At 43.5% G+C, this 144,179-nt stretch overlaps 1 protein-coding gene across 1 annotated transcript; it reads left to right on the forward strand.

Moving 5' to 3' along the window:
- Positions 1-36,729: 36,729 nt before the first annotated feature.
- Positions 36,730-120,832, forward strand: LOC310775917 (NLR family CARD domain-containing protein 3-like; the record flags this gene model as incomplete). Its single annotated transcript, XM_083636039.1, has 6 exons — positions 36,730-38,396; positions 38,484-38,657; positions 60,800-60,932; positions 61,843-61,879; positions 119,312-119,809; positions 120,819-120,832. The coding sequence occupies 6 exons, from the start codon at positions 36,730-36,732 to the stop codon at positions 120,830-120,832; spliced, it is 2,523 nt and encodes an 840-aa protein (XP_083492165.1).
- Between the last annotated feature and the right edge of the window lie 23,347 nt (positions 120,833-144,179).

Below are 144,179 nucleotides of genomic sequence, written 5' to 3' on the forward strand. Positions count from 1 at the left end.
GGAGGGTACTATGGTGTTGAATGCTGAGCTGTAGTCCACGACCAGCATTCTTACATAGGTGTCCTTCCCCTCCAGGTGGGACAGGGCGGTGTGGAGCACGTGTGCTACTGCATCCGCTGTGCTCCTGTTGGGGCGGTATGCAAATTGTAGCGGGTCGTGGTCCGGGGGGAGTGTGGGGCGGATCTTTGATATGACCAGCTTCTCAAAGCACTTGCTGGCTATTGGCGTGAGGGCTATTGGGCGCCAGTCATTGAGGCTGGTCACTTTTTGCTGTTTGGGGAAACAGCGCACTTAACACGACGGAGGCTCGGTCCTTCGTGCAGCCGATGCGGGTTCGAATCCGACCCGAGGTCCTTTGCCGCATGTCATACCCTCTCACTCCCCAACTTTGCTCTCTGCCAGAATATGCCCCTGGCTTCGGTGGACCTGATGGAGTGCAGTGCCGAATTTTGTGCAATTCGGCATAGCGGCACCTACCGGCATCACAAAAAGTGGTTTATTTCGAGAACCATTTGTCTGATGGACTTCAAACTGGGGGAGTACGCTGCTGGGAACTGCCCAGAACACAGACCTTACACACACAACATAATACCGGGCCAGAGTCCCAGCAAAATAGCTTTGAATGCTGCACAGTGGCCTGATAATCTAGTGTATTAGAATCCTCAAGAACAAACGGCTGATCTGACGAATGGGACAGTGCAACACTGAAGTTGTCAGTTATGGGTTCAGCAGATACCGTATTATTCAGCCCTGGAACATAAACAAGAATGAAAAACATGAAACTGTCTTCTTCATAAAGACACACATACCTTCAACATCAATGTTCATAATGTTTCTCTCAGGATGCAGCAGGAGAGACCAGACTCCCCTGAGCCCAGCTGTGTGTCCATGAAGAGTGACTGGTCTATGGGTCTACCTATGAGTTTTAAAGATAAACATCCTTCTGAAAATAAGTAATTATTTTCTCTGTATTTTAGGATTAATGAAAACTTGAAATCGCCTTCTTCTTAAAGACACAGATACCTTCACAATGTTCATAATGTTTCTATCAGGATCCAGCAGCAGAGAGCAGACTCCCCTGAGCCCAGCTGTGTGTCCATGAAGAGTGACTGGTCTATGGAGCACCCTTTTAACTTCAAAGATGGACAGCAGTCTACTGATAAAAGGTATTAATTTCAGATGCTGTTGTCAGATTCACATCAAAGGAAAAGTAACGCACAGTCGCACACCAAAGGTTGTTTTAAGGTGCGGACCACTGGGAGCATAGTCGGCCTGGTCATCGGGAGCACCGGGACAAATTCCGGTGGGCCGGTGGGCTGGTGGGCCACTTGACCAGGGAAAAAAAAAATTAGACAGTCAACCGCAGCGGCCCACTATGGGAATGCTTTCTTTTTTTAAATGAGATATTCCTCTAAATCTGGCTTCAAACTACCAACATTTGATAAAAACAGCCAAAATTTCGGCTGCGAGCTTAGGTCACAGTCACATTTTTTGTTGCCCCCTCCCAATTTTGGCTTGCTCTTGTGTTGATGTGCGTTGATGGAGCGGGGGTATCCACGCCGCGGGCTGGTTGAGGTGGGCTGGTCTGGGTAGTCCAGGGCCGTTTTTTAGTCCCAGTCCGACCCAGAGTGGGAGTGAATTTAAGTAGAAAAATGCGTCGCACACTCTGGCTCTCTATGTCCATATGCATCTACAGTATATTTATTGTATACTGTTGTCAGATTCACAGTCATCAGAGATATAGATAGATAGATCAGATATAGAATCGGTCAGAAAAAAATACTCTAAAAATTACTATATTCGATATTGTGAAAAATATTGCGAAATTCGATATTATTGAAAAACGCCTATAGCAGCGTTTCTCAACTGGTGGGTTGCGACCCAAAGGTGTGTCGCGGGGCCGTTTTGATTGGGTCGCGGACATTGGCCAATTTTTTTTTTTTTTTTTTTTTCATATTTCATTTGAGTTAAATTCAGATTATTGAAACTGGATTAGCCTGACCAGTTTTACTTGTTTAACAATCTGAAGCATATGCTCTGCCTGTAATTCAAGAGAAGTCTACCTTTTCATTTCATATTTAATTTTAGTTCAATTCAGATGATTGAAACTGGCCTAATTAGCATGGCCTCATGTTTAATTAAAATTTATGACCAGTTTAACTAAAAAGCATATAGCCTGCCTGTGATTCCTTTTTATTTCATATTAGTTAAATTCAGACTATTGAAACTGGATTAGCATGACCAGGTTAACTTGTTTTATTATTATTATCATTATTATAAACTTGTTTAAAAACATATAGGCATGTAATTCAAGATAAGTCTGCCTTTTATTTCATATTTCATACAGTTCAAATAAGACTTTCTGAGCATGACCAGTTTGACTTGTTTAAATTTAAAAACATATAGGCCTGTAATTCAAGTCTGCCTTATTTCAATTGGTTTTTAGCCCTAGTTGCACTTCTGTTGCACTTTTTTGTTCATTTGAGGTTTATAACAGTGCATGAAGCCATTGTGTATTAAATTAATGCGCTATTTTTTGTGCAATAAATTTGAGTGGTTTAAAAAAAAATCTGAAATTTGGGTCGCGACTTCATGACAAGGAAAATAGTGGGTCCTGAGGCTACACCAGTTGAGAACCACTGGCCTATAGCACACATCATGCCAACAGTCGGCCATCAGCCATGTCTAGGCATCTGTAGCTTTAGTATTTGCAGTGTGTCCCGCACCGTTGGCACTATAAATTATATTATAATATATTATATATATTATAATATTATAATAATATTACACACACAACACAATAGTGGGCCGGAGTCCCAGCAAACTAGATTTGAAGGCTGCGCTGCGGCCTGATAATCTAGTGCATGGTTCCCAAACTTTTCCAACCAAGTACCACTACGTACCAAACCAAATTTCCCAGGGACCACTTCCACTGCATATACCACCCCCCACACATAAAATAACATGAAACTGTCTTCTTCATAAAGACACACATACCTTCAACATCAAGGTTCATAATGTGTTTCTCTCAGGATACAGCAGGAGAGAGCAGACTCCCCTGAGCCCAGCTGTGTGTCCATGAAGAGTGACCGGTCTCTGCCTCAGCCTTTGAACTTCAAAAATGGACAGCAGTGTACTGATCAAAGGTATTTATTTCAGTTGCTGTTGTCAGATTCACATCAAAGGAAAAGTAACGCACAGTCGCACATCAAAGGTTGTGGTAAGGTGCCGACCACTGGAAGTTAACTTAAGTAGAAAAATGTGTCGCACACTCTGGCTCCATATGCATCTATATTTATACTGTTGTCAGATTCACAGTCATCAGAGATAGATAGAGAGATAGATAGTTCGATCAGATATAGATTGGTCCCAAAAAATTACTCTAAAAATTACTATATTTGATATTGTGAAAAATATTGCGAAATACGATATTATTGAAAAACGCCTATAGCACACACCATGCCCACAGTCGGCCGTCAGCCATGTCTAGGCATCTGTAGCTCTAGTATTTACGGTGTGTTTTAAAGTTTTAAAGATAAACATCCTTCTGAAAATAAGTAATTATTTTCTCTGTATTTTAGGATTGATGAAAACATGAAATTGTCTTCTTCATAAAAACACATACCTTCACAAGTTTCATGTTTCTATCAGGATGCAGCAGGAGAGAGCGCATGTACCCGAGGTCCTTTGCCGCATGTCATCCCCTCAAACTCCCCACTTTACCTGTCTGCCTACTGTCCTATCAAATAAAGGCAGAAAACGGCCAGCCCCCCCCCCCCCCTCCTGCTGCTGGGAACCCGACAGGGTGCAGTGCCACATTTCGTGCTATTCGGCATAGCGCCACCTACTGGCAAACACAAAAATCTGTTTATCTCGAGAACCGTTTGTCCGATCGACTTCAAGCTTGGGGAGTGCGCTTAGTGGGACCTAATGGAGTGCAGTGCCGAATTTCGTGCAATTCATCATAGCACCACCTACTGGCAACACAAAAAGTGCTTTATCTTGAAAACCATTCGTCGGAACAACTTCTTAACTTGGGCAGTGTGCTTAAGGGGACCCGTCAGAGTGCAGTGCTGAATTTCATGCAATTCGGCATAATGCCATACTGGCAACACAAAAAGTGCAAGATATTCATCTGATCGACTTCAAACTGGGAGTGTGTGCTGCTGGGAACTCCTCAGAACACCGCCCTTACACAAACAACACAATACTGGGCCGGAGTCCCAGCAAACTAGATTTGAAGGCTGCGCAGCGGCCTGATAATCTAGGGCATGGTTCCCAAACTTTTCCAACCAAGTACCACTACGTACCAAACCAAATTTCCCAGGGACCACTTCCACTGCGTATACCACTCCCCACACATAAAATAAAATGTGCTGATTTAACCATACGATGGCAGCAGAAGGGCTAAATAACAATATAAGGCTACAAGCTTGTTCAAAATGGACACACACGGACACTCACACACACACACACGGACACACACACACACACACACACACACACACACACACACACACACACACACACACACACCCATTCACACACACACACACACACACACACACACACACACACACACACACACACACACACACACACACACACACACACACACACACACACACACAGCTGCCAACATTAGGCTGTGAAAAAGCAACACAGTCTCACAGAAAATTGTATAATACCAACGTTTTGGACCAACGTTGCTATTTTACAATTTCGGCTCGAAAATTGTAAAATAGTAACATTCTGAGATTTTAGGGTTAGGATTAGAGTAGGGGGAGGGGTTAGAAACAGAAAATCTCCGTAAACCACGCCCAAACCACGCCCACCGCAGTAGACACATACGTTACCATTTTACAATTTCTTAGCCGAAATTGTAAAATAGCAACGTTTGTCCACAAACGTTGATATTTTACAATTTTTTTGGAGATCAGGTTGGAAAAAGAGGACCCCTTTGAAAATGTTTTTTCCCTTGGCAAGATTTTGCCTAACTTTGGTATTATTTAGCTACCTTCCTGACAAGCTAGCATGACATGGTTGGTAGAATCGATTTCTTAAGTCTTCTAGTTTCATATGATACCAGAAACTTCACTCTGGCTTTAAAACTGAGCCTGCTGCAGCCTCTGAAAGTAAATGTGTTTCCCAAACATCGCGATATTTCCGAAAATCTGCCCAATCCGGCTACTCCTCAGGGTTGATAGTAATTATAGTCATTATTATTAATAGTAATTAATAATAAGTAATTCTTTTCTCTGTATTTTAGGTTTAAATACAACTTGAAATTGCCTTCTTCTTAAAGACACAGATACCTTCACAATGTTCATAATGTTTCTCTCAGGATGCGGCAGGAGAGAGCAGACTCCCCTGAACCCAGCTGTGTGTCCATGAAGAGTGACCGGTCTCTGCCTCAGCCTTTGAACTTCAAAGATGGACAGCAGTCTACTGATCAAAGGTATTTATTTCAGATGCTGTTGTCAGATTCACATCAAAGGAAAAGTAACACACAGTCGCACATCAAAGGTTGTGTTAAGGTGCCGACCACTGGAAGTTAACTTAAGTAGAAAAATGCGTCGCACACTCTGGCTCCATATGCATAGATAGATAGATAGATAGATAGATCAGATATAGATTGGTCCAAAAAAATTACTCTAAAAATTACTATATTCGATATTGTGGAAAATATTGCGAAATTCGATATTATTGAAAAACGCCTATAGCACACACCATGCCCACAATTTGCCGCAAGTCATCCCCTCAAACTCCCCACTTTTCCTGTCTGCCTGCTGTCCTATCAAATAAAGGCTGAAAATGCCCCCCCCCCTTTCCCAAAAAAAAAAAAAAAAGAAAAATGTGGGCACCCCTGGCAATGGACCTGATGGAGTCCAATCGACTTCAAACTTAGGGAGTGCGCTGCTGGGAACCCGACAGGGTGCAGTGCCAAATTTCGTGCTATTCGTCATAGCACCACCTACTGGCAAACACAAAAATTAGTTTATCTCGATAACCGTTTGTCCGATCGACTTCAAGCTTGGGGAGTGCGCTTAGTGGGACCTAATGGAGTGCAGTGCCGAATTTCGTGCAATTCATCATAGCACCACCTACTGGCAACACAAAAAGTGCTTTATCTTGAAAACCATTCGTCGGAACAATTTCATAACTTGGGCAGTGTGCTTAAGGGGACCCGTCAGAGTGCAGTGCTGAATTTCATGCAATTCGGCATAATGCCACCTACTGGCAACACAAAAAGTGGTTTATCTTGAGGAAACATTCATCTGATCGACTTCAAACTGGGAGTGTATGCTGCTGGGAACTCCCCAGAATACAGACCTTACACACACAACACAATACTGGGCCGGAGTCCCAGCAAACTAGATTTGAAGGCTGCGCAGCGGCCTGATAATCTAGTGCATGGTTCCCAAACTTTTCCAACCAAGTACCCCTACGTACCAAACCAAATTTCCCTGTGACCACTTGCACTGCGTATACCACCCCCCACACATAATGTAAGGAAGCTTATGTGCTTGCCTTGGGTGAACTGTGAAGTGTGCTGGATCTTAGGTAAGGGCTCACGGGCAGTGATCGGTTAGAACCACAGAGATGTCTTTCAAGCGATCTTTATTGAGTATCGGCAGAATCAGTATACATCGTATACAGAAAGGGAAACATAGGACAAAGAATACAACGTCACAGAACACCTTGTTATATATACCCCCCACATTTGGTGTAAGACATCGTTGGTGATGTCACAACGTCCGGGGAGGTATGACATCATCGGTGACCCCATAAAGTCCCGTCTGCCATCACAGTCAGCCTAGAGGGGTGCCCACACTTTTTCAGCTTGGGAGCTACTTTTAAAATGACCAAGTCAAAGTGATCTACCGAACATATTTATTTATATATATATACACTGAGTATACAGTGGAAAACAGTGGAACATAGGGATGGGTATCGTTCAAAATTTTTCGATATCGATACCGTTTCGATACTTTGATTTCGATACCGGTTCCTGAACGATACTTTTTTCGATACCAATTTTTAGAAAAATCAATTTTAACAAAAATAAAACTGCATTACACATTGACAATTATGATACCAATCAAGTTTTACAGCAGAAATAAATAAAACCTACTGTATTTAACATAACTTTAAGTTGTCTAAACTTATTGCTGTCCCTACAAAAAAATATTGGAGTACTACAAAGGAAAGAAATATAAAACAAATAAATCAGTGCAATAGTTTTCAGTGCAAAACGGAGAGTTGCAAATCAGTGTTTAATGCTCACTGATGCAACAGAACGCTATTCTTGTCCAAACTGATGACTGATGAGACAGCTCCACTTCATGCATGGAAGACAATAGTTGAGCATTGACTAGCCTATCAATATAGCCTAATGGCACAAAGTGAATCCCATTTATATTCAACAAACTATCATGACATCAGCGTTTGTTAACGAGTTGCTAAAAATACACAATAGGCGATAACTGCCCGCTTGCATATAACGTTAACGCTAATTAATTGAAGATCTAACGCTAGCGTTGCACATCAGTGGTTAATGCTCACTGCTGCAACAGAACGTCATTCTTGTCAAAACTGACGAGACAGCTTCACTTCATGCATGGAAGACAATAGTTGAGCATTGACTAGCCTATCAATAGCCTATAGCCTTAATGGCACAAAGTGAATCGCATTTACATTCAACAAACTATCATGACATCAGCGTTTGTTAACGAGTTGCTAAAAATACACAATGCCCGCTTGCGCATAACGTTAGGGCGCCAATTAATTACACGATCTAATGCTACAACTCACAGCCAGACTGTCAGACTGAGGGATCTGATAACCGCTAACAACAACAACTTGCGGTAAGCTGACCCACCTCTCGATTATTTCTCTTGTCTGTGGAAACCAGTCCTTGTTGTTTCTGTTTCTTTCCCTGCTTTTCATCATCTTCGCCATATGGTACTCCAGGATAGGACTAGCTTGAGTGGCTAACGCTAGTTCCACTTCTTGTATTCTGTCTCCGCAGCGCACGCTGCCTGCCTCAAAACAAACACACACCGGCTAAAGTGGGCGTAACTTTTCCTGCATGCCTCTACATGACAGCCAATCACCAGCCGTATTAGAGCGTGGTGTGCAAGCATGTCGCATGCTTATAGGCTCAATGACGCTGTTTTGTTTTGGTATCGAAAATTGGTATCGATTGACAAGGGAGGCTTCGATACCCCTTAGTATCGATGTTTTCATTTCGGTGCCAAGTAAGTATCGAAACTCGATACCAACCCCTAGTGGAACACAGTGGAAAAACAGTGGAAACAGTGGAAAAACAGTGGAAAAACAGTGGAAACAGTGGAAAAACAGTGGAAAAACAGTGGAAACAGTGGAAACTGGAAAAACAGTAAAAAAAAAAAAAAAAAAAAAAAAAAATTCTTCCCTCCCCTCAATGCCATGCGATCGACCACACTACCTTCGCGATCGACCGGTCGATCGCGATCGACGTATTGGGCACCCCTGGCCTAGACCATCTGACATCGCTGATGACCTCACACGTGAACTCTGACGTCATCATTGATGATGTCACGGCGGTGTCATCATCATTACGTCGTTGGCGCGTTGGTTCGTGGGCATCAATTGCCCCAAGAACAGGCCTGATGGTGGGCCATTACAGACCGTTTTCTACAGCCGCCCTCAGATTCCTGTGGGGAATCTGTATCCTTCCAGAAATGGCCCTCCAGTCCCACCAGGTGTAGGCAGGGCTCGGTAGATTAGTCTGGCAGTGAGGGAAGCTGAATAAGCTTGGCCACCGGCCGGGTGTAGGTACGGGTCCCCACCTTTACGTCCGCAGACCTCACTTTGTTGTCCAGTCCCGGGGAAAGTTTGGTGACTGTCCCCATCGGCCAAAGTGCGCGCGGGAGCTGGGGGTCTACGATCATCACGACCTGTCCAACAAGCAGGTCTGGCTTCTCAGTGCACCATTTCTGGCGGGCCTGAAGGCCAGGAAGGTAGAACTTAATGAAGTTCCTCCAGAAATGGTCGGCAAGGAGCTGGCTATGGCGCCAGCGTCTTCTGCTCGGAAGTTCCGATTCGGGGTAGACCACCTGCGGGAGAGACGTGTCGGGCCGTCCAATTAGCAATGAGTTAGGGGTGATCGGATCGGCGTCAGCGATGTCCGATGAGGTGTAGCCCAAGGGTTTAGAATTGAGGATCCCTTCCACTTCGATGAGGAGTGTCCTGAGCACCTCCTCCGTAACCGGCTGTGCCCCAAGCGTCACCTGCAAGGCCTGCTTCACCGAGCGAATTTCTCGCTCCCAGCAGCCGCCGAAGTGAGGGGCATTTGGTGGGTTGAATTTCCAGGTGATCTTTTGGGGGGCAAGCTGTGCTTTTAGGTCTGGTTGGAGGGCTGCGAATGCCTCTCGCAGCTCGCGGTCGCTTCCTTTAAAATTGGTCCCCTGGTCAGATAGCAGCTCGGAGGGTTTGCCTCTGCGAGCGGTGAACCGTCTCAAGGCCATGAGACAGGAGTCGGCGTCCAGGCTGGATAGCAGGTCAATATGCACGGCCCGTGTTGTCATGCACTTGAAGAGTATCCCCCATCGTTTCTCGCTCCTTCGTCCTATCTTGATCAGGTAGGGACTGAAACAATCCACTCCTGTGGAGAAGAAGGCGGGTTCATGTAGGCGCAGCCGTGCTGGAGGCAGGTCGGCCATCTTGGGGATGTCGGGCCTGTTGCGCCACCTCTGACATTCAGCGCAGCCCGTCTGGAACCGGCGAACAGCCTCCCTGCCCCGGGGGATCCAGTATCTCCGACGTATCTCAGCAAAGACTTGTTCGGGGCCGGGGTGATGCAGCTCTTCGTTGAATGCCTTTATGATCAGCTGGGTGACTGGGTGCTTAGCATCAAGCACGATTGGATGGACGGGCTCCGGGTCAAGCTGGTTCGCGTGGCGTAGGCGACCTCCCACACGGATGAGCTCAGTCTCCTCGTCGTATTCTGGGGCCAGAGTGAGGAGGCGGCTACCTCAGTACTGGCCTGTTTGATTTCAACTGTGTGAGGTTGGCCGGGAAGCAGTCGTGCTGCACTCGTTGAAGGAGGGAAGTATCGGCCTTCCTATAGTCCTCAGCTGTTAGCGCCTCGCCGGCCGCCCCGTGCAGCGCCTTCGCGGTATCCTCGATGAGGGCACCGAAGGTCGTAAGCTCAGCCGGCATGGGGGGGACCGACATGAGGCCGCAGTAGGTTGGCTTCCTCAACTCCTCGCTATGATCCGAGGTGGTGTGGAGCTGGGGTGGCTCTGGCCAGTGATCTGGGCTGAGACGGAGGAAGGGGGGTCCGCCACCCCAACGGCTACTGGTGGTGAGTGCGGAAAGGGGCTTTCCCCGCGTAATGTCGTCCGCTGGGTTCTGGGCGGTGTCCACGTAGCGCCAGCCGTGAGCTCCTGGATCTCTGTCACTTTAGTGCCTACAAACACTTTGTAGCGGCATGACTCTGACTGCAGCCAGGTGAGGACGGTGGTCGAGTCGGTCCATAGTACAGTCCGCTGGATGGGGATTGTCAACTCCGTCCTGAGTACCTTCGCCACTTGCGCTCCTGTCAAGGCGGCGCACAGCTCTAGACGTGGGATGGACTGTTGTTTCTTTGGAGCCACCCTCGACCGCGCCGTGAGGAAGGCTAACTCCACCTGTCCGCCGGGACCCTCAGTCCTGAGGTACGCCACTGACCCATACGCTTGCTCAGATGCGTCGCAGAACACGTGGACCTCCCGTCTGCCGTCCATGTCAGGGCTAGTGTAGCACGGTAGGGAGATGTTCTGCAGTTGCGGTAGCTCATCCTCCCACTCTTTCCAAGCCTGCAGCAGTGTCTCGGGTAGCACTGGGTCATCCCAGCCCCGTTCCTTGTCCCATAGGTGTTGTATGAGGATTTTGGCTCTTGTGATGTACGGGACCAGGAACCCGAGGGGGTCGTACTGACTTGCGACCACCCTGTAGATAGAGCGCATGGTAATCTGGTCCACCCTAACTGCCCGTGACTTGTAGCAGAGGGTGTCCCGCTGGCAGTGCCACTGGAGACCGAGGGCTGACTCCTGCTGGTCTGGCTGGCCCTGGGAAATCCACTTCTCGGCACTGGTAGACCTGACCTCTGGGGGCAGGTGGCGGATGGTATTGGGGCGGTTCGATGCCCACTGCCGTAGTTCGAAACCGCCATGTGCGAGGGTAGTCCGTAGCTGATCAATGAGGGCTTTCACCTCTTCCTCGGTAACCACGCTTTGTAGACAGTTATCCACGTAGAAGTTTTTGAGGACTGAGTCCCTCGCAACGTCCCCCGGCTGGGTATGGTCCAGGGTGTGTCTCTGGAGGGCGTAGGTGGCACAGCACGGGCTACACGTCGTGCCGAAGGGGAGTACCCTCCACTCGTATACGGTAGGCCTTTCTTCACGCTTGCCGTCCCTCCACAGAAAGCGGAGGAGGGGCCGGTCTTCAGGGAGGAGCCTGACTTGGTGGAACTGCCATTGGAGCACCAGGGGGGCCAGTACGCGGGAGCTCCAGGTTCTTCAGCAATTCGGGGTGATCTGAGCCTATGAGCAGGGCGGGATGGACCCTCTCGAACTGATGGAGGGGCGGAATTTCTGCTGCAGGGTGGTAATGGGGTAAGTTTGCTCGCCCAGACCAAGGTTCGGTTCCGTAAAGGCCCTCTTGATGTGATAGGTCTGCTCTGGAAACCCTGCTGGCGATACAATAAAGGAGACGGCCGCCCCGTGGAGCATCTGGAGCGCCTGCCTCACCGTCCGCAGGGGCATATCCTCGGGCTGGCCTGTGAGGCCCAGCTGCTGTGCCGCTGAGTGCAGGAGCAAGGTCCGCTCTGATCCGTCGTCCAGTATGGCGTATGTGTCCAGCCTCTGGTCCTCATGTTTGATCACCACCTTGCAGACCTTAAGGAGGACACGGCGGTTTTCCCATGGCGGTTTCCCGATGTAGTACACCCTCCCCCCGGTTTCCTCCGGGGGAGCAGGGTGGCTTGATCCGTCTGGGTGGGCGGGGTGGCCCATCCCTTTGGGGGATCGGGCTTGAGGCCCGATCTTGGCTTCCTCCGTTCGGACTTCTTGGCATCCCTTGTGTCCTTGGTTGGGGTGGGCTCCATGAGCTCGTGCAGGGCCAGGAGGTGTCGACCCTTGCAGGTACTACATCGCATTACCAGGTCGCACTCCGGCGCGCAGTGATCCCGTCCGCAGCGCCAACACCTTGCCTTGGCCCGCATCCATGCTCGCTTCTGGTTGACACCGATTGACTTGAAGCGGTCACAGTTATTGAGTGAGTGCTCGCGGTTATCACAGTACGGGCAGTACTTCTTGGCTAGATAGGCAGCCATTTCGCTGGTGGGTTTCCTTACGGCTTTGCGGCGATCACTGTTCATTAGGACCGAAGTATGGAGAGCAGGCCGGGGGTCCCGGTGCGGGTCTCTGCTCTGTTGGGCGCCCTCTCTCCGGGCGGTTAGGTCTCTCTGGGCCCGAACCTCGGCTACCAACCAGTCTCGCAGATCGGGCAGTTTGGGGTTCGGTACGTTGCGCGCGTCAGCAAAGCGGCGAAAGCTGGGGCATAGCTCGGGGGGGAGCTTGTCCGCCAGGCGCTGGACAGTGGATCCGCAGCCTAGCTCTTCATACCCTTCCTCGCCCGCCAGCTCTAGCTGGGTCACCAACGCGCTTATAGTCAGGGAGAAGTTCTTGAGTGCCTCGGGGGCCCTACCATTGATATTGGGCCCCTTCTCGATCTCCGTGAGCCGTCGTACAGCCAGCTGGTACGGCTGCCCGTATTCTTCATTCAGGGCTGCCATGGTGTTGGTAAAGGGCTGGGGGGGTCCGGCGCAGGCCTGCGCCACGAGCAAAGCCTGGTCGAACTTCAGATGCTCCATCAGTATCTGGAATTTATAGCGCTCGGGGGAGTCCCCACCTATGACACTCTCCAGCGCGTACTTCAGGCTCGCAAATTGCTGCGGGTCAGGGCGGCTGAAGTCGGGGATTGAGGGAATAGGCAGTCGGGAGGATTGGTCCCTCCCTCTGGGGGGGTCCCAGCGCTCGGCTCCGGCTATCCTGAGGGGATTGAGGCCGGCCGGCTGGCCGTGCCCCAGGCTGTTGGTCTCAGCCTTCGCCGTACCCACCTGGCGGTAGGGCATCCCGGTGGCGGGCTCGGCGGAGCCATGCCAGGTGCACTCCACTGCGTGCTCCGGGTCGGCGACCTCTGTCGCCGGACGTGTCCTGGGTGGGAGTGTTGGTGGCATTGGCACTGTAACAGTGGGTTCCATAATTTGGGCTGTACGTTCTGGAGCTTCCGTGCTGACCGGGCCCTGCTCTTGGGGGGTGCGGGGCACGGATGAGACAGTGTGTTGGGGTGCGGGCACGGGCCCAGTGGGTAGCGCCATCCGGGTTGCTAACCCTGGAGCCGGTACGCATGCCTGACCCTGATCTTGGCGGGCAAGAGGCACAGGTGGAACTGCCGGGTCCCCGGCGAGCTGTTGGGCCCGAAACCTGGCGGCTTTGTGCGCCAGCTCAGCTTGCCGCAGGCATTGGCATCATTGATGATGTCACGGCGGTGTCATCATCATTACGTCGTTGGCGCGTTGGTTCATGTGCATCAATTGCCCCAAGAACAGGCCTGATGGTGGGCCATTACAGACCGTTTTCTACACATAAAATAAAATGTGCTGATTTAACCATGCGATAGCAGCAGAAGGGCTAAATAACAATATAAGGCTACAACCTTTTTCAAAATGTACACACGGACACACACACACACACACGCACGCACGCACGCACGCACACGCACACACACACACACACACACACACACACACACACACACCCACACACACACACCTGCCAACATTAGGCTGTGAAAAAGAGGACCCCTTTGAAAATGTTTTTTTTCCCTCACCAAAATTTTGCCTAACTTTGATGTTATTTAGTTACCTTCCTGACAAGCTAGCATGACATGGTCAGTAGAATTGATTCCTTAAGTCTTCTAGTTTCATATGATACCAGAAACTTCACACTGGCTTTAAAACTGAGCCTGCTGCAGCCTCTGAAAGTAAATGTTCAAAATTGTGATATTTCCCAAATATCACGATATTTCCGAAAATCGGCCCAATCCGGCTACTCCTTAATAGTAATTATAGTAATTATTATTAATGGTAATTAATAATAAGTAATTATTTTCTCTGTATTTTAGGTTTTAAATAAAACTTGAAATTGCCTTCTCCTTAAAGACACAGATACCTTCACAATGTTCATAAATGTTCCCCTCAGGATCCAGCAGGAGAGAGCAGACCCCCCTGAGCCCAGCTGTGTGTCCATGAAGAGTGACCGGTCTCTGCCTCAGCCTTTGAACTTCAAAGATGGACAGCAGTCTACTGATCAAAGGTATTTATTTCAGATGCATGTTGTCAGATTCACATCAAAGGAAAAGTAACACACAATCGCACATCAAAGGTTGTGGTAAGGTGCCGACCACTGGAAGTTAACTTAAGTAGAAAAATGTGTCGCACACTCTGGCTCCATATGCATCTATATTTATACTGTTGTCAGATTCACAGTCATCAGATATAGATAGATAGATATAGATAGAAAGATCGATCGATCAGATATAGATTGGTCCGAAAAAATTACTCTAAAAATTACTATAGTTCGATATTGTGAAAAATATTGCGAAATTCGATATTATTGAAAAACGCCTATAGCACACACCATGCCCACAGTCGGCCGTCAGCCATGTCTAGGCATCTGTAGCTCTAGTATTTGCGGTGTGTTTTAACGTTTTAAAGATAAACATCCTTCTGAAAATAAGTAATTATTTTCTCTGTATTTTTTTAGATTAATGAAAACATGAAATTGTCTTCTTCATAAAAACACATACCTTCACAATGTTCATAATGTTTCTATCAGGATGCAGCAGGAGAGAGCGCGTGTGCGCGCCCTGTATGACCTAATACACCTTGTCTTCTCAACAGAGTCGACCAGGAGAGCTCAGAGGTTTCCAGTGGTCCGACTGCCGAGGAGCATCAAACAGACCTGGACACCATATTTATGGTGTGTAAAGGATTAACACCACCTTTGACTTCAGCTACATCCAAACACACCTTGTTCTTCACCATCAACTGAAATCAACCTGTTACAAAAAGGACAAAGGCTACGGTGTCACAACTAGTTGTTACGATTAGGAGTTACTAAGTTATGCCTAACCTAATCATCACTAAGGCTTAACCAACAATGTCCTCCCTCACTATTAGCCTTTAGCCCCAATGTAAGTTGAAATCTCTATCCCTAGTGTATTGACGTGAGAGTGAAACTTATACTTATGTCTTTGCAAGTCAAGTTTCAAGATTTGTATTGTCACTCTGTTGTAGAAGTAGACACGTTTGAAATTCTTATGCTGTGGGCTCCGTTACATAAGCTTGGTATGTACAAAATCACAGCAAACAACAAATAAGGCAATAAGGCAACAGTTAACTAGGGCAAACAGTGTAAACAGTGTAGCCTATGTAAAGGGCAATTAAGGCAAACGGTAAAATAAGAAAGCTAATTAAGTAGAAGTAATAAAGTATTAAAATAGAGTAGGATAGAATAAATATTAAAAAGTGTTCAGTGTTCGGGAAATGATATATAGCGGATTGTAGGTTTTTGGGGTGTCAGCCGGAGTTTAGTCTGACAATGTTGTGCACACCGGATAGTTAGTTAGGTTAAGTTAGTTATGTTAAGTACATAGCTACATAAGTGCCTGGGTAGCAAGCAGACGGCGGTATTTGACAATTTAGCAGCTAAATCATAGATTATTGAAATATATTCCATATTCCAGACTGAAATGCCATAACAGAAGTGGAGTATTGGCCAGAATGACATGAACATTTGGACACTTATTCAGCGAGTATCTTGCATGTTGCCTTCAGGTGCACTGTAAACAATTTTTTTTTTTTTTTGCAATTCCATCGCGGGCCACACAGGGGGCGCCCGCAGGCCAGTTGAGTATCAATGCTGTAATTAGACATTTCACTCATATAGGCTACATACAGTATACACATGTAAGAATATTCATTTAGGGTAGGAATTTAATTCTAGCCTATATCAGAATTGTCACTAGGGTTAAGCTATTGACTGCGGTCACGCCATCCGCGCTGTGGAGAAGCTCGTCTTGCATGCGTGCAATTGCAGGGAAAGAGGTTACTGTATACTGGCCGGCACAACTTTCTCAAAAGCAGTGGGGAACCGTGCCTATCAGAACCGGGCCTTCTATAACGTTCCACAGCCAGCTTAGGTCGCTGTATCGTTACAAACAATAATTACTCCACTACTCCTCCTCAGCTATGAAAATTACATTAGGCTACATAAACAAATGGCTGTCACTGTCAATAACACAACCACAGTTTTAACAATTAGCTCAATACACATATTTGGTTTGAACAGGCATCTTGAAAACTCCGCCACACTTCCTACTTCTCCGAAATCTCCGAATCATCAATAACTCCTCCCTACTTGTCGTTCGCCTAGTCTCCTGGTTGGCTTGGATTCGCGAATCCCTGGAAATATTCCACCCGCAACTCAACTAATTGTGATTGGCAAACCCCACAACTCATTGAAATTCTGATTGGTTAAGACACCTGTCATCAAAATTGTCGGTAACGCTTTAGAATACAGCCCGCAAATAAGCATGTAGTTATAGTATAACAACGGGGTACCAGGAGTGTAGTTATAGTATAACATCCGCAAAATCCGTCCCTTTCTCACAAGATAAGCGACTCAACTCCTGGTCCAGTCTCTTGTCATCTCCCGCCTGGACTACTGCAACGTGCTCCTGGCCGGCCTACCTGCCACCGACATCCGATCGCTTCAGCTCATTCAGAACGCTGCAGTAGGGTGGGCCATACTCTGCATTTTTTGTAAATCAATGGAGAGGGGTGTTCAAATGATGTATTTTGGTGTGTAGAACACAAATCTGAATATATTTTCTTAATCTGAAAAGCCTAACCTACATCAATTTGCAATTTATTATTTATTAAGCCGAGACATGCGAGGTGAATAGGGTAAGATTTTTAACTAATAGATATCACCATGAAACTTCCTCAGTTACTTACTTACAGTAAGACAGATATTTTTTGTATTACAAGTTTTCGGAAATTGTATGTTTGAATATGCAAATGAGGCATTATCTACTTAACTCATTGAGTGCCAGCCACTTTTGGAAAACGGATGCTCCCAGTGCCAGAGTTTCAGAGCGTTTTCAGTGATTTCTCGAGGCCCACAGAATATTGTGTGATATTACTATGTAAACACCGAACACGCCCAAAGAACGTTGAGACTCTCTTCTATCATCAGCAAAAAAAAGTTTATTGATATCATTTTCCGTTCTTTAGTTATGAGCCGGAGAAGATAGGTTGATTTCAGCAAAAACAGACGTTTCAAATTAGAAGCTGAGATAATTAGCCTTTTGTGAAATGAAGCATTTCAAGCACATGACTGACTCTGAAGCTAATATTTTCTGATGTAGTCACACCTCAAAAATAATTTCCTTCAATAAAACAGTGAAAACAAAGGAATTTTGTTTCGCAAAATAATATTTTTTAGCTGCAACCAGCAGCGCTGACCCCTGCGTGCGCTGCTGGTTGCAACTTCTTGCTCGTCTTGATTTGCTGCTGGTGGGCATCAGATATTCTAGCTTGCGTTTGCCAATCCTGTCCTGCTGTCTGGGTCTGTCTGGGTCAGTGTTGTATGCTGCCCTGTGTGCCCCACCCCGCTCAACTGCAAACCCCACCTCCGTGGGAGTGTCTCTGGTGGCTCTCTGCTGCGTTTGCTCTCTACCAGGGGCGGTTTTAGCATCAGAGCTTTGGGTGGGCTCAGCCCACCCAAAGGTCATGGACCACTGAACCCCTAGGGGGGTCCGGGGGCATGCCCCCCCCCGAAGAAAATTTTGTACAGTTTCAAGTAAAAATGGATCAAACTGGCGCACTTTGAGATCAAAATGAAGAGACTAGATCTATGAAGAACTACACACATCAATATCTTCTTTACCGTTCTGTGGTTTTACAGCGATGAAAAAATAATTGTTTCCCTATATATACTACCGGTATATATATTCTGCATACAGGTTACTATATGGTAGAATTATGCTTGCATAAATAATACCAAAATCCCTTCAGGGGAGTTTCAAGTAAAGTAACATTTTGCTTTGTAGGCAAAACAAAAGTAAAATTAAATCAAAAGGGAACTTCCTAACTTATTGGCTGGAATAATATTCCGACAAGATAATAATATACTGTAAGCACTAAAGCAGGAGTTTGCAGTCAACTATAGTTGAAATTAAAATGTGGCAGTATTTGTGGGGGTCAAAATCTATGTAGGGTGTACCACCACAAATATATCAGTGTATGGGAAACACTGACTATTAAATTGTGTGACTAGAAAGACACCAATAAATCTGAGAAAATGTACTTTAATTTTGAACAACAGCACTACAAAGGTGGCATTACAAATGGTATTATGAAATTATTGTGGGAAAAAACAAGAATGCCACTTTTTTTCATGACTTTAAGCAGAAAATAAAAAAAATAGTTTTAAAGCAAAAATAAATAATAAATAAAGATCATTTTAACAGAAACTGCTACTAATGACCACCATGGATTTGGAGAGAAGAAGAAAAAAAATATTTTTTTTCTTCTTCCGCCCCTGCTCTCTACCGCCCCTGCTCTCTACTGAAAAGTGCGCTACATCCGGCTTTTTTACAGCGTTCCGCGTGTATTTGTCACCGGCTCCCATGCTTCCAGTTGAGAATAATAACAACTCCACCACTAATCATGCGGATGGGCTATCGCAGCGGACACGGAGGGGCTCAATTGTGGAAGCAGATTGGCTGCTGCAGGCACAGCTAACGTTATGCTTCATGCATATCGATGCATACGGATGCGATTTCCGTTTCCCTATGACTTCTTCTGTTTTTTCCTCGCCTTTCTGTAATCTGGAGAGCACTGTCGCCACCTAATGGGTCTGTAAAATAGCTTTTACACATTCAACATCCACCATACTTTCACAGGAGATGGATCAGGCTTTAATCCACGTCCCACCGTCAAAAAACGCAATTGACGACTTTAGTCGTCATTGGCACTGAACGTTACTATTTGAATTGACGACTATAGTCGTCATTGGCACTCAATGAGTTAATATTTGCATACATTTCCAGAACAGAAATCTGAAAACAGTAAAGCCAATTTCAACATTCTTGTTTCATTTTGTTGACATATTAGAGCCAAAGGTTATACAGAGAGAATCTATTTTTCTGTTTATCACTCCAAGAATCAGAAAAGACAATCCTAACCTACATCTTGTTGGCACTGGGCGGGGGCTTGCTGTCTGAACTGACAACTGTGAGGGATATCCTGAGCTATGGCATCTACCTAAGGGAGCAAAGTGAAGATGAGGTATCCTCATCTCTCCCAAATTGACCTACACTGTCACCTCTCTCTCTCATCTGTCTATCTCATCTTTTGAGTCCCATGCAGTTGCCGTATCCCTACCCATCAAGCTCAACATTGTGGTAATCTACCGCCCGCCTTGTCTGCTTGGTGACTTTCTGGACGAGCTGGACACCCTCCTCTCCGTCTTTCCATGAGGATGGTACTCCACTCATCCTTCAGTAACCCTCATCCAGCCAGTAACCTTACAATCTCTGCCTTTCCTTAACTTCTTCTCATCCTTTGACCTTTACCTCTCTCAATCTCCTCCTACTCACAAAGCAGGGAATGTGCTTGACCTGGTCTTCACCAGATCCTGCTCCACCTCTAATCTCACTGTGACTCCTCTTCCTGTATCCGACCACCACTTTATCACCTTTTCCCTTCCCATCCCCCTCCCCTCCTCCCACCCATCTCGCCCTCACTCTACCACCACCCGACGCAACCTAAAAACTCTCTCACCCGACTCCCTCTCTTCTACCGTCCTCTCCCTGCTTTCCCCTGCCGAGCAATTTGCTCTCCTGTCCACTGACGAGGCTTCCACCACTCTTCTCTCCTCTCTCTCCTCCGCTCTTGATTCTCTTTGCCCACTCACCACTAAGCCTGCCCGATCTTCTCCCCCTTCTCCTTGGCTGACTGAATCTCTGCAAACTTATCGAACTGAGCTTCGGGCAGCTGAGAGAAAATGGAGAAAATCACATCTCCCTGAAGATCTCTCTTCCTACCACCTTATCCACTCCAACTTCACCTCTGCTGTCTCCAAAGCAAAAACCTCCTTCTTCATCTCTGAAATCCAGTCCTCTGCATCCAACGCCAGTAAACTGTTCTCCACCTTCTCCACGCTCCTCAACCCTCCTTCCCCTCCCCCTCCCTCCTCCCTCTCTGCTGATGATTTTGTAACCTTCTTTACTAAAAAGGTGGATGACATCAGCTCCTCCTTCCATCCTCCAGGCACCCTCACTAACACTCCCGACTCCAATCCTGCTTCCCAGCCCCCTGTCCCTGGATTTCCTTCCTTCTCTCCCCTCTCTCCCGTTGAAGTGCTTAAACTCATCAGCTCGAACCGAGCCACTTACTGCCCCCTCGATCCTATCCCTTCCTCTCTCCTCCAAACCATCTCACCTGACATATCTCCCTTCCTCACTACCTTCATTAACTCCTCTCTGTCCTCTGGTCTTGTTCCGCCTGCTCTAAAGACTGCAAGAGTCAAGCCTCTGCTTAAGAAACCCTCCCTTGACCCTACTGCTATTCAGAACTACAGACCGGTCTCTCTTCTCTCATTCCTTTCCAAAACCCTCGAACGAGCAGCGTCCGAACAACTTTCTCTCTATCTCTCCCAAAATGACCTCGTGGACCCTCTGCAGTCCGGTTTCAAGGCTTCTCACTCCACTGAGACAGCTCTTCTTGCTGTCACAGAGGCACTTCACACTGCTAAGGCCTCATCCCTCTCCTCTGTTCTTGTCCTCCTTGACCTGTCTGCTTCCTTCGATACAGTCAACCACCAAATCCTTCTTTCCACTCTGTCTGACCTCGGCATTTCAGGTTCTGCACTCTCCTGGTTTGCTTCCTACCTCTCGAACCGCTCATACCAGGTCTCCTGGAGAGGATCCCTCTCCAGATCCTGTCCTCACCACCGGTGTCCCCCAGGGCTCAGTCCTGGGCCCCTTACTTTTCCTTCTCTCTTGCCCAGATCTCTTGCCTATGTGATCTCTTCTCATGGCTTTTCTTATCACTGCTATGCTGTCCCAGCTTTTCCTTTCCTTCCCCCCCTCTGACACTCAAATCGAGGCTCGCATCTCTGCATGCCTCAAAGACATTGGCGACTGGATGTCTGCCCACCACCTCAAGCTCAACCTTGGTAAGACAGAGCTACTCTTCCTCCCAGGGAAAGACTGCCCTCTCGCAGATCTCTCCATCTCCATTGACAACACCACTGTACTTCCCTCCCAAACAGCTAAGAACCTTGGGGTGATCCTTGACAACCAGCTGTCCTGCTCAGCCAACATAGCTGCTACAGCACGCTCCTGTAGGTTCGCTCTCTACAACATCCGCAAAATCCATCCCTTTCTCACAAGAGAAGCGACTCAACTCCTGGTCCAGTCTCTTGTCATCTCCCGCCTGGACTACTGCAACGTGCTCCTGGCCGGCCTACCTGCCACCGACATCCGACCGCTTCAGCTCATTCAGAACGCTGCAGCCCGTCTGGTATTCAACCAACCCAAATTCTCTCACGTCACTCCCCTCTTCCAGGAGCTCCACTGGCTTCCCATCTCGGCCCGCATCAAATTCAAGTCACTGGTACTGGCCTACAGGGCTGCACACCAGTCAGCTCCCCTGTACCTGCAATCTATGGTCAGGTTCCAAACCTCTCAGCGCTCCCTTCACTCCTCCACCAGTGCAGGTCGCCTCGCCCCTCCTTCGCTACGGGGGCTCAAAAGTCGCTCATCCCGATCTCGACTCTTCTCGTCCCTGGCACCTCAATGGTGGAACGAGCTTCCACCTTCGGTCAGGACGGCTGAATCACTGCCGATCTTTCGGAAAAGACTAAAGACTCACCTTTTCAGGCTCCATCTGGGCCCTTCTTGATCTAACTTCGTTCTCTCTCTCTCTTTCTTAAATTTTTTTTTTTTTTTTTTTTTTTTACTAACCTTAACTTGTACCACTAACCTAAACTTGTACCACTGTTCCTTCAGAAGTTGTAGTTGTCATAGACTGTACTCCATAGTTGATTGCTCTATTGCTGACAAAAATGTGTTATTGTAAGTCGCTTTGGATAAAAGCGTCTGCCAAATGACGTAATGTAATGTAATGTAATGAGGAGGAGGAACTACCCAGTGGACCAGCTGGTGGGTGACATCTACACTGGTCTGATTTGTCAAGTGGAGCAAAACTAATGCTCTTTTCAAACCACCTGTTATCATGTCCAAGCTCAAGGAGGTCTGGAATCAGGCAGTGAAGGGCAAACGTGATGCCATCTTGATGTTCATCTTCAAGTTAGAAAAGTTATTTCACATTTTGACTTGCAAGTGTTAGATTTCCAGTTGTGAGGCAGGAGGCTGTGAGGGCTGTGTGATCCAAGCCCATATTAACTGTTACTGCAGCAGAGAGAAAAGATCTTGCCTACATGAAGGGACAGGAAGAGAAGGTTGGAAGTAAAGGACTCCACCAAATGGTGGGCCCTGATCTGCCAGAGCACAAGAGACAGGTGAGGTCAATGGAAAGGCAGGGGAAGGAAAAGAAGGCAGGAAAAAGGAGAAGGAGCAAGGAGGAAAATGCTGCAGCAGCAGAGATGACAGTCATGTTGAGAGATTTTTGGCAGATGATGATGCGGATTTGGAATTGGAGAGAAGTGGGGCTGAAGTTGAGCTTTTCCCTGGAACTGACCATGAGCCGGCAGCTTCGGCACTGATCAAGCTGCCTGACAATGTTATTCAAGACTTAAGGGACAGAACCTGAAGAATCTGCAATTCATTGTGGAATTCATCGTTGGAGTGCACTATCCATGTTGGTTCAATGTGAAGGTCAAGCAGCTCCTGGGTCCTCCTGCTGGAATGCCCCAAGTCCCAGAAGAAGGAGGTGTTGGACCTTGTGATGCAGACTATGAGAAGATCTGCTTGGTATGTCCACAGTGAATCCATCCTCCAAACACTGCTGTGGTCTGAGGATCAGAAAGAGAGGGGGTGGAGAGAATCCTGAGCATCAGGGGAGAGGGTGACCCAGACACTCAGCTGGGGGACTCCTCTGTCAGGACCAGAAGGACAGCTGAGATCAATTCTGATGCTTCTAGCATTGGTTACTTGATTAGCTGGTCAGAAGGTGTGTCAGAGCCACCACAACTTGCTTCCTAAGCACCTCGGAGCTGAAGAACTTCATCAACAGCACCATGGAGGTGCTCAACTGGCCTTGCCACACACAAAGCATTGAGAGGGTTCTTAAAATGGTAACTGAGGCTTCTGCTAAGTACTTCTCACAGGAAAAGAAGGATGGAAGGATCAGGGTTCAGGAGACCAGCAGGAGGCTGATGTCCAAGAATGAGTCGAAACAGGAGTTGTGCAACCTGGCAAAGTTCAAGAAGTCAGGAGATTGATCATTGTAATTTTATCCAGTGATATACATGCAGTTCACCTGCTAATAAAAATGTAAATTTGAGTTGGCTTTGTCAATATAAATGATTTCCCTTATATATTTTAATATCTTAAAATGGGGTTCGAATGGGTAAAATTGGCAATTTAGAAATGCAAAATGATGTAGGTTAGAGTTATCCTATCTAAAAACTAAGCTCATATTTGAATGCTCCATAGAAAAATACATAATTTAGACACCCCTCATGTCAGGATTTCCTTCAGATTCATGTTGGCACCTGAGGATGACCCACCCTAACGCTGCAGCCCCTCTGGTATTCAACCAACCCAAATTCTCTCACGTCACTCCCCTCTTCCACTGGCTTCCCATCTCGGCTCGCATCAAATTCAAGTCACTGGTACTGGCCTACAGGGCTGCACACCAGTCAGCTCCCCTGTACCTGCAATCTATGGTCAGGTTCCAAACCTCTCAGCGCTCCCTTCGCTCCTCCACCAGTGCAGGTCGCCTGGCCCCTCCTTCGCTACGGGGGCTCAAAAGTCACTCATCCCGATCTCGACTCTTCTCGTCCCTGGCACCTCAATGGTGGAACGAGCTTCCACCTTCGGTCCGGACGGCTGAATCACTGCCGATCTTTCGGAAAAGACTAAAGACTCACCTTTTCAGGCTCCATCTGGGCCCTTCTTGATCTAACTTCGTTCTCTCTCTCTCTTTCTTAAAAAAAAAATAATATATATATATATATATATATATATATATATATACATATATATATATATATACTAACCTAAACTTGTACCAGTGTTCCTTCAGAAGTTGTAGTTGTCATAGACTGTACTCCATAGTTGATTGCTCTATTGCTGACAAAAATGTGTTATTGTAAGTCGCTTTGGATAAAAGCGTCTGCCAAATGACGTAATGTAATGTAATGTAATAACTACGGGGTATAAAGAGTGAATTAATACTTTAACTAGAGGGTAACAAGATCTGTACTTATAGTATAACTACGTAGCCAGGAGTGTAGTTATAGTATAACTACGGGGTATAAGGAGTGTAGTTATAGTATAACTACGGGTTTAAGGAGTGTAGTTATAGTATAACTACGGGGTACAAGGACTGTAGTTATAGTATAACTACGGGGTTTAAGGAGTGTAGTTATAGTATAACTATGGGGTTTAAGGAGTGTAGTTATAGTATAACTACGGGGTACAAGGAGTGTAGTTATAGTATAACTACGGGGTACAAGGAGTGTAGTTATAGTATAACTACGGGGTACAAGGAGTGTAGTTATAGTATAACTACGGGGTTTAAGGAGTGTAGTTATAGTATAACTACGGGGTTTAAGGAGTGTAGTTATAGTATAACTACGGGGTACAAGGACTGTAGTTATAGTATAAATACGGGGTTTAAGGAGTGTAGTTATAGTATAACTATGGGGTTTAAGGAGTGTAGTTATAGTATAACTACGGGGTACAAGGAGTGTAGTTATAGTATAACTACGGGGTACAAGGAGTGTAGTTATAGTATAACTACAGGGTTTAAGGAGTGTAGTTATAGTATAACTACGGGGTACAAGGACTGTAGTTATATTATAACTACAGGGTTTAAGGAGTGTAGTTATAGTATAACTACAGGGTTTAAGGACTGTAGTTATAGTATAACTACAGGGTTTAAGGAGTGTAGTTATAGTATAACCACGGGGTTAAAGGAGTGTAGTATAACTACGGGGTTTAAGGAGTGTAGTTATTGTATAACTACAGGGTTTAAGGAGTGTAGTTATAGTATAACTACGGGGTTTAAGGAGTGTAGTTATAGTATAACTACGGGGTTTAAGGAGTGAAAAAATACTTTAACTAGAGGGTAACAAGATCTGTACTTATAGTCTAACTACGGGGTCGCGGACTGTATTATGAAGCAGGGGACGAATTTTGTACTTATAGGCTAATTACGGGGTACCACACTGTACTTACAGGGTAACTACGGGGTTTAAAGGCCCAATCCGTCAATACTCACTATTACTGACGCCGGTGGCCGTTAGTGTAACTGTAGGCAGCGTGTGAACGAGCTGACGCGCGGGCACCATACTCGCACGCGCACAAGCAGTTGCCTGGCAACAGCAGAGGTGTTGGTTGCTTTGTAACGTTAACTCATAAAAGTCACTTGAGAACGGCAACCTGGACAATTTATCGGTCAGATCAGCCTCGAGATGCCCAGGAAGGATTCTGGATGAATTAGGGGACGTTATTGTGGCATGTTTGGTCGTGTTTTGGCTTGCGTTGGCTGCGGGGAAGTCGATACTCATGTTAGCACAAGCCAGGAAATAGCCTGCTCCCCCTGTATGTACGGTACCGTGTAATGCCTGGAGTTGACCAAACTGAACAATCAAACAATGTTTCATAAGCATAACAGTAACGTTAGGCATATTTAGGACTGTTAAATTCATTATCCACACAAGACGGTAACGTTATTAGTGGGGCTGGTGGTAATTTCTATAAGTGTAAATTAATATTAGTTAGCCGCGATTAGCATCAAGCTAACGTTAACTATGCGCAGTCCCACTGCAGCCAGAGCCTGCTGGTTGCGGGGAAGTGGATACTCATGTTAGCACAAGCCAGGAAATAGCCTGCTCCCCCTGTATGTACGGTACCGTGTAATGCCTGGAGTTGACCAAACTGAACAGTCAAACAATGTACCGTAAGCATAACAGACAGTAGGCTAACGTTAGGCATATTTCCGACTGTTAGATTCATTATCAACACAAGACAGTAACGTTATTAGTGGGGCTGGTGGTAATTTCTATAAATATAGCTAAATCTATTAGTTAGCCGCGTATAGCATCAAACTAACGTTATGGTTCTAATAGGCAGACTCACCACCGCAGCTAAATGCAGTCAAACAATAATGTTCCATGACCATAAGCATAACGGTAGTAACGTTAAGGTTGCATTACTTCACACAAGGGTAATGTTAGCAGAGTTTCTGACCAGGTGGTCAGATATTTGTACTACGGAGTGACAGTAAAAATCTTGAATCTTGAAAATCCATTAGCAAGCAGCTAACGTTATCTGGTCAAAACCACATTACAGTAGCTACAAGCAGCAAGTTTCCTTCATGAACCAAAAACACAGTCCTGACTCTAGTTTCCCCCCGATGTCGGTCACATTGCTGCTGTCTGGCCAGACGGGCTTCATTAGATAAATATTTATTTATTTATTTAGTGTGGACTTTTTCTGGAGTCTGTGTTGTTTCCTTTTGCTAGCAGCTAGCGACGAACGTAACGTTAAAAGCTACTTTAGCCATTTCCTGTTAGCCGGCGTCTAGGACAAGAGGCTCATGAACGCGTGCAGACGTCACATCCTCTAGCTGTGGCGGGAAATGCTATCCCCTTCGAAACTGCGGTTTTTCCATGTATCTTCTGAACGGCTGGTCGGAGAGAAACACCCCTGGTCGCCATTTTTAAGTTACGTCAAGGCGCATTCACTCAGTGCCAATAATAAACACTTTGTGCACATTTATTTCTCGCCAGAACCAACGGAATGGGCCTTTAAGGAGTGTAGTTATAGTATAACTACGGGGTTTAAGGAGTGTAGTTAACTACGGGGTACAAGGAGTGTAGTTATACTATAACTACACTCCTTAAACCCTGTAGTTATACTATAACTACACTCCTTAAACCCCGTAGTTATATATATAAACTTTATTCCAGACTCAGGTCCATATAAAATACGTACAAAAACACAAACAGTACAATAGAGTATAAAATAAAATAAAACCACACAACAAATAGGTTTAAAACACATACAGGCAGCTATTCCAGTGCTTCCAGAAGTGTGACATACATTTTGTGTCACTTTGTGCAGGCACAGCTAGGGCCATAATAACTCCATTCTTAGATTGGCTAAGTCGACGCATAAAACTGTAAATAAACTTTCTCAGAACAGCATGGAAAGTGGGGACATTACTGCTTACAAACATATGGCTAGGACTTGTCCATCTTGGATGCCTGAGTAAAATTGTAAATGCATCATTATATGCCACCTGGAGTTTTTTCATTTTTGCAACACTGTACCCGCACCACAGTTGTGCTGTATACAATGAAGTACAATATGACCTAAACAGAGTAATCTTTTTTTTATTATGATTTATTTATGAGATTTTTCAAGTTTAAACTAACAAAACACGTACATCACAACACAACACACAGCTTCACAGTTACAACAAAACAACAATACAGAGAGAAAAGTAAATAAATAAATATCAAATAAAATAAACAAGGGGGGGAGGGGTACACAAAATTAAGGATAAAAAGAGGTCAGTGGAAGTAGCTTATTCAGAGGTCAGATACTGTAGCTCGGGGTCAAGACAAGATCAAGAGGGACCAGAGGTTCATCAGTCCGGGGCTGGCGGGATAATTTGGATGCCCTTTATATATTCTGAAAAAGGCTGCCAGATTTTATAGTACTTGTGTAGGGGAGCCTCGTAGGGTGTGCTTAATTTTCTCCAACTGCATAAAATGCAGCACGTCCCCGACCCACCGAGAATGAGTGGGAGCGTAGGGACCCTTCCAATTCATTAGAATTGATCGCCTCGCTAGAAGAGTTAGAAAAGCCACAAAGTCTAAGAAGTATTTGGGCAGAGTCCCAGCTGGCAGGACTCCGAACAGTGCAGCAATTGGAGATGGCTCAATGGGCACCGAAGTGACCTTAGACAAAGTATCAAAAACAGCTTCCCAGTAGGAAGAGAGAGAGGGACACAGCCAAAACATATAACAAAGATCTGCAGGAGCTTGCCGACATTTATCACACGTGGGATCAATGTCAGGAAAAATCCTCGCCAGCTTACACTTAGACCAGTGCACCCTATTGACCACCTTACATTGCAACACCCCATGTCTGGCACATAAGGAAGAGTGGTGAACTCTGTAGAGAATCTCATCCCAGGTCTCATTATCTAATTCTTCTCCCAATTCCTGTGACCAGATTGTACATAATGCGAAGGGTTCAGGGGACTGTAGCATGGATATCTCATTATATAAACGTGTAATGACACCTTTTTGAATCGGATCTTGTTGTAAAAGCAAATCAATGGGAGAAATAGAAGGAATGGCAGGAAACCCTGAGAAATGTTTGCGGACAAAATCACGAACTTGCAGGTACCTGAAGAAGTGGGCTTCTGGAAGCTCATATATATTTACCAAATCATTAAATGAAGCAAATATGCCATCGACATATAGGTCACTAATTGTGGAGATTCCCTGACTGTGCCACAAATTGTAGGCCTTGTCCAGTACAGAGGGAGGGAAAAGCGGGTTGGCACGGACAGGGGATGACAGGGGAGGGGAGGTGAGCCCATGATGACGTGCAAATTGGTGCCAGATTTTGACACTGTTCTTCACCATAATATTCTTAATAAATTTGGCTAATGGTGGCAGGGAGGGTGAGCACAAAAGAGCTGACAATGAGGCTGGAGCGCAGGAAGCAGATTCCATACATAGCCACGCAGGAGTGGGATCCATATCATCCATATTCTGCCAATGTAGGATGGAGCGCAAATTGGCTGCCCAAAAGTACTGTTGGGTCCCTGCAGTACTTGTTTTCGAATTCTTGGGTTCCTACCCCCCCAAATAAAATGCAAAATCCTGCCATCCAACTTACGGAAAAAAGACTTTACAATAAAAATGGGAATACATTGAAAAAGGTACAAGAACCTGGGAAGCACATTCATCTTGACACAATTTATCCGCCCAGCCAAAGACAGGGGGAGAAGTGACCATCGTTGGAAGTCTTGAGTGAGACGGGCTAGTAAAGGGGCAAAATTATTTTTAAATAAATCCTTAAAACTATTAGTTACACATATTCCAAGATAGGTGAATTTTTTATGAGAAATTTTAAACGGCAATCTACTGAAATTCAGGGTCCCAGCTGAAAAGTTAACCGGCATGAGTTCGCTTTTGTTTAGATTTAACTTGTACCCAGAGATTTGACCAAAACTTCCAAGGATGGTAAGCACATGAGGGATGGATTTATCAGGGTCGGAGACATACAACAGCAGATCATCAGCATAAAGGGACAACTTTTGCTCCACTCCACCTCTCATGATACCCGCAAACTCACTAGATCTCAGTGCTATAGCTAATACTTCCACCGCTATCGCGAACAATAAAGGAGATAATGGGCATCCCTGTCTTGTGCCCCTACAGAGGGGGAAGTAATCTGAATAGTTGTTATTGGTGCGTACACAAGCTGTTGGTAGGGTGTACAGCAACCTAATCCAAGTTATAAAGTTCTCACCAAACCCAAATCCTCTCAGTGCTTCGAAAAGATAACCCCACTCCACTCTGTCAAACGCTTTTTCCGCGTCCAATGACAAGACCACCTCTGGTGTTTTAGAAGAGGAGGGATTATATAGTACATTAAATAAGCGTCTGATGTTATAATAAGATGATCTGTTCTTAATGAACCCAGTTTGGTCTATGGATACAATTGAGGGGAGTATATGTTCTAATCGCCGAGCCAGCACCTTTGCCAGCAACTTAACATTGCATCCCAGTAAGGAAATGGGACGATAACTGCCACATTGAAGAGGATCCTTGTCCTTTTTAAGTATCAGGGAGATAAAAGCTTGGCGCAATGTGGCAGGCAATAGACCAGATTCAAACGATTCACTATACATGTTGAGCAGGAGTGGGGTTAGCTTCGCGGCGAAGGCCTTATAAAACTCGACCGGAAAGCCATCCGGACCCGGGCACTTTCCGCTCTGCATAGACCTCAGGGCAAGACTAATCTCGTCAACCGTAAAAGGCTGTTCTAAGGCAGACGCCTGCTCAGAGTCAATCGTAGGAATGTTTAGTGGTTGAAAAAATGAACTAAACAGAGTAATCTTGACATCATCAGTACACTTATTAAATTTTCGTGCAAGCATGTTGGCTTGTGCATAGAGTTTGCAGCACTGACGCTGAATGTCATCATCATCACATAAATCATCTCTGATTATGTGACCAAGATATCTGTATTTATACTATAACTACACTCCTTAAACCCCTTAGTTACCCTGTAAGTACAGTGTGGTACCCCATAATTCGCCTATAAGTACAGAATTGGTCCCCTGCTTCATAATACAGCCTGCGACCCCGTAGTTAGACTATAAGTACAGATCTTGTTATCCTCTAGTTAAAGTATTTTTTCACTCCTTGAACCCCATAGTTATAGTATAACTACAGTCCTTGTACCCCGTATATACTATAACTACACTCCTTAAACCCCGTAGTTATACTATAACTACACTCCTTAAACCCCGTAGTTATACTATAACTACACTCCTTAAACCCTGTAGTTATACTATAAATACACTCCTTAAACCCCGTAGTTATACTATAACTACACTCCTTAAACCCCGTAGTTACCCTGTAAGTACAGTGTGGTACCCCGTAATTAGCCTATAAGTACAAAATTGGTCCCCTGCTTCATAATACAGCCCGCGACCCCGTAGTTAGACTATAAGTACAGATCTTGTTACCCTTAAAGTATTTTTTCACTCCTTAAACCCCGTAGTTATACTATAACTACACTCCTTAAACCCCATAGTTATACTATAACTACACTCCTTAAACCCCATAGTTATACTATAACTACAGTCTTTGAACCCCATAGTTATACTATAACTACACTCCTTAAACCCCGTAGTTATACTATAACTACACTCCTTAAACCCCGTAGTTATACTATAACTACACTCCTTAAACCCTGTAGTTATACTATAACTACACTCCTTAAACCCCGTAGTTATACTATAACTACACTCCTTGTACCCCGTAGTTATACTATAACTACACTCCTTAAACCCCGTAGTTATACTATAACTACAGTCCTTGTACCCCGTAGTTATACTATAACTACAGTCCTTGTACCCCGTAGTTATACTATAACTACACTCCTTAAACCCCGTAGTTATACTATAACTACACTCCTTAAACCCCATAGTTATACTATAACTACACTCCTTAAACCCCATAGTTATACTATAACTACACTCCTTAAACCCCGTAGTTATAGCCTACTATAACTACACTCCTTAAACCGCGTAGTTATACTATAACTACACTCCTTAAACCCCGTAGTTATAGCCTACTATAACTACACTCCTTAAACCCCGTAGTTATACTATAACTACACTCCTTAAACCCTGTAGTTACCCTGTAAGTACAGTGTGGTACCCCGTAATTAGCCTATAAGTACAGAATTGGTCCCCTGCTTCATAATACAGCCCGCGACCCCGTAGTTAGACTATAAGTACAGATCTTGTTATCCTCTAGTTAAAGTATTTTTTCACTCCTTAAACCCCATAGTTATAGTATAACTACAGTCCTTGTACCCCGTAGTTATACTATAACTACACTCCTTAAACCCCGTAGTTATACTATAACTACACTCCTTAAACCCCGTAGTTATACTATAACTACACTCCTTAAACCCTGTAGTTATACTATAACTACACTCCTTAAACCCTGTAGTTATACTATAAATACACTCCTTAAACCCCGTAGTTATACTATAACTACACTCCTTAAACCCCGTAGTTACCCTGTAAGTACAGTGTGGTACCCCGTAATTAGCCTATAAGCACAAAATTGGTCCCCTGCTTCATAATACAGCCCGCGACCCCGTAGTTAGACTATAAGTACAGATCTTGTTACCCTCTAGTTAAAGTATTTTTTCACTCCTTAAACCCCGTAGTTATACTATAACTACACTCCTTAAACCCCATAGTTATACTATAACTACACTCCTTAAACCCCGTAGTTATACTATAACTACACTCCTTGTACCCCGTAGTTATACTATAACTACACTCCTTAAACCCCGTAGTTATACTATAACTACAGTCCTTGTACCCCGTAGTTATACTATAACTACACTCCTTAAACCCCGTAGTTATACTATAACTACAGTCCTTGTACCCCATAGTTATACTATAACTACACTCCTTAAACCCCGTAGTTATACTATAACTACACTCCTTAAACCCCGTAGTTATACTATAACTACACTCCTTAAACCCCATAGTTATACTATAACTACACTCCTTAAACCCCGTAGTTATACTATAACTACAGTCTTTGAACCCCGTAGTTATACTATAACTACACTCCTTAACCTCTTGCATGGCACCGTAACGCCGGCGTTACGTTTCTGATTTTTTGCTGTTTATTTGTCATTTATGTGATTAATTAGGTAGTTAATTCTGAACAATGCTGTTCATGCTACATACCAAATTAACCGGCTGAATCTTGCGCATCGAACCATGTCTTCCTTTTTCAGATCAGATCAACACAGCAGAAGTTATAGCTGTCTTTGTACAAAGACAAAGACAACATTTCAGATTATTTGGCTTTTTCAAATGACTTTTTATAATGGCTTTTTGGAAATCCGCCTAGGTATCTCCCTACAAAAACCACTGCCAAATACTCATGTTTTGGTATTTTTTCATCTTCTTTGAGTTGGGATGTGATAAGGCCTGTGGCTATGTCTCCATTGGGTTTCTAGCCATAAATACAACAACCACAGGTAACTGTTTACACTGTAAAAGTGTTTTTTATTTTAGGCGAGAATCAACCACTGTGTTTGAGCTGGTGTTACTCAGGGTGAGTAACACATAGAGTCATTCTGACACTTGGAACAGAAACTTCAAAGTCTTACCTTTCAGAAATGGTCAGGCAGTTGTCTGTAACCCTAGCGGTTCAGCCACAGTAAGCATTTTAGTTTGGGTATGTCGTTTTCACCATTTTCTTCAGAAATAGGCCCCTTTAGAAGGGGTTAAACCCCGTAGTTATACTATAACTACACTCCTTAAACCCTGTAGTTATACTATAAGTATACTCCTTAAACCCCGTAGTTATACTATAACTACACTCCTTGTACCCCGTAGTTATACTATAACTACACTCCTTAAACCCCGTAGTTATACTATAACTACAGTCCTTGTACCCCGTAGTTATACTATAACTACACTCCTTAAACCCCGTAGTTATACTATAACTACAGTCCTTGTACCCCGTAGTTATACTATAACTACACTCCTTAAACCCCGTAGTTATACTATAACTACACTCCTTAAACCCCATAGTTATACTATAACTACACTCCTTAAACCCCATAGTTATACTATAACTACACTCCTTAAACCCGTAGTTATAGCCTACTATAACTACACTCCTTAAACCGCGTAGTTATACTATAACTACACTCCTTAAACCCCGTAGTTATAGCCTACTATAACTACACTCCTTAAACCCCGTAGTTATACTATAACTACAGTCCTTAAACCCCGTAGTTATACTATAACTACACTCCTTAAACCCTGTAGTTATACTATAACTGCACTCCTTATACCCCGTAGTTATACTATAACTACACTCCTGTTACCCGTAGTTATACTATAAGTACTGATCTTGTTACCCTCTAGTTAAAGTATTAATTCACTCCTTATACCCCGTAGTTATACTATAACTACACTCCTGGTATCCCGTTGTTATACTATAACTACATGCTTATTTGTGGGCTGTATTCTAAAGCGTTACCAAATTGTCATCCCCATGTCATGACCAGAGTCGGGTTTTCGCGAAGGGTTGCTGGCTTGCTGTCAATCAAATACCATTTGCCGGTGGAGACTGGTCCAAATAGTTAACCCCATATTTGCTGAAACAAAGTGAATCCAAGATCTGAACAATTTAGGGACATTATTATTGTTATTTCAGTGAATAAAAACTAATAAATAACAAATACAAATAATTTATTAGGGGGGAAATTATTTTCTTTTCTATTTCAATTTCAATACTTGGGCCATCACTGAATACCTAGAAGGCCCAGACGGTCCCCCCCTGCTCAAAAGTAATGTTATACACCTAACACCACAGACCTGTATGGTCGGGAATTATGTAGCATAATAAAACCATGACAAACAAATTCTAATTTTTAAATCAAGGTGTGTGTTTTTTCTGCAATCTAGGCTATAGTTGAAAATCAATGGCATTCTGAAGAGGGTGGAGTGTGCGCGCGTGCAAGGTTTGGAGAGAGAGGGACATCCATGCCGTGCGTAATGTGTCCAAGCCAGGAGTTGCCCTGCACTGTGCTCAGGCCCAGTGGGGTTTATAGCGCTAAGTGTCAGAAGTAGAGGTGTGTGGATCCAAATGCAGATCAAAGAGGCAGCAGGCAAGGTTTTTTAGGAGCAACCAAAAGTCTTTACTGAACTTTAAATACAAAAATAACAAAACCTACTAGCCTTGGGCTAGTAGGTTTTCCTACTAGCCTACTAGCCGCTACTGGGGCGACTCGGTGGCCACGCCCAGCTCGGTAACCAGGAAGTAGCTGTGGATTGAGGCAGAAACTGACGTTCACATTCAACAATTTTAGAACCTTTGTTGTGGAACTAGAATGTTTTGCGCTTTGGGTTAACATTTCTATTTCATAATTATTTGTGATGTTGAATCTCCATGCTGCACTTTTTAGATCAGTGCGGGCTGTCACTCTCTGTAAGATGTATTTGATTTTGTGTTTTGTCTTTGATTTTGTCTGCAGATTTTAGTATGAAGGTTTAATATGTATATTATTCTGTTCCAGCTGCTTGAGGAGAACATTGTCACCTTTGTGAAGATGGAGCTGAGAAGGTTCCAGAGGGTTCTGAGTCCAGATGAGGCAGAATGCTCAGAGAGTCAGAGGGAGGATGAGGAGGAGGTGGACGGTGTGGAGGAAGAGCAGAGGAGGAGCAGCAGAGAGGCTTTTCTAAACATCACACTGCTCTTCCTGAGGAGAATGAAGCAGGAGGAGCTGGCTGAGGAGCTGCAGAGAAGTAAGAAGCTTTCACAGCTTTAATGTCATGTAGAGAGAGCAAAGATGGTGGAGAATGAGTGAATCATGTCTGTTAGAGCCAGTTTTGTTTTTGTTTTCACGACAATGATGTCACCTATAGGTGAAAGATTGGCAAAAGAATATAGGAGCAAATCAGTTGGGGCTCCTCATCTAATTCATTTGAATCAGGTGTGCCAGCCATAGCTGGAAGACGCTGTCGAGCTACAGTTCTCAACCGCAACAAACACAACAAGAAACAAATTATTAGAGAGAAAATTTAGTTTGAGTTTGGCTTATTTTGATCTAATTTTACTTGTAAAGGCCTGTTTTATTTTTCTGAATGCATTTGAGTCATTATTTGTTTGGAATAAACCAAATAATCCATTCCAACAAGAACACAAGATCAACAAACTGAGTAGCCACCTTCATGTTGGAACTTTACGGCATATAGTGGCTATAGTTTTAAATAAATAAAAAGCCCTGACCATGTCCAAACTGCTGAAAACATAAACATTTGCAAACAAGATCTATTCATTACAAGATAGAAAAGTAAATGAGCGAAATCCCTGTGGATAATCTGGTCAAATTATTAATTTGTTAATGTGAGTGTAAAAGTCGCTCATCCCGATCTCGACTCTTCTCGTCCCTGGCACCTCAATGGTGGAACGAGCTTCCACCTTCGGTCAGGACTGCTGAATCACTGCCGATCTTTCGGAAAAGACTAAAGACACACCTTTTCAGGCTCCATCTGGGCCCTTCTTGATCTAACCTCGTCTCTCTCTTTCCTTATATTAAAAAAAAAAAAAAAAAAAAAAAAAAAAAAAAAACCCTAACCAACCTTGTACCACTAACCTAAACTTGTACCACTGTTCCTTCAGAAGCTGTAGTTGTCATAGACTGTGCTCCATAGTTGATTGTTCTATTGCAGACAGAAAAATGTGTTATTGTAAGTCGCTTTGGATAAAAGCGTCTGCCAAATGACGTAATGTAATGTAATGTAATGTAATATGCTGAACACAGTGGTGCATACTGGCAAACAAAACAGCACCACACCAGTTGTCTTTCACACTGAGCTGCACACAGTCAGGACCTGTTTGTTCACTCACCAGTGATGAGCTGAAGAGATGTCATGGAGTGGAGATCCACATTTACCAGGAAATGTTCACATTTCTCATGTTTACTGAAACATCTGCTCATTGTTCATTTGTTCTTTCAGAAACTCAACATCAACATCCACAACAACAACACAAGTCCAGTCTGAAGGAAAGGTTTCAGTGTTTGTTTGAGGGGATTGCTAAAGCAGGAAACCCAACATTTCTGGATCAGATGTACACAGAGCATTACCTCACAGAGGGAGGGAGTGGAGAGGTCAACGATGAACATGAGGTCAGACAGATTGAAGCAGCATCCAGGAAATCGGCCAGACCAGAAACAAAAATCAAATGTGATGACATCTTTAAACCCTTACCTGGAAGAGACAAACCAACCAGAACATTGATGACAAAGGGAGTGGCTGGCATTGGGAAAACAGTCTTAACACAAAAGTTTACTCTGGGCTGGGCTGAAGACAAAGCCAACCAAGATATAGAGTTCATATTTCCATTGACTTTCCGAGAGCTGAATCTGCTGAAAGGGAAAAAGTTCAGCTTGGTGGAACTTCTTCATCACTTTTTTCCTGAGACCAAAGAAGCAGGAATCTGCAGGTTTGACAAGTTCCAGGTTGTGTTAATCTTTGATGGTCTGGATGAGTGTCGACTTCCTCTAGACTTCCAGAACAACGAGATTGTGACTGATGTCACAGAGTCGACTTCAGTGGACGTGTTGCTGACAAACCTCATCAAGGGGAAACTGCTTCCCGCTGCTCGCCTCTGGATGACCACACGGCCTGCAGCAGCCAATCAGATCCCTCCTGACTGTGTTGACGTGGTTACAGAGGTGAGAGGCTTCAATGACCAACAGAAAGAGGAGTACTTCAGGAAGAGATTCAGAGATGAGCAGCAGTCCACGAGAATCATCTCCCACATCAAGGCTTCACGAAGCCTCCTGATAATGTGCCACATCCCACTCTTCTGCTGGATCACTGCTAATGTTATGGACCATGTGTTGAGAACCAGTGAGAGAGAAGACCTGCCCAAGACCCTGACTGAGATGTACATCCACTTTCTGGTGGTTCAGTCCAAACTGAACATCAAGTATCATGAGAGAGCTGAGACAAATCCACACATGATTCTTTCACTGGGAAAACTGGCTTTTGAGCAGCTGGAGAAAGGCAACCTGATCTTCTATGAAGCCGACCTGAAAGAGAGTGGCATTGATATCAGAGCAGCCTCAGTGTACTCAGGAGTGTTCACACAGATCTTTAAAGAGGAGTGTGGGTTGTACCAGGAGAAGCTCTTCTGCTTTGTCCACCTGAGCATTCAGGAGTTTCTGGCTGCTGTTCATGTCATCATCTCATTCATCGTCTCTGGTGTCAATCTGCTGTCAGAAGCACAATCAACCCCCAGATCAGGTAAACGGAGACACAAATCTAAACTAAAACACCTCTACCAGAGTGCTGTGGACAAGGCCTTACAGACCCCAAATGGACAGCTTGACTTGTTCCTCCGCTTCCTCTTGGGTCTTTCACTGGAGACCAATCAGACTCTCCTACGAGGTCTGCTGCCACAGATAGGAAGTAGCTCACAGACCAATCAGGATACAGTCCAGTACATCAAGGAAAAGATCAGGGAGACTCCGTCTTCAGAGAGAATCATCAATCTGTTCCACTGCCTGAATGAGCTGAATGACCGGTCTCTTGTGAAGCAGATCCAAGACCACATGAGTTTTGGAAGTCTCTCCACAGAGAAATTCTCCCTTACCGAGTGGTCGGCTCTGGCCTTCATCTTAGTGTCATCAGAAGAAGACCTGGATGTGTTTGACCTGAAGAAATACTCAGCTTCAGAGGAGGTTCTTCTGAGGCTGCTGCCACTGGTCAAAGCCTCCAATAAAGCTCTGTAAGTGCATACAAACTGGATAGATTCAACATATCTTGTGAGGAGGAAAATAAACATTTTCAATGTTGTTTTTTCATCACACCTCAGGCTGAGTGGCTGTCAGCTGTCAGAGAGAAGCTGTGAAGCTCTGGCCTCAGTTCTCAGCTCCCAGTCCTCTAGTCTGAGAGAGCTGGACCTGCGTGACAATGACCTCCAAGATTCATCAGTGAAGCTGCTCTCTGCTGGACTGCAGAGTCCACAATGTAGACTGGAGACTCTCAGGTCAGGATCACTGTTACTATTCAACAGCCTGTTTAAATTCTGTTTTACATGCACATTAATCTAAGAGAAAATACCTGAACTCTCATTTTCCTGATGTGATGTGAAACCCAACATTCTTCTCTGAGAGAAAATGTCATTATTTTCTCACCTCACTGTCTCTTGTTGAAATAGAAAAGTTCAACTGCAAAAACAAATCTTCATTTGTACTTTTTATCCTTTTTTTTATACACTATAAATATTGTGGGCTTCACGCGTTCCTTTCTAGCTGAACTGGCAGCGTTCATTTCTACTGTGCCTCGCTGGTTCACGTGCTCTCGTATGCAGGTGGGCCGTGTGGCACCCCTCACCTCATTATAGTAATCAGATATTTATGTATTTATATAATTATTTTATTCTTTGTATATTTCTATTATGAATCATAAGGTAATTACAACTATTTCAGTGAATCAGCTTCACATAAATCATCTAAATCATTTTTTTGTGCACTCCACAGGCAGTATCAAACAGGTGTTATTTCATTTTAAGAATGACATTTATCTGTTTTTTACAAATGAACTCTTCTTGAGTCAAGAACTAAAATGAAAAAACGAACCAGATGCTTGGGTCAACTGTTAATATTGGGGACAATAACAGTTTCTGCATTATCATAATTCATTTCTGAGCAGTTTACCAATGAGAAAATCCAACATGTAACAATTTTATACTGAAAGATGGGATCTGTTTCTCAGAAAACCTGGATAAAATCATCAATCATAAACATTCAAACTAATAGTGCTGGGTGATATGGATGAAAATGTTATCACAATACTAATTTCCATTTAGGGTGATAGAGTTTTATCACAATATACTATGCTAGCCTAAAATCAATTTTTTTATTATTATTATTTCAATAATACAAACAATACAATCCACCAACCAAGATACAATAAACACACCGTTGAGCAACAGAGCACAATTAAAACAGGACACCATTAAAAATGACAGGACATACAAAATATATACATATACACATACATATAACAAACATTAAACAAACAAAACAAAAAATAGGGATGATCATTATTATCACACTAAGGTTGGCCTTAATCTGTTCCATTTCTTATCATAATCTTTCATTGTTCCCTGTCTATTTGCAATAATGCCTTCTAACAAAAAGTAATGCTTTAGAAAAGAAAGAAAACAAATCTCTTACCCAATAATATCACAGTTTTGTTTTACATAACAGGACAATTTCTTAATTCACCAAGTATAATTGTTTGAGGGCACATGGTTAGCACAATTGAATTGAAAGCTAGCCATCTCTTAATAGTCAACCAACAAGTCACCACATGAGGGCAGAACCAAAACAAATGCAACATATCTTCAATTTCAGAATTACAAAAGAGACAGTTTTTATCCTTTTCCAAACCCCAAATAAAAAGCATTTTTCTTGTTGGCAGTATTTTCTATAATTCTTTTTTTGAAAGAACTGTGACTTTGTGTCTATAATAGAACTATAGGTTAGAATCTAACCGTTAGATTGTATACCTGTCTCCATGGCAGTGCGTGATATCAAAAATCCCAAAATAGCATTATGTAGCGACCGGAGGAGGCGGTCGCTCTGATTGGTGACAGTTCTGCTCTAAGAAGCGCAAAGGATTATGGGAGTTCATGTTCTTGTGGGAAGCTTATTACTTTTACAGTTGTAAACGTGGTTTAGTGATGTTGTGCTCATCTTTTGATTGCATTATGTGGTAATGGCAATGTTTGTGGGGCCAGGATAATGTTTAGTTTTACTATCAATGTAGCCACCACGACTGAGACTGTTAGTGTGTTTGATCACCTCTGGCCGGAATTTCTGCAAATGGTGAATGATTCCGATGTGGAATAAATAGCACCCCCTGCTGTCATGAGGTGTATGAGGGCAGGAGTGGTTAAAAGTAACATCTCTGTGTCAGTCTGCATTCTTCCACGCAAGCTCGCCACAATATTGTTTGGGGAGGGTCAATCATATTTTTCAAATTGCTTGGGGAGGGTCAAGGAAAAATATATTTTGATCAGGGAAGGGGCACAGCTTTTTATTTCAGAGCACACCAAATCCCTCCAGTGACCCCCCTTCTAAATAACGAACGGCCCCTAATTGTCTAAATGTATCAATGTCCTGTTTCCATGTTATGTCAGAGCTACAACATCATGTACTGAAACTAAATACCACCAACCTGGTTGCGTGGCAATAAAAGTATCTGAATCTGAATCTGAATCTGCAATAAAGTTAGAAGCTTATTTCCATTGCGGTCCTTGAGGTGTCAGTGTGATATATGAACTGGTGAATGAATGTATGCGTGCGTGTGAGAGTGTAAGAATATAAGTGCATGTTTTAAGGTGCACGTGTCAAAGACTATGGGGGATGCGTGAGTGTGTCCACCACGCTGGGGGATGGAGAAAACAACATAATAGATTAAAAACATAATCTATTATTATTAGTGCAGAAAAAAATGTATTCAGAAAGTGCCTTATGCATCGATGAGATATAATAAAATACAACCCAGCATAGTACATAAGCATTGATATGTAGAGTACAAGAATAGAAAAAATAATATAATCATGGACAACCTCCATCCAGAACATCATCACTCCACATGTACAGAACCAGGCAAGAAGACCATCACTTTAGAAGCACAGACGACAGCCTAGAACAACAGACCTGTTGTCTTCAAAGTGACAGCAGGAGAGAGATAAAACAAGGACTGGATTTTGCATGTATAAATTTAAAATAATAAAATAATCAGTCAAGGAAACCGTACTGTTGTCTTCAAAGTGACAGACAGGAAGGAGAAAGCCATGACTGGCACACATGCATAGATTTAAGAGTGAAAATTCAAATAGTGAAAATTCAATTACAAAAAATACAATGTGAGAAATACTTTTAAAGAAAGCAGCCCAACAGTAATTCTTCATTGAGCATTGGGGGGGTTGGGGCAAACATTTATTTTCCCAAATCCGTGGCGGGCCAAAACAAACAGAGCGGGGGTCAGCACTGCTCTATAGTCTGTTGTCCACCAACCAGGAACTGATCTTTAAGAGCTCCTGGCTGAGGGTTCTCTCAACCATTTCCTTGTCTTGATGAGAGACAAGGAGGGCAGCATCGTCAGCAAACAGAAACAAATTACAGTCACAAGCTGACTTCATGTCATTAACATATAATAAAAATAAAAGGGGACCTAAAATGCTCCCTTGAGGGACCCCACATGTTGGCTGTAATGAAGTGGACATAGTGCCATTCACTTCGACCATTTGCTTACGGCCACCCAGATATGACCTTACCCATCTCAGTGTTGTACTGCCAAATCCCATGGCCTTCAATTTAAACAAGAGTATTATGTGGTTCACAGTGTCAAATGCTTTCTGTAAATCTAGTAGGACCATTCCACAATATTTACCATTGTCCACCAGTAGTGATGTAGGGTAGGTCCTCCTGGGAAAAACATAAAAAGCAAAATTTCAGTACTTCCGCAAAAAGGGCACTTCCGCTTTTCGAAAAAGGGGGGCGTGGCTTCCTTTTTGGGTAAAAATCATTTTTTTCATTTGTTCCTCAAAGGGTACTTCTCCATTTTTTGCCTTGTGTTTAAAAAACACTTTTCTTGTGAAAAGTGTTTTTCAGTACTTCCGCAAAAAGGGCACTTCTGTTTTTAAATCACTTTCTTGTGAAAAGTGATTATTTCAAAAGTTCTCCAAAGGCCACTTCCGCATTTTCCCCCCATATCACCAGCTCACGGCAACAGCAGCGTTTTTTTATCTCGGCCAAATACATTTGGCCCATTTGAGCAACTACTAAATTAGCCTAATATTTCTTCACAGCGACGGCGACCATTTTCACTGTCTACAGATTCCTCTCCTTTGCTCACTGGTGTTTCACAATCTCGCCCATAACAACAGCCAATACAATTTTTTGATCTCGGCCAAATACATTTGGCCCATTTTAGGAGTTGAAACTAGTATTTTGTTAACAGCGGCGACCATTTTCACAATCTCAATCAATCTCTATCTCAGGCCCCTCACCAAGACAGATTCCTCTGCTTGTTGATGTTTTCTCTGACTCACCCCTAGAGACCCAGGCTTCCCCTGCCAGCCCATCCCATCCCATCCCCCACGTTTTTTTTGTCTATTACCACGGCCGGTGTTCTGTCGATTTCACAATCACTTCCGTTTTAAATAAACTTGTTTGTTTTTGACCGTCAGGTGGGGCGTTCCCGACAGCACGTAACGCCCCTTGAAAGCTACGAATAGCGGCGAGATCAGGTGGGCGTTCCCGGCAGCACGTAACGCCCCCTTGAAAGCTATGAATAGCTGCTTGCTCACGTATTTCTCTGACTCACCCATAGAGGCCCCACAGGTTCCCCCTGACAGCCATCCCACCCCATCCCCCCTTATATCCTTTGCGTGCCTGTCAAGGCCATCTTATACCAATGTATCCACCATTCAAATATTCCATATTTGCATGTTGTGCATGCAAATATTCCATAAATGCATGCATTGATAAAAGTTAGGCATAGCAATTCTGTCAAATATTCTGTAGATTCCCTACGCGCAACACACACACAACACACACACACACACACACACACACACACACACACACACACACACACACTCACACACACACACACAAATTCACAGGTAAACATTCCAGTCAACTTCATCATTCATGTGTGATATTATGTATTTTCCCATGTTTTTCCCACTCCGGATCCAATTGTGACATCACCATGATGTTTTTGATAGGCTATAAGCCTATTAAGCTTTGAATATGATCAATACAGATTGAGGTGGAGTGAATAGCTACAGACTGTTTTCCAAATGAAAACGATTGAATACAGACTATGGTGTATGACTATGCCGTTTACCCGTCTCTCAACCAGACCAGAGTTACCCAGCATGCACTAGTGTGTTTCAACACTGTGTTTTTGGAGATTACTCATGTGCTACGCGATATTAGTTATCTGCAATGTTATGTGATGACTACTAGAGTTTGTACCCGTGTGAACTACATTGCTTTACGTTGTAAAATGTTATATGGCAGTAAAATGCCACTGAATGACCAAATTGATTTATCTTGATTTTTTATTTAACACCAGCATTAGTTTGTTGTTTATGCGTATGCAATTACGGATGCGTTATTATATTTACTGGAATCCATACATACACACGCCAACCTATGTGTCCTATCAGAGTTTGTTACGTTATTGTACAGCATTTGGATCAAACACAGCTGCATCACTATACGTGTGAGCGTAAGTATTAATGGTTTGCAACTTGTTTGTGTTGTACAGCATTTGGTTCAAACATATGGCGACATTGAATCAGTGTTAGCTTAGCGCTAGCTAGCTAGCATACACTACGATCTATGAATAGAATTGGCCTGGCCTTGGTCGATATGACCAAAAATTGATATAACGTTACAGTAGCATGGACCCCTCTCGTTTTTTATTACAGTTGAAGATTTCACAATCTCAACCACTCTCAATCTTGTTACAACCCAGACCCCGGATATCCGTGACCTACGGGTATTATTTCAAAATATGGAATATGGAACGTGAACAAACATCTTAGTTTTATGTATCTGTATTTTGATATGATTATTTTAATAGTTACTAACTATTAATAGTAACTAACTAGTCCTCCACACAGAATTGGTTAATTTACTGTGAGACTTTATGTTTTGTAGACAAACACCAAGTATATATATATATATATATATATATATATATATATATATATATAATAATAATAATGGTATATAATAATAATAATCTTTGTAATACAATTGCTATAAAATTAAAATGTATATCACACTTACAATATGTTTGTTGTATGTATTACAACTTAATTCAACTTTGTCTCTCCTCTCCTCCCCTCCCATCCCCTCCCCTCTCCTCTCCTCTCCTCTCCTCCCCCCCTCCTCTCCTCTCCTCTTCTCTCCCTCCCATCCCCTCCCCTCTCCTCTCCTCTCCTCTCCCCTCCTCTCCTCTCCTCTTCTCTCCTCTCCTCACCTCTTCTCTCCTCTCATCAACTCACCTCTACTCCTCCACCCTCCCCCCTCTTCTCCTCCCCTCCCCTCTCCTCTCCTCCCCTCACAAGCCTATAGATGAGGGGTTTCAGACAATGTGACTATTGTTACAATATTGTCAACAAAAATGGCACTAGTCTAAATAACATAACTTAATTCAACTTTTCTCACTACACTTTCCAAACATTAACACACATCAAACACAACAACTCTTTCCCACTACACTTTCCAAACATTAACACACATCAAACACAACAACTCTTTCCCACTACACTTTCCAAACATTAACACACATCAAACACAACAACTCTTTCCCACTACACTTTCCAAACATTAACACACATCAAACACAACAACTCTTTCCCACTACACTTTCCAAACATTAACACACATCAAACACAACAACTCTTTCTTACTACACTTTCCAAACATTAACACGCATCAAACACAACAACTCTTTCTTACTACACTTTCCAAACATTAACACACATCAAACACAACAACTCTTTCTTACTACACTTTCCAAACATTAACACACACCAAACACAACAACTCTTTCTCACTACACTTTCCAAACGTTAACACACATCAAACACAACAACTCTTTCCCACTACACTTTCCAAACATTAACACACATCAAACACAACAACTCTTTCCCACTACACTTTCCAAACATTAGGCGTTTCTAAGACGTGGGGTCAATATCAATCTAGAATCTAGATTGATTTGATTCACTAATTTGGCATTCTCTTATGCAAAATATCCAACATCCAATATCCAGAAGTAGTGATTACTACACAGAAGTAACTTTAGTTCCACCATTTGCTATTTGCTTCAAACATAATTTGGATCAGTTGTAACTTTGACCATTTCTAACAATTTCTAGACAGTGAATTTACACAAGCACTTGAGTGAAATTCATAGTACCTATAGGGACTGTGATTGAATGAACGCAGATTGTCAGATTTGTATACCAAACCCTTATCCTGGTGCCTGCAAGGGTCGTCTGTACCACTAATGTCAGCCACTATGTGTTACAATATTGGGCTGGTTTCATAGACCTGGCCCAAAAGTACATGCATCACATATATGTGTGCTGCATATATACATGTTAGTTACACATAATAGTCAAACATGGTTTTTCATGTTCTGATGTGCTGAAATGTTTTACACGTCACGTAAAACAGTTTTTAAAACAGTTAATTAGCCTACACAATGTGTAATTTCAGGTTATTGTAAGTTATTGCATAGTTGCAATCTTTCATACTTGCATACTTACAAGTGGGTTGTTTTTAATGGTATGTGATTTGCGGTTCTAATTACCCAATGTGTAATTTCAGGTGATTGTAAGTGTGTCATACATACCTACAAGCCTTCATATCAGTTGGCTGTGTCAATGATTTTCTGTACCTCGTGGTGCGTCATCATTGTCTTTGTCAGGCTTAGAAGCAATGTTTAAACAGTAAACAGTTTATGACAAGTGGTGGCAGCATGCTATGCTACTACACAAGACGTGTTATGGTACATAAATAATATGTAGCGTGTAATAATCTGTAGAACTCTGTCAGAGTTCTACTCTGTCATTATTTTTACATTTGACTTTGAGAACTATGATGAACTACTGTTAGTCAGTACTCTGTACTGATGTACAAAAGTAACAAGATTGAGGTTGTGAAATCTTCAACCGGAATAAAAAAACTGGATATAATATAACTGAATCAGTTAGGCCAAACTATTATCAGTCAGGTCGGTAATGACCGGGGGAAATTATATGATTATTGTCCATTGTGTGTATGATACAACTTTGTTTATCATTCTGCCCCCTCACACTATACAGTCTGTATTTAACTCAACACACTGTACCTGCCCCTTGACCTCGGAGGGGAAGAAAGGATATTGTCAAGGATAGTGTCATAAGCTGATAGCAAGGTATGGTGATCACAAGCATTGTCCTACATATTGTGACAATGAAATTGGTAAATTGGTTAAGCAAAGCAAGTAATGCTTTTGCAATGAAGTTTGTAAGATGTATTTTACAAGATATTTTCTGAGATTTGGTTATATTAACTTATTATTTATATTATTATTCTATTATTATTATTCTAATTATTATCTACTATTATTCTAATTATTATCTACTATTATTCTAATTATTATATTATTATATTATTATTATTATTAGGGGTTATTATGTATATTAACTATACATATTAAAGTATAGATGATTGTTTTGCCCACCTTATTTGGTTGCCTTATCAAAACAAATGTATAGCATGTTAAAGTTTTAAATAAAGTCAAGTCAAGTCAAATCCAACAGGTCTTAATGTCAATTAATTTAGCTTTAACGTGTTTTGTGAAACACACACACACCCACACATTGACCCCTCTCATATATACGTAACTGCCTATAACTGTACATATATTCCTTTCACACACACTTTTCAAAATAGACACTCTTTCATATTGTGATTCATAGTGATTCTTGTTTGTTTTATGTGATCCCGGTTTTTAAGCAAACCGGATCCAGTTTCCTTGTATGTGTACATCCTGTACAAGGCACATCCTGTACAAGGCACATCCTGTACAAGGTACATACTACATTGGACTCAATGATTCACAGATGTATCAAACAAATGTATGTTTTACTGATACAAATGACCAAATTACCACAAATTCAACATGTAATGCCATTTTCTCAATAATTTTGGTCAAAACATTTGGTGTGACCCAGATCAGTCCTTGTAACGAGGACCTTGTTATCACTGGTGTATAGCCAGACTTGGCACATTGGATGTGCCCAAGATCAGACATTGTAATGAGGACCTTGTTATCACTGGTGTATAGCCAGACTTGACACATTGGATGTGGCCCAAGATCAGTCCTTGTAATGACTTGATCAAAAATATTACAGACAATATATATATATATATATATATATATATAGTAAATATAATTGTATAATATATTCAAAGTATTGTTAATTGTTAATTATTATTATTATTCAAATACTGTAAATACTGTAAATACTGTAAATAAACTAAACTAAAACTAAAACTTGCTAAGTTGTACTGTGTGTTAATTTAATGTGTTTTTTGAAACACACAACCACATATAAAATCTCAAGTGAGATTTTGAGAAAGAAAAAAAGAGAAAGAAAAAAAAGTTTAAAGTATATAAACCCCTCCTAGCTATGTGATTATGTCTGACACCTAGAGGCGAAAAGTGGTACTGAATTGGCTATCCAAATAGCACGTGGTAAACTAAGTACTTATCAAAGTAACTTATCAAACTCTTCATAACACCCTGACCAATGTAATAGTAGTAATACTGACAGGCTACAATTAGTTCAATTAGTTCAATTAGTTTAACTAAAACCAAGAAGAGAGGTCACATAACTTTACATCACATAAATTTCACTGTTTTAATGATTTTCACTGATTTACCTTTGTTTATTCTTCATGTGTAAAGCGCTTTGAGCTGCATTTTATGTATGAAAGGTGCTATACAAATACAAGTTTATTATTATTATAAACAAGCTATTTTGTGCTGGTCTCTATAAAACTTTAACTTTAAAGTACACTATGCTTGGAAAACAACTCTTCTCGAGCAGTTTGTGTAATTGTAATTGCATTTGCCAACACTGTCCCACAATCAAACCTCTGAAAATCCCTGTCTCACCCTAACCCTAAACCCTAAAACCTAAACCCTAAACCCTAACCCCAGCGTGGTGGAGACCATTGACGTATATATTAATGGACCAAAAGGAGCTCATTGACTTTGACACAGCAAAATGAAGCTCACTTCCGGATATTGTTTCATTTCGTTTGATGGGTTGAATGAATTAAATTGAATGAAATGCGGCCCCCAGCGGGTGCCGGGGGAGTTTCCGAATTTGCCCTGTCTCCCTTATCGCCGTAATGCATTATGGGTAGTCAGATACTACCGGTACTTTGCCTAATGTAGCGGCTAACGCTACTTACTTTGCATTACAGCAAAACGACACTGACTGATCAAATTGATTTAACTTGATTTTTGATCTAACCCCAGCGCTGGGTAGTTGTTTATAACGTGACTATATTTATAACGCTATAATGTACTCTGTTTTCTGGGCTGAATCCAATGGTCTGAATACAGAGTTAAATCTGAATACGTTAAATGATCCACCATGTTATGGACGTTAGATGTGTGGTATATATATATAGTGACGTGTGTCTACTAACATAAGATAACATATGATAATTTGCTCGAGTATTACTTGGTACCTGATGCCTTGCGGTGTTCTTATTCTTACTGTTCTTATTATCCGATGTTTATCGTCAATTTTACTCAAAATGGGGAGGGGCCCGTTGACAGAAGAGGCCCTTTGGCTGATGGGGAGGAGTTTGACTGTGAATAAATAGCCATGCCCCTATACGATTTCTGCACGTTACTAAGCATGGCATGCGTGGAAGGACACGGATGTAACTATGAAAAACGACACATGCATAGCTTCTACGTTAGGAAGCAGAATAACGTCAAAACGTGGGGACATTCATGCGGAAAACCCTGTACCATCGAGAAATCGATACAGCAGCTGAGAGTCGGCGCCAATCCCTCTGGGTTGTATCCTCTGATTACCAGAGAGGATGGAAGCATGCTAGCGCCACATGCTCCTTGTGGTGTAGTCAATGTTGACGAAACGCTCACCATCAAGCTGATTAAGTTCACATGACATACCAAAGCATTCTGACAAGCTGCTGTACCCCGACGAGCCGTTGGATAGTTACGTCACATTCTTTGTGAATGTAACGTGGAAAGACAAGGGGCGCCATATGCTAAACAGCAAGGTGCTGAGGAAGATGTCCCAGCGGGAAAAGCTGACTCTGCAAGTGTATGCGCTAAAGGGCGAAAAGCTTCGAGAGGCATTGAATCGGGATGGCCGGTTCACCGACCAGGTGAACCATACCGGGTGTTATCTGAGGGAGGAGCGAGGAGACTGTTCAATATCCCTTTGGGAGTTGGGGTGTTTTGTCGACTTTTCCCAGGACCGGCACTACCAATTCTATTACGAGGGGGAAAATATAAAAATAAAAGAGAAAAAAGCAAAAAAAAAAGAAAGAAAAGAGCTGACGCAGGCTGACGCAGGCTCTGTGGCGACGGCGACCGATGAGCAAGGAGGAGAAGCTCAGCGTAACTGTACGATTATGCCCATGGTGTATTTGGTGACGTAGGTTTGCACCTGTGGTGGTAATATTTTTATATGTAATATGTTTATTGAATACTGCCCCTGTTCAAATAAACAATAAAGATAATAAAAAGAAATAACTCTTTTCTGCGTTGTTTTGCCGTCGATACCCCAAACCTCTGGAAATCCCTGACCCTGATCCTGACTCAAACCCTAACCATACCCAGTGACCAGTTCCCAAGGGTAAATGGAGGCTGTGTATGTACAATGGTGAACAATGAGAGTCTGCAACTTATATATTAGAGGAGCAATATCTAGATATTTAGAGGAATATTTAATTTTAAATTAACATTAGGATTATATTGTGTAATAATGTTATTCATTATTTCATTACAACAGACATTTGTACAATATTATTATTATTATGGAAAGAAAAACCAGATTATGATGAGAATCAATTTTATTTTTATTGGCACATTATACAAGTTACATGTTGAATTTGTATTTATATTTCCCTCAGTTCATGCAGAAAAGCTTCCGAAGCATCCTGCACTCTTGAAGGGGTAGCATGCTGGTGCAGGCTTTTATAATGTTCAGAAAAGTAAAACTGAGCAGTCCATCTGGCTGGTCCAGAGTCAGGGGCGAGTTCGGAGGAGAAGGAAGGTCTTCCGGTGAGTTAGGTGGGGTGGGGAAGAACATTGGTGACGACGACGGGGAACATCCGTACATCAGACGGTTCAACTCTTCAAGGTCTACCTGTGAGGAAGGAGGTGAGGTAGGTGGGGTAATGAAGAACAATGGTGACGATGACGGGGAACATCCATACATCAGACGGTTCAACTCTTCTTCCTCCGATTCAGAGTGGCTGTCAGTTGTAATGACGGGATGGTTTGCCGCAGGGCTCTGCATGATGGTATCTGTCTTTTTTATTGTGTAAAAAATGGTATGAGTCTCTTTTGAAACCGTCCCTTTTATCCTTATGTTGTGATGAGGAGGAGGAGTTAGGTCTAGGGGAGGGCGTGGCGTAGGGATATGGGAGGAGATCATCAAAAATGGCGCTGACCGGAATTTGTTAGAGAACAAATGTGAACAAAAAGTAAAATGGAGGGTGTGGCTTTTTAAAAATTGGGTCCTGTTAAACGTTCGGCTAAATCGCCCCTCCCGATCTTCCGTAAAATGTGTGCGGTTATGTCCATGGTGTATTTCTCGCCGTAGGTTTGTTGTATTTGATCTATTTTGGCCAGGATGGCTGCCTTCTTCAAACATCTTCTAGGGATGGTTTGAATTATGCCGATATCATCAGGTAACGTTGCGATAGCAGCTGCCTCATCACAGTCCTCAGGATTCCTTTCTGTATTGCCATCTACAGCTACAGCTGCAGTAGCAGGGCAAGGAGGCCTACGAAAACACTGAATGAGTGTCGTTTGAGTCGTTTGCTTTCGCTTCATTGTGTACCTATCAAATACGGCATCTCCTCCCCTGAGCAACTGTTTTGGTTAGCAACAAGCAACGGCACAGTTACGTCACGCTCGTCATGTTCGAGTCGGCTCGACGGAAGCCCCTAGGGTCCAAAAGTCCGCGCTTTGCAGCACATAGCACACAGGGTGAATTTTTCTTTTTTCTTTTTTCTTTCTCAAAAAATCTCACTTGAGATTTTATATGTGGTTGTGTGTTTCAAAAACACATTAAATTAACACACAGTACAAGTTCCAAGTTTTAGTTTTAGTTTAGTTTATTTACAGTATTTACAGTATTTTCAGGTTTTGAATAATAATAATTAACAATAAACAATACTTTGAATATATTATACAATTATATTTACTATATATATATATATATATATTGTCTGTAATATTTTTGATCAAGTCATTACAAGGACTGACCTGAGGCACCCCAAATGTGCCAAGTCTGGCTATACGCCAGTGATAACAAGGTCCTCATTACAATGTCTGATCTTGGGACACATCCAATGTGCCAAGTCTGGCTATACGCCAGTGATAACAAGGTCCTCATTACAATGTCTGATCTTGGGCACATCCAATGTGCCAAGTCTGGATATACACCAGTGATAACAAGGTCCTCGTTACAAGGACTGATCTGGGTCACACCAAATGTTTTGACCAAAATGATTGATAAAATGGCATTACATGTTGAATTTGTGGTAATTTGGTCATTTGTATCAGTAAAACATACATTTGTTTGATACATCTGTGGATCATTGAGTCCAATGTAGTATGTACCTTGTACAGGATGTACCTTGTACAGGATGTGCCTTGTACAGGATGTACACATACAAGGAAACTGGATCCGGTTTGCTTAAAAACCGGGATCACATAAAACAAACAAGAATCACTATGAATCACAATATGAAAGAGTGTCTATTTTGAAAAGTGTGTGTGAAAGGAATATATGTACAGTTATAGGCAGTTACGTATATATGAGAGGGGTCAATGTGTGGGTGTGTGTGTGTTTCACAAAACACGTTAAAGCTAAATTAATTGACATTAAGACCTGTTGGATTTGACTTGACTTGACTTTATTTAAAACTTTAACATGCTATACATTTGTTTTGATAAGGCAACCAAATAAGGTGGGCAAAACAATCATCTATACTTTAATATGTATAGTTAATATACATAATAACCCCTAATAATAATAATAATATAATAATTAGAATAATAGTAGATAATAATTAGAATAATAGTAGATAATAATTAGAATAATAATAATAGAATAATAATATAAATAATAAGTTAATATAACCAAATCTCAGAAAATATCTTGTAAAATACATCTTACAAACTTCATTGCAAAAGCATTACTTGCTTTGCTTAACCAATTTACCAATTTCATTTACCACAATATTTATGACATCGCTTGTGATCATCACACCTTGCCTCAGGCCCGTTGACAGAAGAGCCCCTCTGAGGTCAGGGGCAGGTACAGTGTGTTGAGTTAAATACAGACTGTATAGTGTGAGGGGGCAGAATGATAAACAAAGTTGTATCATACACACAATGGACAATAATCATATAATTTCCCCCGGTCATTACCGACCTGACTGATAATAGTTTGGCCTAACTGATTCAGTTATATTATATCCAGTTTTTTATTCCGGTTGAAGATTTCACAACCTCAATCTTGTTACTTTTGTACATCAGTACAGAGTACTGACTAACAGTAGTTCATCATAGTTCTCAAAGTCAAATGTAAAAATAATGACAGAGTAGAACTCTGACAGAGTTCTACAGATTATTACACGCTACATATTATTTATGTAACACGTCTTGTGTAGTAGCATAGCATGCTGCCACCACTTGTCATAAACTGTTTACTGTTTAGACATTGCTTCTAAGCCTGACAAAGACAATGCTGACGCATCAAGAGGTACAGAAAATCATTGACACAGCCAACTGATATGAAGGCTTGTAGGTATGTATGACACACTTACAATCACCTGAAATTACACATTGGGTAATTAGAACCGCAAATCACATACCATTAAAAACAACCCACTTGTAAGTATGCAAGTATGAAAGATTGCAACTATGCAATAACTTACAATAACCTGAAATTACACATTGTGTAGGCTAATTAACTGTTTTAAAAACTGTTTTACGTGACGTGTAAAACATTTCAGCACATCAGAACATGAAAAACCATGTTTGACTATTATGTGTAACTAACATGTATATATGCAACACACATTTCACCAAGTCAGAACATGAAAAACCATGTTTGACTATTATGTGTAACTAACATGTATATATGCAGCACACATTTCAGCAAGTCAGAACATGAAAAACCATGTTTGACTATTATGACTAACCCATACGGTAGAGGCATATATGGATATATGCAGCATACGTGATGTATGTACTTTTGGGCCAGGTCTATGAAACCAGCCCAATATTGTAACACATTTACACATAGTGGCTGACATTAGTGGTACAGACGACCCTTGCAGGCACCAGGATAAGGGTTTGGTATACAAATCTGACAATCTGCGTTCATTCAATCACAGTCCCTATAGGTACTATGAATTTCACTCAAGTGCTTGTGTAAATTCACTGTCTAGAAATTGTTAGAAATGGTCAAAGTTACAACTGATCCAAATTATGTTTGAAGCAAATAGCAAATGGTGGAACTAAAGTTACTTCTGTGTAGTAATCACTACTTCTGGATATTGGATGTTGGATATTTTGCATGAGAGAACGCCAAATTAGTGAATCAAATCAATCTAGATTCTAGATTGATATTGACCCCACTTTCGAGACTGCTTAACGATTAGAGTCTTTATCGATACAACTACTTAGTTTACAACTACTAAGTTTCGTTTAACGGTGGTTGACAACCAAATTAATTGATTTGTAAAACTTTATTAGACAACCAATGTATGTTTGTGCACCGGAGTGATCTGATTTAAAGTAGGCTACATAGCTCTTGTCTTTCGAGACATAACATTATGTATGCAGTTAACATCTGGATCCAAATTTCACCTCAATCACCCTCCTGGAGAGGAGCCAAGGAGAGGTGAGGAGAGGAGAGGAGAGGAGAGGAGAGAGGATGGGGAGAGGGGAGCTGTGGACTCTGTTTACAACATAGTACAAATATAGCAAGGCGTGAGTGCAAAAACAATAAGCAATATGGTAATAAGCACCAATAAGCAACAATATGCAATAAGGCAGTATAGTGATAAGACAAGTCTGAGACAGTGGCATATTCACTGCACATAGGTGCACATGTCATGTGCATACATTAGACGTGTTTAAACATTTTAAATTCAACGTATTTGACATACAGGTGCAAATAGCATGTATCTTATTAGACATACAATTAAACATTAGACATACGTAATGGTAGCAGCTGTAGTGCGGTACGGTACGGCTACTACACTATTTGTGTATGTTAAGCAAGAAGAGAGGAGAGGCAAAGTTGAATTAAGTTATGTTATTTAGAATAGTACTATTATTGTTGACAATATTGTAACAATAGTCACATTGTCTGAAATCCCTCATCTATAGGCTTGTGAGGGGAGGAGAGGAGAGGGGAGGGGAGGAGAAGAGGGGGGAGGGGGGAGGAGTAGAGGTGAGTTGATGAGAGGAGAGAAGAGGTGAGGAGAGGAGAGAAGAGGAGAGGAGAGGAGAGGAGGGGGAGAAGAGGAGAGGAGAGGAGAGGAGAGGAGAGGGGAGGGGAGGGGAGGAGAGGAGAGGAGAGGGGAGGGGAGGGGAGGGTTATTATTATATATATATATATATATATATATATATATATATATATATATATATATATATATATATATATATATATATATATATATATATACTTGGTGCTTGTCTACAAAACATAAAGTCTCACAGTAAATTAACCAATTCTGTGTGGAGGACTAGTTAGTTATATAATAATATAGTTAGTAACTATTAAAATAATCATATAAAATACAGATACATAAAACTAAGATGTTTGTTCACGTTCCATATTCCATATTTTGAAATAATACCCGTAGGTCACGGATATCCGGGGTCTGGGGTGTAACAAGATTGAGAGTGGTTGAGATTGTGAAATCTTCAACTGTAATAAAAAACGAGAGGGGTCCATGCTACTGTAACGTTATATCAATTTTTGGTCATATCGACCAAGGCCAGGCCAATTCTATTCACAGATCGTAGTGTATGCTAGCTAGCTAGCGCTAAGCTAACACTGATTCAATGTCGCCATATGTTTGAACCAAATGCTGTACAACACAAACAAGTTGCAAACCATTAATACACACGTATAGTGATGCAGCTGTGTTTGAACCAAATGCTGTACAATAACGTAACGAACTCTGATAGGGCACATAGGTTGGCGTGTGTATGTATTCCAGTAAATATAATAACGCATCCGTAATTGCATACGCATAAACAGCTAACCAGCGCTGGGGTTAAAAAAAAATCAAGATAAATCAATTTGGTCATTCAGTGGCATTTTACTGCCATATAACATTTTACAACGTAAAGCAATGTAGTTCACACGGGTACAAACTCTAGTAGTCATCACATAACATTGCAGATAACTAATATCGCGTAGCACATAAGTAATCTCCAAAAACACAGTGTTGAAACACACTAGTGCATGCTGGGTAACTCTGGTCTGGTTGAGAGACGGGTAAACGGCATAGTCATACACCATAGTCTGTATTCAATCGTTTTCATTTGGAAAACAGTCTGTAGCTATTCAATCCACCTCAATCTGTATTGATCATATTTAGTTCAAAGCTTAATAGGCTTATAGCCTATCAAAAAAACATCATGGTGATGTCACAATTGGATCCGGAGTGGGAAAAAACATGGGAAAATACATAATATCACACATGAATGATGAAGTTGACTGGAATGTTTACCTGTGAATTTGTGGGTGCGTGTGTTTGTGGGCTGGCTGTGAATATGTCTGTGTGTGTGTGTGAGTGGGTGTGTGTGTGTGTGTGTGTGTGTGTGTGTGTGTGTGTTGTGTGTGTGTTGCGCGTAGGGAATCTACAGAATATTTGACAGAATTGCTATGCCTAACTTTTATCAATGCATGCATTTATGGAATATTTGCATGCACAACATGCAAATATGGAATATTTGAATGGTGGATACATTGGTATAAGATGGCCTTGACAGGCACGCAAAGGATATAAGGGGGGATGGGGTGGGATGGCTGTCAGGGGGAACCTGTGGGGCCTCTATGGGTGAGTCAGAGAAATACGTGAGCAAGCAGCTATTCATAGCTTTCAAGGGGGCGTTACGTGCTGCCGGGAACGCCCACCTGATCTCGCCGCTATTCGTAGCTTTCAAGGGGCGTTACGTGCTGTCGGGAACGCCCCACCTGACGGTCAAAAACAAACAAGTTTATTTAAAACGGAAGTGATTGTGAAATCGACAGAACACCGGCCGTGGTAATAGACAAAAAAAACGTGGGGGATGGGATGGGATGGGCTGGCAGGGGAAGCCTGGGTCTCTAGGGGTCAGATTGTGAAACACCAGTGAGCAAGCAGAGGAATCTGTAGACAGTGAAAATGGTCGCCGCTGTTAACAAAATACTAGTTTCAACTCCTAAAATGGGCCAAATGTATTTGGCCGAGATCAAAAAATTGTATTGGCTGTTGTTATGGGCGAGATTGTGAAACACCAGTGAGCAAAGGAGAGGAATCTGTAGACAGTGAAAATGGTCGCCGCTGTGAAGAAATATTAGGCTAATTTAGTAGTTGCTCAAATGGGCCAAATGTATTTGGCCGAGATAAAAAAAACGCTGCTGTTGCCGTGAGCTGGTGATATGGGGGGAAAATGCGGAAGTGGCCTTTGGAGAACTTTTGAAATAATCACTTTTCACAAGAAAGTGATTTAAAAACAGAAGTGCCCTTTTTGCGGAAGTACTGAAAAACACTTTTCACAAGAAAAGTGTTTTTTAAACACAAGGCAAAAAATGGAGAAGTACCCTTTGAGGAACAAATGAAAAAATTGATTTTTACCCAAAAAAGAAGCCACGCCCCCCTTTTTCGAAAAGCGGAAGTGCCCTTTTTGCGGAAGTACTGAAATTTTGCTTTTTATGTTTTTCCCAGGAGGACCTACCCTACATCACTACTTCCACATCTGTTCTAATTAGATCTGTCAGATAGAGTAGACAGGTGTCTGTGGAGTGAGATGTCCTAAACCCAGACTGAAAATCATACAGGAGGTTGTTATTTTAAATATATTCATTGATTTGTTCGAATAATATCCTTTCCAACACCTTGGACACTGTGCTTAGGATCGAGACAGGACGATAGTTACCCGGGTCCAGTTTATTTCCTTCTTTATAGAGAGGAATAACTCTAGCTACCTTAAGATCATTTGGAAGATGTCCTTGGCTGATGGACATGTTTATTATGAAGGTTAAGCAGGGAGCTAGAGCCTCGGCTGCATCCTGCAGGAATCTGGCGGGGATTTTGTCCTGTCCTGTTGCCTTAGCAGGGTTGAGGGCCTTGAGCTTTTTTTAAACAGTTTCCTCAGACACACTTGAAAACAAAAACGTGTCTGCCTGGACACCTTTTTGTTGATAAAAACTCTCCACATGATTTTCACCATACGCGTCTGTTGGAGTGGGCAGATTATTAACTAGTGTGTTTGCTATACTATTGAAAAACGTATTTAGACTATTTGCTACATTAAAATTACCTGTTACGAGCGTGCCTCCTATGTCTAGACTCATGTTTTTTGCTTTTGTTATAAGCCTGTTTCTATATCCTGTCTGTTTCAGGCACTTCCACAGCTGTTGTGGATTTGACTTATTTTCAGTAATTTTATCATTGAAATACTCAGCCTTGGCTTTCTTTATCAGACTAGTTACCTAATTTCTGAGTATTTTAAACTCATTATAGACTTGCTCATTCCTGTTTCTACTAAAAATGGTGAATGTGTCATTTCTGACCTTGATAGCTTTGAGGATTTCTGAGTTCATCCAAGGCTCCGATCTGACTTTACATCTTATAGTTTTTTTAATAGTTTTTTTGTCCGTTTAGATTCCAGTCACATCACATTGGACCATGTCTGATTCATATCTGATTTATTTCCACATGTGACTGAGGCCTGAATGGGACCTGACAATATCCTGATCCATGTGCTTTTTTTGCTGCTCACACTGTCATGACACATATCAGATATGTGCCACTTGAGAGCAAAACATCTTGAGTCACTTGTACCTGCAGTGTAAATGTTGCCTAATTGTGTTATCTTTGTGTAATGAAGTAATGTTTTGAAGTTTAACACTTGATACATTTTCTGGGGACCCCCTGGTGCAGTCGGTAGCGCTGTCACCTCACAGCTAGAAGGTCCTGAGTTCGATTCTCGCCTGGGACGCTGTGGGCGCTGGGGTTGTGTCCCCCCCCATGTCTTCAGTGCCTACTGCCCAGGTGGCTTATCTCGTCGAAAGGGCCTTTCTGTGTGGAGTTTGCATGTTCTCCCCGTGCTCCCTAGGGGGTTCCTCCGTACATAACCCCCCCACTAAAAAACATGCAGAAGATCGTCATCGTCATCCGACCAGTGACGACAACATCCGAAGTTGGTCCCCGGGCGCTGGAAAGAAAAAGCGACCACTGCTCCTGGCCTGCCCCTCAGAGGAAAGGACAAGCCTGGATGGGTTAAATCCAGAGGACAAATTTCACCAGCCACCGTTAGCATGAGTGTGTGTTCGTGGCCGCATGCATGTGTTGAAGTGTTCGTGTGACAATAAAAGACAGGCTTGTCCGTCTACTAACTGTATGTTTTAACATATATCTCAATGGGCTGACTCACCAAAGGAAGGTGCTGCGGCTCTAACTACAGTTTGGGGGATTCTAGAGCAGAACACAAGACGTCTGTTCAGATGTGCGTCTACTGCGGTGGTCAAATCCCCGATCGTGTCTGCCTGGGCTGGGCTATCAGCTAAATTCTAACTTTGCTGAAAGGATCAAACGGGGGATTTACCCCACCCTGACCATGCCCCCAGCCAGGCTGAGCCAGCTCACCCAGCGTCTATGACGAGACATCGCCTCAACCTATAGAAGGATGGATCAAGAGTTAGGATACATTAGAGAGATTGAAGGGAGAGATGAAGGAGGAGAATTATGAAATGTTCTGGTAACCCTTTATTTTACAGGTACCCTAGTTGCATATGAACGATTTGTAATTACACATGAACACCAAATGTAATTACACAGTAATTACCAATAGTTATAAATTATGTTCATGTAGTTACATTGTAACGGACCTGTAAAATAGAGTGAGTCTGTTCAAGGGCGTCGTTTTGGTCTCAAAGTTGGTAGGGTCGAGGACGGCATGAGGGGAGGCTGTTTTGAGGTTTTTGTTTTACCTTTTTTAGCCATATTTAGAGGAATATCTCATTTTAAATAAAAAATGTTAGTTTTTTTTTACCTTTTTTAGCCATATTTAGACGAATATCTCATTTTAAATCAACATTAGGATTATACTGTTGTGATGTCATTATTCAGTATCTTCTCCTTTTCTCAATAACTTTCATGTCACCACCTGCTCAGCTCTCCTGTCAGCATAATTGTAACTAACAAACACAAACTGTAGGTTTAGCCATCTAATCATGTTCTTTCACAAACAGCCGGTTTGGAAAGAAAAAATTGCCACTGAATCCCACACATCATACATCCTACATTTCTTCCTCCTAAGAGTTGCACGATCTTCAGTCAGATGTCAATCGCCACCATTTGACATTGCCAATACACTGTTGTCATTGCGCAAGCACATGGCTACTTAATATGGACGTTAACATCCATATTATAGCCATGTGCTTCAGCTGCGCGCTGTACTTTGCTAAATTAGCATCGATGCTAGCGGGACTTGCCTGCTTGCTGCTGCTTGCACTGCTGCACTGCTGCGTCACTGCTGCTTGCTGGTAATGTTAATCCCATGTCAGAAAGTCTCCAGATTTGTCGCTAACTTTAGTCTCTTCTGAGAAAGATTGTCTCCAGGAGGGTCTGTCTGCTGCAGGGGAACCGGAAAACTGTGTGTGTGGGTGGGCGTTTGTTTGCTCATCAGCCAAATGAACTAATCAAACGTGAGTTTGGGGGGGGAAAATTGGACTCGCCCATTCAGTTGTGAAAAACAGGGGTAAATGTAACTTTGAACATATATGCAAACTAATTTCACTCAATAATGGTCGGGTCAATTCTATCCTTGCAAAATATGGGAAGACAATCTAAATGACTGTGTGTCTGTGTCTGTGTGTGTGTGTGTGTGTGTGTGTGTGTGTGTGTGTGTGTGTGTGTGTGTGTGTGTGTGTGTGTGTGTGTGTGTGTGTGTGTGTGTGTGTGCGTGTGTGTGTGTGTGTGTCTGTGTCTGTGTCTGTGTCTGTGTCTGTGTCTGTGTGTGTGTGTGTGTGGGGGGGGGTGTGTGTGTGTGCGCGCGCGCATGCGTGCATAGGCTGTCAGGCTGTCTGCTCACAGAGGAAGGCTGTGCTTCCTTGGCCTCAGCTCTGAGCTCCAACCCCTCCCATCTGAGAGAGCTGGACCTGAGCTACAATCATCCAGGAGCCTCAGGAGAGCTGCTCTCTACTGGACTGGAGGATCCACACTGGAGACTGGACTCTCTCAGGTATGGAGAAGTAATGTCTGCTAGAAGGCTGAGAGTCACACTTTCTCTGTCACATTGAGAAGATGAGGAATAATGTTTAATGGATGACATGAGTGGAACTCCTCCATATTGAAGGATATTAAATGTCCATGTTTCCATCATTAAAGGTCCCATTCTGTGCAAAAGCTGTTTTTACTTGTAAATGCATATATACTGCTGTCATCCCTCCCTGTAATGAGTGGTCACACCCTCAGAACTGCCAGAGTTAGATTTGTCCCTATCCAGCTTCCCCCTGCAGTCTCCTTCAAGCCACGCCCCTTACACTCTGTTCCCCCAGACGGGTTAATGTGATGTCACTCGGGTCCTTAAACATACTGCGCGCGGTCTCTCTCACACAAGCTACCTGCACCATTTTATCTATAGCCACAAAATTAACACTTCTAGCTGGAGCGACGCCAACTGTACGTGATCCAGCAACTGCGGAGGTGCATTCGGTAAGTATAGGCATTTTGAGATGTCCTCTTTAGCGTAGCAACCATTAAGTTAGCGATAGCTCGTTGCTAACGTTAGTTGTGGACACAACCTAGCGTGCTGGTCCACGGACGCTAATCTGATTGGCCGCTGGGAGCCTGGGGCGGGCTCTCCCTCAGCGGCCAATGGGAACTGTTAGTTCTGAATATATTATAGAAACAGACCATTCTTGGGAAGCGACGAGATGAGGAAGTGACAACTCCGTCAGAACAAACGGGGTTGCTATATTTTTGACAAATTAATCCAGAATCATGTTTTATGGACCAGAGACACACATTTTTAAGAGGTTACAGCTGCACGAATTTGGACCTTTAAAGATAATCTGCTCATCTGACTTTGTTTATTCCTCCAGGGTGGACCATGGTGGAGAACAGAGGCTGAAACCAGGCCTGAGGAAATGTAAGTGTGTATTTAGTTTGATTCATGAAATCAAAGAAACATATCGTCACTGTCGTTCCAGGACCTCGAATTTCCAAAACAGCAACTTTTCAGGAAGTTAAAAAAACCTGTTTGCTCTTAAAATACTGAACCAAACGTCGTCAAAGTTGGCACATGTCTTAATTATAGTTAGTTTCCCGCTGAATGTGTCATTACTTTATTAATATCTTACCTGGATAAGCTCAAATTATGTTGTTTATATTATCAGTCCGACTTGGAAGCACTTTCTCCCGGCCAGTCAAGCGGGAGAGAGTCGCATGCTCATGCACGAGCCCCAAGCTCCAGGCCGCGGGGGCGCGCACAGGAGCAACAGCATTGCCCCTCGCCTCTCATGTCCGAGGCGGGGGCTTTCGCATGGGGTGAGAAATAGTCTGACATAACGTAGCGTTAACATTACTTTATTCTCGTCAGAAAACACTCCGATTTGCATGTTAAAACAAGTTTGCAGCCTAGGAATAACTGGAAAACATTTGATTGATATGTTAACGTCAGAGGAAGCCAGGATTAGTCAAAACGATATGAGAGATACACAGCACCTCTGCCGTGTGACTTTTCCGGGTTTATTGTTCTGCGTGGGGGGTACAGACGGAGGTAGGGGGCGAATTTCGAGGTTTGACTGACAGATTGAGGGCGAATGGCGTTACAAGATTTACTCACAAGATCGTTTTAATGCTTTTCCATTGGTTGCATTTGTTAAAAACCACACAGAGATGTGAAGGGTGACCAATGGCACTGATTTATGACAAAAAGTAAAAAAGTGAAAAAGGCACATTCGAGGTCCTGGCACAACAGCGACGATATTCAACTACTAAGATAAAAAATCCACATCTACATTCACATCCTGACTCAGGATGATGACATCATGTGACATCATCAAACTGCTGAGAAATTAATGATCAGACTATAACAAATGGTCCTGTTTCACTTTCCTGCTAACTCAGTTAACCAGATAAGTTTGTTGACGATTTGGCACAAGTCCAGGGGCCTGTACTACAAAGCAAGCTTAGTGGTTTAGCTAGGTAACTTCAGGTTTAACCCTAGTTTTGCCATACCACGATGCTAGTTAACTTCTTAGCTGAATGGTGAATGGAGAAATATCACTAAACCGGCATAAAAAGGTTACATAAACGTCTCCAAAGCACACAGGGCCGTGTGCGCAATGGAGCTGAGGCAGTGAAATGGTCATACATGGTAGAATAGCCTACTACATCTAAGCAATTTAATATGGGATCGCCTGCACACAGATGATTCATATCTAGGCTACTCCTGCATTTTGCAGCTGCAACTGTGTTGCTTTTGGCCTGTATGATGTGATTGAACTTCATATTTCCAGCATCATTATATGAAATATGGAGATATGCGACTCTGCTGACAATAGCCTATTGACCACAAAATAGGCTATTTTTTATAAATGAAATCTATGCCCGCACATACCATATCGATTCAGTTCAGAAGCCTTTTTTAATTTTATTATCATTCTTTTTTTTATTGATAGCCTATAGGAATTATTCAATCAGTGCGACTAAACACATCATGCGATCATTATTATTCATTGAGCCTAAATGGTCTATACATACGGATTTTGGACTGAGGCAGATTACACATTGCTTCCACTCGCAAAAAAGACATGCTGGTTTTATTGAGTTTATTGAGAGGGTGAATTGAGCTGCTGTAGGATACGTGGAGGTAGAAACCGCTCTTCAAATAAATGACTGATGTGGATAAAAGTGGTAACTTTAGACAGTCATTCGGGAACAGACTAATAATATCCAATGCGGATATTGATTCTGACATTAGTAGTAGTTGGCTTTGAATAAATGAGGAAATAGGCGTGTCTGGCGCTGTAAAAGCTGCTCTGAGCTGGAGCAGTCCATATTGCATTGTGATTGGCTAGTTGTTAAAAACCACGCCTCTTTGCGGGCACGAGCTCCTGTGCACGAGCATTTTCATGTGCACGCGCTCTCAACTTGATTAGAAAAACCTGGTTGCACTTAACGAGTGGCGATCTACGTTCGTGGTACAAGTTAACTACAATCGAGCTTATCTGGTTTAGACAAACCAGATCAAGGGACAGATCCTGGATCTTCTTATACAACATTCGTGGTATACCCCTCAGAGGGCTGTACCACGAATGTTGTATAAGAAGATCCAGGATCTGTCCCTTGATCTGGTTTGGCTAAACCAGATAATTGCCAAGAAGCTCGATTCTAGTTAAGTGGTACCACGAATGTATTTCGCCACTCGTTAAGTGGAACCAGGTTTTTCTAATCAAGTTGAGAGCGTGTGCACATGAAAATGCCCGTGCACAGGAGCTTGTGCCCGCAAAAGAGGCGTGGTTTTTAACAACTAGCCAATCACAATGCAATATGGACTGCTCCAGCTTCTACAGCGCCAGACACGCCTATTTCCTCATTCATTCAAAGCGCAAATTGTGAAGCTTTACTATGTAGATTCAAAATCTGCGTTGGATATTATTAGTCTGTTCCTGAATGACTGTCTAAAGTTACCACTTTTATTCACATCAGTAATTTCTTTGAAGAGCGGTTTCTGCCTCCACGTAGGCTATCTACAGCAGCTCAATTCACCCTCTCAATAAACTCAATATAACCTGCATGTCTATTTCCAAAATCCGTAGGGGTTTTTAGACCATTTAGGCACAATGAATAATAATGATCTCATGATGTGTTTGGTCGCACTGATGGAATAATTCCTATAGGCTATCAATAAAAAAAATAATGATAATAAAATTAAAAAAGGCTGCTGAACTGAATCGACACGGTACGTGCGGGCATAGATTTCATTTATAAACTAGAACGACCGCAACGCAGACTTATGCCTCCGCCATTAGTTAATTCCAGACAATTGTCCAAGTCACTCTGATCCGAGTCCTAAGCGAGTCTCAAGTCAATTGGTCCCGAGTCTCAAGCAAGTCCCAAGTCTTTCCTTTTGTCGGCAAGTCAAGTCAAGTCAAGTCACAATGTTATTTCAAGTCAAGTCTCGAGTCGAGTCATAGGTTATGTCAAGTCAAGTCGAGTCAAAGATTGTCGATTCAAGTCCCTCAGAAGTCGAGTCGAGTCACAGGTTATGTCAAGTCGAGTCACAGGTTAGAAAAAATGACAAGGCACGTCCTCCAGTAAAATATAAAAAGCCTATAAGGTTATTAATCAGGTGTGCGGCACACCTGATTAATCACTTAATCCAATTAAATACCAAAATTACAGGCCAGCCTCGCTTTGGTTTTAAAATGGCCGCAGAGTGAATAAGGGGAATACTATTGACAGCAGCGGTCCTTCCCTCCACATATCAAGTCACATTTTGTCAGAGCCAAGTCCCTCACAATTGTCCGCCAGCCCACCCACAAAACACTCAAGGTTTGCTCTTCAAAATATAAACCTATCTTCCTAGTGCCAATGTCAGAAAAGAGCTTGCAGACTAGTCTGCATGGCTGAAACCAGCATAAAGCTGTTCATTTATCCATTACGACATTACAAGCCTGATCATTTGGTAGATGGGAAAGGCTACATTCTATTAAAAAAATGGCATGTTTGATACAATTTTTTTTTTTTTTTTTTTTTTAATCATTTTGCAAAAACATTTGAATTGCAGGCTCAAACTTACTGCCATTCGGATTTTTAAAGTGCTTTTCAGATAGTAGCCTTTACAAAGGCAAACAAATTCACAATCAGTAGAAACAACATTTAACTTAAATAATCCATCCATTCAAGGGATTTGTTTTTTAGTCAAGGTTTTTGCAGACTGACACAGTCAACTCACTATTAGTGTTTTCAGACATTTTTAGTTAAGAGATTACTGTAAGTGCCAAATGTGTTCTGGTCATATTTGTGGTTGATTTTGTGCTGTCATATTTTTACTTGTCCATGGGGTGTCGCTGTGCCATGTTACCTGGGCTCAGGTATTCTACATAGGTGCTGCCTTCACCTCTGCTCACTAGGTGTTTGACCCGGAAGGGCAAATGGTTTTTGACCGCTTCGCTGTGGCGCGACATTTGTTTGGTGTGCTCTGTCTTTTCTGTGTTTGGACAACAAAAAATGGACCGTATTCACGTTGGTGCACTGGAGTAATAAATCCACATTTTCAACTGAAGGACTGCCTTGATCATTTTCCTACGCAACACACAACAATATCGTATGTATGTAACATCAACTATAGCGAGCGCGTCACCCAGGTCATCCGCGGTTTAAGCACCTCAGTAGCCTACAGTAATAGACTGGGCTCCTATAACATTAGTCAAAAACCTTGCACAAGTTGGAACTTTTTTTGATACGTTTGTGTAACGTTACGCGGGAGGATCATCAGGAGAGCTGTCGGGACAGTGCCGATAGCATCAGGCGTTGCCAGTTGCCTGGACTTTCTCGGCTAACATTAAAAGCTAACTAACGCTACGGAGGAGGACGTCAGTCAGGCCGGAGGAGGACCAGGAGAGCTGCCGATTTGGAGCTGCTTGGACTCGGCTACGGAGGAGGACGCCTGCTGCCATCCATGGGGGTAAAGACGCAGGAGCTACGGAGCTAATGCTAAACCTAGCTGTGGAGCATCGTACCAACCAAGCATCATTTCAATGGCGCCCAACGCATTGGAGGAGGTATGTGTAGCACTACACTAATGGCCATTTAAATCTGTGTGCACACATTATGGGGGGCATAAACCCAATGCATTGGTTGCCGAAGGGATCGGCATTGTGACATTGCCTTTGATTGACTGTTCGTTGCGCGGTGAACTATTGACTTGCCGACTCGTAGTGACTTGCCGACTCGTTGCTTCGTCATGGCAGACGTGAACGCGCCTATGGAAGAGGCTGTCGTGTCCGAGACTTGTGTGCATTCAGCTGGTAAACCTAGTAGTGTGACTGGCGGTGTTGAAACGCAAAGGGAAAAACGGGTCGTTAAACTCACTGCAAAAGCGCTTGCTGATAAAATTGAAAATTTGCAAAGGGATAGAAAATCTAAGCTAAATAAAGCAACCGCTATAAGAAAAACAATTGAAGGTGCAATGTCAAATGATTATGATGATGAAGGTAAAAAACAGGTACAAAATGCTCTTATTGAATTGTTTGGTGTGTGTGAGGAAGCAAAATCCATGCATGAAAATCTGTTGGCTTTAATTCCATCTGATGAAGGTACAAATCACGAAACGTGGTTTAAAGCTAAAATGCTTTCTAATATTGGGTGTATTGCCAATGCAGAAACATGGATTTCACACAATGAAGGTGCTGCATGTGAAAATGACAATGTTCCAAAATTCAATGAGCCAGGTCATGCACATACTGTTCAGGATGCTGTTCATCCTCAGGACAGCATCTCCAACTATGACAGTAAACACTCAAGTCGGGGCAGTAAGCACTCAAGCACCACATCCTCTGCACGCATCAAAGCTGAGGCTGAAAGGGCTGCACTGCTTGTTCACTCTGCAGCCCTGAAGGAAAGGCAAGCCTTGGAGGAGCAGCAGCAACAGCTGAGGAGGAACATGGAGGAGCAAGAACAACAGCTGAGGAGGAACATGGAGGAGCAAGAACAACAGCTGAGCAGGAAAAAGGCGCAGCTTGACATGGAAGCTGACCTAGCCGCCTATGATGCCAAGTTGGCAGTAATGCAGGCGGCCGAATCGAGAGGTTCCTCTCGAGTGCACTCAAATGCCATGAATTCATATCTGGAAAAGGACAAAAGGAAACCCACCATCTTGAACCCCTTGGCAAATGAATATCAGCCTGAATCAAGGAAGTCAGCCACATCAAAATGGCTATTGGCATCAGCTAATACGCAATCTGTGGACGTGCGGCCAAAGGACACAGGGCAAGCATTTAAACCAGCTTCACCACAGCAATACCTCCCCAGTGTGCAGCAGCAGGAGAACATACTGGGGACATCACTGCACTTTCAACATCAACCAGCAATTTCACAGTTAAATGAGGAGGAAAGTCGATCACCACCACTCCCTCAAATCAGTCAAAATGCACCTGGAGACATACTGGCCATTATGAACAGGCAGAATGAAATAACGGCTGCTCTGGTGCAGCAGCAGCGGTCGTTGTCTCTTCCACCACGGGATATTCCCACCTTTGAAGGAGATCCACTGCAATACATATCGTTCATCAGGGCCTTCGAGCAAGGTGTGGAAGGAAAGGCAGGAAAGGCTGACTGTCTTTACTATTTGGAGCAGTTCACCAAAGGACAACCGCAGGAACTGGTGCGTAGCTGCCAGCACATGGAGCCTGAGCGTGGCTATGCTGTGGTGAAGGATCTTCTACATGAACATTTTGGAAATCAGTACACAATTGCAGCTGCATATATGGAAAGGGCTTTGGCTTGGCAAGCAATCAAATCTGAGGATGTGAAATCACTCCAAGCCTACTCCTTGTTCTTGCGTGGCTGCTGCAATGTGATGGGGGAGCTCCAGTACATGCAGGAGCTGGACATGCCTGCAAACATGAGGGCCATCATTTCAAAGTTGCCATACAAGATGAGGGAGCAATGGCGGGGCAAGGCTCATGACATACTGGAAGCAAGCAATCACAGAGCTCATTTTATTGATCTTGTCAAATTCATGGAACGCAGAGTCAGAATTCTATCTGACCCCCTGTTTGGCGACATACAGGACCCAGGGTCTGGGTCTGCTGGAGTAAGGGCTCTCACCAGCAGTAGACCACAGCCCAGTAGACCACAGCCCAGCTACAGATCACAACCTAGCTATGCCTCACAGCCCAGCTACAGATCACAGCCAAGCCACACCAGCAACAGAGTGAAGGGAAATATTGTTGCCTCCACAGTAACCTCTATGAGCTTCACTGAGGAAATGAATGAAGCAGCATCTGATTCATCTGGATGTCTTTGCTGTGGTCACAGTCATTCATTGGAGGAGTGCAAACAGTTCAGTAAAATGATGCACAAGGACAGAATTCAACTTCTAAGGGCTAAGGGTGTTTGTTTTGCATGTTTATGTGTCGGTCACATGAGCCGGGACTGTGAGAGCCGTTCGACATGTACAGTTTGTGGTCAAACTCACCCCACTGTGCTGCACTTCAAAGGGCAAACAGCATCTCCAGAACATTTGAAGGAAACGGTACATAACCAGCCCACTTCATTCACCACATGTGGGCATACAGGGGCCGGTAAGGACCAGTGTGTTCTATCCATTCTCCCTGTAAAGGTGAAGTCTGCAAAGGGAAATATGGTAACGCTTTAGAATACAGCCCGCAAATAAGCATGTAGTTAGAGTATAACAACGGGGTTTAGGGCTGTAGTTATAGTCTAACTACGGGGTTTAAGGAGTGAATTATAAGATCTGTACTTATAGTCTAACTACGGGGTTTAAGGAGTGTAGTTATAGTATAACAACGGGGTTTAAGGAGTGTAGTTATGGTATAACAACGGGGTTTGAGGAGTGTAGTTATAGTCTAACAACGGGGTTTAAGGAGTGTAGTTAGAGTATAACAACGGGGTTTAAGGAGTGTAGTTAGAGTATAACAACGGGGTTTAAGGAGTGTAGTTAGAGTATAACAACGGGGTTTAAGGAGTGTAGTTAGAGTATAACAACGGGGTTTAAGGAGTGTAGTTAGAGTATAACAACAGGGTTTAAGGAGTCTAGTTAGAGTATAACAACAGGGTTTAAGGAGTGAAAAAATACTTTAACTAGAGGGTAACAAGATCTGTACTTATAGTCTAACTACGGGGTCGCGGGCTGTATTATGAAGCAGGGGACAAATGTTTGTACTTATAGGCTAATTACGGGGTACCACACTGTACTTACAGGGTAACTACGGGGTTTAAGGAGTGTAGTTAGAGTATAACAACGGGGTTTAAGGAGTCTAGTTAGAGTATAACAACGGGGTTTAAGGAGTCTAGTTAGAGTATAACAACGGGGTTTAAGGAGTGAAAAAATACTTTAACTAGAGGGTAACAAGATCTGTACTTATAGTCTAACTACGGGGTCGCGGGCTGTATTATGAAGCAGGGGACAAATGTTTGTACTTATAGGCTAATTACGGGGTACCACACTGTACTTACAGGGTAACTACGGGGTTTAAGGAGTGTAGTTAGAGTATAACAACGGGGTTTAAGGAGTCTAGTTAGAGTATAACAACGGGGTTTAAGGAGTCTAGTTAGAGTATAACAACAGGGTTTAAGGAGTCTAGTTAGAGTATAACAACGGGGTTTAAGGAGTCTAGTTAGAGTATAACAACGGGGTTTAAGGAGTCTAGTTAGAGTATAACAACGGGGTTTAAGGAGTCTAGTTAGAGTATAACAATGGGGTTTAAGGAGTCTAGTTAGAGTATAACAACGGGGTTTAAGGAGTGTAGTTAGAGTATAACAACGGGGTTTAAGGAGTGTAGTTAGAGTATAACAACAGGGTTTAAGGAGTGTAGTTAGAGTATAACAACAGGGTTTAAGGAGTCTAGTTAGAGTATAACAACGGGGTTTAAGGAGTCTAGTTAGAGTATAACAACAGGGTTTAAGGAGTGTAGTTATAGTCTAACAACGGGGTTTAAGGAGTGTAGTTAGAGTATAACAATGGGGTTTAAGGAGTGTAGTTAGAGTATAACAACGGGGTTTAAGGAGTGTAGTTAGAGTATAACAACGGGGTTTAAGGAGTCTAGTTAGAGTATAACAACGGGGTTTAAGGAGTCTAGTTAGAGTATAACAACGGGGTTTAAGGAGTATAGTTATAGTCTAACAACGGGGTTTAAGGAGTGTAGTTAGAGTATAACAACGGGGTTTAAGGAGTATAGTTATAGTCTAACAACGGGGTTTAAGGAGTGTAGTTAGAGTATAACAACAGGGTTTAAGGAGTGTAGTTAGAGTATAACAACGGGGTTTAAGGAGTCTAGTTAGAGTATAACAACTGGGTTTAAGGAGTCTAGTTAGAGTATAACAACGGGGTTTAAGGAGTCTAGTTAGAGTATAACAACGGGGTTTAAGGAGTCTAGTTAGAGTACCCCGTTGTTATACTCTAACTAGACTCCTTAAACCCCGTTGTTATACTCTAACTAGACTCCTTAAACCCAGTTCTTATACTCTAACTAGACTCCTTAAACCCCGTTGTTATACTCTAACTAGACTCCTTAAACCCCGTTGTTATACTCTAACTAGACTCCTTAAACCCCGTTGTTATACTCTAACTACACTCCTTAAACCCCGTTGTTATACTCTAACTACACTCCTTAAACCCCGTTGTTAGACTATAACTACACTCCTTAAACCCCGTTGTTATACTCTAACTAGACTCCTTAAACCCTGTTGTTATACTCTAACTAGACTCCTTAAACCCCGTTGTTATACTCTAACTACACTCCTTAAACCCCGTAGTTACCCTGTAAGTACAGTGTGGTACCCCGTAATTAGCCTATAAGTACAAACATTTGTCCCCTGCTTCATAATACAGCCCGCGACCCCGTAGTTAGACTATAAGTACAGATCTTGTTACCCTCTAGTTAAAGTATTTTTTCACTCCTTAAACCCCGTTGTTATACTCTAACTACACTCCTTAAACCCCGTTGTTATACTCTAACTAGACTCCTTAAACCCCGTTGTTATACTCTAACTACACTCCTTAAACCCTGTTGTTATACTCTAACTACACTCCTTAAACCCTGTTGTTATACTCTAACTACACTCCTTAAACCCTGTTGTTATACTCTAACTACACTCCTTAAACCCCGTTGTTATACTCTAACTACACTCCTTAAACCCCGTTGTTAGACTATAACTACACTCCTTAAACCCCGTTGTTATACCATAACTACACTCCTTAAACCCCGTTGTTATACTATAACTACACTCCTTAAACCCCGTAGTTAGACTATAAGTACAGATCTTATAATTCACTCCTTAAACCCCGTAGTTAGACTATAACTACAGCCCTAAACCCCGTTGTTATACTCTAACTACATGCTTATTTGCGGGCTGTATTCTAAAGCGTTACCGGAAATATCATAAGCACCTACGCCTTTTTAGATCCTGGCAGTTCGGCCACGTTCTGCTCAGAACATCTAATGCAGAAGCTGAACATAACAGGCAGACAAACCAACATTGTGTTGCGTACTATGGGGCAAGAAACAGTCAGACCAGCCTACTCTTTGGTTGGTTTGGAGGTAGCTGGGCTTGACAGCAATGACTTTTACACTCTCCCAGATGTGATCACACAGAAGAGGATGCCAGTCACTGTTCACAACATAGTGACCACAGAAGATCTGGCAAAATGGCCATACTTGGAAAAGGTGCACATCCCAACCATCAAGGCGAACGTCGACATGTTGATCGGAATCAACACTCCCAAGGTATTGGAACCTTGGGAGGTCATCAAGAGCTGCGGGAATGGCCCGTATGCCGTTAGGACGGCGTTGGGATGGGTCGTAAATGGGCCGCTGAATGGAAACAGTGGTGCTTGGAAGGCGGAGCTTCCTTCTGTCATGGCCAACAGGATCTCTGTGTGCAATCTGGGAGAAATGCTGATCAATCAATACGGTCAAGAGGAGGGGGAACAGAGTCACTCAGTCGCCTAAGCAAACAGGCGACTGAGTGTGAACACCAGAGGATGGTGAAGCTGTGTGTCCAGCATGAGAAGCTCAGTCAGGCGAAGGCAGAACTCTCCCCTGAGGTGAGGGAGAGCATGGAGGCTGCCCATCAGGCCGACCAGCAGCAGGAGCGGGAGGAGGCGGCTCTCGGTGAGGTCCAGGCCTCCATGAGGGAGGAGAAACTGCAGCTGGAGCGGGAGGCGGCTCTAGGTGAGGTCAGGGGCTCCAAGAGGGTGAACTGGTGCCAGGACCACGCAGTTCTTCAGGCCAAGCCACAGTTTGAACTACTGAAATACTGCAAGGTGCGAGCCATGCTGGAGGAGGAGCTAAGTGGAACCTGCCGTGACAGGGAGGCCGTTGGCCGTGCTGTGGAGCAGCTGGTTTCCAGTCATAATGCAGTGCTGCAGGAGAAAGAGCAACATGCACGCCCCCCAGAAGGGAAAAAATGGCATCTGCAGCAGGAGGTGTTGCACCTACAGGAGGAGCAGGCTGTGCTGAAGAGGAGCTCAGAACAAGAAGTAACTCAGTTGGAGAGCCTGAGGAGGTACTTTGAGCAGCAGTTGTGGGCAGCAGAGGAAGAGCTGGATGCTTGGTATCTGCAGCTGGAGGAGAGATGCACAGTGCTGGCCAGCCTACACTCTGATCTCCCAGACCGTTGCTATGAAGGCCTACAGGAGCTAAAAGCTGGTCCTGCCCTGGATCTGGAACAACTTAAAGCCAGGAGGCAGCAAAGCATGTTGAGAAGAGGAGGTGGTATCTCACTGAACAGCTGCAGACAAGAAAGACCAGTAACAAAGCTCTGTTTGGTGCATGGAGTGTGAATTTGGCAGTGTCATACTCTAACTTGGTGCATTGAAAACATTTGGCTCCTTTTTGTTTAAATTTGGTTTGAATTGTTATTGTCTTCCTGCCACTAACAATTAGGGGCCGGTGTGTAAGTGCCAAATGTGTTCTGGTCATATTTGTGGTTGATTTTGTGCTGTCATATTTTTACTTGTCCATGGGGTGTCGCTGTGCCATGTTTCAGATTTCAGATTTCAGATTTCTTTTATTCACACACTTGAAAAAATATATAACTTGAAAATGAAGGAAGCCAGAGTGTGCAAATGGGAACCCCGAGGAAGCTTTGTGAGCTTTTGGTGGGGACCCACAAAAAACATAATTTCTGACATTAAATAAACAATTGTCATACAATATAGAACAGACAAAACAGACAAAACAAAATAGGACAGGGTACTGGCCTAATACCCCCACAACGTATAATACAGGACATAGGACAGACAAGACAATTCCCAGTCAATTTCAATTCAGATATGTGGCTAATAGTTGATTCTTCAATATTTTTTTAAAAGAGGAGACAGAGTGTGACATTTTTATAGTTTCATCGAGCTCGTTCCAGATCTGCGGGCCCCTACACGCAACACTAAGATTAGTGCAATGCAGTTTCCTAGTTTTACCACGTATAAGATGTTTCGTCCTAGTGTCGTGTGCGTGCAGAGGCACACAGATTGGAACGAGCTCACATAGGCGGCGGTTTAAATTGTATGTAACCTGATACATCAAACAGGCGTTCTGGAAGTAATTATATTCAGTAAGGCGTAGGAGATTATAATGATAAAATAAAGGAGCATGTTACCTGGGCTCAGGTATTCTACATAGGTGCTGCCTTCACCTCTGCTCACTAGGTGTTTGACCCGGAAGGGCAAATGGTTTTTCACCGCTTCGCTGTGGCGTGACATTTGTTTGGTGTGCTCTGTCTTTTCTGTGTTTGGACAACAAAAAATGGACCGTATTCACGTTGGTGCACTGGAGTAATAAATCAACTGAAGGACTGCCTTGATTATTTTCCTACGCAACACACAACAATATCGTATGTATGTAACATTAACTATAGCGAGCGCGTCACCCAGGTCATCCGTGGTTTAAGCACCTCAGTAGCCTACAGTAATAGACTGGGCTCCTATAACAATTACAATATTTTAAAGATGGAGTCCTTAAAGAACAAAACTGGGGAAATTCAACTTTTCCAAAGTAAAGAAGCTATGCAAGAACATCACAGTACTAATCTGTGTTACAGTGTCGTGTAGTGCCTGTATGACCACCAAAATCTAATCAGTTCATGCTTGAGTCCAAGTCGATGTTTGAGACAAATTTGATGAATTTCCGTCAGGGCATTCCTGAGATATCGCGTTAAAAAGCTTGAAAATGGCGTTCGAGAGGTAACAGTAACCTTGACCTTTGACCTTTGACCACCAAAATCTAATCAGTTCATCCTTGAGTCCAAGTCGATGTTTGAGGCAAATTTGATGAAATTCTGTCAAGGCATTCCTGAGATATCGCGTTAACAAGCTTGAAAATGGCATTCGAGAGGTTACAGTGACCTTGACCTTTGACCTTTGACCACCAACATCTAATCAGTTCATCCTTGAGTCCAAGTCGATGTTTGAGGCAAATTTGATGAAATTCTGACAAGGCATTCCTGAGAGATTGCGTTAACAAGCTTGAAAATGGTGTTCGAGAGGTCACAGTGACCTTGACCTTTGACCTTTGACCACCAAAATGTAATCAGATCATCCTTGAGTCTAAGGGCGGGTTCACACCAGCCTTGTTTAGTCCGGTCTATCTATCGTACCTTTAGTACGGTCCATAGGGTCGGTGTGAACGCTCCTACTCGAACTCTGGTGCGGACTAAAAACCGCGCTCTGGTTCGCCTGTGAGAGGTGGTCTCGGGCCGCTCTCAAGCTAACTCTGGAGCGGCCCATTTCTGGTGTGAACCCCACCCGGACTCAGAGGAAGGAATTTTTTGTTGATTGTTTTGGAAGCTCCCGCTGAAGAAGAAGCTGCTTGCTAGCTGTAGCAGTTAGCTAGCTTATCTCGTCTCGTTACCAGCGACATCACAAACAGACAAAAATGACTAGTGGCAGGGTTATTTTTGGCGGCCATGATGCACCATGGGTGCCGCTTCCTTCTGCTGTCCTCTTCCCCCGTTACGTCTAGCTTGACACAACACAGCGCGTCTATGTACCCGTCTGTAAACGTTGCAGCTGAGCTGATAAATGCCGACTTGTTCAATGAGCAACAGGTTAGCGGATGTGATAGAAAACACTAGTGTTATTTTGTAACGAGCAAACTTTTAACGTCGGAGTTCAACAAGGAAATTTGATGCGAGGAGGCACGCGCTGCAGTCATGGGCTGCAGTGCAGATTACCCCGCTAGCCGGGCGCTTCTCGCTCATACAGTGCAGAGTAGTATCCAGGCAGCATCAAGCCAGCGTAAACACACAGCTGCTCACGTTCCAGTCCGGATATTTCTCCCAGAATTATTTTACAGCGGAGCCTCACAAAAATAAGGTGGATAACAGAACGAGATTTCTGCCCACGTGACTTTGGTTCGTGTGGGCAGGACTAGTGGATTTTGGCCTTGTGAACGCAAACCGAACCAGCTGAAAAATGAAACAATGTATCATCCTCTTCTCTGGCCCGAACCAAGGACCCGGACTTTCTGGTGTGAACCCGCCCTAAGTGGATGTTTAAGGCAAATATATACTATAATTGCGGGAGCGTCTGTCTCTCTCTCTGTCTCTCTGTCTGTCCTTCGCGTATCTCCAGAACCGTTGGTCGGATCGACTTGAAACTCGGGGGGTGCGCTGATGGCGACCCAACGGAGTGCGGTGCCCTGTTTTCGTGTGATTCGGACGTGAAACACATTCGATATTTGAATATTTGTCTTCAGTTCTGCGCTCCAACTGATCTGGCCATAGGGTCGTTAAGGAGGTGAGAACAGTCAACACAGGGTCGTTAATTAAGTCAACGTGGACTCCTAAGTTGAGAGTGAATGGCCGGGGGGGGGGGGGTTAAATTAATTATAATGAGTCACGCAACCACTGCCCTTCTCAAATGGGGGTCCGGGGACCCTCAGGGGTCCATGGCACTTTGCCAGGGGGTCCGCAAAAAGTTTTCAGGCGGATGGGGGGACTTTTTTGTGTGCAAAAGCTTAATAGTTCAACGAAAATATGTTATGCTTTAAATCTAAAATGGTTCATGGATTACATTCTAATCTGACAAACCTATCAATTTAAATGTCAATCACGTTAGTGTGGAAACGAGCTGAGCCCGAAATCACAAATCAGAATGAGGGGGTCCCCGGTATATTTTCTATCTTATAAGGGGTCCTTGGCTGACTCTAGGGCAACACCACTTCCAGGAACCCCCATCCTGTGTAAGTAGGGTTCCCAGAGTTAAACCTGGCCATTTCCTCCACTGCTTATGGATGAGCATCATCTGCTGCATGCCATCGAGAACCGTTGGTCGGATCAACTTCAAACTTTAGGATTGTGCCCTATTGTGCAGTGCAGTGCCCTGTTTCCGTGCAATTCGGCATAGCGCCACCTACTGGCAACATAAAAAATGCTGTTTATCTCAAGAACCGTTCGTCCGATCGACTTCACCTTTGGGGAGTGCGCTTAGGGGGACTCAAGGGAGTGCAGGGAGCTGAATTCCGTGCAATTTGGCACAGCGCCACCTACTGGCAACACAAAAAGCGTTTTATCTCCATAGCCATTCATCTGATCGACTTCAAACTTGGAGAGTGTGCTGCTGGGAACCTGACATAGAACAGTGTTGAATGTTGTGCAATTCGGCACAGCGCCACCTACTGGCAACACAAGAAGTGCTTTATCTTGAGAACCGTTCGTCCGATCGACTTCAACTTTGGGGAGTGCGCTGATGGGAACTCAACACAGTGCTGTGCCGGATTTTGTGTAATTTGGCACAGCGCCACCTACTGGCCACACAAAAAGTGGTTTATCTTGAGAACCATTCAAACTTGGGGAGTGCGCTGCTCGGACCCCGATGGTGTGCAGTGCCGCATTTCATGCAATTTGGACTTGTTCCAGTACTGTTTGTACGTATTTTCTTCGCATATCTCAAGAACCGTTTGTTGGATCAACTTCAAACTTGGGGGACCTGACAGAGTGCAGTGTGTGTGCGGGGGGGAGCGCCCACGGGGTGGTGCATGGGGGAATGGGCACTGCACTAGTTAACATAGTCAGATATCGTGTTAACGACCCTCGCACGGACGGACGTACATATGGACAATGCCTCCGGCCTGGCTATCGCCGGCGGAGGCATAAAAATAGCCTCTTTTGTGGTCACATATAGGCTATTGGCAGCAGAGTCGCATATCTCCATATTTCATACAAGGATGCTGGAAATAATATGAAGTTCAACCACATCATACAGGCCAAAAGCAACACAGTTGCAGCTGCAAAATGCAGGAGTAGCCTAGATATGAATAATCTCTGTGCAGGCAATCCCATATTAAATTGCTTCGATAGTAGGCTATTCTGGCATGTATGACCATGTCCAACCCAACGTCAGCCTCAGCTCCATTGCGCACACGGCACCGTGCGCAACGGAGACATTTATGTAACCTTTTTATGCCGGTTTAGTGATATTTCTCCACTCACCAGCTGCAATCGATCGGCGAGGTCAAACCACGTATCTACTTGAGAGCACAAAAATGAATATATAAAAACATATTCCAAAGTGGTAAGTAGGGCTTAATTTAAATGTAGCCTGCAACAAGTGCAAGGCTGTCATCGATTAATTCAACAAGAGCCATTTTTTTTTTCTTTTTTACCCCTTTAGAATGCAATGTATTTTTCATATGGGGACCATATGAATGGCGACTCGTTGTTTCCAGAGAGCTGATTGGTAAACAGGTGGGACTTTCATGGGTTTTGATATCCTCTGAACTTAACCTGCTACAAAGCAGGTTAGCCGTAGAGCATAAGTTGCTAGTTGATCTATCTCGGTAAGAAGTTAACTAGCGTCGTCGTACGGCAAACCTGAAGTTACCTCGCTAAGCCAGTAATCTTGTTTCATGGTACACCCCTCAGGATTTTCTGTTTCACAAAGCCATTTAGCCAGACTTGTTACCAGGGCAACAGAGCCTAAAGCCCAAACCTGTAAAAAGTCAGGTTTAATAATAATAATAATAATAATAATAAACTTTATTTGTATAACATAAGATGTAGCTCAAAGTGCTTTACAGTAAAAAAAACACATGTAAAAACAAGAACAGTAACTGTAATAGAACAGTAATACCAAAATAAAAACAACAGAAGGCTTAAAATGGTGCTAAATATGGAAAAAACAAGGAAGAAAAGACCATACAAGACCATAAAAAGCAAGCTAAAAATAAAATTCAGTTGAAAGCAAGGGAGTAAAAATGAGATTTTAGGTGGCTTTTAAAACGATCAACAGAAGGTGCTTCTCTAATATGCGCGGGCAGCCTGTTCCAGGCAGTGGGTGCATAAAAGCTGAATGCTGCTTCACCTTTTACCACTAACTTTTGGGATGTTTAGAAGGCCGGCAGCCGAAGACCTGAGGGAGCGACTTGGATTATACTCAGACAGGCAGTCACAAAGATAGGAGGGAGCTAAACCATGTAATGCTTTAAAAACAAGCTAAATCATTTTCAAATCAATCCTCAACGCTATGGGAAGCCAGTGCAAAGCCGCAAGAACTGGCGAGATATAATCCAGCATTTTAGTTTGAGTTAAAATCCTAGCAGCTGCATTTTGCACTCGCTGCAGCCTGTCAGTGCTTGTTTTGGGAAGACCAGACAGAAGAGCATTACAGTAGTCAAGACGTGAAAAAACAAAAGCATGTGTCAATTTTTTGTCGTCTTCAAGAGAGAGGAAGGGTCTATCTCTGGCAATATTTCTCAAGTGGGAGAAGGCAACCTTTGTGACATTGTTTATATGAGATTTGAAGTTCAGCTCAGAGTCAATAAGAACACCCAGGTGTTTTACTTCATCCTTATTCTGAGTTGCCAGACTTCCCAGTCTTCTTGAGATCAGCTCTCTCTAGCCCCTTCTAAACATGCAGTGAAATCCGGATTATAACCAGCTGCTAGCCGGTCGGCCTGCATGTTTAGAAACAATTATCCGCCTTATGCGCACTCCCGCGAGTGCGGATCATTACCATCTGAGCCCCTAGTACAGGATCCGCATTGTTGGCAAAACGGCAGTTGTTTAACACCGGCAGCTCATGTTCCGGTTCATGTATGTCTGAGTGGGCAGGTGGTTAAATGGCACTTTACTGTGCTATTTAATCATTTTATGAATGGACGTAGTTACGTGGCTGGATTATTTGGAAGAGAGCCAAATTAGGTGAGTAAACAAGTAAAAATTTAATCGTTTCTTTCTCCCCATCTGCCAATTTAAAAATGCTACAAGGAGATGATAGCCTACTACTTAGCCTACTGCATAGGCTAAAGTACCCGCTAACATTCACGTAGCCTATTAATTAATTAATGTTTGGGCAATCGCTTATATCAATGAATTAAATGAGCAAACTCACGGTTTCCTCAAGTGCTGCAAACGGCTTGAATGGTTTATTTTCCTCTGTCTTGTAGGCTATGTCAAAATGCAAGAGTTGCATCAGCCTATATCGAGACATATAGCCTAACTTTTGTGGGGAGAAAGAAATTGAAAACTAGTCAGATATGACTTGAATGCCACTTGTAAAATCATCCACAGTGTAATGTTAGTGCGACAGTACGACCATTATTTTTGACTGGCGGCTTTTGGGCGATAAAGGCAAACGCTCACTTTTTTGGGCACATTTCCACCCCACGTTATCACCTGAATGCGTCGGAATGCATCCTCAGTTAAAACTGCATAGGCCCTATCTTCCGACAGGCGCTATCCCCTAATAGTGCTTGCGCACCTGTTTGCGCGTGGCTTAAGGCAGGGAAGATAGCAGTCCGCCTTTCGCCGTCCGCCAGGTGTTTTGCACCCCAGCGCTGGCAGCATCCCCACCTCACGGGAGCATATTGTAATGATTTATACAGAAATGTAACCGTTTAAAAGTGATATAATTGTCTGGGAGACGTGACCTGATTTCTAAGTTAAAACAGCCCCGAAATATGTTGGGGATGCAATTCTCGGCCGGGATGCGAAAAGGTTCACGGCATGTGTCGCAGACGCAAATTAGAGCTGTGCCAAAATCATCTGCGCCCCAAAATGCCTGCGCAAACGGGATTTGGGCGGTCTTAACTACCAGAATTATTCACAGGCGTGGCCAGAAAATGCTGGGAATTACGTCAATCAAAACCAATCAGATTCCCATCTCGCAATGGCTGTTTGCGTGAGGCATGCAATATGCTGTAATTCTCTCCATGTGTAATAGAGTGTACTCAGGGCCGTAACCAGGGTTCCGAAATAGGGGAGGTCCAGCAAGGGAAAAAATTTGAGTTTCCCCCCCCCCCTTTTTTAGCCATATTTAGAGTAATATATCATTTTAAATCAACATTAGGATTATACTGTTGTGATGTCATTATTCAGTATATTCTCTTTCATGTCACCACCTGCTCAGCTCTCCTGTCAACATAATTGTAACTAACAAACACAAACTGTTTTAGCCAAATTCATATCAAAATGACACCTACAAACACAGGTACACAACCCAAGCCGTACACAACACACAAAGTCATCATCGATAATAAAAAAAACATACAGAGGGACATTTATTTATTCCTGATAGGAACGATTGAAAAATAGAATAAAATATATTATGTTGTTTTTAACTTTACACCACCTCTTTTTGTTACTTATTGGGTCATGAAACTGAAACCATGCATATAGCCACCTGCATACCTGACTTCGGGAGCTTGGCAATTGGCATCATGCATGATTACAATGAGATGCACCCACTTTAAACCTGAATAAAGTAATAAAACCACTAGTAAACCAGTAGGCGGCGCCTGGCCTGCTGTTCAGTGAGTGGCCTGGCCTGGCCTGGCCTGCAAAAAAAAAAAAAAAAAAAAATTTTTTTTTTTTTTTTTGCAGGCTGAAATATTAGGGCAGGTCCGGACCTCCCCGTCCTCATAGCTAGTTACGGCCATGAGTGTACTCACTCGTGCGAGGACAGAGAGAGGTTATTGACAGATCGTCTGTGGTGCCAACGACCCTTCGGGTTATGAAGGTAAATAGCCTATGTCCATTGTCCAACACGTTTTCTCAATTCATTTCCCTCTTTGCGATGTGATAAACGTTCCTCAGTGAGTTATAGTTGATTGCCTCACTGAATTATCTGCTAATACCCAATTTTAGCAGCATAATTTGATGTCTAGGCTGTGCGTAATGACATTCTACTTTACACTGCGCTGCGCTGCACGGAGATTACGGGTGCACTCCCCGTGCAGCAGGTATTTGCGCGTAAGAGGTCCTTTTCAAAGCTCTTAGCGCAAAGTAATTGCGCGCTGCTGACGGTAATGCCATCGATTCCCACATTTTAGCGCTGAAACACCTGCTTTGGCATGTGGCAGCCTATGCCCAGTACAATTATCACAGGCATGCGCTTGTGACCGCCCCCAATTGGTTACAGATTCGCTAAAGCTGTTTCCATATCACATTTCTTTTTATCGATACACCCTACCGCACCCCTCCCCCCGCCCACTCTACTCGCTATCGGCAGAGAGAATACGGACCATTTCCAGCTGTTTCTAAACAAAGACTCCTCATTTCTAGAAAGGTAAAACCAGAAAATATCCTGCTCTGGCTAGCCGGACATGGTCCAGACTTCATGTTTAGAAGTGGCTTCAGAGTGCTTGTTCCAATGATCAATATTTCTGTCTTGTCTTCATTTAATTTAAGAACATTTTTATCCATCCATTGTTTAATGGAGGAGAGACAGTTTACTAGAGGCTCAAGAGCCTCTATTATACTATCAGCTGAAGTTAGCTGATAGTCTGAACATATCGAAGGCAGAAATCACAGCCAACAGCAGAACTGAGTGCAGCGTTTATAAGAGTGCTTCTTCAATTGGTGGAGTGTCGTTATAAGAAGCATTTAGAAGAGAATGTGCTTTTACACATAGACAAGATCCTTCAATGACGCAAACAATGATCTTTATTAATGCTTACATTTAGTCCTAAGTGAATTATTGAGCTGCAGTAATTAATCAATTTAGTTCTAAGTGAATTATTGATAATAATAATAATAATAAACATGTGTTTTCTATAGCGCTTTTCAAGGACTCAAAGACGTACAAAAAGAAACACCAAATCTATCTATCTATCTATCTATCTATCTATCTATCTATCTATCTGTCTATCTATCTGTCTGTCTGTCTGTCTGTCTGTCTGTCTGTCTGTCTGTCTGTCTGTCTGTCTATCCATCTACAGTATCATCATCATCATCAGTGTATAAATGGGAGATAGGGGTCTGTCTGGGATTTGTCTGTCTGTTTCTCTGTCCCACTGATGACATCATCAGTGATGTCATAAATCCCACTGTGACAAGCCTTACAGACACACATATTACAACTGAGTCTTGCTAAATATAGAGTGCTATAAAATTATAGACTTGGCTTGCTTTTTGTAGCTAGCCGCTACGTTAAAAGGAAAAACACACCGCAGACAGCAGCGCCCACACAGACTGACCCAAAACTCTCCACCGCACTGTCAAACCCCAAACTTCAGTCCCGCCCAGCTACCCCATTAGCCAATAGTATTTTAGAGAAACGTGATGTACCTCTAGACTGACCAATCAGACGCAGCCAAAGATGAGCAGTACCAGCAAGTTAATTTGTCACCCCTTGTGTGGTTTGACACCGTTACCAAACTATAAAAGTGAAAGTGACAGGGCAACGTTCTTAAAGGGACAGGTATATTATTGTAACGTATGGCCATTATTACTCAGGGATTTATGACAGAATATATTTTAACCCGGGGTTACAACAATATAAGGCTACTAGCTGGTTCAAAACGGACACACACACACCTGGCAACATTAGTCTGTGAAAAAGAGGACCCCTTTGAAAATGTTTTTTTTCCCTCGCCAAAATTTTGCCTATCTTTGGAGTGTTATTTACCTACTACCTTCAAACTAGCATGACATGGTTCGTACAATTCCTTAGGTCTTTAGTATTTCCCAAATACTGCGATATTTCCGAAAATCAGCCCAATCCTGCTATACTCCTCAGGGCTAATGTGTATGTAAAAACTGTTGTCTGGAAAAATAAAATAAAATAAAATAAAATAAAAATATAGCCGCAAGCGGCAATAGCAGGAGTTCAGGCCTGTTGCCCCCGAAGGGGCTTGAATATCTGTCATATCTGCGATTGGGCCAAATTCCCGTGAGTGCGTTCTTTTATAGAAATAAGGCTTGTTTTACTCAATACTGCAGGAAACAAATTGTACAGTCAACATTTTTATCCGTGCTTGACTATGGTGACGTGATATACATGAACGCTACTGCCTCTACCCTTAAACCTCTCGATGCAGTTTATCATTCAGCTATTAGATTTATAACTGGGGATGCCTTTAGAACACATCACTGTATATTGTATGAGAAAGTTGGGTGGCAGTCCTTGGCAGTAAGGAGGGAACGGCACTGTATTTTATTTATTTACAAAGCACTTCTAGGTGAACTGCCTGGTTATCTCTCATGTCTTGTTAACCACAAACCACCAGCACACTGCACTAGATCCCAAGACTATCTGGTTCTTGAAAATCATCGTGTCCGCACTGAGATTGGGAAATTGGCGTTCTCTTACTATGCTCCACACAAGTGGAACGAGATACAAAAACTCGTAAAATTGGTTAGGCTCATCCCTTTTAACCAATTTCAATGCCTGTTAAATGACATGAGCAGTGTGAATGTACGTGTTTTCTTTAAATTATTTATTTTATCTGTAATACTGCAATACTGTCTGTGTCTATGTTATTATTTTGTATGTACGCAGGGCGTCCTTGTAAAAGAGAGCTTGCTCTCAATGGTCTTTCCCTGTTTAAATAAAGGTATGATGATGAGTTGTTAAAGTTGTCCCTGCAGGACATTTTACAGCCTACGGCCACATAGAGTCCGAACAGTAAAATGAGCCCATTTTGAAATATTGTTCGAAAATTCAAATTTGAATGCGTTGGGGAAAATTCACTGCAGTCATGTACATCAGTAGTCCCATATAATGCCTAACTAGTGGCTAACCCAAATACGTGTAAAATTCACTCTTGTTGATATTTGAAAAAAACACATTTTACAGCCTACGGCCACACAGAGTCCGACCAGTAAAATGAGACCATTTTGAAATATTGTTAAAAAAAATCAAATGTTGATGCATGGGGAGAGTCTCAGTGCAGTCATACACCAGTAGTCCCTCTATCATGCCTACCTAGTGGCTAACCCAAATAGGTGTAAAATTCACTATTGTTGTTATTTGAAGAAACACATTTTACAGCCTACGCCCACACAAAGTCCGAACAGTAAAATGAGACCATTTTCAAATATTGTTAAAAAATTCAAATGTTGATGCGTTGGGGAACTCTCAGTGCAGTCATGTACACCAGTAGTCCCTCTATCATGCCTGCCTAACTAGTAGTGTTAATTTCATCGATGAAAACTATGACGAAAAATTATAGTCGACTACCTTTTTCCCCAAGACTAAGACGAGACTAAAATGTTCAGACTTTTAGTTTCATTGACTAAGATGAGACTAAAATACTCTAACTTTTATGGTGTGCTCCAGGATCCTCTTTGGTTTGTCCATTGAACTTTTGTCATAATACTGTCCTGTCCTGAGAGCACCGACCTCCTTTTGTGGAGGGGCTGACGCGCAAGAGACTCCTTTTGTATTACTCTAACTTTTAGTCGACTAAAACTTGACTAAACAAAAAGAGGATGAGGTTGACTAAATATGATAAAAACTAACAAGGACATTCAGGGGCGCCGTAGTGGGGGGGAAACCTAGGACGATTCTAGGGGCCCTTGAAGCTGACAGGGGCCCTAATTTTTTTTTATTATTATTATTATTTTTTGCAATTCCATCGCGGGCCACACAGGGGGCGCCCGCGGGCCGCCAGTTGAGTATCACTGGTCTAGTCTGTCCGGCGCCATCTGAACATTTATTCAACTTTTCTTAACTACTGGAAATTACCCTGTTAGACCTTAGTGAAATATGCTTACTTCACAGAGTGTTTACATTTCCCTCCTGTCTAGCGAACATTTAATCAATGCAAACAATTGTTTGCAAGCCGTTCCTAACTGATGAAGGAGGTGAGACACACACAGCAGCATTGTGTTGAATGACATGGTAGTTGGCACAATTGCAGTGGGTCTGTGGGGATTTATTTGTAATACTAATAATAATAATAATAATAATAATAATAATAATAATAGTAATAATAATAATAAAAAATAAGAAGGATCAACACAATTTATTTGTCCACATAATGACCATTATATGAAAGGAAAAGCAGCCCACAAATGACAGCCAATGAGAAAAGGAGAACATAATGATATTAAGACTGAATAATGATATCACAACAGTCTCATGCTAAACACTCTCCTGTTGGACTCCACATGTGTATCAATATTCTTTCTAGTCATTAGTTGATAGTGTTTCTTTGTTCCCTCTGGTGTATTCAGAGCAAAGGGAGAGTATGATGATTCAACAGGGATGAGAGTGAGAAAACGAGCAAATATTGATGGTTAAGACTGAATAATGACAACACTACAGTGTTATCCTAATATAATTTAAAATGCGATATTATCCTCTAAATCAGCTTCAAACAGCCCAAATTTTTCAGCCCTTCGGACACCGGCATCAGTGGGGCCCATACTATGTCCTGTCATGGGGCCCAAAATCCCTGGCGGCGCCCCTGAGGACATTTGACATAGGACTAAGACTAAACTTAAAAATAGATGACAAAATTAACACTAATTATAGACTGTTTCCCATCAATGCAGCAGTTCAGGTTCCTGTGCTGCAGCATCATAGATGTAGCTGACATTTAGCTGTCTTAAAAATATTTACAGTAGTTACAACAGAACCCACCCAGTCTTAGCTAAGGGTCTAATCGATATGTGTGGCATTGTGTTCCCAAAATATACAGCTGCTTGTCTACATTATATCCAGAGAGGTCTGAGCGCTTTCCACACAGCACAGCCAGCCTCCCTCCATTCTCCCCTCAGCTGTGGGCTGAGCAGGGACTGTAAATACGGTCCACTTGTCGTTGCTACCGCCGCACGCCGACACTGGCCCGGTTGGGCAGGGTTAGCATTAGCTACTTTCCCTGGGAAAGAGTTGCCAACAGTGCTTCGAATTACCATTACTAGTGCAAGCAGATTCAACAGTTTTCATTGACTAAAACTAGACTAAAATGTGAACAGTTTTCGTTGACTAAAACTAGACTAAAATACTTATGTTTTTATTTGACTAAGCTGAGACTAAAATGCTAAAAATTTTAGTCAACTAAAACTTGACTAAATAAAAACAGGAGGAGGTTGACTAAATATGATAAAGACTAACAAAGGACTAAGACTAAATAAAAAAATAGTCGACAAAATTAACACTACTAACTAGTGGCAACCCACTAGCAGCTAGCTACTGGGTGCGCTTGTTTAATGTCGCCGGGGCGTCCCCAGCGCGTGAGAAGTCAGTTGTTTTGTTGTGAAAACTTTTAAGACAAAGAAGAAACTTCACGTTCTTTCCTGTTTTCAACCCAAAGTGAGTACAAGTGAAAGTTGAAGTCGCTCCATTACATACGATACAGCACTGTCAAGGCAAACTGGAGTTTTCTGGAAATATATTGAGAGCCAGCAATATTGAACGGCGCAAAACAAATAGCGTTAACGTTACAGATCCTGACCAACAACGTGTGTGTGTGTGTTGAATTTAAAGCTGCATTTGTAACGGTGCCCAGAAATGAGGTCACGCAGACTCAAACGGGTGTTACACATTTAATTGTGGATTCTCTGGAAAACGCCATAAAACAGAATATGTTTCAGACAGACGATAAGTATGGCTTGTTATCATTTCCTGTACAAAGATCTCATGGGTCTGACGTGTTCAAAATAATAATAAAATAATCACAATAACAAAACAGCATGAATAGATTAAGATGATTATGTAACGGGTTTAATCTGGTTCACTTATGAATTTAACCAAAACACCACCATTTCCTCGTTTTGTGTGTAAATGTCTTGATTTGAGTACTCTGGTGTTGTTGTGTGTGAACGCACCCCAGTGGTGATGTCGCTTAGTGCACATGCGCACAGCTCCAGAAGGGGAGTCGGATGGGAAGATAGCAACGAGACCAGGTGTGTCAGCGATATCTCCGCTTGAGTAACGCTATTATTTATTGCTTTTTGTTTATTTTGTATCAGTGTATGGAACAGCCTATTGTTTATTATTTTATTTGTGATACAGTAAAGAGCTTGAGACCCAGTTCTGCTGCCTCCTGACTCGTCAATGTCGCCACACAGTATGTAATAGTCAGAACACAACACAGACGAAACAGACCGGCTACATTGGTGCCGTGACCTTTTGGATTTATCTGTGATCGATGTCGTCTCGGTCGCCATGGGAAGCTCGACACAATCGCTTTTATTTCAAGTTGGTCACTCTCTGCCGTGTGGGAAATTTTGAGTAGAGTGAGGAACTGCAGCTGGTACAGCTACGTGAGCTAACGTTAGCTGCCTAACACCGCACGTGGAGTGAAAAGCTAGCATTGTTGCTCAGGCTAGCCGTCGTGGAGTTTTCCCCAGCGTGGAGAAGCATGGGGAGAAGCGTCAGAGAATGACAGAGAAGCAGGCCAGGGAGTAGCTGTCGGCCGTGAGGCACTGTCCGGTGGAGGTGAGGGAGCCCGGATCCAGGTGCTGGAGGAGGGGGCCCAGGATGAGTGTGTTGCCGGAGGTGTCTTGGTGGAGCTAGTGCTACGTGCGGGAGAGCCGGTGTCCCGGGAGTTCAGCTGGGTCACCAATGGACTGGGTTAGGGGTGAATGTGCTCCGATCACCTCTTCATGCTTTTCCCTCGGAGAGCGACGAGGACGTACTGTAGGTGGAGAGTGGCTGAACGAGGAGTAGCTGCTCACTGGGGAGACTGGGACTGTTCAGGTGTTGCGAGGTCGAGCCGAGGAGCCACAGCAGCAGAGTGCCTTGTTGGAAGGAGTGTAGTGAAAGGGCTGTATAATGTTTGATTTATTCTGTTTATTCCAGGCTTATAGGGGATACCGTTACATGGGGTATGTTGGCGAGGCGCAGGATATGGTGTGGCATAAAGCTAAAGTAGCTATTAGATAGCTAGTAGACGTTTTGGATGTGTGTTAAGGGGGACACGGTCGCATGAGCTCAGAGGGACCACGTGTAATGGGGTGTAGGCTGCATCTCTATGTTCTGAACGAGACCAGATGTGTCGGCGATATCTCCGCCTGAGTAACGCTATTATTTATTGCTTTTTGTTTATTTTGTATCAGTGTATGGAACAGCCTATTGTTTATTATTTTATTTGTGATACAGTAAAGAGTTTGAGACCCAGTACTTGACCCTACTGCTATTCAGAACTACAGACCTGTCTCTCTTCTCTCATTCCTTTCCAAAACCCTCGAACGAGCAGCGTCCAAACAACTTTCTCTCTATCTCTCCCAAAATGACCTCCTGGACCCTCTGCAGTCCGGTTTCAAGGCTTCTCACTCCACTGAGACAGCTCTTTTTGCTGTCACAGAGGCCCTTCACACTGCTAAGGCCTCATCCCTCTCCTCTGTCCTTGTCCTCCTTGACGTGTCTGCTGCCTTCGATACAGTCAACCACCAAATCCTTCTTTCCACTCTGTCTGACCTTGGCATTTCAGGTTCTGCACTCTCCTGGTTTGCTTCCTACCTCTCGAACCGCTCATACTAGGTCTCATGGAGAGGGTCCCTCTCCAGATCCTGTCCTCTTACCACCGATGTCCCTCAGGGCTCAGTCCTGGGCCCCTTACTTTTCCTTCTCTATATCAGATCTCTTGCCTGTGATCTCTTCTCATGGCTTTTGTTATCACTGCTATGCTGATGACACCCAGCTTTTCCTTTCCTTCCCCCCCTCCGACACTCAAATCGAGGCTCGCATCTCTGCATGCCTCAAAGACATTGGCGACTGGATGTCTGCCCACCACCTCAAGCTCAACCTTGGTAAGACAGAGCTACTCTTCCTCCCAGGGAAAGACTGCCCTCTCGCAGATCTCTCCATCTCCATTGACAACACCACTGTACTTCCCTCCCAAACAGCTAAGAACCTTGGGGTGATCCTTGACAACCAGCTGTCTTGCTCAGCCAACATAGCTGCGACAGCACGCTCCTGTAGGTTCTCTCTCTACAACATCTGCAAAATCCATCCCTTTCTCACAAGAGAAGCGACTCAACTCCTGGTCCAGTCTCTTGTCATCTCCCGCCTGGACTACTGCAACGTGCTCCTGGCCGGCCTACCTGCCACTGACATCTGACCGCTTCAGCTCATTCAGAAGGTGCAGCCCGTCTGGTATTCAACCAACCCAAATTCTCTCACGTCACTCCCCTCTTCCAGGACCTCCACTGGCTTCCCATCTCGGCCCGCATCAAATTCAAGACACTGGTACTGGCCTACAGGGCTGTACACCAGTCAGCTCCCCTGTACCTGCAATCTATGGTCAGGTTCCAAACCTCTCAGCGCTCCCTTCGCTCCTCCACCAGTGCAGGTCGCCTCGCCCCTCCTTCGCTACGGGGGCTCAAAAGTCGCTCATCCCGATCTCGACTCTTCTCGTCTCTGGCACCTCAATGGTGGAACGAGCTTCCACCTTCAGTCAGGACAGCTGAATCACTGCCGATCTTTCGGAAAAGACTAAAGACACACCTTTTCAGGCTCCATCTGGGCCCTTCTTGATCTAACTTCGTTCTCTCTCTTTCTAAAAAAAATAAAAAATAAAATAACCTAAACTTGTACCACTAACCTAAACTTGTTCCACTGTTCCTTCAGAAGTTGTAGTTGTCATAGACTGTGCTCCATAGTTGATTGCTCTATTGCTGACAAAAATGTGTTATTATAAGTCGCTTTGGATAAAAGCGTCTGCCAAATGACGTAATGTAATGTAATGTACTGCCTGCCTCCTGACTCATAAGTGTTGCCACACTCGTCTAATAACAGAACACAACGCAGAGGAAAAACACACTGGTTAATTACACCTCCTCTTTCATTCTTCTGAGGCTAACATGTCTTCTACAATAAATCATCTCATATACACTAACATCCATTCACTGTAACATTTGGTAACACTATAAACACTATGACACATAAACACTATACACAATAATACTATGGGGTAATGCTTTATATTAACTCATTGGCTGCCAGCCATTTCTGGAAAACGGACGCTCCCAGTGCCAGCCCTTTCAGAGCGTTTTCAGTGATTCCTCAAGACCCACAGAATATTGTGTGATATTACTATGTAAACACCGAACACGCCCAAAGAACGATGAGACTCTCTTGTATCATCAGCAAAAAAAAGTTTATTTATATCATTTTCCGTTCTTTAGTTATCAGCAGTAGAAGATAGGTTGGTTTCACCCAAAAACAGATGTTTCAAACTAGCACATCACTGACTAAAATGTTCAGACTTTTAGTTTCATTGACTAAGATGAGACTAAAATACTCTAACTTTTATCGTGTGCTCCAGGATCCTCTTTGGTTTGTCCATTGAACTTTTGTCATAATACTGTCCTGTCCTGAGAGCACCGACCTCCTTTTGTGGAGGGGCTGACGCGCAAGAGACTCCTTTTGTATTACTCTAACTTTTAGTCGACTAAAACTTGACTAAACAAAAAGAGGATGAGGTTGACTAAATATGATAAAAACTAACAAGGACATTCAGGGGCGCCGTAGTGGGGGGGAAACCTAGGACGATTCTAGGGGCCCTTGAAGCTGACAGGGGCCCTAATTTTTTATTATTATTATTATTATTTTTTGCAATTCCATCGCGGGCCACACAGGGGGCGCCCGCGGGCCGCCAGTTGAGTATCACTGGTCTAGTCTGTCCGGCGCCATCTGAACATTTATTCAACTTTTCTTAACTACTGGAAATTACCCTGTTAGACCTTAGTGAAATATGCTTACTTCACAGAGTGTTTACATTTCCCTCCTGTCTAGCGAACATTTAATCAATGCAAACAATTGTTTGCAAGCCGTTCCTAACTGATGAAGGAGGTGAGACACACACAGCAGCATTGTGTTGAATGACATGGTAGTTGGCACAATTGCAGTGGGTCTGTGGGGATTTATTTGTAATACTAATAATAATAATAATAATAATAATAATAATAATAATAGTAATAATAATAATAAAAAATAAGAAGGATCAACACAATTTATTTGTCCACATAATGACCATTATATGAAAGGAAAAGCAGCCCACAAATGACAGCCAATGAGAAAAGGAGAACATAATGATATTAAGACTGAATAATGATATCACAACAGTCTCATGCTAAACACTCTCCTGTTGGACTCCACATGTGTATCAATATTCTTTCTAGTCATTAGTTGATAGTGTTTCTTTGTTCCCTCTGGTGTATTCAGAGCAAAGGGAGAGTATGATGATTCAACAGGGATGAGAGTGAGAAAACGAGCAAATATTGATGGTTAAGACTGAATAATGACAACACTACAGTGTTATCCTAATATAATTTAAAATGCGATATTATCCTCTAAATCAGCTTCAAACAGCCCAAATTTTTCAGCCCTTCGGACACCGGCATCAGTGGGGCCCATACTATGTCCTGTCATGGGGCCCAAAATCCCTGGCGGCGCCCCTGAGGACATTTGACATAGGACTAAGACTAAACTTAAAAATAGATGACAAAATTAACACTAATTATAGACTGTTTCCCATCAATGCAGCAGTTCAGGTTCCTGTGCTGCAGCATCATAGATGTAGCTGACATTTAGCTGTCTTAAAAATATTTACAGTAGTTACAACAGAACCCACCCAGTCTTAGCTAAGGGTCTAATCGATATGTGTGGCATTGTGTTCCCAAAATATACAGCTGCTTGTCTACATTATATCCAGAGAGGTCTGAGCGCTTTCCACACAGCACAGCCAGCCTCCCTCCATTCTCCCCTCAGCTGTGGGCTGAGCAGGGACTGTAAATACGGTCCACTTGTCGTTGCTACCGCCGCACGCCGACACTGGCCCGGTTGGGCAGGGTCAGCATTAGCTACTTTCCCTGGGAAAGAGTTGCCAACAGTGCTTCGAATTACCATTACTAGTGCAAGCAGATTCAACAGTTTTCATTGACTAAAACTAGAGTAAAATGTGAACAGTTTTCGTTGACTAAAACTAGACTAAAATACTTATGTTTTTATTTGACTAAGCTGAGACTAAAATGCTAAAAATTTTAGTCAACTAAAACTTGACTAAATAAAAACAGGAGGAGGTTGACTAAATATGATAAAGACTAACAAAGGACTAAGACTAAATAAAAAAATAGTCGACAAAATTAACACTACTAACTAGTGGCAACCCACTAGCAGCTAGCTACTGGGTGCGCTTGTTTAATGTCGCCGGGGCGTCCCCAGCGCGTGAGAAGTCAGTTGTTTTGTTGTGAAAACTTTTAAGACAAAGAAGAAACTTCACGTTCTTTCCTGTTTTCAACCCAAAGTGAGTACAAGTGAAAGTTGAAGTCGCTCCATTACATACGATACAGCACTGTCAAGGCAAACTGGAGTTTTCTGGAAATATATTGAGAGCCAGCAATATTGAACGGCGCAAAACAAATAGCGTTAACGTTACAGATCCTGACCAACAACGTGTGTGTGTGTGTTGAATTTAAAGCTGCATTTGTAACGGTGCCCAGAAATGAGGTCACGCAGACTCAAACGGGTGTTACACATTTAATTGTGGATTCTCTGGAAAACGCCATAAAACAGAATATGTTTCAGACAGACGATAAGTATGGCTTGTTATCATTTCCTGTACAAAGATCTCATGGGTCTGACGTGTTCAAAATAATAATAAAATAATCACAATAACAAAACAGCATGAATAGATTAAGATGATTATGTAACGGGTTTAATCTGGTTCACTTATGAATTTAACCAAAACACCACCATTTCCTTGTTTTGTGTGTAAATGTCTTGATTTGAGTACTCTGGTGTTGTTGTGTGTGAACGCACCCCAGTGGTGATGTCGCTTAGTGCACATGCGCACAGCTCCAGAAGGGGAGTCGGATGGGAAGATAGCAACGAGACCAGGTGTGTCAGCGATATCTCCGCTTGAGTAACGCTATTATTTATTGCTTTTTGTTTATTTTGTATCAGTGTATGGAACAGCCTATTGTTTATTATTTTATTTGTGATACAGTAAAGAGCTTGAGACCCAGTTCTGCTGCCTCCTGACTCGTCAATGTCGCCACACAGTATGTAATAGTCAGAACACAACACAGACGAAACAGACCGGCTACATTGGTGCCGTGACCTTTTGGATTTATCTGTGATCGATGTCGTCTCGGTCGCCATGGGAAGCTCGACACAATCGCTTTTATTTCAAGTTGGTCACTCTCTGCCGTGTGGGAAATTTTGAGTAGAGTGAGGAACTGCAGCTGGTACAGCTACGTGAGCTAACGTTAGCTGCCTAACACCGCACGTGGAGTGAAAAGCTAGCATTGTTGCTCAGGCTAGCCGTCGTGGAGTTTTCCCCAGCGTGGAGGAGCATGGGGAGAAGCGTCAGAGAATGACAGAGAAGCAGGCCAGGGAGTAGCTGTCGGCCGTGAGGCACTGTCCGGTGGAGGTGAGGGAGCCCGGATCCAGGTGCTGGAGGAGGGGGCCCAGGATGAGTGTGTTGCCGGAGGTGTCTTGGTGGAGCTAGTGCTACGTGCGGGAGAGCCGGTGTCCCGGGAGTTCAGCTGGGTCACCAATGGACTGGGTTAGGGGTGAATGTGCTCCGATCACCTCTTCATGCTTTTCCCTCGGAGAGCGACGAGGACGTACTGTAGGTGGAGAGTGGCTGAACGAGGAGTAGCTGCTCACTGGGGAGACTGGGACTGTTCAGGTGTTGCGAGGTCGAGCCGAGGAGCCACAGCAGCAGAGTGTCTTGTTGGAAGGAGTGTAGTGAAAGGGCTGTATAATGTTTGATTTATTCTGTTTATTCCAGGCTTATAGGGGATACCGTTACATGGGGTATGTTGGCGAGGCGCAGGATATGGTGTGGCATAAAGCTAAAGTAGCTATTAGATAGCTAGTAGACGTTTTGGATGTGTGTTAAGGGGGACACGGTCGCATGAGCTCAGAGGGACCACGTGTAATGGGGTGTAGGCTGCATCTCTATGTTCTGAACGAGACCAGATGTGTCGGCGATATCTCCGCCTGAGTAACGCTATTATTTATTGCTTTTTGTTTATTTTGTATCAGTGTATGGAACAGCCTATTGTTTATTATTTTATTTGTGATACAGTAAAGAGTTTGAGACCCAGTACTTGACCCTACTGCTATTCAGAACTACAGACCTGTCTCTCTTCTCTCATTCCTTTCCAAAACCCTCGAACGAGCAGCGTCCAAACAACTTTCTCTCTATCTCTCCCAAAATGACCTCCTGGACCCTCTGCAGTCCGGTTTCAAGGCTTCTCACTCCACTGAGACAGCTCTTTTTGCTGTCACAGAGGCCCTTCACACTGCTAAGGCCTCATCCCTCTCCTCTGTCCTTGTCCTCCTTGACGTGTCTGCTGCCTTCGATACAGTCAACCACCAAATCCTTCTTTCCACTCTGTCTGACCTTGGCATTTCAGGTTCTGCACTCTCCTGGTTTGCTTCCTACCTCTCGAACCGCTCATACTAGGTCTCATGGAGAGGGTCCCTCTCCAGATCCTGTCCTCTTACCACCGATGTCCCTCAGGGCTCAGTCCTGGGCCCCTTACTTTTCCTTCTCTATATCAGATCTCTTGCCTGTGATCTCTTCTCATGGCTTTTGTTATCACTGCTATGCTGATGACACCCAGCTTTTCCTTTCCTTCCCCCCCTCCGACACTCAAATCGAGGCTCGCATCTCTGCATGCCTCAAAGACATTGGCGACTGGATGTCTGCCCACCACCTCAAGCTCAACCTTGGTAAGACAGAGCTACTCTTCCTCCCAGGGAAAGACTGCCCTCTCGCAGATCTCTCCATCTCCATTGACAACACCACTGTACTTCCCTCCCAAACAGCTAAGAACCTTGGGGTGATCCTTGACAACCAGCTGTCTTGCTCAGCCAACATAGCTGCGACAGCACGCTCCTGTAGGTTCTCTCTCTACAACATCTGCAAAATCCATCCCTTTCTCACAAGAGAAGCGACTCAACTCCTGGTCCAGTCTCTTGTCATCTCCCGCCTGGACTACTGCAACGTGCTCCTGGCCGGCCTACCTGCCACTGACATCTGACCGCTTCAGCTCATTCAGAAGGTGCAGCCCGTCTGGTATTCAACCAACCCAAATTCTCTCACGTCACTCCCCTCTTCCAGGACCTCCACTGGCTTCCCATCTCGGCCCGCATCAAATTCAAGACACTGGTACTGGCCTACAGGGCTGTACACCAGTCAGCTCCCCTGTACCTGCAATCTATGGTCAGGTTCCAAACCTCTCAGCGCTCCCTTCGCTCCTCCACCAGTGCAGGTCGCCTCGCCCCTCCTTCGCTACGGGGGCTCAAAAGTCGCTCATCCCGATCTCGACTCTTCTCGTCTCTGGCACCTCAATGGTGGAACGAGCTTCCACCTTCAGTCAGGACAGCTGAATCACTGCCGATCTTTCGGAAAAGACTAAAGACACACCTTTTCAGGCTCCATCTGGGCCCTTCTTGATCTAACTTCGTTCTCTCTCTTTCTAAAAAAAATAAAAAATAAAATAACCTAAACTTGTACCACTAACCTAAACTTGTTCCACTGTTCCTTCAGAAGTTGTAGTTGTCATAGACTGTGCTCCATAGTTGATTGCTCTATTGCTGACAAAAATGTGTTATTATAAGTCGCTTTGGATAAAAGCGTCTGCCAAATGACGTAATGTAATGTAATGTACTGCCTGCCTCCTGACTCATAAGTGTTGCCACACTCGTCTAATAACAGAACACAACGCAGAGGAAAAACACACTGGTTAATTACACCTCCTCTTTCATTCTTCTGAGGCTAACATGTCTTCTACAATAAATCATCTCATATACACTAACATCCATTCACTGTAACATTTGGTAACACTATAAACACTATGACACATAAACACTATACACAATAATACTATGGGGTAATGCTTTATATTAACTCATTGGCTGCCAGCCATTTCTGGAAAACGGACGCTCCCAGTGCCAGCCCTTTCAGAGCGTTTTCAGTGATTCCTCAAGACCCACAGAATATTGTGTGATATTACTATGTAAACACCGAACACGCCCAAAGAACGATGAGACTCTCTTGTATCATCAGCAAAAAAAAGTTTATTTATATCATTTTCCGTTCTTTAGTTATCAGCAGTAGAAGATAGGTTGGTTTCACCCAAAAACAGATGTTTCAAACTAGCACATCACTGACTCTGAAGCTAATATTTTCTGATGTAGTGACACCTCAAATATCTGAACAGTAATTTCCTTTGCCAATCTGTCCATCGAGCCTGCTGTCTGGGTCGGTGTTGTATGGTGCCCTGCGTGCCCCACCCCCCTCAACTGCAAACTCCTCCTCCGTGGGAGTGTCTCTGGTGGCTCTCTGCTGCACGTTTGCTCTGAATTTTCTGCTGCACGTTTCAAAGTGCGCTGCACCCAGCGTCTATTTTCAGACCGCTCCGCCGTTTTTGTGCGCCGGCTCCCAGCGCTCCCAGCTGAGAATAATTTAACTTTTCAGAAAGACGCTGGTGTCGGGTGCTCCTTTTCTGGCAACTAATCATATGGAGAAACTATCGCAACAGAGACAGAAAGGCTCAATTGTGGGAGCAGATTGGCTGCTGTTCACAGGCACAGCTAACGTTAGCTCCAGCATGCATCGGTTTCCGTTTCCCCACGGCTTCTTCTCTGTTTTTTCCTCACCTTTCTCTAATCTGGAGAATACGATAAGCAAGAATTGTCACTTTTTCCCCAAATAAAGTTCGAACGAACTTTAATTGCCCGCAAAATGTTCTAATATATTAAAAGTTTTTTGGTTAATAAAAAAAATATATATATATATATATATATATATATATATATATATATATATATATATTTTTTTTTTTTTTTTTTTTTTTTTGCAGGCCAGGCCACCGGGCATCGGCCCGACGTGTTAGCTTGGACGCTCACAGTCACAACACTGCATCACAAACTTGGCTGCATCCAACTCGAGACAACTTTTCAGACCCTGGAGACAATCTTTCTCAGAAGAGACTAACGCGACAAATCTGGAGACTTTTTCTGACATGGGATTAACATTACCAGCAAGCAGCAGTTGGTTAATTTTGGTTAATTAAATAATAATAATAATAATAATAATAAATATTGCCGCAAGCGGCAATGGTAGGGGGCCTTGTGCAAATTGAACACCTAATAGTCCTTGAGGCAAATTTGAGGAGCACGTTCAGGTGAACATGTGGAAAAAAGTTGCTTGAAAATTGGAGAAACAGCCTGGGAGTTACAAACGTACAAAGTAGTATTCCTTGTAGTGTCCTTCATGTTTATGGTTGCGACAACAACTGTTTACAAATCTAGCAGGCTTACCAGAGCTGCAAACACACAAGTGAAAAGCTATCAATCGCTGCATCTAATCAGCCAGTAACTAATGTAGGCTATCTTCCATTATGTTAGTGTTAGAAGTCAAATGTACTGATAATAGTCCCTGGTCACCAAAGTAATGTTACCCTTTTAGTTTTGTTACAGAGTTGCTGATCGGTTGTCATGTGTCCAGTCAGCCAGAGAAGCTGCTTGGGTAGCATGCTAACTAACGCCTAACGCTAGCATTAGCTCAATTAGCTTGTTGCAACTAGTCCCTAACATTGTCCTAACGTCACCGGGACAAGGTGTTTGTTTTGGCTGGCTGAGGTTAGCCTATAAGTCACAGTTGTTGTGGCTAACAGCCTCCATTCACACTAGGCTATCTCTTCCATTATGTTTTCAAACCCAGCTGGCTGTATATAACTGAACAACCACAAAGTGGTGACACTTACCCGTGGGTTCAGTTCATTGTTTTCTGGACATGTTTCCATGCTACAGTAACACAACAGCAGCTAACAGAACAGACAGGCCTCCCATGCAGACCGCCATTGTACATGAACACAACAGGTTTCCTGCAGGCAGCTGTCAGGGCTGTGAGGGGGCGGGCTCTGGGCGGCCCTGTGAATTTTTTTATTGGTTGGCGACAAGTGACGTAGAAGGAACTCTGATTCACTCTGATTTGCCCTCTCCTGGGGCTCCCACTTGTGGCAGGGAGGGAGAGGAATGACTGTAGTAATTGATTTCATACTTTTACAGATGGAGGAATGACTGTAGTAAGTGATTTCATACTTTTTTTGTCTACATCATTCTCTCTACCCAACATGCAACACTCCTGCTCAGAGTTGCTCTTAAGCTCTATTTATCTGGTCAAATCTCACCGTATTCCTGTTTCCAGTACACTTTTAGCATTTGGTTTTTAATAGAGAAGAGCTGGAGCTGCTCAAAACATACGGTATGCAAATTAGAGCGAGACCATGAGTGATATACCCACTGTGATACAAGTATAGGTGTGTCTGATGCCTACATAATAGCGTGCGTGCGTCAAGTCAAGTTAAAAGTGTCAATACAAGACGTCAGGCTGGCCATAATTCCAATGAATCAGCACTTCCTGCCGCCCTTCAAAATCAAACAATTTAGAAGGTACAGGTACTGAATGCTGCTATAGCGCCCCCTTTTGATCGAATTGCACACAATTTGACACGCATGGTCTGGGATGGTCTCCGAAGACCTCCTGCAAGTTTCGTGAAGATTCCTTTATCGGTAATGAAGTTATGACAATTTAGCTGATAGGCCACGCCCTCTCACAACTTTAACGATCAATATCTCCGAAACTAAAGTAGATTTCAAAAATCCAAAAATCAGCTTGCTCCATAGATGCTTCCTGGCGATTTTGGTGCAAATCGGTGCAACGGTCTAGGAGAAAATGTCAAAAATGTGTTTTCCAAACTTTTCCAAATATCTCAAAATTTTTCCAGACGGACCTTAAGGGTCCTTGAGGCAAATTTGTAGAGCAGGTTCACCTGAATATCTGGGGGAAAAAAGTTTGAAAATCAGACCAACGGCGTGGAAGTTATGGCTTTTAACGTAAAACCGTCGATTATAGCACCACCTTCAGGCCGATTCGAAAAATCTTTCTTGAGCAGCTACCAACCAACAATATCTGTCATTGGGCCAAATTTCAGGTCTCTGCCATTTACCAACTCACGGGAATTTGCGTTGGGGCAGATGAACAGTAATACCGGTTTTACAAAAACAATAGGGTTTCAGCCCCTTCAGGGCTTGAACCCCTAATAATAATAATAATAATAATAATAAAAATAAAAAATCAAACAGGTAAATTATACATTCGAACATGCCCTCCTCCCCCACATTCAAAGTTAAATTCGAATTTCGAATAAAAAGTGACAGCCCTAGTACTACGTTAGATCATGTTTGATCACGCAAGATTTCTGGCTAGGGGGACGAGACTCTAGACTGTCGTAGGACAGATCTTTATGTATGTAGTGTGCTGTATTGGGAATATCGGAGCACACCACACACAATACGATCAAAACTGTTCAATCCATGATTTTTTTATCTAGGGATCTGTAGACCCAGAGAATAAGTATTATGTTCTACCCACATATACTTTCTGTTCAAGTACTTATAGTTTTTAAGATATATTCCACCCAAATACTAGCTTCTCTCAAAATACTTATAGTTTTAAAGGTATATTCCATCCAAATACTACTTCATGTCCAAGTACTTAGGTATGTCTCCGCCAAATACTACTTATGTCTAAGTACTTGTGTTTTAAAGCACAGAATATACTTTCAAAACTATAAGTACTTGGACAGAAAGTAGTATTTGGATGGACTATACCTTCAAAACTATAATACTTGGTCTCCGGCTCTACATATTCATAGTATGGCTAGTACACAAGTACTTAGACATAAGTAGTGATAGAGAATAAAATTCTACATCTCCGCTAAATGTGATAATTAACAGCTTATCTACCAAATAAATTGAAACCAATGAGTCTAGGAAGATGTCTCATAAAAGTATATTTATTACCATACATTCTCTGCAATATGTATATTGTCAGAGGGCTTGAATCTCAATGTACACATGTCTGATCAATGTACAGAGTCAAATATTCAGCAAATGGCCGACAGTCAACATATGCTTTATACTCTAAGGAGAGAGCAGAGAGGAGGAAAGGCAGAGAGGAGGGGGTGATGACTTGACTTGGAGCCTACAGGGCTGCCTGTCTGTATCAGTTGTTATTGGTACACGACGCACTGACCAAGGTCTCAGCAAAGCAGCAGTCCTCTGCTATGGGGCTATGGGTGAGATGTCAGTGTGAGATGTCATGGGCCGGAGCAAAGAGAAGAAATCTCCTGCTTGATAAGCTAGTTATGTGTCTGCACAGTGCAAATATGCAATGACTCATAGCATTAATTATGTGTATGCAATTATAACTTATTGATTAGGAAATGGCATGGAACTTATATTTTTCTCCAACAATCCACCCAATTGTTATGTTCATCAACTATAACAATAATAATAAAAAAATTAAGTTCACTATTCAATATAATGCTTGTATCTGTACTTAATTGTGGGCCAGGGGGGGTTTGAAACATAGGAAACATTAAACACTTGAAAAAAACACAGAATTTTTGATCATTATGCAGTCCAGCGCAGTCTCGATCCATATCACAGCATCTCCATTAAGCCTATTGGGAAGAGAAAAACAAATCTTAGTGATACAATAACAAATATTACGTCACCACTGCGGCTATAATGTAGGAGTGGGCCTGCTTATGTTAACTATATGGTTCAATGCAAACAGTCTAATTAATATCACTATATATATTTTGCATTTAACTTAATATTCAGTGTGTTCCAAATCACACTTAAATCTTTTCCACTTTTGTAAAAGAAGCTTCTTATATAATATATATATAATCTTTCCAGTTTCACTTTATTCAACCCTTCCTGGAAAGGAATCATGTTACCGTGGGGAATATGAATATATATTAAATCTCACGCCCCTAAGGTTTTCGAATCCGTTGAATTTTTTGAAATTGGTTGTTTACTGCCAAAGATATCAACCGAAATCCACTCTGCGTGGGGGGGGGTGGTGGAGGGGAGGGGCGGGTGCGGGGACTCGAAATCCTACATTTCCCACAATGCACTGGGCTCGCGTGGCCTTCGTTTCCACGCCCACCCCTCAGGCATTTGGCTGATATCAAACTCCAGTAGGTGGCGGTAATGCACATATATGCTTGCCAACCGCCATAAGAGTCAAAGAAGAAGAAGAAGAAGAAGGCTTCGACATAAAAATATTATGAGAAGAAGAAAAAATCGAAAATAAAATTGCCTCCAAATTGCACCAAATTTAAACCGAAGTATATATGTCGGGAGATGTCTTTATAAAAAAAATGTCATGCATTTTAAGGCATTTTCCAAGGAGTTACGCGCATCTGATGTTGTAACTATTTAATGTAAAAATGTGTAAAAACGGGTACATTGCTCAGCGTTGATTTCGTTACTTCAACGCACCTACTGCTAGATGTAAAATTTGACGAGCTTTCCAATGCCGCCAGTCCCGTGTCTGTCCGTGCTTCCGTTCCCGAGATATGGTCTCTTTTCAAGGAGCTATGGAAAGCTAACCTAGCTACGGTAGGCTAGGCGGTGGAAAAAGATGGCTGCCTTTTGTTTTTCTTCGAGACCTCTGAAGGGGCGTGGAGGACCAGGTGCTCGACTTCCGCAAGGCGGACTTGGGCCAGATGACGCGAAACGCGTCGGCTGGCTCAAAAAATATGTGAGAGCTGGTTGATATCTCTGGCAGTGAAGAAGCAATTTCAAAAATTTCAACGGATTCGAAAACCTTAGGGGCGTGAGATTTAATATATATTCATATTCCCCACGGTAAAGCCGTCCTTTAAGTAAAATATTTTCAAAGTATTCACAACAACAACAATATTTATCATCATGTGATGACTCTAGTTCATTCATTTATTTGTTTCTGGTGTTGTTGTAATTGTTGTTATTAAAACTATTTAATAGCCCAACTCCATCGCAGTGGTTTATTTCTTTTTTTAGGAACTATTTTATTCTATTTCTTATTTACTTTAATATTGGTTTGTTAGAATATGGAACTGAAACTATCTAAAATGCAAAACATTCATAACATTGATTAATCATATTCATTAAAACATAATCACAGTATCATATAACTGATTATTCTTAAAATGACACTTTAAAACACTTCATTTTATTTAATATTGAAAATAGAAAGAATTTTCTTTACTCTACAAAAAAAACATAGCATAATTAAGCGTACTATCTCTCGTAGTTTACTAAACTATGTCAAGTAGACCTCTCGAACTGTGGATTACAGTACTCAAAGTACAGATTTGTGCTGGTGTGAAGGTTTTCCTGTGACGTACAACCTGTAACTGTAAACATTAGATTTCACAATGTGCCTGTATTTTAGACAAAATAATTTCATCACAAATTATTAGTACAACAAGTACGTACGGTAGATAATGTTTGAGATACTCTGTGAGTACATATTCAATTGTTTACTTTATAATTTGTTTGCAATGAACCTCATAAACAAGATGACTCCTGAGCGGGCATTCACAGCTTACAGCGTGGCAATGAATTGACCCTGTGGACTTGTGGCAATGTGCAATGGGGCGGAGGGCGACCCCAGAAGGTGCTGTGAGTGAGGGCTTTACATGGGGGGCGGGCTAGACCCCAGGCAGTTCACTTGTTTTGGGGATGGCAAGACCCCACTAGATAAAACAGTGAGGGCCAACATTGTTCACATACTCCAAACGCAAACTCAGGACTGTCTGTCCTCAGAGGCCATTGTCTTATTTATAAATACTTTTGAAAACATCTCCAGCGTACTTAAGTGTAAATTTTGCTTATGTGTAAATCATACCAAAAGTTAAATGTTGGTATGCACATTTTAACACATTCACTGCCAGCCGTTTTTTTTTTTACTGTAGGTAGCTTCTGCCAGAGGGTTTTTTTGAGGATTCTGGCTCATCTTTCAACAGCCGAGGATTATTTTCTGTTAGGATTTTGTGAACACAAAATATCTCAAAAGAACTAATAGAATGTGTGCTTTCTCTGTCTAAAAGAGTTAGTTTGTAGAGTTAGTAGTTATGTAGGCATTAGCATTTGAATACAGCATGGTTTCAGCGTCTGAAAATTTAAGCTGAGATAAATGGCTTTTTGTGAAATTCGATAGAACAGTCACTTTAAATTTATTTTTGGCATCAGTAAGACGTCAGACATCTAAACAATAGTTTTGAACAGTAATTTCCTCCATAACAGCAGGAAACTCCCCTCTCCTTCAAACTCCTCCCTCCGTGTGTGTTCTTCTCCTCCCTCCGTGGCTCTGCATGCAGCGGGCGTGTCACAAGCGAGTTGCTGCTGCTGCTGCTGCTGCCTGCCTGTCTGCTGGCGGCCGCTCTGAGTCTGGATGGGCTCGCTCGTTTCTTGGGGTTTCGGCTAGCTTTGATGAAGCTTTTGCGATTCTGGTCTTATTTATGCTGCGTGTTTCAAAGTGTGTTTTGCACCCAGTCTATTTTTGGAACCCCCCACCGTTGTGCGCCACCGTTGTGCACCAGCGTGAACGCGTTTTCGCCTACAGTATGAGAATGAGGCTCGTTCGTTTCTGGGTTTTCGGTTGAGCTCAGCTGGAATGAAGCTGCGTGCGATTCTGGCCTTTCTGTTGGTGTTTCAAAGTGCGTTTCACCCATAATCTATTATGCAAATTTGCAATCCCCCACCGCCAGCACCCAGCGCGAAAACGCTTTCGCTTTCGCCCCATCCATTTTCATGAGAATGGCTTCCTCATGCTGCTGTCTTTGCTTGGCTTTCAATAGTCTGGAGAGCACTGTCGCCACTTAGTGGGTCGGTGGAATGGATTGTACACGTTCGGTGGCTCCCATATTATAATAGGAGATGTAAAAGGGTTAGATCAACGTCCCACCGTCAAAATTTTTTTTTTTTTTTTTAAGACGAGATATCTCGTCAACGGCAGTCAACCGTTGGATTTTTTAAGACGAGATATCTCGTCAACGGCAGTGAACGTGGTAATAATAATATTTCTAATCTTATCCACCCAATTGGTGGTTCATAAATGTGTATTTTTCTGTTTAAGAAAACACTTCAGGTTCAGATTATCTCACACAGGAACTCTTCACCCTTCACACACATTCTATTATGATTTATTTTCAAAATAATAATCAACAGTCTATTTATTACTAATTGGTTGATTCAAATTTGCTTACTTCACTTCTATTGATTCATAACAAATATTTCTTTCATTCAATCACTTTGGTCTCTCAGGGTGTGTTGATACAATCAGCCTGGAGATGTCGCCATAGTCTAGCTTGGCATCGTCTTCCAAATTGTTTTCGCTAGGCTAATGTTTTGGCTAATGTTTTGGCTTAACCTTGTTGGGAGACTGACTGTTCCAAGGGAACATAAACAAATTATTTCAGCCTGTATTGTCCCAAAACAATGGGCCAGCTATAGGGAAGAATGACCATCGTGTTGCTACTTGAGCCACTTGAATCAACAAGATGGCTGTTTGTCCACTCGCTGCTCTCGTTTTTTATATCTACAATCTTTTACGTAATGTCCTCTCTTTCCGCAGTGCTTGCATGTATATCGAAGGCATTTAGGCCGAGGGGCACCCTGTGTGTTGTATTGATTGGGGGGAAACCCAGGCATATTGAAATTAGGCTTTATGCGCGCTGGCATGTGGTTAGCACTTCTGACACCAGATATGAAATGTTGATCGATCTGGTTGGGCAGATGATTTGAGGTTACCAGTATTTGTTGGGCCATATTAAAAACACTTTGTTCGCCGTTTGTGTCAAATATCCCGTCCCTACATAAGTCCGACAGAGCTGCTATAGTCTGATCAAAATCTGCTGTGTGCCAATCTTTTGCAGATATCTTGTAGGCAGTTGCAATCTCGGGACGCAAACAATTCATAAGTATTTGAACCATCAACAAATTTTGTTCCCCCACACCTCCAGAATTATCCCTGTTCATCCGAAATCGCTGTAAAAACTGAAAAGTGTCTTCCTTCAAACCTTGCACACAGGAAATGACTTTACTAAAATCTACTGAGTCTCTGGCTGACTTTTTGATTGATTCCAGACATATTTCTCTTATCCAATCATCCCTGGAATAATTTCCTCCTGTTGTTGCTGCTATCCAATTTCCATTCCCATCTCCCGCTGGAAACGAGAAATTCTTGTGTACACTTTTCCACTCCAGATTGTAAGCCAGTGACAACAATTGTCTCACATCCGGAATCAAGCAGTCATACAAACTTATCATTTGTGCTAGCCAGCTATGGAAAGCAATGGGTCTTTTTAAAGGATCTGGACTGTCCTTAAGCATGCTTAGTGCTTCCTGGGGGGTCCATGGTTTGAGAATGGATGTATTATCACACATTATCTTGGGGGCAATTAGATGAGGATGGTCAGGTTTATCAGTGAGTGACTCTGTGCTGCTAGTGTGAATTTGTTATTCATCAAGGTTAGACTGTATCGCATGTTTAGGGTCAATTTGGTCTGAATCCCTTTTCTCCGAGTCCATTTTTGTCATATCTGGCATGGGAGCCTTATTTTTGTCCCTGTCAGATCAAGGCACTCTCGTTGCGTTGCCTTGGGGAAGCTGATGATGCCTATCAGCAACATGCTTCCAACCCCTTATGCATTCTGTCACATAAGACTCTGACCATTGGAGATTGGGTGACTGTCTGGCTGCAATTTGCATGTATCCAATCTTATCTTTATCAAAAGATCCTCATACAGGCCAGAGGCCTCTAGTACCTTTATTAAGATCATGCATGAAAGGTATCACATAATTTTCTCCTAGTTTTAAACGTACTATGTCAGCACATGAGCCAGGTGGTATGGGAGGGATGTTTTTCTTTTCATGCTGTCTAAGAATGTCTCTCGCCCGCAGACGTTCCGCTTTTCGTAGTTTCCAAGGTTCTGGCTGCCTACTCTCTGACCTATTATCACTCATTTTTACACGTCCCAGAGAGGGGAATCAAACCATTTTTACAGTATGAGACAGGAAAAGAGGGAGAGAGCTGCTTATCTCAATTGTCTTTTTGGGGCTGTGCTCTATGAAAATTGTCAACACTGCTGGTGTACGCATTTGTCTCTCTCTCTCGTAAAACACTCCACTTTGTTGCTTAAGCAAAGCACTGATTTAACTAGTTTACTGTGAATGTCCCATTTTATATAAATGTCTCATTTATTCACATTCAAAACACTTTATATTTCAGTCTTGCATTACGCACCAAGGGTGTTAAAATTGCTTACTTCATTGAGAGAGAGAGAGCTACTGTTTTGTTTATCACTTACTTGTGATCTTGATCTGTGTCCGTGTGTGTGTAAAGTAATTTTCAACACCTTACCTTTTTCGATGTGGGGAATCTGGTGACAGAGGGGGTTGTTCTCCTGCTTGACCAGTTCCGTCCGTGCTTTGGGGCTATTCCTGGAATTACAAACTGGTGACAGATCAATTTGTTCAAGGGACAATTGATTCTGTATTTTGGGATTGGCTAAAATACACTTTTTGCAAACTTCCCATTCAATTTTGCTCCTTTAAAATAGGCTTCTTAAAGGGGCCATATTATGCATTTCTTAATTTTGTATCATATATATGTTGTTACAATCTTGGATGGTCATATTAAACATGGGCTAAGCTTCAAATAAATATGTGAAAGTGTTTTAATGTTACCCCCATGAACCCCCCCTCTCGCCCATGAACTCTCGTAGACGAGATGACATGGATTTATGCCGATTTTGTGCGAGAACCATAGTTCTAGTGACGTCAGTAGGACTTGTTACCATGGTGATGCCAACTTTGCCAAGCTTAGCCCGGGCCCGCGGCGCGAGCGCCCTGCCCCTCCCTTCCCTGTTCTGACATGCCAGTAGACTGCCGCATTTCAATCTAGTATTAAACATACTATTGGTTCATGTTGGAATAAAAACACTGCTTGTATCGATAAATATGCACCATTACTACTACAAAATGAAAAAATAATTTTGAAAAAGACCGAAATAACAACTTAAATCGAGCTCTGTTTAGAGGGGGGAAATCAGCGTCAGGCTGCCTGGAGGAAAACGGCACACCAAAGAAATCGTCACTCCTCGACTTTGAGAGGCTGTGAGGAGTGAGGACGCTGTGTTTGCTCCAGCCAAACACAACGTCCTCTCCGTCTCCCTCTCCCTCTCCCTCTCTCTCCCTCTCTCTCTCTCTCTCCCTCTCTCCCTCTCTGCATGATTGTGGTTTGCAGTGGTTCTCAACGTGGGGTCCGGGTTCTGTCTGAGCAGAGGTTTGCGCAAACAAACTTTCACCCCGCTGCCCGCCTTGAGTATTTCGGAGGGTGGGGGTTCTTAAAGGGACAGGACCTAAAACAAAGCGTTTCAGACAGAGGGTGAACTGAAGGGGGCAGTGAGAGCCAGTACAAGATAAACTGAGTTTTTTAAACTATGAATGATGCAATAAGTTACTCTACTGGAGGCCAACAATAAAATAATAATACATTATATTAGCAAAATATGGGCCCTTTAAGAAATTGTTTTGTTTTACAATGAAATAGCTGCTTCTTTTTTGGTTGCTTGTTACATTTTGTTTGTTACACATTGTGGGAATCTCAAAAAACTTTATCAACCATATTGCTATACAACTATGATTGCTTCCCAGTCTCGCTCGGTGCTCAATATCTCTGGCCGATCCTAGCCAGCGCGCCATGGGGCTACACCCCGACGAGTGAGTGGTAGGTTATGGGGATATCTAAGAAAAAAGGAGCACACAGCTACCTGGTTTAGGCGCACACAGCTTACCTATTTGAGCACACAGCTTCTCTATTTGAGCACACAGCTTCAATCATAGAGTTATCTATTTACAATTATATACAATGTCATTTTGACACACCCACAATATGCAAACATTTCAGATTCTTTTAGATATCAGACGACAGCTCAGTAATGAATTATGAAATGAATTCAGACTTACCCGCTCTGCCGTAGATATCCTGCAAAAGTGACGCCAACTGATAGAGAATAAAATTCTGCATCTCCGCTAAATGTGATAATTAACAGCTTATCTACCAAATAAATTGAAACCAATGAGTCTAGGAAGATGTCTCATAAAAGTATATTCATTACCATACATTCTCTGCAATATGTATATTGTCAGAGGGCTTGAATCTCAATGTACACATGTCTGATCAATGTACAGAGTCAAATATTCAGCAAATGACCGACAGTCAACATATGCTTTATACTCTAAGGAGAGAGCAGAGAGGAGGAAAGGCAGAGAGGAGGGGGTGATGACTTAACTTGGAGCCTACAGGGCTGCCTGTCTGTATCAGTTGTTATTGGTACACGACGCACTGACCAAGGTCTCAGCAAAGCAGCAGTCCTCTGCTATGGGGCTATGGGTGAGATGTCAGTGTGAGATGTCATGGGCCGGAGCAAAGAGAAGAAATCTCCTGCTTGATAAGCTAGTTATGTGTCTGCACAGTGCAAATATGCAATGACTCATAGCATTAATTATGTGTATGCAATTATAACTTATTGATTAGGAAATGGCATGGAACTTATATTTTTCTCCAACAAGTAGTATTTGGCTGAAACATACCTAAGTACTTGGACATGAAGTAGTATTTGGATGGAATATACCTTTAAAACTATACGTACTTGAACAGAAAGTAGTATGTGGATAGAACATAATACTTATTCTCTGGCTCTACAATCCCTAGTATGGCTCTACCAACTAACAGGCTGGTTATCTCAGATGGTAGAGAACCAGACTTACAATGTAACAATCTTGGGGCTGAAGGTTAAAATCTCACCTGGAGCGAGTGTTTGTTTGATAAGGACATCTTTCACTTTATATTAGGGTACACCAAAAGAGTAACAAATGGACAGGTAATGATTCAGTATTCATAAACTACTGAGTATGATGCACCACTTTACAATAGGGTACACAAAAAGACTAACTAATAGACAGATACTAATTAAGTATTCATAAACTACTGAGTACGATGCACCACTTTACAATAGGGTACACAAAAAGAGTAACTAATAGACAGGTAATAATTAAGTAATGAGTAACTAACAATTAACTATACACTCACAAACTGACCATTGACTAACCATTAACTAATGAGTAATGACTCTACTAAGGAACTAACAACTAATCATGAACTAATGATTAACTACTATACTCACAATGTGACCTTAACTAATGATTAACTAATAATTAACTAATAGATTCACGAACTGACATTTATTAATTATTAACGATCGATGAACTACTCTACTCATGGAACTGACCGACTAATCAGTAACTAATGATTAACTACTATATTCACGAGCTGATATTTAGTAATCATTAAGTAATGATTAACTACTCTACTCAGGAACTTAGATACTAATCATTAACTAATGACTACCTACTCATTAACTATGATTAACTAGTCATTGACTAATGACAAATTATTCCTTAGCTACTCATTAACTAACTATTAGTTAATGATTAGTTTACTAGTAACTACTACAGTATTTGTGTACTTTATTGTAAAGTGTTACCCAATGACCCCTATCTATTTTTCAAAAAACGTTCAAGGCATTGATTTTAATTTCTCAAATTCACAATGATAAAATTACAAGGATTTCAATGCCATGTGGGAACCCTGCATGTCCTATACCAAGGAGCAAACAAACTAGTTTGCAACACATCACTCACAAATCTGTATGGACTTGTCAAGCAAAACAAAAGCAATTCCTCCATCAGAAAACAGTCACCATGGAAATGCTATGTCATTATGTTTAACCTGTGTCATTTAACGCTATCTCAGTGCTGTACCTATAGACAACATAAGTTAGCATATAGCTCCAGTATTATGTACCAATATGATTCACATTCACTACTCACCTCCAACTCCCTCTGCAGTCGGAAAAGTCCAAACTCCCCACGTCTACCCTTCCATGACTTCACCCAACAGCGTTTTGCCCGCTTTTTCTTCTTGGTTTCGGCGCAGATGGTGGCGCACATAACCACTATGGCTAGCTCTCTCGCCTCCATGTTGCAGCAAGATCGCGAATAGGCAAAAAATAAAATAAAGTCCTCGACACAGACACTTCACTAATATCGTCGTAACTCAAAAAACAAAAGACAAACAGCCTTCAAAAAATATAGCTACGATGTCGAAAGCTGAAGACTTCCCTAACAAAGCAGCTAACGTTAGCAGCGCTAACAGAGCTAACGCTAGTGTTAGCTTAACAGCGTTAACAAAGAAAGTGTCAATGCTATATATAAAACGCAAGCAATACTAAGTGCCGCCTCAACCACCATAGACTGTGAAGCACAGCTACAACACGATCCCTGGAGTGAAATAATGTAGTCTGAATTATCTGCTGCAGAGCTACTCAAATAACCGCCGCACGGATGGCTGCCTGGCATAGAGAGAGCTTAATTTCCGGGAGGGAGAGCCAAACTCTAACTATCGCTCTGCAAGAGCTCGTGTTTTGGTGGTGTTCAGTTGCAGGGAAACACAATCGGGTAGTGTATTTTGAGCTGTGATTCCAGTCGTGTAATGTATTTCAGTGAGTTTTTCCGTCGCGATAAAAAGTCCAGTCGTGTAGTGTAAACTCCCAGTCTTTTCATAATCACAGTTAAGATTTCAAATCGGCTAGTGTATTTCCTACATTATGTAGGAAATACACTAGATTCTACAACTGGTGAAAAAGGATTTATAATATATTATAAAAGGGTATTTCTAACATCCGTTAGTATACCACACACAGTACTGTATACTACAACTTATATAACAACTGTATATACTACAACTTATATAACAAATGTATACTGTATACTACAACTTATATAACAACTGTATACTGTATACTACAACTTATATAACTACTGTATACTGTATACTACAACTTATATAACTACTGTATACTGTATACTACAACTTATATAACTACTGTATACTGTATACTACAACTTATATAACAACTGTATAATGTATACTACAACTTATATAACTACTGTATACTGTATACTACAACTTATATAACAACTGTATACTGTATACTACAACTTATATAACAACTGTATACTACAACTTATATAACAACTGTATACTGTATACTACAACTTATATAAGAACTGTATACTACAACTTATATAACAACTGTATACTGTATACTACAACTTATATAGCTCACCCGTTTGGAGTCAAATACAGAAAAGGGGGTGATTGATGATCGCCTGCCTATTTAGGGCAGTGGTGAGCGAGAGAGGTGTGTGTGTGTGTGTGTGTGTGTGTGTGTGTGTGTGTGTGCTTGTGTGTGAGTGTGTGTGTGTGTGTGTGTGTGTGTGTGTGTGTGTGTGTGTGTGTGTGTGTGTGTGAAGTAACTAAATATTATATTATTATATAATAATATAGAATATTCAGGTGTCTGTACTTTACTGAGTATTTATTTTTCAGACTTTTTACTTTTACTCCCTACATTTTAATCTACTTTCTACTTCTTACATTTTCAAAACAGGCTTGTTACTTAGTTTTAATGGGGATTTCAGTTCAATGCATGACATGAGGTCTCTGGGTTAAAGGTCCCATTCCGTGCAAAAGCTGTTTTTACTTGTAAATGCATATATACTGCTGCCCTCCCTGTAATGAGTGGTCACAAGCTCAGAACTGCCACAGTTGGATTTGTCCCTATCCAGCTTCCCCCTGCAGTCTCCTTCAAGCCACACCCCCAAACGCTCTGTTCCCCCAGACGGGGTATCGAGACGTCATGATGGTCCTCAAGAATACTGCGCGGGTCTCTCTCACACAAGCTATCTGCACCATTTTGTCTATAGCCACAAACAGGCTCGTAGCTACCATTGAGGATACCGAGGTCATGACCTCGGTATTTTCCACATTTTTTTTTTTTTTTTTTTTTTTTTAAATAGCTCCGGTCCCCAAATCTATTCATCTGTCATTGATGTTTTAATGTGACAGTTGATCGGAAATGCAACAATTTGCTTCCTCTCTGTGTGCTATAGAAGGAAGAGAGATAACTCACAACATTCAGATTTTGCATTGAGGCTAGATTGGGGCTAGACTTTGGGGACAGTTCTATTGAAGTGAATGGGTAAGTAACTCCCCTGTAAGTGATGTTTGTGTAAATGGGCCATTATATTTAATTGAGCAGTATTCTGCCATGTGACCTGTATGCAGAATATAAATTATATTATATGGGGAGACATTTATTTTTGGTATAATTTTAAAGCAACAGCACAGTAAAGAGGATATTAATCTAACATGATTTCTGTAGTTCTTTATAGATCTAGCCTCTTCATTTTGCTTTCAAAGTGCACCAGATTGAAGCATTTTACTTTAAAATGGACAGAATTTTCTATCCGGGGGGGCACAGCCCCCCCTGGGCCCCCACGCGCGCTAAAATTACCTCGGTATTTCTCAAACCCTGGCTACGGGCCTGCCCACAAAATTAACACTTCTAGCTGGAGCGACGCCAACTGTACGTGATCCAGCAACTGCGGAGGTGCATTCAGTAAGTCTAGGCATTTTGAGATGTCCTCTTTAGCGTAGCAACGTTAAGTTAGCGATAGCGTTAGTTGTGGACACAACCCAGCGTGCTGGTCCACAGACGCTCGACAAATTAATCCAGAATCATGTTTTATGGACCAGAGACACACGTTTTTAAGAGGTTACAGCTGCACAAATTGGGACCTTTAAGTTTATGGGAGTTGTCATTTGTGTTCAGATGGATAATCTTCACAAACGAGGACCACGTTTATGACTTTTGAAGCATGAATGCATTTCTTATATATAACAACTGTATACTGTACTACAACTTACATAACAACCGTTACTGTATACTACCACTTATATAACAACTATATACTGTATACTACAACATATATAAGTACTGTATACTGTATACTGTATACTGTATACTACAACTTATATAACAACTGTATACTACCACTTATATAGTCCTAACAACTGTATACTACAACTTACATAACGGTATACTGTATACTACCACTTATATAACAACTGTATACTGTATAGTACAACTTATATAACAACTGTATACTGTATACTACAACTTATATAACTACTGTATACTGTATACTACAACTTATATAACTACTGTATACTGTATACTACAACTTATATAACAACTGTATACTGTACTACAACTTATATAATTACTGTATACTACAACTTATATAACTACTGTATACTGTATACGACAACTTATATAACTACTGTATACTACCACTTATATAGTCCTAACAACTGTATACTGTATACTACAACTTATAAAACGGCTCTCTCAAATCAAGCAATCTGATTGGTTCACAGCCATCGTATAAATCCCGTAACCCACTCTAATAACCCATGGCCATGGGTTATGAGTTGCCATGGCAACTCTCTTACTAAAAGGCAAGAAAAAACAAATGGCGGAGACAGCTGTCAGATCCTTGTGAATCGATCTTCGCTTATAACTTTACTAATACTTCGTAGAAAATTATGTTTTGTACAAGAATAGACGCGGGCTAATGTCTTCTTTGCAAAAAAAAGGCTGTTAACCCCGCATTTAACCCCGCATTTAACCCCGTAACGTTAGTTGGTGTCGGGCTTTCCAGAAAGCTCTCAGCTTCTCAGCAAGCGCTGAGGATGCAGCGCTGCGCTCGAGCTGCGTGTCGGGCTTTCCAGAAAGCTCTCAGCTTCTCAGCAAGCGCCAGGATTGGCCAATGTCAACTTCAGTCTCCAGAACGATCCAATCAAATCACCCGCACGTTCTTGCGGTCCCGCCTTACAGTAGTGTTTCAACTGACTCTACCAGAATGCCATGGCAGTCGGACTTATAGTATTACTATTATTATTATATTATCATACTTGGAAACCGTTTTATAAAAGCAATATAGCACTCGAGCTGCGTGTGTTGTGGCATATATCCCCCTGCTCAGCAGTTATCCCACTCGGCCTGCGGCCTCGTGGGATAACAGCTGATCAGGGGGATATATTTGCCACAACACACTGGCTCTCATGCTATATTGCTTAATTATATAACTGTATACTTAACTACAACTTATGTGAAACAGGACTCAGGTGTTTTAGATCAGAACCTGTTTCTATCAAACTCCCTGTATGCTGCTGAACCAACACAATGAATGTCCATGTGTGGACAATAAAGACATTCTATTCTATTCTATTCTATTCTATTCTATTCTAGTCTAGTCTAGTCTAGTCTAGTCTAGTCTAGTCTACCCTACTCTACTCTACTCTACTCTACTCTACTATTCTATTCTATTCTGCTCTGCTCTGCTCTGCTCTGCATGCCCGGGCATGTAAGACCAAATGGCTTATGCCACCTCATGCCCCCCCCTAACGCTTAGTTCACACAGAGAACCTATGCCTTGCCTTGCCTCAACCCACGCCTAGTCGCCTACGCCTGCAGACCTTGAGCTGGGCGTGAACCTATTACACGCTTTTGCGATCACACCGCACGCCTATGCCACGGTTCCATGTCGCTGTTCCGACCTCCCGCTGGTTCGACCTCCCTCTATTCCGACCTCCCGCTATTCCGACCTCCTGCTGTTCCGACCTCCCGCTAGTCCGACCTACCCTCGACCACCCAATATTCTACAGACATCGCATCGCATCTCTCCTCGCACTCAAGAACATCCTTTCCCAGGCAGGCTGATGTCGCTGTCCATCGGCAGGTAGCGCTGAAATGTTGCCTAAACCAACTGTAAAAAAAACGAATCTTTTATTGTACTGCTTTAACTAATTTCCTCTTCTCTCTTTCTCTCTCTCTCTCTCTCCAGTCCACAGCTGTCCACGTAATCTAACATTATGCCTCCACTCGGGCGTACGGGCCCGGCGGGAGGATGACATGACTGAGGGTGCAGTTATAACTGGGGAGGGGGCTGATATTTGTTTGATAGTAAAACATTAGGTTATATAAACGCCATGCCTATTTCTGCACTTTTGAACCATGCAATAGCCTCTGAAAAGCTAAATAACAACACAAGAAACTAAAGACTACTGTTTCGAAATCAAGTAAAATATGTATTTCACAGCAGTGGTGAAATGAAGGCAGTATTAAACCTGAGTGTCCTTGCACAATGCAAAATGTCGGGAACTGTCTGCACTCTGAGTCTGAACATACAGTAGGTCGGATATGCACAATCATAGAATGAAAGATAGAATGTAGTTGACTACAAATATAAACAAAACCTAAACAAAATGATAGCCGACAGTGCCATGCCAGGGTCATTAAATAGCCTAAATATATAACTAAATAATCTGATCACTAAATAAGTGATCAGATCGCATTGTCTGCTCATGTTGGTGCAGCTCTCTCTCTCCCTCTCTCTCTCTCGCTCTCTCATTGACGTCACTGCACATTTCACTTCTCCGTGGTTTCCATTCTGTGCATATACAATTGAGAAAAAAAAATAGCCTATAGGGCCGAAAGGTCAATTCACCACGAAAAGCAGACTGAACCAAAGTGATGTGTGTCTATCTCTCCTAGCTCCATTCAATTTGAGCACCATGGACAGCAGGGATTCTGCTAGGATTGTTACTGGCTGTGGCCAATGCAACCGGTATCGTTCCAAAAGTCCGGCTTTATAGAATATTTACCAACCCAGTCAAAATGTAGCTATTGAAAAAATATCGATTTAATAATTGTTTACATACATCACATATTTTTTGCTAACGAAATTTACATTTTAAAATCATTTTTGTTGACGTTTATTTCCAAACAATTATCTATGCACTGTGGTCTGTGCTTGCAGTGCAAAGGAGAGCCTCACCACTCATTAATTAATTAATTAGGTTCAGGTTTGAATTTACCCCAGCTGCGTAATTTCTGCATAGGCTACTATAGCCTGATCAACTGGTGCGTTTGTGTGGAGGAAAAGCTGTGCTTATTTTCATCTGTCACGAAAGTTTTATTGGCAGGCTGTGAGTTCCAGTGACAGTCTGTCTGTCTGCCTGTCTGTCAGATTGATAGACTAATACAGTACTAGTCAGTAATCTGCGTGATAATGTTGCTTGACCTTTAAATTCAATTCAGATGGAATTAGACTGAGCTAATTTCGGATCATAGCCTATAGGTTACTTTCAGGTGTCTGTCTCTCTGTCTCTACTCCAGAGCAGAAACGGTCCGCTATAGATTCTTTGTTGCTGTTATTTGTAATAATTATTACAACAATTACAATTATTACTACATTAATGTACAATTATTAGTCTGCATTAATGTAGCCCTAATTTAAAAAAAAAGAGTGTGGGTGGGGCGTCAGAGGATCTTCTGTCAATTGGGTGTTACAGAACAGTTGGTATTGATAATAATAATAATCATAATAATAATAATAATAATAATAGGCTAATAATAGTAATAACATAAAAATAATAACAATGATAATAATAACAATGATGATAATAGTAATACTAATAATAGTAACAACAATAACAATAACACTACCAATAATATAATAATAATAATAATAATAATAATAATAATAATAATAATAATAATAATAAACAATAATTGTAGTAATAATAATAATAATAATAACAACTTACAATAACAACTCTAATAATAATAATAATAATAATAATAATAATAGCCTAATAATAATAATAACAGCTTTCTTTTATTTATTTTTTATTTTTAGGGACAGAGTTCACTCAAAAGGTACATGTCAGCTGGGCTGTGTGTGTGTGTGTGTGTGTGTGTGTGTGTGTGTGTGTGTGTGTGTGCGCGTGCGTGGGCGTGTGTGTGTGTGTGTGTGCGTGCGTGCGTGCGTGCGTGTGTGCGTGCATGTGTGCGTGCGTACCTGCGTGCGTGTGTACAGGTACGTGTGTGTGCATGCGTGTGTGTGTTGTGCGAAACAGCGCCTAAACAGAATTGTCTGCGGCTGTTTCTGTGCGCTTCATGGCATTGATTTACATGTGATTAAAGCTTGGTTGACACAGCCGAATTTATGGCAGTGTAGGTCGGACTAGTGGGAGGTCGGACTAGCGGGAGGTCGTGGCAGGGTCTGACTAGCGGGAGGTCGGACTAGCGGGAAGTCGGACTAGCGCCCGGACCCCTATGCCACGCTGAACCTGAGCCGAGTCACAAGCGCCTCTCCTCTCTCCCGACTGTATTTTTTCATGTGTGGTCCCGAATTATCATAGGTAAAATAAATCGGATATATTTAATGTTCTATTGATGCTGAATATGTATAACCAGGTCTGACTATAGTCGGACATTTTAGAGAGGTGATCTTGCAAGAATATGTGCTGGCACAACAACATTGTCCATCTTGCTTCTTCGGTCGCTGTTCTCTCTCATGAAGATTTGTTTGCAGACAGGGAGAAAGCCCCACGTGATAGCCACCCGTCACTCTCTCTCTCTGCTCAACACTGTTGTAGTAACTCCATTTTATTTTGAAATTCAGTTGACTTTGCCATTTCCCACGGATATTGTCGCGTTTTTCTTTTATGGCTTGACAGAAGAAGCCTGCCTGCACGCGCCTTGTCGGCTTGAAAATAGAACTCACGCCTAAACGATAAAATCGGCAAGGCACAGGCAAGGGGTGGGTACACGTCTTGCCTTGGGTATGAACCCAGCCTTAGGCTGGGTTCACACCGGCGACCCAAGCCTTGCCTACGCCTTGCCTTTACCCACGCTTTTAAATAGGCGTCCGTTTTAGTCAACGGGGCTGTGTACACCGTGCGCCTGAGCGTGAACCCTGCGTGTACCCACGCCTTGCCTGTGCCTTGCCGATTTTATCGTTTAGGCGTGAGTTCTATTTTCAAGCCGACAAGGCACGTGCAGGCAGGCTTCTTCTGTCAAGCCATGAAAGAAAAACGCGACAATATCCGTGGGAAATGGCAAAGTCAACTGAATTTCAAAATAAAATGGAGTTACAACAGTGTTGAGCAGAGAGAGAGAGAGAGAGAGATTGACGGGTGGCTATCACGTGGGGCTTTCTCCCTGTCGGCAAACAAATCTTCATGAGAGAGAATAGTGACCGAAGAAGCAAGATGGACAATGTTGTTGTGCCAGCACATATTCTTGCAAGATCACCTCTCTAAAATGTCCGACTATAGTCAGACCTGGTTATACATATCCAGCATCAATAGAACATTAAATATATCCGATTTATTTTACCTATGATAATTCGGGACCACACATGAAAAAATACAGTCGGGAGAGAGGAGAGGCGCTTGTAACTCGGCTCAGGTTCAGCGTGCAAAGGCGTGCGGTGTGATCGCAAAAACGTGTAATAGGTTCACGCCCAGCTCAAGGTCTGCAGGCGTAGGCGTGGGTTGAGGCAAGGCAAGGCGTAGGTTCTCTGTGTGAACTAAGCGTAAACTCTCTCACACACACACACCAAGGCACAGCAACACACACACACACACACATGCTAAGACACTACCCCCCCCCCCCCCCCCACACACAAACACAAAGGCACAGCAGCAACGCACACACTATGACACAACACAGACTGACACTGCAACACACACACACACACACACACACACACACACACACACACAAAGACACTGTAACACACACACACACACACACACACACACACACTCACACACACACACACACACACACACACACACACACACACATACACATACACACACACACACACACACACACACACACACACACACACACACACACACAGTTGCACTGAGCCCAACACAATGAATGTCCATGTGTGGACAATAAAGACATTCTATTCTATTCTAAGCTGCTGCTGTGTTGTGTCTTGTTGTCTCATCAGATGCCTGTGAACTCACACTAGACCCAAACACAGCACACAGAGAGCTCCTCCTGTCTGAAGACAACAGAAAGGTGATGATGGTGAAAAAGCAGCAGCCATATCCTGCTCACCCAGAGAGATTTGATGGCTGGGCTCAGCTGCTGTGTAGAGATGGTCTGACTGGTCGCTGTTACTGGGAGGTGGAGAGGAAAGGAGGGGTTGGTATAGGAGTGACTTACAGAGGAATCAGAAGGAGAGGAGCGGTTGATGACAGCAGGATTGGATGTAATGAAAAGTCCTGGAGTCTCTCCTGCACTGATGATCGTTACAATTCCTGGCACAATAACAAATGGACAGTCATATCTCCCCCCTCCCACTCTAACAGAGTAGCAGTGTATCTGGACTGGCCTGCTGGGTCTCTGTCCTTCTACAGAGTTTCCTCTGACACACTGATCCACCTCCACACCTTCACCTCCACCTTCACTGAACCACTCTACCCTGTGTTTGGGTTTAACACAGGTGGCTCAGTGTCTCTGTGTCAGATAGAGGAGTGAGAGAGAAACACTCACACTGTGACCAAACACAACTGCTGACATGATGCTTCACTCTGTACAGAAACACACACCGGCCCACCACCTACCTAATATACGGCCCCGAAGAAAAATTGTCTACATTTTAAAGTAAAATGCATCATTCTGGTACACTTTGAGAGCAAAATTAACATGCTAGCTCTATGAAAAACTACACCCACCACATTAATATCCTCTTATGTGCTGTGGCTGTGCAATGAGGAAAAACAATTGTCTATATATTCTTCATACATGTCACTTTATGGTAGAATGCTGCTTGCTTAAAGGAACACTGACGATTTTCAACCAGCTTTGTATGAGATTTGCGACTTAGACAGCAGCACCACTTGCCCAGAAACACTTTCTCTGGTGCTGTCCATGGTGGCGGACAGGGATGGAGAAAGAGATAGGTTCCCTATAGGGCAGTGATTATCAAGCTTTTTCATATTAAGGAGTAAGCTCCCTAATTTAGTCCACATCAGGGCAACAGACCCCCATTTGATTAGATTTTGTCATAGCCACTAGCTCCATTTTACAGTGATGTAAGTCTAGCGCAACAGTCCAAGTTTGATACAGCACTTGACACAATGCGTAGCCTACACCATCCCCAGCCGCAAAACTGCCCAGCGCCACAAGGCACATTGTCACATCATGAAATAAGGCAGTCACAAACACATTCACACCACCACACGCAGACATAAGCATGGCACCCCAGCCAAAACACACAGCACATAGCAACGCAGTCTTAACAAAGCCATGTATATATCAAATATCAATCGCATGTCCTACCAGATCAGAAGCAGACAGTCACATCAGTGCGCTGTTCTCAATAATGCAGTCCGTGTCCAACAAAAAATAAAGTCTCTCCTTTGTGATGGCCATCATCATAAAGGCTTTATCTATACTATAATGACGATAGCGTCTGTCTGTCTCTCTCTCTGTCCTTCGCGTATCTCCAGAACTGTTGGTCTGATCGACTTGAAACTCGGGGAGTGCGCTGATGGCGACCCGACGGAGTACAGTGCCCTGTTTCTGTGCGATTCGGACACGAAACACGTTCGATATTTGAACATTTGTGTTAAGTTCTGCGCTCTTTTCTAAATAAACACAGGGTCGTTAACTAAGTCAACATCAAGTCCTTGAGATTGAATGGGGGGGGTGTTAAGTAAACATGAGAGAGAGGGCAGTATGAAAGGAGGAGAGAACATGTATTTGTAAGCTGAATAAGCAGCATTAATATTCAAGTCGGTCATGAATAAAATCAAGAGGAAATAATCAGTAGAGCTCAGTGATCTTAGTTAAGTGCGATTTAAGAGATTTTTACATGGCTATAATGGTAGGCTATAATGAGTGACGTATTCAGAAATAATATCCTCTAGGCCCTAGGGCAACACCACTTCTGGGAACCCGCATCCTGTGTAAGTAGGGTTCCCAGAGTAAAACCTGGCCATTTCCACCACTGCATGGATGAGCATCATCTGCTGCATGCCATCGAGAACCGTTGGTCGGATCGACTTCAAACTTTGGGAGTGTGTCCTATTGTGGAGTGCAGTGCCCTATTTTCGTGCAATTGGGCATATGTGCCACCTACTGGCAACACAAATAGCGCTTTATCTCGATAGCCATTCATCTGATCAACTTCAAACTTGGGGAGTGCGCTGCTGGGAACCTGACATAGAACAGTGCTGAATTTTGTGCAATTTGGCACAGCGCCACCTACTGGCAACAAAAAAGTTTTTTATCTTGAGAACCGTTCATCCGATTGACTTCAAACTTGGGGAGCATGCTCCTGGGAACTCGAAGTGCAGCGCTGAATTTCTTGTAATTTGACATAGCGCCACCTACTGGCAGCACAAAAAGTAGTTTATTTTGAGAAACATTTGTCCGATTGACTTCAAACTTGGGGAGTGCGCTGTTCGGACCCCGATGGAGTGCGGCGACGCATTTCAAGCAATTTGGACTTATTCCAGGACTGTCTGTATGTCTGTCCTTTGCATATCTCGAGAACCATTTGTTGGATCGACTTCAAACTTTCACTTAAGGGGACTTGACAGAGTGCAGTGTGTGCACGGGAGGGGGGGAGCGCCCACGGGGTGATGCATGGGGGAACGGGCACTGCACTAGTAAATATAAAGTCGCGTGAGACTAACGTTAAGATGTTTGTTTTATGTCCATTTTACCTGTAGATATTGACGTGCAACTACCAAGGAAATAGTTAGAACTTCCGCTGTGTTTGACATGGAGCAGGCCACTTTGATCAGATCAGAGGGGAGGTCCATCTCTCACACCATGCTATAATCACTTGCCAGTAAGGGGAGAACCCCTCTATGAAAATGGGCCGGCCCGGCCCAGTGCTGTGCTTGGCAGGTTAATTTTTATTTCTTTCTGCAGTCCAGTCCGGCCCAGTCCGACTTTTCCACCTCCCTTGAGCGTGAAAACGTTTTTGCGAAATTTGGAGGCTTTTGCTAATTAGGCAGCGTTTCCACTTGAAATTTCGCATGAAAACATTAGGGTTGTCCTACAACCCAGGTTTTACGAGTGAGAACGAGAGCTCTCACTAGTGCCTTAAACGCTGCAACGCAGCCCTATGGAAGACTGTTATTTTGCTCCAAAATTACTTTTCATTAAAACCTGACCACCCACCCGTAGGTGGCGTGGTACCCCCTGGGACTGACACGGATCCACGTGACTACGTCACGTCCTGCCAGCCCAGGGATAATCACTCTAATTTCTTCCAGCCCGCTGAGATCCGACGCACCCCGTGACGCATTGACACAGCAAGGCTGGGTAGTGAGAGCTCTCGTTCTCACTCGTAAAACCTGGGTTGTAGGACAACCCTAATGTTTTACTTCGTTTCGAACTCAAGCTCTCACTAGTGCCTCCATTCAACCCACCTTGCTGCCGGGAGCACCCTACAGGGCGACCCGAAAGGCACCGGTGAACCACGGCCATATGGCAACGTTTATGCCTAACCGTCTGACATATTAGAGTGGCAACGATACTACTTTCTTGCCACCGACAGCACCGCGTGCGCGAACTGCGAACCGGACACGTCGAGACTGTAGTACCTGACAAAAATGTGATGAGAGGACCATGAGGCCGCGGCACACATGTCCTCCACCGACACACCACGCAACAACGCAGAGGATGTCGCAACACCTCGCGTAGAATGCGCCCTGATACCCTCTGGGGGAACCTTGCCCACGGCAGAGTATGCCAACGCGATCGCCTCCACTATCCAGTGTGATAAGTGATCCTTGGAAAGGGGTCCGCCCTGGGCCCTTTGCCCAAAGCAAACCAACAGCTGATCTGTAATGCGTAAAGAACGCGTCCTGGCCACATAGGCCGAGAGCGCCCTTACGGGGCACAGCATGAGCAAACGTCTCTCCTCACCCGTCTCTAACTGAACGGCGGGGGACAGAATGCTGATAAGTCTATGACCATAGACCTAAAGCTGACATTAATAATCTTAGGTTGGTAAGCCGGGTTAGGTCGCAACGTAACCCTGCGCCCATCATTCCCAAAACCACACAGGCCTGCTGCACCAAGAGGGCAATCAGGTCACCAACTCTCTTTCCTGACGACAAGGCCAGCAGCAGCGCGGTCTTTAAAGACAGAACCCTGAAATCGGCGGAGTCCAAGGGCTCAAACGGATGACCCGTTAGCCCGTCCAGCACCGTAACCAGGTCCGATTTGGGGAAAAAACACACCGCGACGGCGGGCGCAGTTTACGCGCCCCCTTCATGAAGCGCAAGACCAAAGGGTACGCCCCCACGGGGCTCCCTTCAATTCCCATATGGCAAGCAGAATCGCGGCTACGTACACCTTAACGACTGCGGGGACTGACCCGCGTCAGGCAGGCTCTGAAGGAAACAGAGAACTGGTCGCACACTGCAGTTCACTGGATCCACACCCTTACTTGCTGCATAGTGCATCCCACATTATCAGGCAAGCCCTGGGCTAGCAACTGGTCTGGTTCATTTTCTTTCTCTTTTTTGGAGCCAGACCGCTAGCTTCCACCTGCCTGGGGAGGGGTGGAACACCTCCCCCTCCGCCTGGGATAGGCGATCGGCCCGTACCGGCAACGCCCATGGCGGATCTTGCGCCAGGGAGACCAGGTCCGTAAACCATGTCTGCCTGGGCCAAAACAGACTAAAACGAGCCGGAGGCGCTGTTCCCTCACCCTGTCCAACACCTGACGGATCAGGGGGGGTCGGGGGAAACGCATAGCGCCCCTCCCTCGGCCACGCGTGCGCTTTTAGTGCGTCATGACCTAACGGGGGCTGTCCTCCTGGATCGAGAACCACAGTGGGCAGTGTGTCGCGCGCCGCGATGCGAGAGATCGACGCAGGGCGACCAACCCTGGCCCAAACCTGTTCCATCACCCGAGGGTGGAGGCACCACTCCGTATAACGGGGATTGCCTCGAGACAGCAGGCCGGTCGTAACTCCGCCGTCCCGCAGATAGACTGCTGACACTGAAAGGAGACGGGGATACACCCACAGGTGAATCCCCGCTATGGTTCAGCGCCCCCGACCGCACACCGCCCTGTTTGTTCAGGTGGGCGATCGCTGCCCTATTGTCCGAGCGAATCAGCACATGGTGCCCATGTGTGAGCCGCTGGAAGTGTTACCTCCACAGGCCGGGGGGACTGCGGAGGCAACGTTCTCTTTCGAGTCTGGCCGCACGCGGACTTGTCCGGCAGTGCGGTCCCCAAGAGAGCTCCCAACCAACAATGGGCCCACGGCACCATTGATGGTGGGCTTGTCCTGAGGCAGAGCCCGGCGAATCGCCTTCAGCTCTAGCACGTTTATGTGGCGAAGCTCCTGAGCCTCCCACCGGCCGTTCGCCGAAAAATGCCCGCAAATCGCACCCCCTCCCCAGAGGGAGGCGTCTGTGCGACTCACCATCCTGAGCGGGACAGGGCCCCACCGAGTACCTCTCGAGAGGTAACGGGGGTCCGCCCATATAGCCAGCGCCTGCCAGGCCTGACCTGTCAGAGGAACCCTGCGATGACGGTCCCCGGCCGAGTCCAGGCGAAGCCTGAGAACCATATTTGGACCACGAGAGCATGTGTAGCCTCCCTAGCGGGGGCACATGCAGTGCTGAGGCCATCAGGCCCAACATCACTGTGCACTGATGCACTGACACCGAGGGCACAGACCTAACGTCCTTGGCTTGCTGTCCAAACCGTGCGAGCCTGTCGCTCTGGCGAAAGGCTCGCAGGAAGTCTAGCTCGAGCCCCAGGAAGGTCGCCGCCTGCGCTGGGACGAGGCAACTCTTCTGCCAGTTCACCAAAAACCCTAAGGTTTGCCGGTGATTGGTCACCACCTTGGTATGTTCCGCGGCACGGACCCTCGAGTCGGCCGCTAAGAGAACGTCGTAAATACATGTCTTTCCGGTTCGAACCCGGGACCTTCTTGCTGTGAGGCAACTGAGCCACCGTGTCGTCTCGAGATATAGGAAGACGCGGATCCCCCTCGCTCTTTTCGCGGAGGGGAGCCACGGCTGCCTCCACGCACACCACTTGAGACGCCGAAGGTCCAATTTTGGACGCATGGAGCCGTCCATGGCGTCCAGATCGGGGGTCCCGTCGAACGTGGGTGGGCAAACTGTAGCGCGTATCCCCTCTGGAGGGTGCGCCGTAATGGGGACGGGGAACATAGATGCTCCCAGGCATCGAGCCTGTTGGACAAGATGGTCTCTTGTGGCCACAGGAGCGGAACCCGTTTTTTTCTACCACTCGGATCATACTCTCCTCCTCAATGTCCCCATAGGAGACAGTGAACGGTCATCAAAAGCAGAGAGCATATGAACTGAATCAAGTCTCTCTGCCCGCTTCGCGCTCAGAAAAGAGTATCACCATCTCAACATCGTGGATAGCGAGACTGAACATTTTAGAAACACATTTCTCAAGTTAGAAACTATAGAAATGATCCCTGAAAGTATAGCCATGAGCATATTGCTGGGCACCGGGACCTTTCGATCCGGTGCCCTGATGGGGGGGCAGGACGTGAGAGGCTACGCCCCCCCGCCGCATGGACAGTTCCGTAGAAGCTGTGCATGCTGGGGGAGAACTTCTTACGCAAGCTCCGCCTACTGACGCGCTGTTGTATCGAAGTAACCCCCCCCCCCCCCTGCCGTGCGCCTTTCGCAGGCTGGGGGGACTGCGGTGGACTTGTCCGACAGTGCGGCCCCCAGGCGAGCTCCCGACCAGCAATGAGCCGTTGGTGCCATTGATGGTGGGCTGTCCTAGGAGCCTCTAGCCGAGGCCAGGCCGTAGCCATGGACCAAGGCGAGCCTTGATGCTGGGTATGAGACCCTGGGCGAGCTCCCGACCGAACTTGGGCCTTGGGCACCCAGGACGGTGGGTCTAAAGCTACAAGCCGCAGGCTGGAACTAAGCCCAGCCTTGGTGAGCCAACCGGTGGGCTTGACCTGGGCGCTGCCAACCGAGGCCAGGCCGTGGCCATGGACCAAGGGGCGCTGTGCCCCCAGCCAGGCTCCCTGCACTTGCAGGGGGCGCCCCAACACGGGAGTGCGACCCATGGAGAGCTCCCAACCACCCCGGGCCTTGGGCACCAAGGGCGGTGGGCTTGTCCTTAGAGCTACAAGCCAAAGGCTGGCACTGAGCCCAGACCTTGGCGAGCTGTAAGCCCTGCTGGACGCGTAGCGCCAGCAAGGAGCAGTATGTCTATTGTAGCGGAGGTAGCTCGCGCCCAATGTACTTAGCACACAGATACTAACTGCACGGGTGCACGCCAGCTATCTGCAAAATACTATCGTTCTGTGCTAAACAGTACTAAATATTGCTATCTGCACCTATGCAAGGCAAGCTAGCTTTCACACTTCTTTGAGAGAGGACCTTGGTCAGCTCTCAAGAGCTTAGCTGCGGACAAGACCGAGGGTTCAAGGCGCCTGTGCAGCGTGCTCGTGCCCAAGGCAGAACACGCACTTAACGTGCCGATTCATACTCGGCCAAAGTAGTTTTACACACGGCCCATCCCCTCCCTGACCTTCCCTGCTCAGTAGCAAGAGGAAGCAGGAAGCTAACCACTAATAGCAAGCTCCCGCAGGGCGCACCCTATTAGCGGGAGTACTGCTTAAGCCAGCTAGCAGGCTAGCAAGAAGCACAGTCTAGACAGTAAACAACCCGGAGGCTAGCGAACGTGCGCGTGCAATGGTAACGTAAGCGGCAATAGCCCATCCCGAAGGGGGGGCACCAATACCCACAATCTGTTAACCCGAGAGAACAGACGTGGAAGCCACTAGCTAAGCTAGCATAAGCACTGAGAGACAAGCGTGCGCTAACACAAGCCTGCGTAAAGGCCGGTGCAGCGCGTCTCTACCCTGAGTAACACGGGGAAGCAAGCGTGACCGCAAGCAAAGGCCAGCGGCCCGCGAAGCTAGTCAATCTCAGAAGAAACTCCTCAAAGGGAGTTGCAATCTAGTAGATGCTAATTGCACGGGGCAAGCAACACTTAGCAGACAAGCAAGCTGGCTAAGATGGCGTAAGTACTGAGAGAAGCGGCCCACACAAGGTGCGGGGCGAGCTCACCTAGCTAGCGAATCGCCCAGCTAAAATCCCAGACGCCAGTAAAGCTACACTACATTTATGTAGGTCACAGCAACGCCTGTGCGGCGTGCTCCTGCCCTTTAGGCATGCACACATCAAATTAATTGTGCCGGTCGTAACCGGCCAGCATAGCCTCACAGCTAATACAGGACCTAGCTGTTCCCCCCTCTCTCTGCTAACAGGAATAATGGGGTTATGGAGTGCTACACATCACTAGATACTGGCTGCACGGGAGCAAGCTAGTGCTTAAGGCGCGCCATACACAGAGGTAGCTGGCGCGAAGTACTTAGCACACAGACACTAACTGCACGTGTGCACGTTAGCTATCTGCCACAAAACCGGGTGCGTTACCCTGTCTGGGGATGCAGCCAGATAGCTAGAATGCTACAAGGTAGTCCAAGCTAGCTGCAATGAGCAAACTAGCTAACTATCTAATGCGCGCGCTCTAAAGCCGGCGCCTAAAGTACCTAGCACACGAAAGCTACCCGCACGGGTGCCAAGGTAGCTATCTGTAACAACTGGGCTACTTAGCCTCTTTGTTCCTATGATACATGGTACAAGCTATTTGCACGTATGCAAAGCTTAACAGTTTGAGCGCGGACCTAAATCGGCCCTCAAACGAAAACGCTGCCCCAGCCAGGGGAGCGAAGCAAAGCTACACAGCGGCAGCAATAACCACTATACGGCGATAGCAGTAGAGCTACACGGCGGTAGCAATAAACAGTTAACTAAGGAAGATACTCTTAGCTTTGATGACTTGTTCCGACGCCGCAGGGTGAAGGGTACAGGGTCGGGTCTCCGAAGCCTGCTTTATCCCGTCCACGCGAACCTCTTGAGGTGGGCAAATCAGCCGGAACGAGCCTAGTATCTAAAGCTATGTAAAAGAGCTAACTCAAAGTTAACCGTGGAGCTTATAGCAAACACGTCTTTCCCAGCGGCTGGAAGAAAACGGAGTGATTATCCCTGGGCTGGCAGGACGTGACGTAGTCACGTGGATCCGTGTCAGTCCCAGGGGGTACCACGCCACCTACGGGTGGGTGGTCAGGTTTTAATGAAAAGTAATTTTGGAGCAAAATAACAGTCTTCCATAGGGCTGCGTTGCAGCGTTTAAGGCACTAGTGAGAGCTTGAGTTCGAAACGAAGTAAAACCCAACTTCTGTCTCTCTCTCTCTCACTCTCTGTCACTCTGTCTCTCTCTCACTGTCTCTCACTTTCTCTGTCTCTCTCTCCATTTCACTCTGTCTGTCTCTCTCTCTCTCTCTCTCGCTCTCTCTCTCTCTCTCTCTCTCTCTCTCCCTCTCTCTGTCTGTCTCTGTCAAATCAATTCAAATGGCTTTATTGGCATGATGTAACACTGTACTTATTGCCAAAGCAAAGGTTTAGACATTGAAAAGCTACACATTAATTTAATTGAACATTAATTAATTAATTAAAGCAATGATCTGTTGTCAGATATAGCAGAAAGAAACACACTAGGGAGTCACATGGTCTGCTTCTCTCTGTGTCTGTCTCTCTCTCTCTCTGTCTCTCTCTGCTTCTCTCTGTGTCTGTCTCCCTCTCTGTCTCTCTCTCTCTCTGCTTCTCTCTGTGTCTGTCTCTCTCTCCGTCTCTGTCTGCTTCTCTCTGTGTCTGTCTCTCTCTCTGCTTCTCTCTGTGTCTGTCTCCCTCTCTGTCTCTCTCTCTGCTTCTCTCTGTGTCTGTCTCTCTCTCGCTTTCAATTCAATTCAATTCAAAGGGCTTTATTGGCATGATAAGGTGCATCTTACATTGCCAAAGCATACATTAGCAACACTTAGCAGTTACAAAATCAAAAACAGAAAACAAGACATTTTGTTACCCAGTAACATAAATCACAAATCACTTTCTCTCTCTGCTTCTCTCTGTGTCTGTGTCTGTCTCTGTCTGCTTCTCTCTGTGTCTGTCTCTCTCTCTGTATCTCTTGCTCTGTTTCTCTCTGTCTCTCTCTCCCTTTCTCTGTGTGTGTGTCTCGCTGTCTCTTTCTCTCTGTTTCTCTCTCTGTATGTATCTCTCTCTCTGTCTCTCTCTCTGTATGTGTCTCTCTCTCTGTCTCTTTCTCTGTATCTCTGCCTGTTTCTCTCTGTTTCTCTCTGTGTGTGTCTCTCTCTGTCTCTCTTTCTCTCTCCGTTTCTCTCTGTCTCTCTCTGTCTCTTTCTCTCTGTCATTTTCTTTCCGTTTCTCTCTGTCTCTCTCTGTCTCTCTCTGTCTCTTTCTCTCTGTCTCTTTCTCTCTCCGTTTCTCTGTCTCTTTCTCTCTCCATTTCTCTCTCTCTCTCTCTCTCTCTCTCTCTGTCCGTCTTTGCCAAATCAACTCAAATGGCTTTATTGTCATGACGTAACACTGTACTTATTGCCAAAGCAAATGTTTAGACATTGAAAAGCTAAACATTAATTGAATTGAACATTAATTAATTAAGTAAAGCAATATCTGTTAGATATAGCAGAAAGAAACTACAGGACAGGTCACATGGTCTGTTGTCATATATGCTGTAACAGCAACATGTGTCAGGAGTGTCTCTCTCTCTGTGCTGTCTATGATGTCTTTTTTATGTGAATACTAATGAGCTACTTGGTAAATATGTGTTTGCATCACATGATCTGTGCTTCTCCTCATAATGGATTTGGATTGGGCTCCATGCCAACAACGATGAGACAGAATCAGGTTATTGTGTAAATAATCTAAAATGTGTAGTATGTATATCATGTATGTTAATGTTGTCAAGTGAAAAGCATCGACTGTATATGATATATTATACTGATGCTATGTAACACCCTTTGAGAGATTGTGATAAGGGGCTATAAACATACATTAACTGAACTAACATAACTATTGTTTTTCATATCCGAGTTAGTTATTGATGATTATTGGTTAGTTATTCAGAGCTCAACAGGCTACATGAGATGAGCCCCAACTGTGTGTGTCATATTTAGGGGTCCAAGCACGAAGTGCGTGGATCCCTATTGTAATTGTTTCCGATTTTTTTTTCTTCTCCGGTAAAACTGTATGTACAGCAGAAACTGTAATGCTCAGCATAGCCAGACTGGGCACATAGATTGGAAGTGTGACTCACTACTCAGAAACAAAAAAGGACCCATATCGGCCAGATGGTGGCGCACCAGAGACCATTTTGCATTATGGTCCATATCTTCTGAACCGTGTGTCCTATACTCAAAATGTCACTTCTCAGGGATTCCTTGGATCAAGACGCATGTATGCATATAGGCCCCGCCAATTTGCGTGTGCCTAGATTTTCTGCCATTTTGAATTTGATCAAAAACCTACTTTTGCAAACTCCTCCTAGACCGTTTGGCCAAATCACAGGAACACTTTTCTGGGTAATCTATGGACTACCCCGACCTAAATGTATCAAAGGATTTTGGATACTTGAAACCGTTTTGAAATGATCAATGTCTAAACTTTTGTGTATTTGCTTTTGTTCTTTTCCTGCCCTAAAAGCGTGTGTATCTCAGAAACCATACGCCCCCCATCACCCAAACTTTCCACACAGGTTCAAGACATCACCCACTACTCAGAGGAAAAAAATTACACCAATCCACCAGATGGTGGCGCTATAACAGCCAATTTCATGTTTTTTGGTCCATAACTTCTGAACCACGAGCCGTAGAATCAAAATTCCACATCTACTGGTTTCCCTGGAGCATCATGCATCTAACCTACTAGGCCACGCCCATTTCCGCCTGCTAGATTTTCCGCCATTTTGGATTTTCTCAAAAACCTATTTTTGCAACCTCCTCCTAGAGCATTTGGTCAAATCACCGCAACCTTTTTCTGTGTCATCTCTGGACTACTCTGATCTAAAGTTATCGAAATTATTTGGATATGTCAAACCGTTTTTAAATGATAAATCTCTAAACTTTTAATGAAACACACCCCGACACTAAATTGCCCACAACTCATTAACCGGTCAATTACAACTACTGCTGCTACTACTGCTACCACTCCCACTACTACCAACACTACTACTACTACTATTACTACTACTGCTACTACTACTACTTCTTGGAAACCGTCAGGTCACCGGATCTCAACCAAACTTTGTTTACTTGTGCACATACCAACTCTGTATAAATGTGCACTATTTGGTGTTTATTATGTCTCATATATCCCCCAGGTCACCGGATGCTTAGACCCTGCATTGCCGATTGCGGCTATATTTTAACTTGTAATTGTTAATTAAACATTGAAAAGATTAGATTACAATAAACATCAGATTTTTATGACATTTTGACTTTTGAAATTGCCAAAAGCATGTGCCTAACGTGAGTTGCTCCTATATAGCCTACTTTTGAGTGTTGATATTGGTTGCATACAGATTTGTAAAGCAGTTGAGTAGCCTCTGTGTCTGAACTGTGCTGGAGAAATAAACTGGCCTTGTCTTGTTCCATGTTGTCTTGGACTCACTTTGTCCATCAGCACACCACTGACATCCACTGCCAGCAAACACCGTCTGGTTTTATATAAACATTTTCACAGCAGGCATTTGAGCTGTCAAAGCAGGGTAAATGCAGGTGTAACCAACAATATTAATGAGGGGCCTGGCACTGGAATGGAACTATCAGTAATGTTATTGGTGATACCTGCGTGCCGTTTACCCTGCTTTGACACGTCAAAATGAAAGTGGGTCTATTTAGACGAGGTGCCAACAACCTTTTTCAGACAGAGATTCAAGATTCAAGATTTTTATTGTCACAAATTCTTGTGCTGTAGACTCCGTTACAACATAGTGCAAAATAACAGGGCATATAGGTGCAGGAAAACAAGAGAAACAACAAGCAATAAGGCAGTAAAGCAATAAAAACAAGACAAAAACAGTGACATAGGTCGCTTTCACATATAAGCTAGTGAACTCGGTGCGATTCGGGGGGGTGAAGCTGCAACATTGTTGCGATTTTCATTTGGTCTGGTTTCTTTCACACAGCAATTTGTCAAGCGCACCAAACTTTCTAAACAATGTCACATGGTCGAAACATTTCCCTTCTCTATTCTGTCCAATAGATGAGTGACTGTCTCCTCTCCAGCACTGGCTTCTTGCCTGGCTGAGGGCTGACTGACCAACACAAGCGAATCCGCAAAACACAAACCATGGAGCAACACCACCGATATTGGGATTTCTGGTTTTACAATTTGTGTTATCAAATAATTATTTAACAAGAATGTGCCCAATATGAGCAGCAGAGGAGGCAGCAAGCTGTTGAACATTTCATTCCGCAGATGAGAGTAGCCTACGTACCGAAGGAGATAGACAAGCGGCCAGCTGTTGAGAAATGTGATATTTATGACGACGTATGTCACGACGCAGCGCGCAGGTAGCCTACTGTACACGTGTGTGCGGCTGCAGTGTTTGTTTTGCTCCCTTCTAGAAGGGAGCAGACGGTAGAAGGCTTCTACCGTCTTCATGATGCACTGCATGAGTGCATCAGATGCACTGGCGCTCTTGTGTTTAGTCCGTTTTGCTTTCACACAACAAACGAACCGCGCCATGGTTCACTTGGAAACGAACCGAGACCCACATTTTCAAGCGCGCCAGAGTTTGTTTGTTTGTTCCGCAACAGAGTTCGTTTGCGCTTTCACACCATCCCAAACGAACCGCACTATCAGAGCAAACAAACTCTGGTGCGGTTAAAGCGAACTAAACAGCTTATATGTGAAAGCGACCATAGTCACTGCACGTCAATGCAACGGGATAAAAAAGACAAGAAAAGGGTTTATTTAGACCAGAGGCCAACAACCTTCTTGAGACAGAGCTACCTGAAGGCTAGAGAGTCATGTGGAGGGCGACATGTTGGATATCATCTTACCAAACATTATGAACATTGCTCGGTTTACCTTTAAATAATGGATATTTTGCATTTAATTGGTTAGAGGAGACTCAGCTATATTATTCACTAATTACTAGGGGTGTCACGATACACTCAGTTCACGATACGATATGTATCACGATACTGGGTTCACGATAACGATACGATACGATACGATTTTAACAATATTTTTTTAAACTTGAATAATGACAATATATGACTGGAAAAGTAGTATTTTATTTGAAATGCACAAATACAAAACATGCTGTTGTGGGAAATTGTTATTACAATAACAACTAGAAAAAACATGAGATTGGAGATAAGGCTTATCTTGAAATAGAATGAGTTACACCGTCACTTAGATTTACTTTGAACTAAAAGGTTTCTCAGCAGTATAAATTCTCATTATGCATCTTCAGTTTTTCTTCAAACTCAAACAACAAGACTTTTCTTAGTCTATTTTTTATGCATCTTCAGTTTTTCCTGTCAAGTAAACAGTTTTGCCAGAAACTCAATTGAATGGTTTCTCACCTGTATAACTTCTCATGTGTCTCTTCAGAGACTTGTTCAACTTAGCTACTTTCCACACATTGAACTTCAACAAACAAAGATGTTTCTTTGTCTACTTTTGGATTTTTTTTTTTTTTTTTTTTTTTTTTTTTTTTTTTTCACGATATGAGATTTCATCTCAACGATACATATCGTGACGTTTTACTATCGCGAAATTTCGTGGGACGATATATTGTGACACCCCTACTAATTACTGTTCATGATTCCTCACAATCATCATAATAATGCTTTACCAAGTGAAAACACATTACAAAGTGAAGTTAACTCATTGGCTGCCAGCCATTTCTGGAAAACGGACGCTACCAGTGCCAGCCCTTTCAGAGCGTTTTCAGTGATTTCTCAAGACCCACAGAATATTGTGTGATATTACTATGTAAACACCGAACACGCCCAAAGAACGATGAGACTCTCTTGTATCATCAGCAAAAAAAAGTTTATTTATATCATTTTCCGTTCTTTAGTTATCAGCAGTAGAAGATAGGTTGGTTTCACCAAAAACAGATGTTTCAAACTAGAACCTGAGATAATGAGCCTTTTGTGAAATGAAGCATTTCAAGCACATCACTGACTCTGAAGCGAATATTTTCTGATGTACAGTAATGACACCTCAAATATCTGAACAGTAATTTCCTTCAATAAAACAGCAAAAACAAAGGAATTTTGATGGCAAAATAATATTTTTTAGCTGCAACCAGCAGCGCTAGCCCCTGCGTGCGCAGACCCTACACCTTCTTGCTGGTCTTGATTTACTGCTGGTGGGCATCAGGTATTCCAGCTTGTGTTTGCCAATCTGTCCATCGAGCCATTTTTTTTTTTGCTGTCTGGGTCGGTGTTGTATGGTGCCCTGCGTGCCCCACCCCCCTCAACTGCAAACTCCTCCTCCGTGGGAGTGTCTCTGGTGGCTCTCTGCTGCACGTTTGCTATGAATTTTCTGCTACACGTTTCAAAGTGCGCTGCACCCAGCGTCTATTTTCACAGCGCTCCGCCGTTTTTGTGCGCCGGCTCCCAGCGCTCCCAGCTGAGAATAATTTAACTTTTCAGAAAGACACTGGTGTCGGGTGCTCCTTTTCTGGCAAATAATCATATGGAGAAACTATCGCAACAGAGACAGAAAGGCTCAATTGTGGGAGCAGATTGGCTGCTGTTCACAGGCACAGCTAACGTTAGCTCCAGCATGCATCGGTTTCTGTTTCCCCACGGCTTCTTCTCTGTTTTTTCCTCACCTTTCTCTAATCTGGAGAGCACTGTCGCCACCTATTGGGTCCGTAAAATAGCTTATACACCTTCAAAATCCCCCATATTTTTACAGGAGATGCATCGGGCTTTAATCCACGTCCCACCGTCAAAAAACGCAATTGACGTCTTTAGACGTCAATGGCACTCTACGTTACTATTTGAATTGACGTCTTTAGACGTCAATGGCACTCAATGAGTTAATGATTTGTCTGTTAATCTTAACAATTAATCTGTTTCAACCAGGGGTGTAGGTCTGGTCCCGTTCATTGAAATCGCTGCATTAGATCGCCGCTCTGGCGGCTGTATCCAGTATAGGTCACAAGGCTCGCCTCCCCATGTTAGTGGATGGGGAAATCACAACCGAAACAATCACAGTACACGTCAGATATTTTTTTCCCAAAGGTGGGTTGTATCATTTTAGATAGTTATTATCAAACTTGTTCTGCCCCCACAGTTTTGTGTTGCATTCAAGACCTCTAGTGGCATAAAATGGTATTGCATTTGAGTTCTTATATTTAACCCTCCTCTCTTGCCGTAGTTCCTTTGTGTTTCTGACTCTACTGAGAGGACATGCTGCAGCGTTAGCGTTAGTTTTACATAGACAAGACAAAGTACTGCTTGGTAAAATGGCTTGATCCGTTATCTACCCTACCAGTCATATCGATGGACCGCAATAAAAAGGACATTGTTTTGAGAAAGGTGCACGAGGAAGTAACGGTTATTTTAATACACAATGCTTTTAATGGATGCAGGTTAGCATTAGCCGCTTGTGTTAGCTAGCTGTTTTGCATTATTTGTCGGCTTAATATTACTATCACCTAACAACCGATAACGATAGCTGGGATAACATAATAATAGAGACATATTTTCAGAACTTACCAGGTTTTCCAACTGCCTGCATATGCCAGGAAATGGGTTTTATAATGTTAACTCCCGGGTATAACATGGGGCCTACACAAGTGTACACAACCACTAGCCATTAGCTAATCGCTAACGGGTTAGCGTTAGCTTATACAAACAGACACTGGAGGTTTTATTTTTGGTAGTAAAGCAATAAACGTTTTTTTATACATATCTCAGGGAAGTGCTTTGACTGTGGGGATGTTCGTTCTTCACAAGCTCCTCTCTTAGCTGTTGTAGATATACAGAGAAGAGACCAGGCAGCCTGGCTAACGCACTGGGCTAACGTTACTAGGTTTGGCTGCCCTACTCACACTATAAACAACGTAGCGTTAAGCGTCAAGGTTATATTTGTTAAACCAACATTTGCTCCAAAAGGAATTAAATCATAAAGTTAATCAAAATGCCACAGAAACATTAGGCTAATCAACTCAGAGCTGCAAACATCAGTTCATCAGATAATTTCCCCCTTATAGCAGTGACAGCAGCCCGGAGGTCTGACTTGTCTGGCTGATACGAGCTCAATCTCTGACAACGAAAATCTGATTTTCGTACAGGCGTCATTTTGATAAACTGATCTCATAGTGGGAATCTTCCTGGTTACTTTTGGCGAGACAAAAAATATTACAACTTGAAGTGCCATATTTACAGAGCTAGACTGTACATACTGTAAATACACAACGCACTGTGCACAAATCTAGAAACAGCAGCTCTACATAAGAAAGTTCAGAGGGGCGGGGACCTCACAGAGGTTCTAACTCAACGGAGCTACTGCCCAGAATCTGGTTCACTGATCTGGCACGATGTCGGCTTCACTCGACCCTACTGGGCGGAGATAGCCACCATCTCTCCATATTTAATATAGCTCAGTGGTTTCAAAATTTGAAAGTGAAACAATATGACAGTAGGGGAGGGGGGGTATTTTTAGAACGTAGTCTGCAGGTACTTCATTGACTCACTGCGGGCACCCAGGCACCCGCGGGTACTACTGTGTGTGTGTGTGTGTGTGTGTGTGTGTGTGTGTGTGTGTGTGTGTGTGTATGCTGGCCGCCCCTGATTTGGGCGATAGCACATGGTATAAGCACACGGTGCGAGTGCATTCAGGACATGCCCAGTCCACTTTTGCTGGTTACAGGACGCACAATCTGGGCACAAAGTCGCAATAAGGCGTAAAGGGGTTCTGTTAAAGGAAGGCTTTGGCTTTGTATCATTACAATGTCAGTAATATATGCAGATGAGTTACCTTGTCTTCATGTTTTCCTCTGCACTTTATTCCAGGCACTTCCCTATCACAGATTCTCGAGGTGGGAGTGAACAGATTGTGGTGTTTGAAACCAAGTAGTCAAATGAGGAATATTGTGTGCACTGAGTTGAGCAGAGTGTTCTTAATTGGTAAATACACAATTGGTGAAAGCTGATTGGCTGCGCTGAGATCAGCGAGCTAGAGCAGCTTGATTCTGGAATGTTCTGTCCAGGTTCCTTCCAAACTGAGTAGACGTGTGTTTGGCTCTCTCGCTGAATAAAGCATTGTTAATTGATCTGCTGCGATCTAGTGTTGGTTTGTTGCCTTGAAACTAAACCTACAACATTCTGTTAAGACACAACAGAATTTTGGTGACGAGGATGTGGATTTTTTTTGGGTTGCAAAGAGCTTTAGCGGCTGTGGACTCCAATTGAAACACGGAAGATCAAAGAGCAGAAAAAGACAATGGCGGCGTTCGGTAAAACTGACGATTTTTTCTTCGACGAAACTGAAGAAGGATTTGAAGCCTATTTGGAAAGGCTAGAACAATTCTTCCAGGCTAATGTGCTGACGTATGAAGACGACAAAGCCAAAGCTTGCGGATATGCATGAAACGCAGCAAAACCACACACACACTCATGCATTTGACTCTCTACTGCCCACTGGTGAATGTATTGCTTAACATGATACCAACGTGAAAGACGCATGGAAGTATGTGGGCAGTGACGATAATAACGTTTGAAACGGACGCATCTATTTACGTATGAAAATATATATGAGTATGAGTATAAATGAGCCACACCAACGCACGTCATCATGTGTGCCAAAGAACCTAAATTGATAAGAACTGAACGTAATAATTTGTTCCACCCATTGTTCCACTGCAGCATCATGACGGCAGCGCTGTTCTGTGTGTGTCTGTTCTCTCTTTGTTCAACTCTTTGTCTGCTCCGAGAGTGGAAATACCGGAAACATCTCTGTAAAAACATTCCTTTAGAAGTCACAATATTGCCTCTTATCAACAAACCGGCCAACAGATATGAACGCTGATGGGCTTCATGTAAAAAAGCGTGACTCAAACTGGCTAAAAGTGATTATTTCGGCGTTTTGAGCCTGGTTGGACTTAGTTAGCAAACATAGCTCACAGTTAGCAGCTAGCTACTGCTAGAGGCTAATGCCAGCTATTACTGTAATTGCATACTGTAATGTGTATATCTGAATATCATAAGTCAATCGTCAGGCCACTACAATGTCTTGACGTCATCAACCGTGTTTACCCAGCTTACTTTTAGGACTTTGAGCCCAAAATGAGGTTATTTGTCAACGAAACACACTGGTGAACACTGTGGCTAATCAGCAGAGCAGGGCAAAACCCAGCAACACATGAAATAGAAATATCTTAAAAAAGGACCAAATACAGCTCGTACACACCACAGCCAACTTAGTGGCTCGTAGTCTCTTGGAGTCACTGCTGCCCGTTCATTTTGTATTGGATGCTGTCGTCATCGCCTTCCAAAGCATGCTGGGATACCTGGCATCGGATGACAGCGACGAGAGGAGGGGCTAATTTCAACTTGACCAATTCAAAACGGAAAGACAGCAAGACAGCCAATCAAGCTGCAGCAACAAGCGACTAGCGACACTACAAGTGACTAGGGCAGCTCTGGCATGCACAGACCTCCCTCTTTCAACTAGGGCTGGGCAGTATATTGATATTACAGTAGGGGTGTCACGATACACTCAGTTCACGATACGATACGTATCACGATACTGGGTTCACGATAACGATACGATACGATACGATACGATTTTAACAATATTTTTTTAAACTTGAATAATGACAATATATGACTGGAAAAGTAGTATTTTATTTGAAATGCACAAATACAAAACATGCTGTTGTGGGAAATTGTTATTACAATAACTAGAAAAAACATGAGATTGGAGATAAGGCTTATCTTGAAATATAATGAGTTACATCGTCACTTAGATTTACTTTGAACTAAAAGGTTTCTCAGCAGTATAAATTCTCATTATGCATCTTCAGTTTTTCTTCAAACTCAAACAAGACTTTTCTTAGTCTATTTTTTATGCATCTTCAGTTTTTCCTGTCAAGTAAACAGTTTTGCCAGAAACTCAATTGAATGGTTTCTCTCCTGTATAACTTCTCATGTGTCTCTTCAGAGACTTGTTCAACTGAACTACTTTCCACACATTGAACTTCAACAAACAAAGACGTTTCTTTGTCTATTTAAAAAAAAAAAAAAAAAATTGCGATATGAGAATTCATCTCAACGATACATATCGTGACGTTTTACTATCGCGAAATTTCGTGGGACGATATATTGTGACACCCCTATATTACAGTATTTCAATATGGTGATATGAGACTAGATAGGCTACTGTATGGTCTTAGAAGTTGGATATGGTAATATAGTGATATGGCATAAGTGTTGTCTTTTCCTGGTTTTAAAGGCACTATGTGTAGGATTCTGCACTATTAAATATCACCAAACCATTACCTTGTATATGTTGACGAGTTACAGTGATTCATTTCTGTGTTTACAACTAAGCCACGCCCCCTCCCTGTGTTGTGATAGCCCTCTCTCCTTCTCCCCTAACAGCCCGAAAAGGCTGGACCTGTTTACATAGAAACCCCTCCCCCGAGAGGCCGACCTAGTGAGCCCCTCCCAGCCCACAGCCCAAAACAGAATGTTGTAGACAAAGATGGCGGATCCCTGATGCGGGCATTCCAGACATTCCATTCCCTGATCCACCTTATGCGGTTTCATACTTTAGCCAAATCGCCGCCGAAAAGAAATATCTCAGACAAGAGTCAACCTTGCCGGTCTGGCTTTCACTAGATGGAGAGCCCAGCAGCTATATCTGGCCTGCAAAGTGCCTCGGAGCTGGCGTGTTCTCCTGTACTTACACATGGTAAGTAACATTATAGCTTTTGCATGTCCCATTTCAGTAACGTTACGCATGATAGCGAAATGTACAAGTTGTTATCGATATTGTGAATTTGTTCTGGGAATGTTGTAATCACTTGGCTAACTGTTGCTTTTCACGGCTATTCAAATGACTTTACACTGCTAGTGTGGCCTGTTGCATGATTTGATTAGCTTGTCGTTCGTGTATAACTTATACACAGACATTCTGGTGACAAGTTGACATGCATGACATAACGTTACTTCCCATTACAAATTTCGCATGCATTTTCTGTTATAATTACGTCCAGTTGCTGTCACTATGACGCAGAACGGTATAGTAATGTGTAAACACTTAGAAACGCCATGGAGAAAAGCTAGCTTCGCTAATGTTAGCAGTTTGTTTGTCTATTCTGTTTCACTAAGCAACGTTACATTAGAAAATAGCTGTAACACCGTCCAAACAAATCAAGGTTTGGTAAAAGTATCTAATTCATGACAATGTGGAGGAACCCTGCCTTGATATAGCAGCTACAAAATAGATGATTCAAATGAATACTAAACACATTTACATTTGTCTGATTTTCAAGGTGCCAGTCATCCAGAAGAGCTGACGATAGTCAAGATAGAAAACAAGTGGACCCACGATTAGGATATTTGAGATGGAGAAATTGTGCTTTTATAGCAAACCTGTATAATACATGTTCCATCATCTTTGATGTTTTGATGTTTGCTGTCTGCAATCTTCTGTACACCAATAAAGTTGATATGACTTCATCCATGTCTCTTGGCCACTATTCTCCATTGTAACATTAGATTTGCCTATAGCTGAGTGTGTCTAGCTACAGTAGCCTACCAGTATTTGTGTTTCTGTGTATATATAGCCTACTTTATATAATAGACAGTGTATGTGATGTTTCTCAGTACATTGATTTCACAACTTTGTTTATCAGAAAAAATACTTTATTTGCAAAACTAAAATATGGGCTACACCAGAATGACGTGACCAGTTCCATCAGATATGCAGTTCTTCAGGATGTCGACAAGATCTGCTATCGTCCTACAGCCGACCTTCGTCTCTGCGACCCTGCCTCCTCTTTGTCCCACTGGTGCTAGCCTGGGCTTCAGGCATACAGCTTGGTTTGCCTGCCTATAAAAAACAGCAGTGATTCAAGCGTTTGAAATTAGTTTGAACAACTCTAACAATGAGAAAATACTAGCGTTGCACTATGAATACATTTTGGCCATGTCTTGGTATTAGCAGACGAACAAAAACACAGGCTAAGCTACTCACTGTTGACAGACAGCTGTGGTTAGCTAGCGATGTCCCCAACATTGAATTGAAATCATCCTAATTTAGCTATGTCAAACTAGTTTTAGACAACGTTTTGCCTAACCGTACTTAGCAATAGGGCAGGCTATATGCAAAAGGTTAGGTTACAATGTAACCTAACCTTTTCAAAATCCATGTAACCGTTACAGATGATACGAATAACAGTCTTACCAAGCGGACTATTGTCAATATCCTAAAGGTTTATGACTATCATGTGAAATTTGTCATTACTCAAGCCAAATACATAGCCGAGATGCATTCGTGCTTGTTTTATGTACTTACGTCTGCAGTAGGTAGGTGTGGGAGAAAAATATAAGTTCCATTGGCATTTCCTAATCAATAAGCTATAAGCTATCATTGCATACGCATAATTATGCTATAAGTTAACATGACATGACATCTGACACATATACGTAGATTCACCCATAGCAGAGGACTGCTCCTTTTGCTGAGACCTTGGTCAGTGCGTCATGTTCCATAACAACTGATACAGACAGGCAGCCCTGTAGGCTCCAAGTCAAGTTCATCCCCCCTCCTCTCTGCTCTTCCTCTCTCTGAGTATAAATCTATGTTAAACTGTCAGCCATTTGCTGAATATTTGACTCTGTACATTGATCAGAAATGTGTACATTGAGGTTCAGCCCTCTGACAATACTGTAGCGATCCAGGTAATCCAGGTATTACGTGTAATGTGGTGTGCAATAGAAGTGTCTCGATTGCAGCTAGGAACTGATGTGTGAGAGTGTTACTGGGGGGGGGGACACTAGGCTGGGGGAACGCTTCCGGTGAGAGAGCATGCGTGGAGTCAGTCTCCGGTTACCGCCTAAGGAGAAGCAGCTAGCTAGCTATGGGCGTAGCAACCGCCTAGAGTTGTGATATGACTAATTGTGAATAAAGAACCCTGTACCAGCAAGAAGCCTCTGATTCCATAAATACCAGGAACGCTACATTGGCGTCAGAAGTTAAGCGGTGAATATTGCCTCCGTAATCGGCAAGATGGTGAACAAGTTCCTGAGGAAAGAGCGGAGAATAATCAAATGAGAGGCGGGAGGAGAAGGAGCCGGGGCAGACAGCCAGGCGTCCAAAGAGGAGCAGGACCGGGCAGACATAGCCGCTCCTACAGAGATCCAAGTGGAGCAGGCGGTAAAAGCCGGGTGCTGGTGGGGGTGAAGACCGAGCCAGACGACATTGCCGCCGTAGCCATGGAGGCTATTCCGCGGTCCAGCGAGGCTAGCCCGCGGGCCAGTGACGGGGCTATGGCGCGGATCGAGGCAGCGCGGGGCGGCGCCCGCCGAGGCAGGAAGGAAGTGAATCCACCGAAATACAACGGTAAAGGCGAGTGGGAGCCATATTGCACAATGTTTAACGTGGCAGCGGACATGAATGGCTGGTCGAGAGAGGAAAGAGCCAGCCATCTTGTGATGTCCCTCGAGGGTGAAGCTATAACGTGCGTGGCGGCGATGGCCGATATAAAAGACTTGGATGCGGTGATGGCGGCCCTGCGGAGTCGCTTCGGCCAATGCGAAGAGAAAGGCATCATGGTTGCGGAACTGTGTAACAGGCGTAGACGACCGGGGGAGTCGCTGCGGGCACTGGCAACAGACATTGAGATCCTCAGCCGGCGCGTATACAGCCGGCTGCCGCCAGAGTCGCTGGATGAGTTGGCCAGAAACTACTTTATTCAGGCAATCGTGCCGCGAAGTCTAAGCGATCAGGTAATGCTGAAACGGCCAAAGACACTGGAGGTGGCGCTGGAGTTGGCGCTTGAAAGAGAGACAGTGGAGGGTTGGGCCGTGAGCAGCGGCACGGGGGGAGCCGCCCCCGTGGTGGGAAGGGCGGCGGAGAGCCCGCTGCAAGAAGAGCCAGCGTGGAAGATGGCGTTGGCGGAACAAGGCAACATGGTGAGAGAACTGTCCGAGTCAGTGCAGCAGTTAAAAGAACAACTGCTCCGAAGCGCGACCCTGCAGCCCACCCCACGAGACAATACCTGGCCGAGGGGGCCCGGGGCCATGCGCTGCTGGACCTGTGGACGCCCCGGACATCGGGCCAGAGAGTGCCGCGGAGGAGCGTGGAACCAGGGAAACGACACGGGGCCCGTCTAGAAGGGGCGAGACGGGTCCCCGATGTCATATTCCCCGTAGCCACGTCATCGCGGGAGGGAGCCCATCGACATCGACGGGGAGGTGGGGCTCCACCTTCCCCCGAAGTAGACGACATCGCCGGAGCTGTCAGCATGCAGAACGGGCCGCGCATGATGAACGGCTGCCATGTTCCAGTCTACCTGCAGGGGAGGTACTGTGTCGCCCTGGTGGACACGGGGTGTACGGCAACGCTGGTGAACGCCAACATGATGCCCGAGGGAACGCTTCTGGAGCAGCCAGCGGCACAGCTGCTGAGGACAGTATCCGGTGAGTTGATGCCGATGAGGGGAAGGGGGTCCGTGATGATAACTGTGGGGGGACAGACAGTGAACTTTCCAGTATGGGTAGTAGAGATGGCGGGGGTCTGTATCTTGGGGGAGGACTACTTGACGCTAAACCAATGCACAGTAGCCCTAGGGAAGAGCACACTGACGTTCGCAGGGGGGCCAGTAGCCCAGATGGGTCACCCTCCCACCGCTCCATGGGAGCAACCAAACGTCAATAACATCACTGTATACCGCGTCAGAGTTGAGCACGGGCCCCACGCGGAGCCGC

The sequence above is a fragment of the Poromitra crassiceps genome (genome assembly GCF_964638095.1).
Source record: "Poromitra crassiceps genome assembly, chromosome: 4".
NCBI lineage: Eukaryota > Metazoa > Chordata > Actinopteri > Beryciformes > Melamphaidae > Poromitra > Poromitra crassiceps.